General features: G+C 46.7%; 3 protein-coding genes across 3 annotated transcripts; all 3 read left to right on the top strand.

Annotated features, from left to right (window-relative positions):
* The first annotated feature begins 27140 nt into the window (after positions 1-27140).
* On the top strand, positions 27141-39148 carry LOC144167943 (uncharacterized). The gene is made up of 4 exons (XM_077697063.1): positions 27141-27542; positions 38229-38415; positions 38586-38668; positions 38885-39148. Exons 1-4 carry the CDS (start codon positions 27495-27497, stop codon positions 39146-39148), a joined length of 582 nt encoding a protein of 193 aa, XP_077553189.1. The 5' UTR covers positions 27141-27494.
* A 97-nt stretch (positions 39149-39245) lies between these two features.
* On the top strand, positions 39246-59712 carry LOC144168870 (uncharacterized). The gene is made up of 7 exons (XM_077697861.1): positions 39246-39255; positions 40892-40948; positions 42894-42956; positions 45397-45602; positions 49460-49619; positions 50841-50944; positions 58378-59712. The coding sequence occupies exons 2-7, from the start codon at positions 40912-40914 to the stop codon at positions 58393-58395; spliced, it is 588 nt and encodes a 195-aa protein (XP_077553987.1). The 5' UTR covers positions 39246-39255; positions 40892-40911; the 3' UTR covers positions 58396-59712.
* A 3588-nt stretch (positions 59713-63300) lies between these two features.
* On the top strand, positions 63301-65574 carry LOC144167942 (uncharacterized). Its single transcript, XM_077697062.1, has 4 exons — positions 63301-63420; positions 63710-63845; positions 64599-64713; positions 65463-65574. Exons 1-4 carry the CDS (start codon positions 63301-63303, stop codon positions 65572-65574), a joined length of 483 nt encoding a protein of 160 aa, XP_077553188.1.
* Positions 65575-144179: the final 78605 nt, after the last annotated feature.

Raw genomic sequence — 144179 nt, 5'->3', positions numbered from 1 at the left:
TGGACGCCTTGCTTCCGCATGAAAAAGACGATGACCTCCACCTCGACGTCCAAAGATACCTTCAGCGTGCAGAACGGGCACGCCAGCGCGGTCGAGTTCGTACAACGAACCAGTAGCTGGTGGATGCCGGCCTCTAAAACCTCCGATGCCGAGACGCCGAGTACCACCCAGGGGATCGCGTGTGGGTTTGGACTCCAATCCGACGACGCGGACTGAGTGAGAAGCTTCTCCGACGCTATTTCGGACCCTACGAGATTCTAAGACTTGTTGGCAAATTAATCCTACAAAGTGATCCCCGATGGTGATTCCGGCACATCACGATGACGACGCTACCCGAAGTCGTCCACGTGGTTCGCTTAGAACCCTTCTACGCACGATGACGAACTTTTAGTTTTTATTTGTTCGGACTGCTGGTTATGTTAACATCGGGTCGATGTACTCTTAGATGGGACTGGGGTAATGCCGCTAACCATGCATTGTGTTTATTTGTGTTTTTCTTTTACCACCCGGCTGCGCCGGTCTCTGTCATCTCTGTGCCAAGGGAACCGCGTGTACCATTACTTTTTTCTGTGCCGCAAGTGTTATCTGTTCTGATAGGGAGAGCATTCCGATGTATAATCTTCTTGGTATAATATAGTATAAAGCATTCCGATGTATAAGCCCAGTATATTCTTCTTGGCTATACAATGTTCTAGATGTGAATCGACGGTTCGAGAACCATGCGCGCCGAAAGATAAAAAGCCTGCAGAGCCGACGCCGGGGTATTCTATTCGCCGTATCTCGCATGCGTACGTCACTTTGTTGACTGCTGCTTCGCCGCCTCTGTATTCTTTGAGTTGTTAAGGGAGCACAAGTTCACTGCAATAAACGTGTTTTCCTCGAAGACAACTGCGTCGTCTATGGCTTCGCCGCAATAATTTAGGCTCTCAAATAAAGCAAAGTGCCGTTTTTTTGCTTTATTTTACCTTGGTATATAGTTCATTCAGTGACACGATAAAGTGATCCTAAATGTACTTACAAGAAGCCGCTCAACTTTCGAATAGCCACGGGAAGGCTATCTCCCTTGGTGCTGCATGAACGTGTGCCTACGCTTTGGTAGACGTTTTTCGAAAAGCTTGCGTTCTAATCATCTTTGAGGTGTGTGATATATTTGCCTATTCAGAATCTCGTTCATCGTTCAGTCGCCCATGTTTCAACTGAAGAAACGGAGTGCGCTGCTGCGCGCTCGCTTTGCTGCCGGAAGCCATCTTTGACAGTTCGGCTACCTCATAGCACGTAGACGTGTTAGTGCATACCGAAGAAAGCAAATCCAAAAATTTTATGTGCTTTCACTGTGAAAACAGATGACTTGCGAAGTTACAAGCCCTCCATAGAGAGCACAATACAAATCATGGTCATTTGTAATTTACGACTGATAAAATGAGAGAGAGAGAAACAGAGAGAGAAAGTATTTTATTGTACAGAAGAAAAAAAACGGAGAGGTCGGATTGATCGTATAGTCTCTGTCCTGCTACTCTGTGCTAGGGTAGGAAAAGGGTTGAAAAGGCACAGATAGAGGGTGCAAGTATGATTATGGACAGTGGCGATAGTATCAGTACATACAAAATGCCTTTGCCACGTACAGTACATGTTCAAAAGTTCACCACAAAAAGATTGCGCTACAACCTAGCTGCCAAACCGTGGCTTTTACTGCGAAGTGGTGTATTTCTCACCCCCTAGTTGCTCATTCCTGTGACGCCAATTTACTCTGTGTGAGTCCGGGGCTCTTCTTTGCCACCGCCGACCGCTCTTTTACAATGGTTATCACAATGGTTATTCACCTCGCCAACCTCGATGCCTGTTTGAAAAGTTGGCTGACAGCGGCCGTAGCGCCGTTGTGAGATGATTATGATAATCTGCAGTGCTGCGAATCAGTGGAATGGGAGTAAAAACGCCCGGAAGCCGCTGCGACTGCCGCCCCTGAGGATAGAGCCGCGGCCGTTGGTGCCTCATATTCCCCCTCGCCCACTAGCTGCGGGTCCCTGCCGGTTGAAAGCAACTTGCCCCGTTGGAACGCCGCCGAGACCCCATGATTCTTCTTTAGCTTAACACCACTTTAAGCGACATTGTCGCGTTGGGAGTCCTTGTTGACAGCTGGTGATAGTAACTCTGGTACAAGAATAGTTGTAAATCTTAGTCTGGCTTCATATAAAGTGTTTCTCCCTTCGCCTGTATATTGCCCGCTTCATTATGCGCCCAACCCCGGTTGCCGGTTTAGGTGTTCACAGGTTGGGGGTGGAGGGAAGGGCCATGCAGCCACATCAGGGCTTAATGCCGCTAACAATTATAAACTCGTTGCAGTGGTGAAATATTTCAACGCGGGGTCTCATGGCTCAATGTGCCTTTCAGCTGTCCTCTGGAATCGCGCGGTTTGGGTCTGGTTTGGGGTGTTTTACATAAAATAAGATTCCTACGACTGGGCAGCAAAAAAGGCACTCACATGTTTGTCCACAAGAATACAGGTCGAGGCCTTTGAGGTGTAAACCCAGTATGGAACGCACGCATGGTGTTAGCTTGAAGGAAGAACAGGAACTGAAGAAGCGTCAGATCGAAAATAGGCGTGAATAGGCTTAAAAACAACTGAAAGCCGCTGCTTCTGCCATTGCCGCTTCAAGCTTCCTCTGGTCCAGTAGCTGCAAATCCCTCGGTATGAGCAGAACCGGAACGTTTGGAACCACCACTTGATCCAATGTATCACTTGTTGAGCTTAAAAGGCTTTCAGAGCGACGATGGCTTTCCCTTCTAGGCACCCGATATTAACCAGTTTCCCGTTTACGGGTGAACGCGTTGGGAGTAAGGGTGGTGGTGGTGGCCACGTACAGCTAAAGGACTGATGCCCTTACTGCTGACGTGCCTGTTGTGTTGGCGTGAGGTTTAAATGCGGCCATGAAACAGCCCAGCGCGACCAGTCCGGTGTCCTCACAGGTAGAGTGGATTAGGTTGGCGTGTTACACAAACCGTAAGATTCCTACGACGCGGGAGGGAAAGATACAGCTTTGTTTGTGCCTTTGGATACAGTCCGGGTCTTTCCAATTTTATTCAGGTAATTGGTGAAGAAGCATGCTATTCTAATTACGGCGTTGGCCCGGGTAGGCAATCGGGCATTGAACTGTATTGCTCAAACAAGGCATAAGGTATAGCCAAAATCTGACCAGTAGAATGCAGGACAGTTCTTTTTTTTTAAGAAAGACTAGCACTTTAGGTTTTTTCTTCAAGGCTGCCTCATTTGTTCCTCGTTTGAACTAATCACCTCTGGAGTGTTTCGACGAAAGGTAAACAATGAACTAGCGCCCGTAGAACATTTTACAGGTAAAGTAGACAATACTGTGCGTGTGTGTGTGTGTGAGAGAGAGAGAGGTAAACTTTCATTGTGTGAAAAAAGGTTAAAGGAGCGGAGTCGCCGCCGGCACAAGTCTGGCAGCGACATTAACAACTCTGTCCACTTGTGGAGCTTGGACTCCCGGGTCAGGGCTACCCAGTGCTCCCCCCCACTGCTCGTCAGAGGTGATTGAAGCGAAGGGGTCAAGAAGGCAGACCCAAATAGAGTGGGGGACTGTTGCACGGATGTCACACGAGGGGAGTAAGGTGAGGGGAATAGGGAGGGATGAATGTGGTAAAGCATACCACCCTTCAAAAGGCAGTGTTAGTTTGCAGAAGTCGCCAGGCACGTTGTTGTGCAGGGGTGAGTTTTGGATGTCTTGGGGATACTTACAGCGGGCTAGGCGGTAATACGTGGTGATATCGGGAACGTTGTCAGTATATCCAGGAGGATCTAGCCCATAGTAGGGGAAAAGGCTGGGCCTGTTCGTATCGTGAGTCCTCGAACGACGTTGTGGGCTGCCTCGTTTCCCCGAAGGCCGACATGAACCAGGATCCATATAAACTCAACCAGGGGAGGTTGGAGGGATTTGTTATTTAAATTTGAGCGAAAGCGGCGGTATTCTGGAAGTCCGTTTTGGAATCAAATTAAAGCAGTGGGAGCCAGCTTTCTGGACAATGTTAAAGCGACTTATTCCTCCTCCGCCTCCGCTGGGGGGGGGGGGCAGTGGCAGGCTGCGAACTGTGAAATAAAATATACACGGGGGTGGTCAGGCTTACTGATCCCAGCCACGGTGGATGCGTCGCGATGACAGCATTCATCAGCGCCTACATACTTTATATCCGGACGTTTTTGAAGACCATTTTCCAGCGCCCATGCCTTACCTAATTTTCGGCCGACGTTATACGTTTGTGCATATTGCGGATTTGAGGCTGTAGAATAAGCTTATCGAAAGGGTGTAAGTGCTGGGCATTTTTTAAGTCTAAGCTGCTGTGGGTTTTTACCAGCTCCTCTGCCGTCTTCTACACTTCCAGTTCGAATGAAGGCGTGGAAGTATGCAAGTGAAACAGCAGGGCCGCTATGCACGCTTTCCAAATACGGCAATTAATCTTTTGACATTTGGTGAGGTTGGCGTGCAGGTAAGGGATGGAATACGTTATTTATTTATTTTATTTATTTATTTATTTATTTATATTTTTAAACAGTACTGCGGGCCACGCATTGGCCTAAGCAGGAGTGGTGGTGTTACATTGTGTTAAGCCTTCGAGCTACACACTTTCTAGCGGGTAAAAAAAAAACGTGTGAACCAGGTAGTACAAAATTATTAGGTGCATATGTGATAAATATTTTTTTAGACATGAAATATTTAATCAATACATTTGGACATGCTACTGGACGAAAGAATTTTAGGGGTGAGATTTTTCCAGTCGGTTATAGTCCTGAAAAAAAAAATGAATACTTAAATGCGTTAGTGTGCACCGAGATAGGCGTGAACTGATTGATTGATTGTAGGGTTTTAACGCGCCGACGTAACGCAGGCGATGAGGCGCGCCGTAGTGGAGGACGCCGGATTAATTTTGACCAAATGGGGATCTTTAACCTACGCCGAAATCTCGTACACACGGGCGTTTTTCCTTTTCGCCTCCATCAGAAAAGCGGCCGCCGCGGCCGGGAATTGAACCCGTAGGCGTGAACATAGCGGAATGATAGTGCCTTGTGGGGCGCGAAGATAACGGTGTGAGTAAGGCCGATGCATCAAGTCGTGAACGTCCTTGTTGTAAAGGAAAACGAAATTTTAGCATGACTATTTTTCTTCGAGATTCCAGTGTAGGGATTTTGTTAATTTTCATTAGATTGTTTGGGGAGTCAAGGCGGCGATAACTATTCTATATAAAGTGGACAGCTAATTTTTTAACTTTTTCAAGGTTATTAATGCCTTTTTTATTATTCGAGTCCCAAACTACGCATGCTTATTGTAAACTTAGTCGAAATATTGTGTTATAGGCAAGAAGCTTTATGTTCGAAGATGAGCGTTTCAGTTTATGTCTAAGCCAACTCAGTTTTCTCCGAGCTGACGCGGATATTTTGTGTGTGTGTACACCAAGTTAAATTGCTATTTATCGTAACCCTAAGGTATTTGAAACTGCCGGTTTGAGAGATAGAAACGCCGTTAATTGTGTACTAATATTGCTGTGTACTGATATTAATTGCTGCTTCTAATAGTAATACGCCTGAATACTGTTTTGTCGGCGTGTAGTTTCATGTCCTAGCGGTTGAACCATTTATTTATTGCTTCACGACTGTCACTTAGAACTTGCTGATCATTCAGGAAATTATTAGTGCTAGACAACAAGCAATCGTCCGGGAATAATCTGATTGTAACGACTTCTTTAACGCAGTTTCTTAAATCATTTTTAGAAATAAAAAGAAGTAGTGCTCCGAGGACACCACCTTGCGGTACGCCGGAGTTTACAGGAACACATTGTGAATGAGAACCATTGATATCGACAAACTGCATGCGGAAGTATAAATAAGGTTTTAACCAGTTAACGATGGTGGACGAAAAGCCAAGTAAATTAAGCCTAAATAATAACTTTGAGTAAGAAATTATATCGAAAGCTTCACTGAAATCTAAAAAGACTACGTCTGATTGGCCTGATTTGTGAATAACAGCTGATATGGAATGGACAGAAGGAATTACCAGGGTAGTGGTAGAAAATCTCTTACGCAACCCATTTTGGAATGGCGACAGGATGTTACCCGCTTCTAAAAGGTTTATCATGTAGTTAGCTATAATGTGTGCGATGAGTTTACAGCACGATGATATCCGTGATTTGGGCCTCTAATTTGTCATATGCGGATAATCACCTTTGTTAAACACAAATCATTCCAAAGCAAACCTTCCTTAAACCAATCCATCGGCACGATGCCTTGGGAAACGGATGATCGAAAATTTACTACTACGGAACGTGCGAGGGACTCGGCGTACGGATGTAGAAAAGTGTTTGGAATGTTGTCTGGACCACATGATCATTTATTTTAAATGCAGAGCATTTCTTTAACTCACGATGTCACCCGTTCTAGGTGTCCGTAGTAGTCCGCACCCCTCCCCCTACACTATATAAAAAATAATACTTACCGGCGCCTAGTTGCGATCCCACGACCCTGCGGGCGTAACGCAAGGTACATGGTGCTCTACCCACTGCGCCACCAAGCCGACACAGAATAGAGGGCTACGAACGCGCCTTATATCCTTGACTCATTCAAACTACGTCAAGAAGCTGCTGATGCAACGCACTCACTACCACCAACTCCCCAAACACTAAACGTTAACGCAATACACCCACCCCCTATGCGACGCATTTACTCGAGACCCCTCATGGGGAGATGGGTTTTTATGTTAAGAAGCATCGAAAACACCTTCGAAAGTAATGAAATCCGGATTCACCACGATACAGTTATCATTTGAGTTGTCGCAATTGGTCGGATCAGAAAACACTGAAAGAAAGTAATGATTAAATTCGGCCGCGATTTGCTTCGAATCTCGGATAACATTATCTCCGAGTTTGACACATTCAACTGCTTTCTGTTTCTTAGGCCGAATCTTCCGCCAGAATTTCGCTGGATCGCTTTTAAGAAACTGTGGCAAGGTCACCGAGAAATGGTAATGTTTGGCGGCGCGTATTTTATGTACCCGCACATCTTTACAGTTCAGAAACAACGGTCCTTTCTGCTACCACCTTTTCATTTTCTTAACTTTCCGCGTTAAATGAATGATTTCTGTAGATCCTGCTAAGGACAAGAGCCTGAATCAACCACAGCTGTAAGGCCCACTCACGAGATCAGTGGCCAGGCACCCCGGGCTGGCGCGTGTTGGGATAGATCCCCGCCCCTCGGTCTAGATGCACTGCACTGCCAACACAACGCTGTGGTCGTCGTCAATTCGCTGCGGCGCATTCAGGAGATGGCTCGTCTGGATGCCGAGAATGCGGCAGGAGTAGTCTCCCTGAGGAAGGCAGACAGCCCCGCCAAGTTCCGCGAATTCTGCGGGTAGCTGACAAAGGAGGGGTAATAGTCGTCGTCTGACTGAACTTTAGCGGCGGCTTTCTGGCGAGATGCGTTTGTCGCCCGCAAGCGAAGGAACGGCTGCCTTTCGGTATCCGCTGCTTTTTGCCCCCATCCCTTCCGAGTCATTTGTAGTCGCGGCCGCGTGCTTTGTCGCCTGCACAGAGGCGTTTACCCGAAAGTCGTGGCGAGTAATCGAATATTCTGTAAATGGCTGAGAGACAGGTGTCAAGGTCAATTTGGGCCTTTCCTTATGGGTGTACGAACCCTAGAGCGGCGTTTCCGAGAGAGAGTAATACTGAGGTGTTATAATGCCGAACTTGGCCTTTCAACAGTGTTCTTGTCTGAGCTCTCAGCTAGGCAGTTCCCGGTGAGACAAGGAGTCGCGATCGCTGAAGCTAGGTTGGGATTTGTCAGCCTCTTAAGTGAAAGATAGACTGGAGGATCGCGGAGGAAGTTTAGTTTACAGCTGTGTGCCGGGCAGCTAGAAGGGTCCTGCAGCAGGAGCAGAGTCCCGGCCGGGCGTCGTTTCACGAGCGGTTTGTGTACGCTCCGAGCATAGCAGAGTTAGATGGAGTTAAGAAGCTCGAGTAATTTGTAGCATCTAACTGCATTTTGAAGTTTTTTTATCAATATTTCTCACTTACACACTATCTAATGTAAATATATGTGTATGAAGTTTTCTTTCCCTTCAATAAATCCAAAACCGCCAAGTTCGTCAATTCGACTGTTATTTCCGGGAACCTCAACACCGTCGCCCAGCGAGCCTCCTGCCAAATCAACCGAAGCCCGGGCGATTGTGTTATCACCACACAGTTATCGGCACTGGACATCGCGGAATGGAACAACAATCTTTACTACAGCCTCTTCTCTTCTGTTAGGCCCTGTCGCCAATAAGCTATTAGTTTGATGAGACCGATTTTTTGGGGTACATGTGTACTCATTTGAGATAATAATTGGGTGCTTGCCCTGCTGTGCTGTATGAGTAGCCCCACCACCTTCAGGTTGCGTACCTCTGGAAGCGAGTGGTCGTCAATAAAAATGTTAACGTTGGGTGGAGCTTTCGCTGCACTTTCAGGTCACAGAAGAAGCACTTCGAACTTTGTGGATGAAAAGGTAAGGCCAGGCTGTATGGCTGCCGCCGCTACTATTTGAGCGCCGGTCATGACAGTTCTTTCAAATAGTGCGTCACTGCGTCCTGTTAGTGAGAGGGTGATGTCATCGGCATACAAACTGAAGGGAAGATGGGGAATTTGTTGGAGCATGTTAGGAATGTTGCTTACAGTTAAACCTGGATATAACGAAGTTGACAAACGTTTAGACTTTTTTGTTGCACCCAAATGTTTATTACATGGAGGTTTCGTGTAAGGATTGCGGGAATGAAGCCGAAAAAAAAACGCAAAAATTTGATCCCTCTTTATCCCTCTTTCGTAGGAATCGGTAAAGCGAGAAAGTGAGATTTGCCTTTACAGAGTCAGTTGACTTTTTATTCTGCATCTATATGAACTTGCCCATCGTTATTTGAATTTCACCGGCATGCACCGTCAGTCTATCAACATTAGACAATAGATTGCACGTGCCGGAACACTGCGTGAACCGGAATAAAACCACAGGTACTCGCGAACCATGCGAACAAAACCGTACGGTTTGCCAGCGGATCGTTTGGTGGGCTTACGGTCCGCTGCAGTGAAACAGTATGATTGGCAGGGTTGTCTTGTGGGTGTACTCTGCGAGCGACAACCTGCTGGTGAGTCGCTTTCGCAAATGAGCCACCACTGCGTCTCTTCTCTGTGGAGTGTACGGCAGACGTTTCAGTTGCGACGAGATCAGCTGGCGCCAACTGTCGGTGGTTATTAGCCTCGTAACGCACCCTTTCGCTTCAACCCTCTTAGACGGCTACACCACGAAAATAGAGTAGGCTATAGGAAGGGTATATGGCTCGTTCATACAGCTGTCTGCGTTTCAGCTCTTAGCGGAGTCGGTAAAGCGCCTGACACCCCTCGTAGCGGCGAGGGAGCAACCCGCCTCGACTCGTGGTGCAGCCACGGTTTTCTGGCGATGTTATTTCCGTGACGGACGTGACGTCAGTCTGATCTTGGTGGATCCAGCCATAAAACACTTTCGTGTTAAAATGCTGGACATCAGTGAAGGTGAACTCCCCATTCATGTATTTATTTCGTAGCAAAAACTGCCCGAATTGCGGCTCCTCCTCTCGCACGCGCCGAAGGAAGTCACCTACCCTCGTATCAACAAACGTAAGTGTCACTTTCGCCTTTTGACACCTCTCGCGCCTCATCGCGTTACAAGAACCAAACTTAAGCTAAGAGAGTGCCTTTTTGCGAATTTCATGCTCTTTTCCGCACTCAAGAGTATTGACAGGATGCTAGCTATGGGATACTTTAACTGTAGGCGGCATAATCTCTCGCCAGCGGAGACGGTGTATAAAATTGTGCGCTTTTCTTTAGAGAATCAACTTTTCGTTTTATACCAGCAGCACTCATCTCTGACTAACCGATACCATAGATAGAAGTGGAGACGCTGAACTACAGTATACACGTCAAAAGGATGGCCTAGTACCTGAAAACTTAAGACCGGAATGAAAACCGCGCTCACACATAGGAAAGCGCGGTAGTGCGCAGTGGGCACACAGAAAAATTGTGAAGGGTATTTACTCCTGCTAGCTGCTGTAGTGTCACGTTATGCAAGCAAAACCTGAAGTGACTGCTACGTTACCCACGGGATATTGCTCGCGCCTCGACCATCATCATCGTCATCATGATCATCATCATCATGACTAATTTGATGGTTAGGCGATTCCACACGTTTTTCTTGCTGATGACTGCTTACGGTAGTGCTAGTAGTCGCTAAGTTAGTTCCTATGTCCTGTCGATGTTTCAGTAAAATCGCAAGAAGCGCTGGCTGATAAGCTCACCGACTACGTTACAGTAATCAAGTTTACCCGCCTCGACGTTTTGTTACATTGAGTTCACAAAGACATGTGCTTCAATGATGGTGGCAATGGGGAATTCAAAAACTTTGTTAAATCCAAAAATTCGTTACCTAGAGGTTCATTACATATAGGGTTGTCTCTATAGCTATAATAAGCAGCAATGGTGATAGTACAGCTCCTGGTGATGTACCCACAGAAGGTAGGGACCGGGCGTCCGATGTGCTATTGCTGACTTTGATGTAGCCGTGCGTGCCGTCTAGAAATTGCGGATATTGTCATACGAGCGCTTCCCCAGATTGATAGACTCCAGACCGTGCAGTATGCAGTGTGCGGCACTGTGTGAAATGCGTTGGTAAGATCTAAGATCGGGATTGTGGCCGTATCAAGTGTAGCGTGGGAATGATGACTTCCCTGGATATTTGAAGGAGGATGTCTAGCGTGGATAAACCAGGCCAGAATCCGATAATGTTATTGTAAGTGCGCCGGATGAGTTGAGATGCGTCATAAAGGGGGCGAGGATGATCTGTTCAGACATCTTCCCTATGCGGGAGATGAGGGAATTCGGTCTGAGATGTTCAATGGACAATGGTTTTCCCGGCTTGGGAATGAGTGTGATTTTGGCATGTTTCCAGGACGCAGGCAAGTAGACTGTGTTTTCAGCTTTGTAGCGGGGCACAGGGCCAGTGTTACAGCGGGCAACTTCCTCAAACTACAAAAAGTTTGCGGCGGATACAATCGCCGTTGATGTCTGGAAGCGGCAATGTAACCAGTGCCATTTTACAGCTCAGTCCTGCCTTTTGCGAAGTGTCACTCCCAGTCACACAGTCCGGAAGCAGCAATCCAAGATACGAGATAGCGCGGCGCGGGCAGTGCCGACGTAGCCCCAGTGCGCCGCTTACTGCCTCTTTTTGGCATTTATATTCGCAGGTACTCAAGCAGTTCGGTCACTGCTACTGTGCTGGGTTTAAGTTTGCGCGGCCCTGTACCTAAAGAAATTTTATGTTCACAAGAACTGGTATTGGTGAACCAGCTGATGGTGCATGAACCAGCTGGTGGTGCATGAAACGGAATCAGCTTCCGTGCGACGGTCGGTGTGTGCCGCTATGGAAATAGGTGTTTGCGCTGTTTGGCGCACACTTAATTGTTAGCGTGTTTTTCTCTGGGTGTGTAGGGATCTCTCTGATTATAATTATTGTTAGTGAAACCTGTACTGCCGTTCTTCCCCTTGTTAGTTTTTTTGTGTGCACATGTTTGGTTGCGTTAAGCTGCAGTAAGGCATGTGATTTGCGAGTAGGGCACCTTGGCGGTTTTAACGGTGTCTTGAGAAGTAGAGCCGCGGTTACAGCACGGTAGGGAGTTTACCTCTTTGCACAAAGGCGAGTGTCTTTCATTATTTGCGTTCGTTGGCATGGGGTCATGGTGGGCCATGGAATGTGCAAGTAGGGCCCCCTTGTGGGGATTGTGTGCGGACTAGTGTCTGAAGTACTGAAAAATGAACTTTCAGTACATCGGATGTGGACAGCAAGTGAACCGCAACCGGGATGAACAATCTGTGGCGCATTCTGAAAGAACCAGTGTCCGCGAGTACGTGAAGAGACGCTGAACTTCCTTAAACGCTTTGTTATTGGTACACGACTAGCCTCATTTTGTGCATTTGGGTTTGTTTCGGTGTCTGTCCCTTTCCTTAGAGTGAAAGAATATTTCTGCATGCGCTTAACGTTTAAGAGTGGATGGTGTTATTCATGCAGTTGTAAAGTTTGAACATTTACACCCTTCGTGGGGTTGGTTGCCTGTTATGGTAAAGGGTGCCACGATTTTGTTCTCGCGCGCGCCGCAGTTGAGCGCTTTCATTTATTGTTTGATATTGCGGAAGCCACGGCTTGGCCAAGGCACTAAGGGTGCTGTGTGGTGTCTGTTGTTTGTGAAGTTGGCCGGCTGTTAGTGTTGGTAGCTTTGGTGTGTGCCATAGTATTGTGGTAATGTCCTAGGCGACGAAGAATGTTATTACCGTGCCGATTAACAGGGATAATGTGCGAACGACTTGCGTAGCTGCTTGAGTGTGTTTTCTTTAGTTGTTACTCTGCAGTAAGACATAATGTGGAGTGCGAGTTAATGTTGTACGTACAGCTGGTGTGCGGATGACATTCTTAGTGCGGAGTTGTTAAGTTCGGGCTCCTCATTTAATTAATGAAAGCCGTCGGTGGCTCATGTATCGGCGTCGAGTCCGCGGTAGCTGTTAGGCGGCGTTCCTTTCATGCAACTACGGGAACTCGAAGTGGGGGCCTCCGAGTGAATGTTTTGGTGCCCTTCCTTTTGTGTTGCAAAAAACGGGGGTGCTTAGACCGAGTATCTCTGTTGGTATGTGGTCGTTCGGTTTTTGAGGATTTGCGAAGCCGGCGTCGGCACTGTTCGTTGATGGTTCGTTCGCTTCGAAGATGGTCACATGGGCTTCGAGCGCCTCTTCCCGTGTGACATACGGAGGGCAGTCACGTCCCTTAGTCTGGGAGGGGATTAGCAATGACTCCCTTATTGTCCAGGCGCGCGCGTAGACGAGGTGCCAAGTCGAGGAAGGGGGAAGAGGTTAGCGAAGACGGCCCTAAGCCTTGGGCTTGGCTTTTGAGCTGATGCTGCCCCGTTTCATGAAATTGCGTGGCCCCTCCGCGCGGTCAGTGACTTTTGGTTGGATTTGGTGGTCGGTTGCAACAACATGCGTGGGAAACGTACTATGAGTGTATGAGAGAGAGTCTTGTGTCACGTGACAACCGGTGGAGACATGTGTGGGACTCGTTGGCTGGTGCGGCCACTCAATGCTTCATATTATTTATTTTGAAAGGTGTTTTTGCTCTTTCTTGAATGCCTCTTAGAGGCATGGTTTTTGGGATCAAAACCGGAGAGTTGGGGTTTGTCGGAGGTCGGTTGAGAGAGGTCTAGTTCAGTATAGATCTTGGCCGAACAGGCTGCTGCAGGTAGAGTGACAATGCAACCGTCACTCTGTCCTGATGTAGATACTTGGAGTAATGTAAATAGTGCAAATAAACCTAATATCCAGCAAGGAGGGTAGTCCTCATCCCTCACCCGCTCCAATAATCGGGCGTCGGTCATCGAAGCGAGCCGAGATCGTCCTCTCGGCTGGAGAATCAAAAGAACCTTATTATTTCGTCTTCATCAGTCACCAAGAAGATGGAGAGGCGAAATTTAACTGCCAGTTACACCACCGGAAATCCCTTTCACACTGGCTTGGTAATGTCGCGTATAGCCAGAAGGACACCGCTATACTCCCGTCACTAATATTGATGAAGCGGTCAGTGGCTCGCAATTTAAAGATGGTATTAAATTCGCCCTTAATATGTATTTCACTTTTCAAGAATAACGATGCTACCTTGAGGGAGAATAGTTAGGAACACTTTCGCGTGCTTTTGAAGCCGTGCTGCTGAAATAAAATAATTATTGTTTTCATTCAAGGAGTGCCAAACCACCCATTAACGAGTGAAATCGTTTGAGTAGGCACCAGCGAAGTTGCAATAATTAACCGTTGGTCTTTATGCGCTTCTGTAGAACTTATATTGGCATTTATTGTATTTCAAATTGATCTTTAGGCTTTATCTGGCAGCCATGTACGAAATTATTGGAGAAAATTGTACAGGCTGTAATGGTGATTTTTTTACATTGCTGTAGCTGGGTCAGCATTGATATGAGGCAGAATTGCCCCAGGGTTTGAAAAAAAAACTCTTTCATAGAAAATCAGGGTTTGCTCACAATTGCAGGTACAAACGCATACTCCCCACAAACTTTGTTTACGGCCGATAACATCTTTTGCATTTCTGTTGAGTGCCCCCGCACGGGGAAGCTTAAGCAATCTTGGTGACGGTATTGGCGATATTGCACACCCCGAGCCCTCAAACATAACCTGTAGTCAACCTTGCGATATGTTTATAGGTGGAGGGTGAGAAACCACGAACAGTGGCCGTCGGAATCGTGGTCAAGCTCCGGCGAATGAACTGCCTGTCGGTTTAACAGGCAGGGAGTTTCGCGACCTGTCTCGGTATCAGGGTAACTAGAGCGAAGGAAGTACTCCCGTCCCCTTCTTTTATACTATAGCATATGATACTTTCAAGCCGCCCACCCAAACGTGATCGGTACATTTAAAGGGGTCGCATCAAAGTTTCTATTCCTCCTGAGCCGTCGATCTCACTTCCGAAGGCCGATATTTTTCTCGCGGTTTTCGGTAATGGAATGCCTGGATAAGTCAAAGCCCATCAACTACAGTCTCGCTATTTGATTTCCCAGTTTCTCCAAAGCCTTATCGCGAAATCGTGCAGGCCTTCTCCCATCGTGCAAGATGCTCACCACGGGAGAAGTCATGATTGAAGTCGAAAACAAGGAACAATCCTCTAATTTCCTCAAACAAACGAGCGTGGGCGATGTTGACATCAGGATAACTCCACATCGCAGCCTTAACAGCTGCCAGGGCATGATATCTGATCAGCATCGAATAAATGAGATTGAAGCAGGTCTGCTCGAGGGCCTTCGTGACTAGGGTGTGACAGCAGTGAGGCGAATCCCTTTACGCCGAAATGACCAAATGTATAATCTTGCCGTTTGACCGGTCAACCTTGCCAGAGGCGGTCAACACTGTTTTCATGAGATTGCCGGTTCACCCCTAAGTACCAAACCCACGCCGCTGCTTCAAGTGTCAACAGTTTGGCCACAGCACAATCTCTTGCTGTGGTAAACTGACGTGCGCAAAATGTGCATCTCAGATCATCCAACCGACCATAGCGAACCCGAGAGCTTTACCTGTGCGAACTAGCAGGGATGGCAAGCTGTCTATTCTAGGAGTTGTGCAACGTTGAAGCAAGAAAAACAAATCATTGCTTTAAAGGTAAACAAGAAACGCAGCTTCCCCGAGGCGCGCAAGAGGTTCCGCTGTTTACCTCTGGGGACATACGCCGACGCAGCTCGCTGTGGGGAAAAGTGGCGTCTGGTTTCGGCGGGGACCCAGTACCGAGATTCGAACTTGGTCGGGTACCCCCACCCTGAGTTGCCTCGGCAGCCTAAGCCGCCTCACACCGCTCGTTTAACTACCAGCGGCTGTGGTGGCAACACGTCGGTTGGGGATGCCGCTGAATTCACTGTTTCATCTCCACCGGCCCATACAACACACGAGAGCATAGAGGAGATGGAGACGGAGGCACACACGGCGGCTCTCACCCCCGTCGCACCGCCTCTGCTACCTGGGGCACTCCTGACGCCCTCGGCGGTGGCGGGTAGAACGAAAGGCACCGAATAGGGTGCCAAGGCTAGGGTGTCCGGCCCGCCGGGTACCCCCCAAATCTGACGAAGAAGTGGATGTGGGACCTTTCCTGTCTGCTTGACAGCGGAAGGTAAGGGTACCTTCATTCTAACTTCCTGAGAAGGTTGAAAAAAAACCCTACACGCCACTTTTCACCCCACTTCCCAACGGCTATGGGGAAAGACTGTTAGCACTCAGGGTAGGCAGGGCACTCTTACCCAACCCCTCACAAAAAGCGAAACGCAACGGAAGCCAACTACTGGAGACAGGTTCCAACGAATACTTATGCAAACCTCCACTGGTATAGTCTCATTTACCAAGGAAAATGCCGACCAGAATGTCCAACCTGCAGCAGCACTCCCACACTATACTACATCACCTGACAGTGGAACAAAAAATGGCGTGAACGCAGAACACCAGAGAAAACACTTGTGCTGTGGGAAACAGCCCTGGCCAGCTTGAGCCTGGAAGACCAGCTCCAGTTGATCAACCTGGTCTGGGAGAAGGCCAGACTCAGTGGAGTCCTGGACTAGGAACCCCACCCATGAGCGACACCAAAACTCTTCTTTTTCAATAAACGTTTGTTCCTCCTCAAGCCCCAAAAGGCACTCATAAATAGTTACACAACAGCACCACTGAACACTTTATAATGGGAAGAGAAAATATTGTTCAATGGAACTGCAGAAGCCTCCTTAATAATCTTGACAATGTGTATGGGATCATGAATTCTAATCATCCAGTTGTAATGTGTGTCCAAGAAACGTTTAAATTCTAATGGCACAAATTTCTTGAATAGTTATCAAGTGTTCAGAAGGGACAGGGATGGCTTCACACACTCTTCGGACAGGGTGACCGTAATCGCCAAGAAATCCTTTGCATGCCACCCCATCACCTTGAACACTGTCTTTGAGGCTGTAGCAATTGACACAATGATATTTAGGAGGTAGATAACGGTATGCTGCATTTAAATTACTTCCGATTTTGCACTTTGGAGCTCTGACTTCGTGGTGCCAATTGACTGGCTTCTAGAACCATACATCCTCCCAGGCGACTTAAAGCAGACTCTTTGAGGTCACCTAATAGGGAAGTTTCTAACATCCTCGGGAGCATGCCTGTTAAACAAAAAACACCTACATACCATAACGTAGGACACAAAATATACTTAAATCTTGACTTGTTTATTGGTTCGGTATTTCTTTTTCTTTGTCTTCAGGGGGATCTCGGCTTCGACTCATATGGTAGTGACAACTACCCCGCCTCACTAACATATATAGGTAAAGGCCTATGCAGTCCATCTTCCCATTAAGGTCGCCTGTCAGGATGTATGGTTCGGGCAGCTGGTCAACCAGCGCCTCGAAGTCAGAGCTTAAAAGTGAAACATCAGGAGGAATGTATATGAAGCATACCGTTGTCAACCTATTAAATATTATTGTTCGAATTGCCACAGCCTCAAGGATAGTGTTCAAGGTGACACGGTGGCATGCTAAGGATTTGCGGGTGATTATGGCCACACCGCCAGAAGAGTGTGTGCAGCCAACCCTGTCCTTTCTGTATACCAGGTAACTATTCAAGAAACTTGTGTTCTTGGAATTCAGGTGTGTTTCCTGAACACACATTACACTTGGCTGATTAGCATGCAGAATCTCATAGACATCGTCAAGAATTTTTAGAAGGCCTCTGCAGTTCCATTGAACGATATTTTCTCTTCCCATTATTATGTATTAGAGCTACTGGAGTGTGACTATTTATGTAGGGTCTTTCGGGGCTTGGACTCTTGGATGGCGTTTCTTTACCTCCTCTGGAGGTTTAGATGGAGGGACCCGTTCCTTCCGCTGCGATGCAGACAGGAAGGGTCCCACATCCAAGTCATCATCTGATTTGGAAGGGGTACCCGGCGTACCGGACCCCCAGGACCTGGCACCCTTTGCGGTGCCCTTCGTTTTGGCCGCGACCGCCGAGGGCGTCAGAAGCCCCCCGGGTGGCACAGGCGGTGCAGCGGAGGTGGGAACTGCTGCGGTTTCCTCCAGCTCCATCTCCTCCGGGCCCTCGCGTGTGCTTCAGGCCGGTGGAGAGGAGGAAACAGAGGGTGCAGCAGCATCCCCAACGGACGTGGATGCCACCGCAGCCACTGCTGACTTAGCAGGCGGTGCGGTGGCGGGTTGGGCCACCAGAGGCAACCCAGGGGGGGGGGGGGGCGAGGCGGGACCAAGTCCGACTCGTGGTACTGGGTCCCCGCCGATACAAGACGCCGCTCAGCCCCCCGGCGAGCTGCGACGGCGTACCTCCCCAAGGGGAAAGAGGCGAACCTCTTTCGCGCCTAGGGGAAGGAGATGTTCTCAGTTACTTTCACTTGGATGATCTTTTTTTTCTTGGTGAAACTTCTCACAGCTACGGGAGTATGCCGCGTGCGGCCCCTGACAGTTTGTGCAGGTGAAGGTGGTGGAATCACACTTTTTAGTGGGGTGGTCGTGTGCGGGCGCATTTTGAGCAGGTCTGTTTGCCGCGGCAAGAAGTGGTAGCGTGCCCGAACCGCTGGCACTTGTAGCAGCGGCGTGGGTTAGGTATGTACGGACGTACACCACACCTAATGAAACCAGCATTGATGTGACCAGGAACTTTTGAACTGCTGAATGTTAAGATATTGTGCTGTGTGGGTATTTCTACATTGTCGCGACGGATGGTGATTCTCCTGACAGCTGTTACGCCCTGATCCTTGAGGCCTTCTAGAAGGTCGGCCTCAGTTTCACTTAGCAGATCTGGTTTAGATATCACCCCCTGCGAGCTGTTGAGGCTGCGGTGGGGTGTGACAGTGATGTCCAGATCTGCCATGCGGGTTTGGGTCTAGAGATTTGTGGCTTGTTGCTGCGCCTTGACTTCAACCAACACTTCGCCTGTTCGTAGTTTTTTTGCCTCGAAAGATTTGCCAATGATTCTTTCAAGGAACTTGGAGACGAGGAATACAGATTGGCAGGAGACGGGTTTGGATTTGTCTATTGATTCAAGGACCAAAAAACGGGGATAGTTGTCATGTTTCGGAACGTTGATAGTTGGTAGGGGTGAAAAGGAAACTTCCGTGCGGCCCCTTTTCGGGGGCCGATCACGTCTGGGGGGGGGGGGGTTGAAAATTCCATATGATACATTGGAAAGCAGGGAGACGGGGGTACTTTCTCCTTTGACCTTACCCTGGTAGTCAAAGAGGTCCCGGAGCTCCCTGCCTGGTAGACAGGCAGGGAGCCCATCGGCCGGAGCCTGACCAAGGCTCCGACGGCCACCGTTTACGGCTTCTACCCTTCACCTTAAAAACACCTCGCCACGGTTGGACACGGCTTATGTTGGGAGCTCGGGGTCCGCGGTGTCGCTGCTCACCGTCACCATGAATACTCAAGGTGCCCCGTGCGGGGGTGAAATATATTTGATTCTCGTGGCTATAGGCTTCGTTAACTAGTAACAGTTTCGTATAAACACAAAATATTTATTATTTAAGTCAACAACAAATATAGTGTTTTTTAAATCGCCAGAAAGCAGCAGGCATTTTATTATATGTTTTAAGCAATGCTTTGCGCTAAATTTATTTTGTTATTTTACTGTGACCGCAAACATGGAGCATTGTATCGTTCCCTACAGAAGAGGGGTGCCGCTCTCGGTAAGGGCGTTCATGTTCTATGCGTGCCCGCCTGCAGCTGTGGAGGTTTCTCCGCGTCACATTACATTGTAGGGTGAGTATTTTATTTACTTAAACATTTCATTATTGCAGGTGATCTTTATGTGTGCTTCGATGTTGGTGCGCGGTTTTATTCTGTTCTAGGGGCAGAACGGGCACTTGTCGGGAAACGGGCCGGTTTCCTTTGTTCTTTGGCGCTGCAGTCAACAGTCCTTGTTTTCTGTATGGCAGAACGGCGGGTGGTTTCGGCATGTGAGTACGACGCTTTGTTTTTTCGCACAGCAAGTTAGATTACGAAAACATGACTTATCTATATAAGACCACGGCGCACCGGCGCATCCATCGTGCGGTTAGGAATGACATGAGCGCTACACTGTCTGCGCGAGGAGGGTCGTTTTTGAGAGCCACGAAATGTTTAGCCCAACCCCCGGGAACATTGATCGGGTTGCAAGAATCAGGGTCGCTTGGCTTGCCTCAAGCTGTTCCGACAACAGGGCACCCCAAGAAGGTGTAGCTGACTTGCCAGAGATGCGCGTAGATTCCGAGGATGTTTCGTCAGTACAGAACTACTTGCTAGAAGCAGAAAATGTTCCTTGCAGTTGCAGCTGCAAAGCAGCTGCGGATACAGCGGGAATTTCTGACTGCTCTGAAGGCTCTATATCGGAAGGAGCATACTGGCTGAAGGGGCATACTGAAGGGGCACACTGGCTATTTCAGTTGTTCTAAGTGCACTACTGAAGGGGATTTTTTGAAAGAGCGAATGTCAGCTTGATGCACCTTTGAGAACTGACGCTAGTTTCCGCACTAAACAACAAGATCACCACGGCTCAGAAACAATCCTAGACCAATTGCCCATAAACTTTGTTCGCCAAGTGCCACTGGAATACATGCATCTTATTTGCCTTGGTGTCATGCGAAAGCTCTTACTGCTTTGGGTGAAAGGTGAGAAAAGCTACCGCATAGTTAAAGCTGCTAGGGAGTTTCTTTCGGAGGCGAGCGTTGAAATTCGGCACCATGTCTCTTCAGACACGTCCCGAAAGCCAATAATTTTATCAGACCTTGACAGATGGAAGGCGTCAGAATCGCTCCTTATTTTGCTCTATACTGGGCCAGTAGTGCTAAGGCTCAAAATACCTGATCATCTCATGGGCAATTTTCCGACACTGCACTGCGCTGTAACTTTCTGAGCAGCCCGGCGCTTTGCACTATGTACCTAGACTTTGCACATAAGCTCTTGATGCATTTTGTTGAGACTTACATTACACTGTATGGTAAACATTTAGTGTCTTACAACGTTCATGACCTGATTCTTGTGGCCAATGATGTGCGTACACATGGACCTCTGCACATGTACAGTGCATTCCCCTTTGAGAATGACATGCAGAAGCTTAAAAAGTATTTGCGGAAGCCGGAAAAACCCATCCACCAGCTTTCCAACCGGATTACAGAAGAAAGATCGCTTGCCTCATGTCTAGCTGTAAAACCAGGAAACACAGCACCATCAACATCCCGAACTTCCGTTATCAAATACACAACAGGAGATGTGCATGAAGCAGGACCCTTGCCACAGGGATGCACTAGACCCCAGTACAAATATGTAAGGTCCTTGGCAGACATCAGCATCAAGACAACTAGGAGGGACTCCACATGCATGATAAAAGATGGCAGCATTGTCAAAGTCGAAACCCAGCAAACCACTGACATCTCCTAGACGTCCCACAAAAGTCTAAATGTCTATGTGCCAGCAAAATATCTAGTGGACATCCCAGGTACGTACCTAGACGTCCCACAAAAGTCTAAATGTTTATGTGCCAACAAAATATCTAGTGGACATCCCAGGTACGTACAAGTTTTGATCAAAAATTTGGGATGTTAGGAATACGTTGCTGGTGCTTCCATTTTGGATGATATTTAGATATATTTTACCAACGTACCTCAGATGTTTCTCGTACAGCACGGACGTACCGATCAATAACCTATTTTAGACGTCTAATTAATTGTGACAACGCGTATACATTTCTATTACTAACTGCATGTCGCTGACCTGTCCTAACATTAAATAAGCGAGTTCACTTAGCCATGAGCACAACCTCTGCATGGAAGCATATAAGTGTGCAGGCAGTTTCGAATCAAACTCAAATCCGCTTCAATTTCTGGAAAAGTTTTGAGGACTACAAAAGCATGTAAGCGTAATGTAATACCTGGCTGCTGCCCCAGCATAATTAAGCACAAGATACTTGCCTTATTCCAAAAGTGTGGATGGCACAAACCTATATCTTCGCAAATATAAAAATGAGTAAAAATGAACCAAAGTTGCATGGAAAATATCAGAAGGCATTACTTAGTCCACAAATATGGTTTTTATTTCATAAACCCTATGCCACATCTCAACAAGTTAACGGAGCGCATGGTCTCGATTGATGATTGATTGATTGTAGGGTTTAACGCGCCGACGCAACGCAGGCGATGAGGTGCGCCGTAGTGGAGGGCTCCGGATTAACTTTGACCACCTGGGGATCTTTAACGTGCACCGAAATCTCGTACACACGGGCGTTTTTGCTTTTCGCCTCCATCAGAAAAGCGGCCGCCGCGGCCGGGAATCGAACCCGCGACCTCGTGCTCAGCAGCGCAACGCCTTAGCCACTGAGCCACCGCGGCGGGTAGCGCATGGTCTCAATGAAAAAACCCTCCAATGCAAACTCACGTTGTCGCCTATTAAAGCAGTGATGAAAAATTACTTAGATCAAGTAAATTACAATTATTTCATGCATTAACTGTGTGCACTATAGGCTACAACACCACTTTGTATTGCATCTACACCGCAGCTGTAGACAAAAAAAAAACAATTTTGGTTAATTGTGAGAGGGAACAAAGCGAAACTGCTTAGAATTTTATGTGCCATTAAAATGCTTATTACAAGAGTCCGAAATCAACAATATTCAACAGTGGGAGCTGTGCTGTGCTTCTACATATTGGTGCATTGGCATGTCACAGTGCCAGGAAATCACCGCAGACTCAAGTTGTTGGCTTACATTAACTGCACTTTTTTACATTCTGTGCTTAAAGGGTCAAACAAAGTTGGTAACTGCTCCTTCGACCTGCGGTAACGTCACCCACAACAGCAGGAGTGCTACCAAAAAAAATCACATGAGCACTGATATATTTGTTAAATCTCTCGTTTATTTCACTCTCAATTTCTTGGAGTGCCTAAGTGTAATATTGATGGGGCATTCAGTTGGTCACTTCTGAGAGCTCCGGAAAGTTGAAGCCCATTCCCATTATGAAAGTTTGGTGCATATCCCTCAGATTATGAGCACTTTACGCAGAGTACACATGACCAATGAGTTTGAAGTGAGAGCACCTACACCAAGATATATTGCTGCAGTGTGCTGAAATAAGCTGAGCTATTACAGTGGCCGTGCTGACTGTGCCACACCACCATAGTTACCTACTGCTCTAAGATTGGCCCGGCATATATGGTTGGGTGCAATGACCCCCCACTTGGATTGCGGGAACTTGCACGTTGACTGCTTCCGAACCTAAGAACTGGAGCAACTAACCAAATGCCCGTAAGTGGTTTTAGGTTTGTGATGAGTCTTCTGCATACTTCAGGGTGTTTTTCTTTCTTGGTACTCGCCGAGTCCCACCTTTTTTCCTGAAAATGACGAGAAAAACAAGCATAATTTTTATGGAAGCACACTCTCAGGTTCCTTTTCATGCATGTTTTTTTTCACCGTGTTCATATGACTTGGCTTCTCGAAGACTCTTAATTAAGGTTTGGCTTCTCCAAGGATCTTAATTAAGTTCTGATATCTCTTGGCAACATCACATTGAATCATTGACTAAATCTCTGTCATCAACTGTGGGTGCTTTACCACGGTGTTGTCATTTTATGCCTGAGAAAGCAAAGCTAGAGATTTATCGCACATTATTTGTGTTACACTTGAATTATTGCAGTCTGGTCTGGGTACAAGTACACTAGAAAATATGCATACAATTTATCGCCCACAGAAAAGAGCAGATCGTTGCATCGCAAACCTACCGAACTTGCACACAACACAAGGATTCTTTCTTAAATATAGAATTATAGTAATTAATAGTGCAACAAACTTGTGCGATTTTTGACTGTGTCACATTCTTGGTTATTTAATCACAAACTACAGCATTTTATCAGAACATTTCCGCAACTAACAGTAAAACACACTGACTCTCACACCCGCAGCTCTGACAAGTGGCTTATTCCTCACCACCAGGCTAACTACAATTTTTAATTACTAGCATACCGTTTGCCTTCTCCACTCAACATATTGGAAGAAGGGAAAAGAAACATCAATGCACTCTCTCCGCGTCAAGTGCACGAATACTTTTTAAACCATTGACAGAAATGTTCCGGAATGCTCAGTGTGGTTTATGTTTGTTTTGATGCGTGAGTTTGCCAAAATGTCGTTTTCTTGTTTGTCAAAAAGAGTTGCTATATAAACTTCGAATATCACTATTACAAGGTCATATACTGTTGTATGAAGAAGTCTTTTAAAGAAACAATGGTGTGCCTATTTCTGTTACATACGCTTTAGAATCTCCAGTCTGTATTTTAGGAATTTACCCCTTTGCTGTGTATTTGTGAAGCCCTGCTGCTTTGTACGGGCCCCCAGGTCCGCTCAAGTGGTTACTGAGCCGCTTTTTGTCTGGGTGGCCCCCAACACACCCGCTGGAAATTTAATTCTGATTCTGAAAGATGTAAAAAGTATATGCGACATTTCAAACTTTTGTGGAAAAAATTAGGTGCATGGGACTCAAATGAGCCTTCTTTGATATGCAATTCTTTTGAAGCAAGAACCATTTTGAGACACAAGTGGAGCCTTATTTCCCACGAAATAAATGATGAGAACGCAATTTTTTTATGCCTTTTTGGCCTTTCTGTTTCTTGTGTGCCTGTTTTATGCAATTTGACACATCATTTATGTATCTTTCTCTTTTAACACAGTTAAGTAAATAACGTTTACTCCAGTGGACAGAAGCCAAAATCTATCTTTTTGTGCTACCATTCAGTAACGTGCAGCCTTTGGCGATTTCAGGGGCAATGAAAACTTTTCAGTGTAGTCAATGCAGGCAATACCAGTCACTAAATTTGTCCAAATACTCACAGCGCAGCACCCAAACTCATCAACTTTCCCACTTGAAAAAAATATACAATAGCAAGGTTCCATGCAGGAAAAACCGTTCATCTGAAGAGAGTTACACAGGTACCACTCAACTACCACAGTCTGCTTATAATGCCCTAAGTGCTCTGACTGGCAGTGAGGAGCCTGTTTTGTGACTGCCAGGAACTGACTGAAGTTTGAGAGCAGTCTGCCGTTTTTAAAGATTCTCCCACTAGGTAATGATGACCAGCCTGCTCCCAAAGATTGCATCGCTGCCTCTATGACAGACATTATAGAAAATGTATTGTCGCGACTGCAAAGGAATGAGGAGGGACACATCCAAACGCTAAAGTACCATAAACCCAAACTGGGGTCCCCGTTTATTCTTCACTTGTGGCCTGACACTGCAGTAGAAGCGGGTGGCCAGCACTCATCAGTGGCGGCTCAGTCCGACAGCATCACCACAGTATTGTCTGTGGATTACGTCAATGTGGATGCGAGTGCAGTAGAGAGTGGTGCACTAACGATTAAGGCCATCATTCCTCAAGTCAGAAGTGCGAAGCAAGTCACTCTCAGTGATGACAAGGAAGTGCAGAATGAAGTGCCAGTGCGGCTGCCCGCTCGGAAGTAAGGACCGAACTGAATATTGCTTGTTTCTTTATAACCTTTTAACGAGGTGAACAGAATTATTCTAATGCTCCTGCTTTTTAAAGCAAAAGGACCTACAGGAGCAACAATCAGAGAATAGTGCATCAGCTGTCACTGCACAGCCAACCATTTACTGCTAGCTTGTTCCAGAACAACAGCTGTCATAAGATGGCATTTTGACATCCAGATATATGAAGTTCTACATTTTACTTCACGAGCAGGAAAGAAAACATATAGCTTGTATGGAGACCAGACAAAAGATGAACGCAAATACAACAAGGGAAAGGCACTTTCGAGTTCATTCTGCAACTGCCATGCTCACCTGAAATCAATGTACCAAATGTGTGTACTACAGCCTGTGCATTCGGTGTAACGACAGCTGTTAATGCACCCAGTTGACACTATTAACCAAAATACATGGCAGCATCACAGCTCCTCAAAAGGTAATTTTTCAGGTAGCAAAGCAAAATAGAGGCACAGCAATCTGCGAGGGCCACAATTTTATATTGGCAGAGAAGGGTTCACTGTTTATATATCACTGCACTGTTAACAGTTTCCTGACATGATTATTTTGCCCATTCATTTGAAATACAAAAATCGACAAATCACCGAACACCAGCTGCATCCACAGGAGGCATATAACTAGAGTCAACCTTGCAACACTTTTTAAAACCGCACAACAGTCAGCACTCATTTTCTTACTGGCCGTTGTCACTGTAAGTGCACCGATTCAAAATGAGGACCACACAGCACAACGCTGAGTGTGCCGCAACAGTGCACGCCGCAGTAAAAATTATGCACATTGACTGCTGTAACTGCTAACATGCAATTGGAACACCAAAGTGGCGGAGCATGATTACGAGGCTCTAGGCGCAGCCCTACTATTATAATCACGCCGTGCTAGTTGTGATAAACATGTGGCTGCATTCTACAGGAATTAAAACGATACTGGTATTACTGCAGACGGAAACCTTCCTTGTCACTCGATCTTCGTGGCCGAAAATGCTGCTTGCTAAGTCAGTTTGTTTTCAACAGGTGTAACTGAAGCTAAGCAGTTAAATGTAGTATCTGGTAAGGGCCAGAGTAGAGGACGCAAGACGAAAAAAAAAAGGGAAACCCGCAGTGGTGGCCTTTCGTTCTGTCGCCAACTCAATCAGCAACACAAACGTTTTTATTTTTGGTAGTACCTAGCGCATTCCTCCCAGACAGAACGCTAAACACTGCCACCAGAAAATGCAGAGTCCCAGAACTGCAGATGACGTCTAATCAGCTGGTCTCCCTCTTGCCTGGACGGCCCTTTACACATTTCCCGTCGATTTCGTCTTTAATTTTTGATGTATATTTCCTCACAGTTGTGCGAGTGAAGCAATACACGCCGCAAAATGTTGCCTGTAAACGACACCCAAATAAACTTACCCACCTGGAAAATGATGACCGCCCATTGCAGCGACTCGGTGTCAGATTGCTCGACTACTTCAGAGGACTTTTTCAAGCGCACACTTCTGCTACAACTTGGCCGGACCACTGGTAAAGCATCACACCGCCAACACGCACCACAAAATCCGCGTTTTGAACACCACATAGCAGCGTCTTCGGGCGTCATTTTTGTGCATTTTGACGTCAACTTCGGCAAACACGAACTCTTGGGCGGCCCCAGTAACGAGGCGCACGCACGCAAATATAATAAGGATTAGCTGCAGTAGTTAGCAGCAAATATTCACTCTTAATGAACTGTCACACTAGAGGCACTACCACAAAGAAAGAAATCCTACTGCTATCGACGACCATCCTTCCGCGTCCACCATGGAGGAAGGAAAAGTTTCTTCTTCCTCCATGGCGTCCACGGCCAGCATGGCCGGCTACGCGGCTACGGCTCTTCAAAAAGAAGCCACCAGCTGCCATTGTAACAAAACTAATAAAATAAATGTATGGTTTTGATTTTGTCAAAATTTATTATTGCGGTTTATTTCAAGCAATTATACAGTTGAAATAACTATAGTTACGTATTAAGAACTTAATTTTTAGTTCCAGCTGGTACTAGCCGTTGTTGCTATGCAACTCTGGTTGCTATGCAGCTTAGTGTTATGACACATTCAAAACAATATGGCAAATTGTGTCCAGAAAGGCAAAAATTTATCATTTAACAATTTGTCGAAACAAAAACGCGTAATATAAAGCTAACAGTTCTACACTTTGCTGTAACCAGTTGGCAACATTGGCTTGCTTTTTTTTTGTTTGTTGTTGTACCGTTATCCCAAGATTTCGAAACTATAGTCATATCAGATATCAGTCATATTATCTTTATAACCCAGTCCCGTGGGCCGTGAGGGCTGGGAAAGTTCGGAGAAGGCTTTCATTCTGTTCCCGTGCTCTGTGGGATGGACGCCGCCGCCCGTGAGCCCTGGAAAGGACTGCCGTTCAAGAAAGTACGTGCGTAGTAGTGGTAGTAGTATATGTTGTGTCGTTGTGTGGTATTAGTTCTTTGTTGATCTGTGTCTGGCTTAGGCGAGGTGATAAGAAACGAGTGTGCACATTTCTTGGTATTTTGAAGTCCACAGCAGTGCCTTTTTGTCAGTGTCAGTTGTGCCGTTATTTTTGAAATACGTTTTTGAATTTTCTCAGAGTGCATTTTTCTGTGTAATTGGTTTTCGTTCTCTGAAGGCGGCATCCCGTCATATGACAGCAATTATGCGCTCACGTTCGACTTAGCATCGTAGACGTCACAAGTTTTCAGCTCGAAAGACCACTACGCGAAAAATTTCGCGCTCTTACATAAACGCACTTCTTAATTAATTCGTTGTCAGGCGCAGAGCGATCGGAGGAGCACGCATGCTGCCCTACTGGTGTCCTTAACCACCTTGTATTTTTATCTAAATGTAGCCTTTCTACATCTGCGTGTTTTACGTCACTGCATGGCGTTTTGAAGACTAGTGTGTGCGTGGCATGGATTAGAAGTGGGCAGTTGCCTGTGCTCGTTTCTGAAATGCCCATCAGTTTTCTCATTCTGTAATTTCTACAATTTTTTTTAGCCATTTAGCTGGCATGTCAGCGGTGCCGCGCACGTTTGCGGTAGATTTCAAAACATGCCGAAGGTTACTTCAAAGCAGCATGTTCGCAAAAAGGCACTCCGCGAAGTTCACGACCTTCTTGCCACTTTAGGATCCAGTCAACAAGATTCTGGATTAATTAGCCACCCCGGAAGGTCTGACAGCTCACAGCCCACCTTGAGCCAGAGCAGCTCTACGTTTTTATCAAATGAACAGCCAGTGACTGTTGAAAGTTGTGCTCATGGAAGCCGTGATGGCGAATCGGATCCTAGTGCTAATCTCGGTGGTTGGGGGAGTCCAGATGACTCCCAAAGTTTTGCCGAGCAAGCGCTTCAAGGAATCGGCCCAATCACTGATGAGTGGACAGATGAGTGGATTTCGGTGGATTCCGATGATGAGTCAGGTGATTTAAGGTGTTCTGGGGATGTTGGTGATTCAGACAGCCAACCCACTAGCTTTGCCAGCAGTCTAGCAGAATGGGCTGTAACTCATAACATCACCCACAAGTCTCTCTCGTCACTTTTAGTACTCTTAAAAGCGCACGAGTGTTTTGTTGAACTACCAAAGGATGCTCGTAGCCTTTTAAAGACTCCACGCATGGCAGCAAAGAGAGCAGGCATTGTGTTATTGAAGCCTGGATCTTATTGCCACTACGGCCTCAAAGAAGGACTGGAGCGGGTCATTTTGAACTCGCAGCAGTGCCCCGAACCGATCGCAGTTAGCTTTAACATTGATGGTCTTCCGCTGTCCAAGAGCACTAATACAGTCCTTTGGCCGATTCAGTGCCTTGTTCATGGCTGTGTTGGCAGTTGTTTACCAAATCCGTTTGTTGTAGGGGCATTTGTTGGGGCTTCGAAGCCAGACTCAGCGAATGACTATTTGAGGCCTTTTGTCGAGGAGTTGAAAGATGTCATCAACAACGGTTTGCCCATCTCTGGTAAGGCAGTGCGCATTGAACTGCGGCACATCATATGCGATGCTCCAGCCCGTGCTTTTGCGTTTAGCGTCAAAGGGCATACAAGCTACAATGGTTGCCCCAAGTGCACAGCAGAGGCTGATCGTGGTGACAAGGTGCACTTCACCACGACAGCAGGCCATCCCCGGACTGACCAGTCTTTGCGTGCTCAGACAGACATGGAACACCACAAAGGGACGTCTGTTCTGACTGAATTGCCGATCGACCTTGTGCGCTGCGCACCTCTTGATCCGATGCACCTGGTGTACCTTGGCGTGACCAGGAAGCTTGTAAACCTCTGGCTAGCTGCAGGCGGGATCGGGGGGGCTGTACGTGACTCCATCTCAGAGCACCACTGCTCATTGCAGAAGCACGTGCCAGATGAGTTTGTGCGGAAGCCAAGGTCGCTGAAAGAGAAGGACAGGTGGAAAGCCACAGAGTTTCGGCTTCTTCTTCATTACACTGGACCAGTAGTTCTTCAGTGCATACCAGGAAGGATGTACTTGAACTTTCTAACTCTGCATGCAGCAGTGTCTATTCTAAGCAACAGGTCCTTATGTGAGATGTATGCAGACTATGCAAATCGCCTTCTAGCACACTTTGTGAAGGAATTTGCTGATCTGTATGGAGGAACAACTGTGTCCTACAATGTGCACTGTCTTCTGCATCTTGCAGCAGACGCGGAACAACATGGCACCCTGGACAGTTTTTCTGCATTTCCTTTTGAGAACAATATGCAGGCCATAAAAAAGCTAATCCGCAAACCAGGGTGCCCCCTTAGCCAGATCTACAACAGGATGGCAGAGAAAAATCTTCACGTGAAGGCCTCTGGTGAGAGCTGCAGGGAAAGCTACACTCTGTTGGGCAGCCATGAGGCAGGAGGCCTTCCATTGCAGTGTGTACCACCCGAGTACAGTGAACTTAGGTTTCAAAGTTTTGCGTTGAGCATAAAGCAAGGCAACAACTGCTGCAAAGTCAACGAAGACATTGTTATGATTAACAGCTTTGCTCACAGAAAGGAAGATGGCCTCCCATGCATTGTAGGCCGGCAGTTCAAGGAATTGGAACCGCTCTATGAACATCCTTTTGACTCAACGAGACTTGGTATTGCTGTTGTGGGAAAGCTGTCCTCCACAAAGTGTTGGTTGATAGAAGCTGTTACGAAGTTGGTTATTTTTCCGTACAAGCAAAAGTTTGTGGTGATTCCCATGTTACATACAAGCTGAAGCTGTCTGTGAATGTGCTAGCTTGTCTAAGAGGACAAAACTGCAATTTGTAGTCATGTAGCTGCATTACCGTATTTGCTCAATTATAAATCAATATTTTTGGATAAAACCAGCGCAGACGAAGACGAAGGAAGTGCAACACAAGTGCAACTTCGGAAGTGCAACTTCATCTTCGTCTGAGTTCGCGCTGGTTTTATCCAAGAATGCCTTTCCAACTAGCCCAGCTTGCAACCCTCCTGCAGTATAAATCAATAGTTTCAAGCAGAAAGTGGTATGCATAAGTCGGTCAACTTAGATTTACAGTCAAACGTGCCGAGTACACATTAAAACCAGAATAGCATGCAGTTGCCACCTCCTAGATGCTTCACTAAAAGTAGTGTGTAGCCAATAGTATCTACAGTTTTAGCCAAACAAAGTGCATGTCACGAGCTGCCATTTTGATTATGCTCATGCAGTGTTTTATTTTGGGTTAATTTTCAATAGAAGTTTGCCTGCTTGGCACCACTATGTACCAATATCATGATGGGGCTGCGTTTAAAGCAAAGTTTTGCTGGCAGGCACAAGCTCACTGAGGCTCTCAACAAGGGAACGACTCAGCATTGATGAAACATCTGCATTGGGGTTGGGGGAGGCGTGGGGGTCTTGATACAATTAGTTGTGGGGTTTAACGTGTCGAAGGTACACTTGGGCAGTGGGGCACACAATAGCAGAGGGCTCCGGACTAATTTTGACCACCTGGGGATCTTTAACGTGCACCGAAATATCATACACACGGAAGTTTTTGCTTTTCACCTCCATCAGAAAAGTGGCGGCCGAGAATCGAACCCACGTCCTCGTGCTCAGCAGCACAAGCACAGAAATCTTAATGCATGGGCGTTGGTCACTCTTCACCTCCATCCAGAAAGCGGCCACCGTGGCTGGGATCGAACGCAAGTCTTTGGGCTCTGCAGCGTAATGACTTAGCCACTGGGCCACTATGGCAAGTGGTTCTTGAGACAAGCTTAAAATGGAATCCAGCAAAGCTCTGTTGCAGCCTCCGTCAACAAGCACCACATTGGAAATGCACTTGAGGGCACCGAATATTGCATGACTTTTATGAGGGGGGCAGCTATGTGCAGTCATAATGAATCCGGCAAATGAAGATGATGTTGACTTATCCTGAGCAGATTCATAGCTAATAATGGTTGTTTCAGTTTCGGGGCTACTATCATCCTTGCCTTGTTTGGCCGGCCTACATTCAAAAAATGTTCGTCCCTGTGAGTTAAAATAGTTGGCCTAGAGTCTGTGCCAGCCGAGATTTGAGTAAATACGGTAAGTGTGCGTGCTTGTTTATGGTGTTCTACACAGAAACTTCAAAATAGGTAATTTATTTCACAAGCTGCATGCTGGCATGGTCGATGTTCCTTTGCAGGCAGTTTTTTACATATTTTAACAGTAATCAATAGTGACAAAAAAAGTTTGTGAAAGTATTATGGTGCCCATGCTGTTAGGTAATACAATGCTGTTAGGTGCCTACACAAATGTCCATCAGCCTGCTTGTTTGTTTATGTTGTGGTTTTATCACTACAACGTGCTAAACGGGCCTGTATCCAACTCTTCCATTTATGTGTCTGGTGTAAGCAAATTCAGTTCCTTAAATCGGTTGGCTAGTTTGTATTTGGTGCATTGGAGTGGTGTGTGGAAGTGCAGCAAGAGGAGTAAATGTCTGCCATGAACATCTGTGACTCTGAAGTGGGGAACTTTTGAGGACACTTTAGTACCAGTGTATGGGCCCATTATTTTATGCTTGTGGGAACTTTGTGCTCCACGTCACATTTTCAATTGACATGTGAAGAACTCCTGTGGATAAGAAGCCCATTTTGTGCCTGAGCTGACACTGCACAGTGGCTGGACAAGCATTACCCATACGTGAGCACTTAATTATCAGCCTTTTGCCTGCACTGTTGCTTAATTTTTGTAATGTGCACAGGTCACTGTGTCTTCCCGCAGTACTTTTATGCCAAGTCTGGAAGCATGTGCACTTTTGAATTTGGCATGAAAGGGCTACGCAGACAAAACACAAGTTTAGTTTATTTGAAAGATTGCATCGTTACAATCATAATATCAGCAGCACCTTTAACGCACACTTCACTAAATAAGCTATATAATTAGAAAAAGTGGAAATGGTCATTTCCTGCAACAGAACCTATGGTGTCATATGCCCAGCTGTGCGATTGGCTGAGGCCAGCAAAAGCAGACGCAAACGCAAAGTAGGCAGGGCATATAGGCTTGCCGAATGAGCTTTTTGCGCTGAAATCTGAGAATGGTGAGGTAGCCCACCACTTTGGAGCTGTCTTTCGCAACACTGGTTGATTGGCGTTAGCGACATTGTCTTACGTGACGCTGTTTGTCGAGCATACCTTATGTTTCACGAAGCAATTACTTTCTACCATAACAAAAACATTGTCAGGTGCAAACGTGGTTAAAAATGAAGCAATGGCGGACAATGGTCCGTGGCTCGACGGTAAGCAAGGCTCCAGAACCTAACGACGCACTGCAAGGTCACTAGAATACCCGCCGCTCGACCTCATAGTGACATCACGAAAACACACGATTTGGTGGGAGAATCAAAATATTAACCTAATTGATTCATTTCTCAGTGAATACGGCATCATTTTCTGCTGGACAAGCACTATAAAGCACGAAATCTTTCCAATAAAACAAACTTGCATTTTGTCGGCATGGCCCCTTTAAAGAGTGCTAGTTGTTCTGGCAGCCACTCTGTTAAACGGGTGGCTCACCTGTTTTCTCTCATGTGCGTGACATGACCAGTCCATGCCCATTTACTTCATTTAATTAGAGTTTGAATTTTTTCCTCTTGTGTCTGTTTGCCAATCCACGCAGCTCTTTCTTGATTCCTAAGCATTACCCCTAGCATTATTTTTTCCATAGCCCGTGGGGCTCATTTATGTTTCCTTTCGAGTCACTTAGACTCCAATTTTCTGCTCCATACGTGGTTTTTGGAAGAACGTGTTGATAATATTTTAGCTTTTTGAGTGACAGCTAGAGGAATCTTACGATACAGGATATCAGAACTTCTACCAAAAGCAGCCCCCTTCATGTTTATTCTGGCGGTAATTGTTTTTCACGATTGGGGTCAGCACTTATGACTTGCCCAAAAAAGACGTAAACATTTACTGTTTTGAAGATTTCATGCCTGAATTAAGGGGAGACGAAAGTCTTGAAATTAACTTTTTTAATAATAGGTCTGTGATAATGAAACTCACTGTGTATATGTGTTTTGTTTTCCTCATTTAAAATATGTAATTAGTTTTCATGTAGCATAATTATTTTTTCAGTTAAAAAAACACTGCAGCCTAATTAAGTAATTTCTTACGGGTCGTTCAGGGGCTTTTTATTCAATTTTTTTTATATAAAAGGTATGGATGTGTAGCTTAAGACCTGCCATGCATGCTGATGCTATTTGTATTCCTGTAAAGTTAGTTGACTGGATAGAATTAGTCTAAGTATGCCAAGTACAGTTTTCAGAAAACTTAATGAGCTCACGTACATTTATTTGAGGCACATTGAGCCAATTAAAATAGCATCAGCATGCAGTTCATTTCATCCCGAATTCAACGGTATACCCTTCGAAAAAAAACAACATGAAAACCTTTTTAAGGCGAGGCACATATGCAGAAAAAAAAAGGAAGCTGAGAAAATCGTACTTGAAGTTTTACTGCAAGTAAGTTTTATTTATTGAGCATGTGAAAAATAGAAATGCTTTAGAATGTAGCTTTCTTTTCGCTCAACACGAGCATACCAAGTTTGCTGAAATTATATGAAATCCTCTGTACACAGATGGCACTTGGCAGAAAAACTGAGCAAAAGCAAAGCCCGAACGTTGCTTCAATTTTTACGCTGTTGGCAGCGCGCCGTCTCTTTAGCGACTAAGGCTGAGGTGCCTATCGTGCACCACAGCTGTAAACGCTTATTTTGTTATGTCACCGATCCAATCATTGCAATGAATTTGGCTCCAGGGCGATTTGCATCGCGCGAAACGAGTTGCAACGAAGGGGCTAGTAACGGCATGCATGCCGTTACCAGTGGCGTGCATGCGCTTGGCGAGGTGGGATAACCGCGTTTTCGATTTAATCTACTCGCACATCACGTCACCCTCGCACGTTGTGCACAGTACGAGCATTTATCATTCTCAAATCGCTCATATCTGTATAGTAACTTGCCGGCGAAGAAGCGCGCGCCGGATGCGGGCCGTCCCGCCGCGGCATCGTTGATCACAGAATGAACACACTTCCTTTGCGCCGGCGGCTAGCGGCATCCTCCAATTTAACATTCATTTTCTTTCCATGTGCTGCTGATCTAAAGATAGACGCACCTTAGCGCACCCTCAGCCCGCAGATACCTACCTCCATCTCGGCGCCGTTCTCGCGATAAGCCGTCGTCAGGCACGCAGAAAAGCGCATTCCAGGCGCTTTTAATACTGCTCGTTCTTCCTTTCGGTTATCGATAGACATATTTATTTGTTTTTACGTCGTGCCGCGGTGCGGGGCTTTTGCCGGTCCTTGCATAGACGAGTTCATGAGCCGTTGCACCTGTTGCACTGTGATGAGTGTGCCGAGCAGATTGCGCCCTGCGGCCACGTGCAGTCAGTAGCCGATTGGGTGGCGCGACCGTCTCTTTTCTACCCCGGTTGTACTCGCAACCAACGAACGAAACGAAGCGGTCCTGGCGGGGAATTGAAAACGAAAAGACTCGCTCCGAATGAGGCCACGATGGACGGCGAATCGGAGAAAAATGCTATTTTCGCGTCGAATCCTGGCCGATTTTAGCGGTCGTCGGCGCTATAAATTGATATTATGGCTTAAATACGTACTCCAGGGTATTGGCTGACCGGAAGAAAAATAGCTCTACATTCCGAAAATGGCGATTTTGAAAAATCCATTTTTGGGCCAAATTTTGCTTTGATACATATAACCTTTGACTTTTTTATCCAGCAACCATGGCTTGACAATATACACACTCCAAAATGATAAAAATGAATGGCATAGCAAACTTCAATTACTTTGGCATGAAGTGTATTCTGCAAATCAAGGAGCCTTAATTAGTGACACTTCACCCGAGGCATCTGCATTAATGGTGGCACTTCTGGTTATCTGTATCGCTAAAACCTGGCTTGAATCCAGCCACAGGCAAGCATCAGAACCTTTTTTTAGACAAGTCATGGTGATCATGCATGCTCACCTTGCAAAACTGTAGGTGAAGCCAGTCTAATCTGTCGTGGCTGTTAGCGGGCACAGAGCCTTGAAACTACGCAATAAGATTTTTCAGGCTTTCTTAGGGTGCCTCCATTTCCTGCTGATTGCTGTGCTGCCATGCGGGCAAATATTTCCTGGGTGCTGCTGAAACAGCTACTTATAGAAATGGTGGCAACAGCTTTCAATTTGGGCACCCCATCTGCTAATTGAGAATGTGTATGTGTGTTCAGTCTGTCCGCACCATATTCGGTGCCAAGTGAGCAAAACCTTCATTGTTTTTTGGGTTTGTCATTGAGGGATAACATTCAGATGCATTCCTGTCTCCCCCATTATGTTCTCTTGGTGTGCACACTGTGTGTTTGGATGCTGATACAATTCTTTATTTGTGAATATTAAAAAGGTAATTGGTTACAGGTAGTCGACACCCTCCGTTGGTTGGAAAATGCAGACACCACAAACATGTAGAGTTGCAAACAAGGCACTACAGTAAAATGAAATTAGAAAAAGCTAAAATATTGGGCATAAAAAGAATGTTCCAAGAGCTCATTCAAGTGCACCACAGTAGCAAAGAAAACGATTTTTAATGGTGGAAACAAGGAGTACAGCTCTGATTTACTTGATGAGCGTCCAGCGCCTAGATCTGGGCAAGGCCTGATACATTGTTTTGTCCCCAGCAAAGCTGCTGTTATGTCGGAATTAAAAGAATTTACTTCGTTTCACTGTTCTGTTGCTCAACAAAACCTAGTAGGGACTATAACGTGCAGGTACAAAACCTTTTGCTACTTATAATTCCTATTTTTGATGCTATAAGATCAATGCATGCCATTGCAGTTATGCATGCTTGCAATGAATGAAGAGTGCAGTTGTAGATTGGGGAAAGCATCATTAACTGCACTAGTGGGCAAGACAAAAGTTGTACTACATAAGCTTCATAACCCGACAGAGTTGCAGTTTCTTTCTTTTTCGTTTGCCCAAAATAGTGATGCAGCAGCTAAGGCATGATGCTTCTGAGCATCAGTTGTTGGTCACTACTGCTATTTTTTGGTGAAGCAACAACAAAGAAATAATGTTTGTACAAAATTTTTGACCCGTAGTTGGTCAAAATTAATCATAATCACTCTTCAGAACACATCCAACAGGCCAGCTAGACATACTTTAGGCAAGCGTAAACAAAACTGATTAATTCACCTCACTGTCTTTGCTTGTACAATGAAGACACACAAAAAAAAAGCAACACCGCATGCTGGTCTTTATGCATTGTCACACAACTTGCCTGCTCTGCCGTTCTGTTGCATCAGGGCAACTTTCCAACTAATCTAAAATGCTGGGACCTTTTTTTGGCTAGTACGGTAGGCATCATCTATCAGTCATGTGAGTGTGGTGCTGTGTTGATAGAGGAAGGAAGAAGTATGCAGTACATGGTGCTGCATGGATGGTGTATATAAAGCTTGTGGATAAGAATGGGATACAATGAAGCTCTTGCTCACTGTATGCATTCCCTCTTTGCACTTACCGTGGACTGATTTGCAAACTAATGCCACTATATGAGCCAAAGCAAGAGCTGCTTCGGTGGTTTCCACAATCCCTCAGGATAGGCTCCCATGGCGGTGGGGTAATTGGCTGAAAATGGCAGCACACTGAGAGAGCTAGTGAAATCCGGTATATGTAGTGCAGTAAAAAATGTCTCTAATGAAACATTGGTGATACTGAAAGAAGAATTCGATAATATTCGATTCGGTTGTTAATTTTGCAGCATTCTTCTTTTAGTGTCATATGAATAATTCTGCAATTTTTTTACTGTGGTGGTATACCAGCTCACCCAATATAGTGTACAAAAAAATTGAGAGCCAATGCTTCATGACCACCCTTCTGGGATAAGGAAGTAGGAGGAGTAGAAATACATATAAATGTGGCAGAGGAGAAAGATACCTAGACAAACAAATTGTACCATAGCTTCTGAACAGCTGCCCATGAAGGAGTAGCGGATGCAAAGGTACAATGATGAAAAGGTACATGGAAGGATGTTTTGTGGTATCACAGCCTTTTAACAGCTAGGGGTAGTAAATGGATAGGCGTTCTCCTCAGCACAAAAGTAGAATAACCTGGTCGGCCTATGCTTAGGGAAGAAGTGGTTACTAAACTGCAACAAGTAGCAATTGGGCAGCCTCTGACAGCAGGTTTCACCTCTAGATACAGAAGTAGGACAGTGATACCATAGACATGCATGTATTAGTTTTAAGGTGAGATTGAGTAGAGAGCCCTTCAGCATTATGCGTCAATATCCTGCACCAACCTGCCGTGGTGGCTCAGTGGCTAAGGTGTTGCACTGCTGAGCACGAGAGCGCGGGTTCTATTACCGGCCGCGGTGTCCGCTCTTCTGATGGAGGCGAAAAGCAAAAACGCTCATGTGTACAAGATTTTGGAGCACGTTAAAGATCCCCAGGTGGTCAAAATTAATCCGGAGCCCTCCACTACGGTGCGCCTCATCGCCTGCGCTGCGTGGGCGCGTTAAACTCTACAATCAATCAACATTATGCACTGCTTCATAAGCATTGTTGATGTAACTATATTGAAGTGGGAGCATGCTGTTGTATCAAATTAAACACTAAAATTTGTTCATGTTTTACAGATGAAGTACCACATCGTCGAGTTTGTGGATGAGCAGACAGTCGAGGTGGTGCCCGACAAATGGCTTACCTCAAACAAGAAGTGCTTTTGGCCACCGGGCCCTGGCAACAAATCGGCGTTTGCCAGGAAGGGCCGCTCGCCAGCAAAGGGCTGGAAGAGGTTTAATGCTGCTATTAAGGGCACATACAGTAAGTCTTAAACTGCAATAAACATTGTTATAATGAAGTCATATTGTTTAAATGACCACTCTGTTGAAATATATCTTCAGTCTCAGTACAGTAAATATATTTATTCAGGTTGTCACCGTTGTCTCACTGAGCTTGCTTACCAATGTGTGTCGGGCTGTTCTTTGCTCCAGCTAACTACGATGATGCCCGGAGGAAGCTGGAGGTGGCCCAGTTTACGTCCGATCTAGAGAGCGAGGACACCGAGAGACGAAAGGTAATAAACAGTGAATGGCCTATTATAGCCTATTATTGCAGCCACTTGAAGGAACATTAGACATAGATGGAACAACTAGAGAGTGCTAACCAAGCTGAATTATGTAAACTGGCAGTTGATATGGTACTAGAATGAAGAATATCTTGCATGTATGGAGTAGCTTGTGTGGTTTTGTGACTCTAAATACAACCCCACCTTGTGCGTTGCCTGTTCTAGACATCAAGGCCTGCTCGGTATGAAAGTGGAGCCCCTCAAACTGTGCCACCTCCGCCACCTCCACCTCCTCCGAGCTTCCCAGCAGCAGGCACCTCTTCTGCCACAGCAGGCACCTCTTCTGCCACAGCAGGCACCTCTTCTGCCACAGCAGGCACCTCTTTTGCCACAGCCAGTAAATATGGAGCTAAGTGCACAACACTCCACACACATTACCCTCATTCATTTTCTTTCAGGCATTCAACGCTTAACACAAGAAAGCAGTGAAGGTAGTAAAAATTTGATTTTTTTCATGTGGTGTATGCAACTAAAACCCTTTCTGTCCCTCGCAGATGGGTCATCTACTGCAGTTTCCGAGCAAAGCTCAGAGATAGGTGAGCTTGCATTGATACAATATGAGCCAACCTTACTTTGTTCCAGCAGTCTCATTAGAATAGACACTTAAAACAATTAAACCAATTTTGAAGTGCTTTGAGGAGAACCTTGAAACAGTGCTAGTGATTGTTGAAGCGATAACCTTAAGTTTCCTATTCTGCAGCTACACAGCCAGTTTTTAAACTGAAGGTGATGGGACGTGCGTTGATGCATATGGAAACCGCGCAGCTGGGCGGCACTTCAGTGTAGACCCAGTGCTTGTACGCTACGTGCGAAAACAGGAGGTTTTTGGGCAGTGAACAGGGATCGCCGTGTTTCATGGGCCCAAAGAAGGGAACATTCCCAGAGTGGGAAGAGAAGTTTTTAAGTGTCGTGATCTTACCGAAAACAGTCCGGTGTGGGCTGACAACGGATGTGAAGCCACAAGCGACTTCAGTGAGGAGGACAGCTGCATGGCGAGTAGGGGCCCACTAGCATGATGGGAATAAAAAAGAAATTTTATTGCATAATCAAGGGATCGCCGTGTTTCATGGGCCCAAAGAAGGGAACATTCCCAGAGTGGGAAGAGAAGTTTTTAAGTGTCGTGATCTTACCGAAAACAGTCCGGTGTGGGCTGACAACGGATGTGAAGCCACAAGCGACTTCAGTGAGGAGGACAGCTGCATGGCGAGTAGGGGCCCACAGCATGATGGGAATAAAAAAGAAATTTTATTGCATAATCACCTATGGGTTTTTACCAAAATGGTAAGGCTCTGAACAGGGCTTCTCTTAGAAACTTTATTGTATTAAATTTCAACCTTTCAAAATCTGTTGCAATTTTTTCGCAATAGACTCACCACCCCAAATTCATGCCGAATTTATGGGAATAAAGTGGGTTCATTGCGCTAGCAAATATGGCAGCTGTAGTTCTGGTTCCTAGCATTCGTTTCATGAGGTGTGATTCGCATATACAGGGTCACAAAAGTGGCAGTGTTGCTTATTGCGATGGGCTGGTGTTGTGTCAGAACAATCTGCACAGTTTGCAGTGGGGTTCATTGCGCAGGCCGATGATGTACCTCCATCAGATGCAACAGCATGCATGGTTACGTTGTAGTTGTAACTCTCGTAATCCCACCATTTTTACTGCTGTAAAAATGGTATGCTCTAAATATGAAGTCGAAATAGCTTGTTCTGCGAGATTATAATTTTTGTTCTATTCGCGCTTAGTTTTGTCAGTCTCGGCCACCGCTCAAGGGGACCTTAATGCGCCTTAGCTCTAGTGCGACAAAGTAGTAGTTGAGCTGCATGCATTGTGTTTTCTATTACATAAATTATTTGAGCAAAGTACGTTACCTCGGGTGGGACTTATCTCAGCGAAGCAATCTTTTCAGTGAACCAATTATTGATTCCTCAGCCCCACCTTGGTTGGCTGTGGTTGGGTGCGATTTGTATGCAGCATACTCGTAGCAGCTTGAAGGAATTATCTATATTGAGGTTTTCACCTTTTTTAGCAGTCATAAACTGCACTCACTTGTCCCTTTTATTATATTCAGAGGCAGCCATAGCGCTTTTCACTTGACCTGAAAAAAAAAAAATGCTTGGTGTAATAAGGAGTGCTATCATTTGGCCTTTCATATTTTATTCCTCTGATTTCAGTGTTCGACGCCAGTGCAGAAATGACAGACACTGGTGCTGATCGTGATGAAGAAGAAGGTAATAGCAGCTAATACACAAACCTGGCAAACATAATTGTTTTGGGGGAAATGTCACAATGGAGGTATTTATAGTTACAGGACGGGGAACTACACTGGCAGCCTTGAGTAAGTGCAGTCGTTTCTTTCTTGTCTTGAGCATCCATCATCTCATCTTTCAGCACTCCCTCGTCATCTCTTATGGCCAGCCTCCAAAGCCAATTTCCGTGTTCATCTTGTTTGATTGCCATTGCATGGATGCAGCCAATCCGTCACTATATTCCCCCCCCCCTCCCCCCAACATGTGTCCCATGACAATGGGCACTACTAGATTTTCTCTTGTGTACTGTATACGTGTTATCTCGAGCTCCAGATTTTGTAATTAGTACCAAACAGTGTTGTATAGATGACATTACCCTATAGACACAGCATTTTATTTTTAGAAAATTCGCCATATAAAAGATGCCTGTTCATAACAGTTTTGTGTAGTGGGTGCAGTGAAAGTGCTCTGCTGAAGAGGCCTATGTAATTGCCATTCCTAAGTGTTCACAGTATAGGGCAGCTTGATTGCTTTTGCAGGTGAACGGCTATGGGTGTCGTGGTCTGTTTTGCATGCTGACACTTGCAGAGAAAATTCCAAAGGCATCTATGGCCCGGTGAACGGGGAAGCAAAAATGAAATTTGCTGTAATTCGATGCTTTTAAACAAACTTTTCACTAGAGCACAAGCTCCATTCTTGCACCGAAAGTGGGCAGTGAATATGCACACAGTTGCACCGCACGAGAAAACACTCTGTACAGGCAAGGCAAAAATTACAGTGAACTTTGATGAAACGATGTCCTCTTTGTTTCATTTTGTGATGGCCCATGCACTTGCTCTTCACCTATCCCCCTGTGCGCCCAACCCTTTGGAACAAACGAGCAATGGGACACTCATTCCACAACCACATGCACTGGTTTGGCCTTCACTGAGTGTATGTCAGATTGGCTCAGTGAGGCCTTTTTGGATTGGTATACCTAGCAAAATGGAGCTTTAGCCGTGAAACATGCCAAAGTAAAGTGGCTTAGGTAATTATAATTATAATAGGTTTGTTCTCACAAGCACTAGACTTTACCAACTGCTGGGGATCTGTAAAAGTATAGACCCTTGAAGTTTGTCACATACAATTAGTCTGAAATCATATGAAATGGATCTGATAAAGTGTCGTAGAAGGATCAAAGTGCCTGCGGATTTTGGCACAAAAGTAATTATCTAATATGTCTTAGGTAATGACTGTGTATGAGGCTCAACTTCACATGTGCTTTAAGCCTTTCTCAATTGGGACATGCAGTCATAGTTTTGGGTAATGTACCCGTAAGGTTGAGCTGTTGTGACTTTTTTTTTTCCTTTTTTCCCTCTGTCAGATTGCTCCCGGTGATACTAATTAATTGGTCATGTAAGTTGCACAATAGCGCACAGTGGGTAATTTGGGGTAAAAAGGCTGCCACTTTTCTTGGGAATATATTGAATATATGAACAATGCCTGAAACAGTACGTTGGAGGGCCAGCTTGAATATGTATTAGTCCAAGAAAAATCGAGTTGCAGCAGAAATGGGAATTCATTTTGTTCGCTTTCCAAAAATATATATGAATGCTGCTACATTACGTGCACCATCTTGCCAGAGTTGCTGCAATGCGTAACGCTGCTAATGTGTGCTGCATTATGCAGCAAAGTTTGGATGTATAGCTGTCCCTGGCATTATTTGTGGATAAACATTTACTCGATTAAGGGGTTGGTCAGTGCGAACAGTATTGTGAGGCCAGCACTACTGCCAGTGCAGTCATACAGATGTGCCTTGTTTACAGGCTGAAAGTAAATACAGTCTTGACATCTCAATCTCTCAATTAAAGCCCCAATTTAATAATTTACTAACCCACAAATTGAAGTGCTACTGTAGGATGTATTCTAAAAAATCGGGCTTTTGCAGGTGCAGAACGGCGCAGGTCTCTGAGCCCCAAAAAGTTGAAGAGAAAGCTGTTGTCGCCAGAGGGTACGTAAAAAAATGTAAAAGCACATTCATGTATAAGGAGCAAATGTCCTTCAAGATACAAATGTTGTGAGTATCATGTTTAAACATATCACTAAACACTCAATGTTTTTTTAGTACAAGAGTGGTGTCCCATTTCATCGGTTATTCTGTTGGACTGTTAGTTAATACCCTTAGTGGCTTCTGGCCCCCTCATTTCCTTGATAGCTACCACTTGCTTTGACTTTAAGTGAGTGGTTTGAATTTTTAATGACTACTAAGAAGTCTATATTCAATCAAGAAAACTTTTTGCGGGCAAATATTCTTTTCGTTGTGATGTGTTAGTACGTCTTTAGGCACATTCTATGTGAAAACATCCCGTTAATGTGGGTAGTACTGTGTGACACCTTTGCTCACATTGCTGAATGGCCATGGGCTTCTTTTTTACTTCTAGTTCACAAAAAGTTATTTTTGAAGCTTAGTATTAGTCACAAGGGAGCAGTATCACTGGATATGCAGTGATACTGCTTCCTTGTGACTTTATGATGCAGTCAAAATGTTTTGAAATGGACTTGGCAGAAATGACTAGCAGTGACATTGTGAGGCATGGTTAATTGCCGCTGTTACAGTCAAGCCACAAAAATGCTCTTTCCAAAGCTGAAGGAATCCTGATGTCTGATTTTGCTGCTATTTTGAAGTTTCTGCTTAGTCGGTACCCTGGTGGTATTCATTTCTCTTGTAATGGTTGGGCTGCCTGTGAGCTCTGCCAAATAGTTTAGTATTGACTACAGTCTACGGCCCGTTACAACGGACTCCCTTAATCCGGGAAAAGAGTCCGCTGTAGCCAAAGTATGCAGTATTTGACGGGGCAAGTGGGGGGGGGGGGTCTATATTATATGAGCGCAAAAGTGGCTACTTTAACCGATATTGCATATGCATAGTACAGACACTGTTCTTTCTACACGCCTGCAGCACCTCTGCACAGTGTTCGTGCGAGGGCAAAGAATCATCTAAACACCATTCCCAAAGCTTAGCACCGGCACTTGGCCTAGCGCATGCGGTCAAGTGTGTAAAAACACATGGTAAGCTGAGCCAATAACGCAAGAATTTAACTAGGAGCAATTATGAACCAGATATAAAAATCAGTCTGATGAAATATAAGTCTGAAATAGTATGATGAAAAACAGCTGGGAAATGAAAAGTTAGACCGGTTGGACTGGGCACAACCACTGGCAGATATGGGAACCAACGCCCTACTTGAGGCATTTCTTAACTTTTTCACCGAACGGAACAGGAACGATGCATGCATGTGAATAATATAGACTGAACCTCACTAAACTCGAGTTCTTTATTACATAAAAAGACTGTGAAGAGGGCAGACTCGACTACGGGCGCACCAATTTGTGTATTCGATAGCGCTGTTGTTCGATCTCACTGGAGTCGCGTTTATCGGCAGTGGCCTTGTTCTGGTCAAGTGGACCGTCTGCTTAGACAAGCCTGTACTTCTGGCGATGTACTTCTGGCGATGTCAGCTACCCTAGCCACTCAGGCCGTCAGTCGCACAAAAAAAAAAATGGTCACTGGCACAGGCTGAGCTTGGCGGCGGCAATGACCCATTCTGCATTGACAGTGTTGTCAGATGTAATTTTCTCACCAAAATACACAAAGGGAAAGGATATCGGGAACCAGCACTGTGAAAGTGCACTATTAACATTCCATCAAAAGAATTTTCGTCCGAAATTTAATCCATTGTAGCCAATAATCTGGTCCGTTATGGGTGGAGTAGATTCAATTAAGAATGCATGGGGACCTAATAAGCAACAGAAATGGTCTGTTGTAACTGAATTCCGTGTTTGCCGGATCTGCAGTAAGAGCGTAGATTGTATTTTCTTTGCACAGCCTTGCTCAGCAGCAACTTGCCATCGCAGTATTGGTGCGCGTCCTTTTCCTTATGTTGTGATCAGAAATAGGGCTTTGATAGCAATGTTGTGCGTGATTCGAGGGGACAAAGTGATGGTGGATTGCGAATTTTATGGCAGGTAAAAGTGAAAAGTTCAAATGAAATTGTCTGGAAAATATGAACAATGGATGGTTGAACCATGCCGTTTATCCAGTAACCTTTGTTTGCCGGTTAAATTCCGTTTCAGGTTTAGCTTGATAAAAAAATACTGGTTCAAATGCTGGTTGGCTTGTGGAAAAAATACCAGGTTGTGGTTCTTGTTTCGGTTTCCATTTTGGCTGGGCACTCTGATGCACATTACATTTCTCATGTGTGAGTGTGCGAATATTATAAATGTAATGGAAAGAGAACAAAATGGCATGTCAGGTCTGCTGTGTAGTAGGGACCAAACTAGTTTGAGCTTAACTTTTTTAGAAGCTTTGATATTTTTCTTTAATTTTTCTGTTAACTGCATATGCATGTTGCAAAATGGTTCTCGGCCGCACATTGTACTTTTTTTCCCAGAATTCCAGTACCAAGTGCTGACCAGGCTGACCTTGCTACGCATGGTGCAACAGCAGCACGGGGAGCTGCTTATGTCGCTCACAGAGAGGATGTCTAGAAGACACCAGCCTTCAAAGGAACCAGCAATGCCCAGATCCCCTTTCAGGGACTACGAGTCCCTGAAGAGGTTTGACACCACTCTGACTGGGCCAAAAAAGGAAGCTTTGGTAAGAAATAGCAATTCTGCAGTTTTTATAGCTCATTTAATATAGTAAAGTTGGTAAATGAGCACTTCGGTTTGGTGCATTGGTTTATTCAATATAAATTTCACATGTACCACAAACAAGCAAAATGAGCTTATATTCCAATGGTGAGCACTCCTTCATAGCAGCTTTAATGTTTAGAATGACTTTTTCTTGCCTTCATTAGCTGCCAGCTTGAATCAGTGTCATGCTATTTGCAAGAACAGGGCTTGCACCTTTTAAAAGATTGCTCAACCGTGTAAGCTTGTGGGGGTGGGGAGAGAAAAACGCGCAAAAAGCTTCCATTCACACTAAAAAAAAAAACAGCAGTTGCATGGTACTATATTGGCTGCAACCTTCATCTTCATAATCATGTAATTGCCCCTGTGGTCCCCTGGTATTTCTTAGGGGGCCATTAAAACAGTTTCCTACTAGTTATGTGCCAGAGATCATTGCCACCAAAGTCCTAGCCTGTGCAGTACAGTGTCTGGATCCTTTGTGCAGACTACAGTACTGGGGGACAACTTTCTGTGCCAATGGAAAGGAGGCTACAGGGGAGAGCAAACTTCTTTGTGTTACTGCGCCAATGTATTGACTGATAAATTGGTTTTGAGTTCAGTTCTGGCATAACAGATATGCATTTGCTACAGATCATTTCCTTGTATGAGATCCGTAGTTGAATGCACTGAACCACGCTCACTGATGCAGGCATATTGGCATCTCCTCCCCTACACCCCATTTGTTTCTCAATACAAGCCAATGCTTTTACTGGAGAACTCGGAGCTACTTAATCATTTACTGTACGGATGGTAGCGTCCAGCTCTGTACCATCAATGAGTTAACTTGAATTATATGTAGTTTTGAAGGCATTCTCTGATATGTTAACTCTTCTGGGGCTGAAACTGGGCAGTACCACAGACATGCAACGTGCTTGAATAGTACAGGCATGGTATAACGAAAGAGCAGCACGCACCCACTATGGCACGAAGTAAAATCTCATTTGGATTGTGTTGAGTGCGTTGAAGGTGAAACTGTCATACCGCTGCACTCTTGTCATTACACAACTTCAAGTGGTCTTCCAGTTGCCAAACGAAGCCGTTTTCAAGACCTTCGTCTTGAGACATGCGACCGTAGGCTCACTTACGCCAGCTTACGCCAGGCTCATTCGGCTAACCGAATGAAATGCGGAAATGATGGAGAGTCCCAGTTGCGTCAGTGTCACTTGGGCCCACATTTTGCAGGCCACTTGCTTCGTTTGTTTTGACAGCTTATTGTTCTCAAGTAAATTCAGTGGGGTGAAGAAAGTTTCGAGCTGCTGTATGGGAAGAAAGCTGCTGTCAAAAAGAACACTGTTTTTTGTCTCCTGACCAGAACCTATGCGATGCCAGTGGCAAACACGGCAAACAAGAAGCCCAAAAATCTACATCACTCTACATCATCTACTCTATCACTTTATTGGCAATATCTATTGAAGGCTAAAAAATAAGCACTGTTTTTAAATTGCTTAGATTATGCCCACCAACATATTTTTGTTGGACTGCGTCCAGCTGCGCAGCAAAACAGTGTCGTTCGGCTCTGTAGTTGTTACTGCATTGCACAGAAATTTGTCCACGAGTTGAGGGTTATAAAGCCCTGCTCCCCTCAGGCAGGAGCAGTTGAGATAGTTCTGTGCAGCTTGCTTCGTTTCTGCCTGTGAAAAGGTGAATATTTTGCTTTGCTGCATTTAATGAGAATGTAGCTTTTAGTTTGAAATTGGTGTGCAGGGCAGAACAAAGGAAAGGAGAGAAACCGTAAACCATGTAAAAAGCCATTAATACAATATTAAGAACCTACATCAAGACCAGGACATGTAATGCTGTCAAATAAAGGTAGCATGATGGAACGATGCAGTGAGAGTGAAGGGTGATGGAAAAGGTATTGTGTCAAGGTTAAATATGCATTAGGTTTAATGAGCAAGTTACGTGAATATTGTAACTTCAGTAATAAAGGTATTCATGTTAAAACAGTGCGCTTTTTCAGGCTCTACAGTTCATACTTTTATTTTACATTTTGTGAGCAGAATTGTCGTTACCGGGGGTATCATTTTTTCAGTACTTATCTCTAGTCTCTCGCCTACGAGCCAGGTACACAGAGGGCAAGTTGATTGATTGTGGGGTTTCAGTGCACTGAAGCCACATGTGGGCTATGAGGTACGCTGTAGCAGGGGGAGGCTTGGGATTAATTTTACCTGCCGCGGTGGCTAAGTGGCTAAGGCGTTGCGCTGCTGAGCACGAGGGCGCGGGTTCGATTCTCGGCCGCGGGGGCCGCTTTTCTGATGGAGGCGAAAAGCAAAAACGCCCGTGTGTACGAGATTTCGGCGCACGTTAAAGATCCCCAGGTGGTCAAAATTAATCCGGAGCCCTCCACTACAGTGCGCCTCATCACCTGCGTTGCATCGGCGCGTTAAACCCTACAATAAATCAATCAATTAATTTTGACCACCTAAGGATATTTTATGTGTGCGGACATTTTGACACACAGCTGTTTTTTGCTTTTCGTCTTCATCTGAAAAGCGGCCACTCTGGCTGGGATAGGGCATAGGGCGTAATACAGCAGCAAACGTTTTCTGTACGTATTTAATTCCTCTGGTAGTGTCTAGATGTCCTCCTGAAAATTCCCTGCATAGTTCTCAGGTCACAGCTCTATAACCTGTACAGCTAAGTTTTTTTACAATAGTGCATAGACCACTTACAACGTATATTGTGGGATTCACAAAAATACACAAACTATGTGCAAATCGAACCACTCGTGAAACCTACCTTTGAAGCATTTTATTTACCCTTACCTGAACCGAATGCCACTCAAAAACAAACATTGTGCTTATTTCAAAAGTTTGTCTTCACAGCAGGCTACGCAGGAAAGTAGGAGAGAATTGGTAGCTGTGTGGAAAAAGTCGCATGGTTTTTTCATGCACATTGGAGGCCACTGGCAACTGCATCATAGCAACAGCACTGCAGGCTGACCCGTCAAGGCACTACGTCTCTGAGCCGCCCAGCCAGTACCCAGTGGTCAGCCGAAGGAGACAAAGCAGACAGCAGTGGCAAAAGAGATTGTGGAAAGAGTAGCATATGCGTGCAAAACATTAGCAAAAAGGGGCGACCTGCAAGAATAGCATAGCGGCTTCACCTAAACACGACGTCACAGCCTGTCCTAAGCTTTCCTTTCCTCCATGCAGCAGGCACTGCTGCATGAAGTTTCAAAATGCTGAACGGGGCTTAGCTTTTTATATATATTCATTTATAGAAGTGTATCTGCAGTGTATTGATGTTTGGAAGTCCATGCACCATAGCACCAAAAGCCTGGCTAGTACCGTGCAGAACACAATCTTTTACTTTCTTCTTTTTCTTTCTTCCCCCCCCCCTCCCTCCCCCGAGGTGTAGGGTAAGGTTGGAGTTGCCATGCGGCATAAAGTGAAATGTGTGAATTAAAGCATTGCCTCTTTTTTTTTTCTGTGGTGTAGCTTGAGGAGAGGAGCGTGTGTACTGTGTCAGATGACTGGTTCCTCTTTTTTTTTTCTTCTCACCAATCAAATGCCTTGCCAGCTGCTCCAATCACAATGGGTGCCTACAGAAAATGTATTATATTCCAGGCGAGCACCTCTTAATTAAACAACGTACAGATGCATTTATTGCTACAGCAGGTGATTTAGCAGTCACTAAAACCCCCGTGTTATATCTCGTTACACATTGAAAGTCACTGGTGTGCAGTGGAGTAAGCTCGAATGAACATTACCCTTGATTTCTGTATCACACCAGTGTTAAAGGCTGTATTAACAACACAGATTTTCCTGTACCCATGCCTAGATTGAAGAACTCTCTAGCCAGGGCGGCTCAACAGCGGCAGTTTGTGCAAGGCGCCTGCTGAAGTTGCTGTTGGCGGACAGCTTAGCCATGGAGTTTTCATGGTTTGGCAAGAAGGGGAAACACTCCTTTTCCCAGCTGCGACTGGCACCTTGCATTGTGTGTAAGTTGATGTCTTCATGTTATTACAGACATCAAATTCTTTCACCAGACAATGTATAGTGCCCCAATTTCTATTGTCAGTCACATACTGTGCCAATGTCAGCTGTGTTGACAACCGGCAGCTTATTACTTTTTTTTTGCTAGAAGAGGTATTAAATTTGTCTGAGCCTTTGTAGCACAGAATTGTTACCCCCTTTCCGACTGTTATGGCCTGCAACCATTTTGGCAGTTTTGGGCACCACGTTAGAGATCCCCAGGTGCTCAAAATTAGTCTGGAGCTCTACACTACGGCGGGCCTCATTGCCTGTGTTGCATCGGCACATTAAAGCCTGCAGTCAAATCAATCAATCAATCAATCTGATCTTGAGAATGGATTCAAGCAACTACTTTAATATCGTGAATTTCTGTAGTCATTTTTTTAGACGGCTCAATTTTTTAGGTGGGTGTTATTGCCTTGGTAGACTTCTAGAATTTGGAGGTTCATCTAGTTTAAACACTTTAGGCTTTAGAAGCACGCAATTTATTGCAACCTAGATGCAGTCATTGTGTGTACAGCAACTGACGTATTTTGCACTGAGCGCGCTACTGAATGCAAAAGAACTTTTTTAGAGGGACCATGAAGACAAAATACACGTTTTGTCCAACAGGAAAACTGGCATCAAGTTGGATACCAATTTATATCAAACTTCGAGGAAATTGCGATGTTAATGGGAACAGAAGAGCTGTGTGGAACTCCCCAGCCACTCTCCAGCGATTTCGTTGTGACGTCAGGGAATTGTGTTTGTGCAATAGGGGCCAGCCCAAGCCAGCACCAAGGCACATTACTGCGCATTGGACTGGGGCCGGTTTGAGCTAGTCAATTAAATGATAATGGGCAGTTAACACACTGATATGTTCTTAATGCATCCCCCCCCCCTCCCCCCCACCTTATGCTAACTTCGTGTAGCCCAAAATTTAAAAGTTCTTCAGTATTTCTTGCATTTTGTCTTTTCAAAAAGGTGTATTGTGGCTGAAATGGAACTGAATGGGTCACTGGACACTAGTTCTTGTAAATAGAACGAATCTTAGGGTTCATGGCCCTTTTAAAAGTGTGGCGACACTGTGGCCATGTGGTCAATTTGTGGTTTTGATCTGAGAAATTTCCAGGGCTATGTTTCAACTGTAAGTGAAGATTTTGATGTTGCTGTGGCACTAATGAGAACTAATGTATCTTTTTGCACAGCTGCTGTGAAGTCTTCGCATGGTGCAACTGACTTTGAAGTTGAAGCAGCTATACGGGAATGGCTGCGTCATGCTCCTGCCAGGCACAGGCTTGCGTCAGTAAAGGTAACAATTTTAGCTCTACTAGCCAAGGGTTCTTTTGCGGCTTGCAGGACAATAAATTCCCAACGCAGCAAAGGGAAAGGGGGTGCGGAGGGTTTCACTCACGGAGCACACTGTAGATGAGGCGGCGAATTTACCCAGCATTCCCGCGCAGAGGTGGCTGGCATGGCTTTGTATGGTTTTGTCATCTGCTTAACTGACCGTTATTTTGGGCCTGTTTTCGTGCAGCTTTGCGTCCATTGCACACTTCCTTTGCACGGCTTGAATAACTTGTTCGACAGCACCTCCTGGGTAACCTTTATCCGACTGAATTAAGTGGTCGTACGGCAAAGATGCATTAAGGATTGGTTTGCAGGGTGAAAAACGAAATGTAGAGGCCACATACAGACATCTGGCGCTATAAAAACACCACCTTTTGCGCACTGCTTGCCACGAATGGGAGAATAGGACTGTGTATTCTCTATTGCTGAATACCAATTTGGTTGTGTTCTAAGAGGTAGTACGAAAGGCAAAAGGAGCAACTGGTTCTGATAAATAGAGGATATAAAAGTTTCCTCAGCTTTCTCGCTATTCTCAAACTTAATAAAAGAACTGTTGTTTACATCGGTATAAATGGAAATCACTAAGCCCACATGCCGAATTGTTTCGGTGTGTGTGCTTGTTGTGTGCAGTGGTGTAGCCTCTAGCTAGCGCTTCAGGATAGCTAGGTTCCGCTGTCTCACCCTTCGAAAGACGCTCCTATCCGTCTTCTTTCTCCCGACTCACGGCCAGGCTACAGCGGTGGCGTCCGCCGCTGTAGCCCGCCCTTGGCCGATGCTGCTGCTGAGTTCGAGTAATGGCTGGCAGAATGTCTGGTTTCACTCTTTGTAGAGCCACGTGTGTGAGTTCAAGTGACGTGAGATGGGCAATTGTTTTGGGTGTCGTTTAAAGCTTTGCTTTACAACCACCTTCACACCGTGGACTGGAGCCATTTTTTTCTCCCAGCACATTTCCACCATCGACCAGATTTAGGGAGAATCCCGAAGGTGGAGTAAGTTTCTGCAAAGGAAAGTTTGACATCCACCTCAATGCAGCGTACGGCTACAAGGGAAAGCTATACAGATTCCTCAGAAACATCGCAGTTGAAGAAAAATTCATCCTGTTCCAGGATGTGAACTTGGAACCACCGCTTCACCGGAGCAGTTGCTCTACCAACTAAGCTAACCAGGGAGGCTAGTTGTTTGTAGCATAGAGTTTCTCAATATCACCTAGAGCAGAAAGTGTCGCTGCGATCGCACTCCGCCATGGGAATTGTGAGTAGTGTGCGAATCGGATTGGCACCAAGTGGCTAGTACAAAGGGCTATGGATAAGGCTTCTCGGCTCTGAAGTGCTTGTTAGTTCTGTTTTGCGGTGTGCTTTTCTGTTTTTGGGATGCCAATTTCTGGCATTCAATGGCTATCACAGATATGTCTAAATAACAGCGTGATTAGCACTCAACGCATGCTCGCGTTAGCGGCGAGCTTCTTAAGATGAAGGGTGACCACATGCTGTGACGGCGATAAGCGATGCCAAAAATGTAACTCAAAAGGTACAACAGCAGAGTGTACTGGGTGACAGCGACAAGCGAAAAAAAATTAATACACTGCCGCCAATGTCCTCTGTCGTCGTTGCTCGTCGCTACAGTTCACTGTATCACCGCTGCCGCTCGCTCGTGGGCTGCTTCTGGACGGCTAAAAGCGAACGAAGGTCCCAGCGGCCTGTTATATGCCGCTTAATACTGCTTGCCGACGCCGCCGCCCACACTACAGCCACTAAATAAACTACTCTAGCCCACACTATCCGTTTTCTGCACACATTCAGTTATGATTTTCGCATCGCTCGTCGCCGCCGCTGCGTTTACTTACCCCTGGAAGCATGCGCTGCCTTGGCCAGGTTCAATGAGGCAACATACATAGTTACTCGACAAGCCAGTATTTATTTGCCATTTAAAGCGTTCATTCAATTTCGTAATGCTTTGCGCGCGTGCTTGAAGACTCACTTGTGGTAATAGGCTCCGCCTATGAGTTTATTTATATCTGCTTGGACAAAACAAATACGACGTGATTACATAATTCTTGCATCTCTATGTTGCATCTGCTTCACCTGCCAAAACACATAGCATACGATAATAATACTGTATTGAGAGGAAGCAAGAACACAGTTTAAAACAATCTAAACAATTTTTTTAGCTAAATCTTTGATATTACAAAAAATCATAGCAAACCTTACCCAGTTTGAAGTATGTAATATATTTAAAAATAAATCTGGAACGGCCCGCTGTATCTGGTGGCGTCAGCCGAAGGCAGCACTTCTGCTTTTTTTTTTCTTCATAACCCCCAAATTTGTTTTGAAACATAAGCCCTCTAACACAGTGTCTTATACAAAATAAAATTTGTTAACAGCGGCACTTTTGGCAGCAATTTTTTAAACAAAAACTCAATTGGAGTAGCCCCAAAGTCTTTGCCGGCCATGCCACACCGAACTTCCGGCCGAACTACACACTATGGCGGCACTAGAGTGAACTAGAATAGGGGAGTGGCCCGAGCGGGCTGAGACAGCGTTGCTTTCGGCGTGCCGCGCGCCGTCGACCACCGCTAGGATGGCTAGGGGCGCTGGTGCGCGGTCTTGTAGCTAGTCAGCCGCGCCCGCGCTGTCGCCGCGGCCTTCAGACTGGACGAAACGTGGAAGGCAGTGGGTGCACGTGTGTTCGGTGAAATCGGGTGCGTTCTGACGTGTTTTTTCTAAACAGTGAGACAGTGTATTTCGTCAAGGACTGGCATGTGAGTTTATGATAGCTTCCTTGACATTTTGAGTGTGGTGTTGGCTAAGCAGCAGTGCGAACTTGGGTGCAGTGATCATTGTAAGGCTGTTGCGGCAGAGGTGAGCGCGTTTTACCTCGCGACCCGCATTCCCTTCTACATCAAAAGCATCAACAGAAGCAATTCAAAAAGACGGCAATCTGCAAAGTATGCTAAACTATAGGCAAATGCTCGTACAACTGCACAAAAGTGCGAAATAAACTGTGCCCCCACACTAAAATGTAATCTGTTCTATCTCCTTCACGTAATGTATAATATTTATATTGCAACCGGGTTTGAAACAAAGTGAAGCTGTGCCATTACCTGTACACAACTTTGCTTAACATGTAACATGGCATAGTTGATAGATTTGTTAGTTAACATTAGTTACTATTCTTTTTTGATAGTAATTATAACAAGAAAAAACCACAAAATAATTTGTCTTTTGCCATGATAGCCCCTCTGATCTCTGAAAAATGGTGTACTCCTTACCATATTCCGTTTTTGTGCTATGCGGTGGGTCTAAACTTCTTTTTAGGAGATGGGGGTGGGTGTCAACATGCTTATTTGCGCACATGCGCTGAATAATACATCAGAATTGACTGCGACACCTAGGCTAAAAAATTTGACACTCTTAAATGCTGCTATGCGAGCAATGATGTGTTTTTAGAACTGCGATGCTCTTCTCTGTGTAGGGACTGAACACCTGCCAGTTCGGGAAAACTAAGTAATTATCTCTCGTCAGGCGTGTTGCCTAACAGCGTGTTGCAGAGAACACGGGTGACAGTTCATTGACATTCAGGAGCGCCCGCGCCAGATATAAAGCTCGAGGTGAATCAAAATCGCGGATAGCGGATCGAACTAAGGTGGCTGCAACCAGAATAGCTCACCACATCGAGGCCGCAGTTCTCGTGAACAGCCTGGAGCAGCAGTAAGTAAAGCAAAAGTTGCGTGTGGCCGCTTAGAATCTTGCTTAGCTTCTGAATGTCTTTGAAAGCAAAAAGAGAACGCGAGAAGATTGCAGTGCATGGCCAGACGCGTAGTCTCACTGCGCTAGACCAGCGGCGAAAGGGCGCAGTCGTGCCACCTGGCAATGTCGACGCCAACCGGAGTGGCTCGGCGCTGCCGCTCGGGACACTCCCTTATTCTAGTACACTCTAGGCGGCACTCATGTAGGCGTGAGCGCCTTCGCCGAATCACGTTGACGCTAGCACCAGATTTCAGTCTAGGTGAGTTAGTGAGAAACTATGGTTTGTAGCGCGAGAACGAATTAATCAACAACTTGAAGTGACATCACTTCGAGCTGTTGATCAATTCGTTCTCTGTCTACAAATGACTAGCCTCTTCGTTAGCTCAGTTGGTAGAGCAACTGCTCCATTCAAGCAGTGGTCCCAAGTTCACATCCTGGACCAGGATGAATTTTTCTTCAACTGCGAAGTTTCTGAGGAATCTGTATAGCTTTCCCTTGTAGCCGTACGCTGCATTGAGGTGGATGTCAAACTTTCTTGCTGTGTGATCGTAGCTCTAGCTATCACGGGCACAACTAAAATTACATGTTTATTGTGTATCCCCGATTATGTGCCTTTTCGGTGCTACTAGGGCCACCTTTAGTGAGGTAAAGACCTAAATCATTCAGTTTGTTGGGGATACATGCGCTTGCCTTGGATTCGGAGGGGCCCATGTCCAATGAATGCCTGCAGCCATTTGTAACCAATTATTTTAAAATCAATTGCTTTACTTTCTTTTGTGGCATTCCTTGTGCCTGCCATCTCTTGGCCACGGTGACGCCAGATTTTCGGCATTTTTTATTGCTTCTGTCGCATAAAAAAAGAAGCAATGGCAACAGAGGTGCACTGGGAGGAATGACAGTGAGAACCGATGAAGGAAAGAAAAGGGAAAGAAAAAGCGTGATGTGGCCTGAAGAAGAGCATGAAGGGCACTGATATCATGGGGTGAGATGTCAAATGTTTATTTATTTATTTGTTTATTTATTTATTTATAAGATACCGCTGTCCGTAGACCAAGCAGGTTGGCAAGTACAAAGTGTGTTACATTCAAAACAAAGCATTGAATGAAGGATTCAAATTTACAAAACGGTAATTAAACAAACCTGAGAAAAAAAAGAGAAAAAAAAACCACAAGAACAAGAGAACATGTCTTGACAGAAAAAAACGCGGTCTGGCCATGACTAATTGGCTTAGCCCAGCAACCTACCCCCCTGACAAAAGCATTCCGGTATTTTGTTGCATCCATGGTATTTTCTGCAGCTCTCACAAGCAAGTGTGTTGTGAAATACAGTCGAACACGGATATATCGAACTCCAAGGGGATCGCGAAATAGTTCGATATATGAAAAATTCGATATAGAAAATATGGGCTTTGAGACCTCACCTGTGGCGGACGACCGCTTACCGATCGGCGCATTCATGAATGACAACTAATTCTGCACTAACGACACAACAGGATGCTTTATTCGCGTGAAAAGAAATCGCTGATCTTGGCCTGCTTCTTCGTCCTGTATATGGAATTAAAGACGCTGGTCTCGATCTTCTCGAAAATATCCAGGAGCGACAGCCCAGTTCCTTCCATGTCGCCGCAACTACGTAGAATGAAGCTTGACGCAGCCGCCAGTTCACCGGTGGGGTACGATCGTGTAGCCGCATCCTCGTCCGGACGAACTTCGCCACCCGAGCTATCAGCCTGAGTTCCTGCAACCGCAGCTACGATATCCTCGTCACCGGCGCTTGGAACAGCCTAAACATTGCTGTCAGCGTTCACGAAGTTGCCGGCAGACACTCCGGCTGGAACAGCAGCCGGGAAAAGGGACGACAGCTCGCGAAACGTGTCGTCCATGCCCTCTTCGTCATCGTCGCCGTCTTCGCAAGCTTCCAAAAATTCAGCCGTCACGAAGCCTGCCTTCCGGAAGCAGTTGGCCACGCTCTGCTTTACGCTGTTCCAGGCACCCCTCATCATGTGTATCGCCCCCAGCTGGTCAACTTTAAGCTCGGTACCAACGCGGAGGTTCATCAAAAGCCTATCGAGGAGTCGCCTCCTGTACCCAAGCTTGAACGACTTAGTCGAGCGGTCGAGCGGCTGCAGCCTGGCTGTTGTGTTTGAAGGCAGAAACTTGAGCTCGATGTTGTCGAGCTCTCAGGTGGTTTGGTTGGCCGAGCAGTTATCCATGAGTAGGCAAGCATGACGCTCCGAGGCCCCGGCTTCTGTCCCTGTCGGGTTTCGGCGAAGGCACTAAGGGACCACGGAAATCGGGGGTGCAGCGACCGCCGAAGAGCACCTTTCAGCTCGCGCGGCGTTCGATATACCCAAGGTCGGAAAAAATACTGTTCGATATAAACGTACGAATTCCTATACTTTTACACTGAATTTTCAAGGGGATAATTCATGAGTTCGATATAGACAATAATTCGATATACCCGTGTTCGATATATCCGTGTTCGACTGTACACATCTTCAGTTTTTTTTTTTTTTTTTTTTACTGAGGGATTGTGCGCAGTAGCATAGTACGTAGGTAAAGGAAGTACCTTTGATTAGAAGTATTTAGAAACACCTAGGGATGTTCCAGCATATCTGAATAAAGAGGTACTTAGAGCTATTATGGGATCTATTGAGATCCAGTACAATTACAAAAAAAAAAAAACAGGCAAGTGATTTTAAGACCTCATTATTAGGCCGTATTGGAAATTTCTGTACTCATATACTTAAATTAGGTGGGGGCAGGAAACTTTGCCTCCACTGCGAGGTGACGCCTCGTGTTCACTTAAAAATAGCACTACACTAACTTTGCAAAACTTTACTAGCTTTGTAAAGCTAGCTAGTAAAGCTGTAGCTCAAGCTTTACAAAGGGCCCAGTGAAGCGCATATATAAACTATGTTTAGCTTTGTATCTCTACCCCCCGAGGTTTCTTTCATGCCCATTTGTGTCAACAGAAAACTGCCACGAACAAATAAAAGAAGTTATTGGCACCACCAGGAAACGAACCTGGGATGAATAGAAAAATGTAGAGAGAGCCCGTTGTGCTCGGCACCCACCGAGCACATCTGTGGCTTCCCCTGCCTTCTTGCTTAATGTCATGTGAGAGCATCATGCGACATCTCATGCCGCTGTACGCTGCCCATGGCACATGTACAGCTGTGTGCGGGCGTTGTGCATACGCCAAGTGTGAGTAAAAATTGGAGGAAGCTCACGTGAGCTGTGATTAAGTGCATGTCACTTGTCTCTGGTTTCACTTGTAGAGCCACGTGTGTGAATTCAAGTGACGTCGCATGGGTAATCATGTGGGTGTCATTTGCAGCTTTGCTTTACCTTCAGAGGTTGGATTGGCACGCACTTTTTTTCTGGAAGGTTACAATTGTCAGGAACTCCTTGTAAACATTTGATGGGGAGGGACCCTGGTGTACTAGGATTTTGGGGGCACACCTGAGTGCTTCCCCTCACGATAACAGCTTTGCGTAGTGTGATTACACTTTCTGTGGGTTGGTAAGACGTCTGCTATTGTAATTCTGCAAGGGATAATTATTGCTAACGCTGCAAAGAAATGAGTGCTCTTAAATATGTTGCATTCATTTTAGAAACGGGCCATTTGTTTTACTTTCACACTTCAGACACAAGCTGCAGTGTGACAGCCCAAGCCAAGACTGCCCGAGCAAAGACTGCCCAAGCCAAGACTGCCCAAGCCAAGACTGCCCAAGCCAAGACTTCCCAAGCCAAGACTTCCCAAGCAAAGGCAGCCCAAGCCAAGGCAGCCCAAGCCAAGGCAGCCCAAGCAAAGACAGCCCAAGACAACCCACCTTTGTATACATTTGTTTTCATGGTGCCCTAAACAATTCACTTGAGTGGAATTATTTAGACACGTAAATTTGTGCTCTTTTTGTAATCACCGTTCACTCATTTCTATATATCACCTTTTTCTACTCTTCCCCATCATAAACAAGGTGGAATTTTGTTGTATAAATTTGGAGTGTACTCGTAACCACCATTCAATCATTTGTGTTTCTCAGCTTTGTTGTGTTATAGTTCCCCAATCATTTCTCTGTTATTTAAGGTCACAGCTGTTCTTCTAACCATCATTCAATCACTCTGGGCTTCGAAGCTTTTTTTTTTTTGTTTTCTTGTTTTCAAACATTTGACTAGGTGTGAATTTTTAGCCGTGTAAATTTCTCTGGTATCTACCATTCGATCATTTCTGTGTGCGCATTTTTTTCTTGCATTGTTTTTGCAGCATTCTACTTTGTGTGAAATATTGAAGTCGTGTAACTTTTTACTGTACTCCCAACCACGATTCAATCATTTGTGTGTTTATAAGCTTTTTTAAATTGTTTTATTGGTCTCCTACCATTTTACAAGGTGTAAATTATTTAAAGCGTAAATTTCTGTTGTTCCAATAGTAACCACCATTTAATCATTTCTGTGCTTCCAAGCATTTTTAATGTTTTATTGTTCCTCAATCATATTACTAGGTGTTATGTTCATGTCGTAACTGAGTTTCCACATTTTTTCTTTGTTCCCAAAGTATATCACTTTGTGTGAAGTATTGAAGTAGTGTAACTTTGTGCTGAATTCCTAACCACTACTCAATAATTTCTTTGTTTCCAAAGTTGTTTTGTTGTCCTGCTAGTTCACTAGGTGTAAATTATTTAGTCACGTAAATTTATACTGCCCTTGTAACCACCGTACAATCATTTCTGTATATACAAGTTTTTTCTAGTGTTCATAACCATTTCCCTAGATGCGAGTTTATTTGAAGTCACTTATATTATCTGGCACTCACAATTACCACTCAATCACTTTGTTTCGTACCTGCTATTGCTTTATTGCTTCTCATTTTTTTTCACTAGCTGTGAATTATTTAGAGTTACATTAATTTGTCTTGCTCTTGTGACCATGTACCATTCAATCATTTGTGTCGTTCCACATACTTTTTTTGCTTTGTTTTCTAACCATTTCACTTAGTGCGAGATATTTTAAGTTACATAACTGTCTTGTTTTTTTAACCTGGGTTGATGTTTGCTTTCTTTCCTATTTTTTGGCAATCTGTGTGTGACTTATTTAATGTCATGCAAATGTGTGTTATTCTTGTTATAAAATCTGTACCCTTTAAGCCAAGGCAGATATATATATAGCATCAAAACTGGTTGTGTTGCAAAACCATATTGCATAATTTTGAAGTAAATATTTTACCTGAACTGTTTTGTTTTATGTGTATTTTAAAAGCTTTCTTTTGGCCGAGCTTTACAGCTAGCTTGGCAAGACCATCATTTTAATTAGTTTCTAATTGTTTCTCTGATAGTTCATTTACAGAAGGCCAGTGCAGCCGTGCTGTGTGGTCCGAACCTAGAATGCGATGACACTAGGTTCCCTTAGTGTCAAGGGCACTTGTGCTGATCAGAGCTGGTTTGCCGTTACTTGGTGCCACTTGTTTTCGATGCAACATTTCTTGTTTGGAGCTGTGATTTGTGTGCTTCTGCAAGGAGTTTATGTCAGCTTAGCTCTTCACATGAGACTTCAAGTAGTATGCAACACTTCGAAAGTGTAATCACATTATTCTAGTAACCAGGCACCAAGTAACAATAAACAGTGCTGAATGAAGGCATGTATTTGAAGCACAAGTGCCCACGACACGTAGGCAACCTCGCAAAGAGGGCTGGCCAAGCTCCTAAATAATGTATAAAGAATGTAAGTTTAATGCATACAGGTTCATCTCGACAATATCATACTAACGTAGACAAGATGGCGATTTAACAAAGCAATGTCTGTGCCAAAGACAGCAAAACAATGTAGAGTAGACGTACCAATACGTCTTGCATATGTACCACTACGATATCCATAAGACGTACCACTAAGGTAACGTCCCGTAAACAGCGTATAAAAGTACCATGAGACGTCTATAGTACGTCATCCTTCACGTGATTTGGACGGGTTTTTTGCGGTTGTAGGAACGTTGAGTATATGTAAGTCCGACCCGAACGGTACGTCTCCTGGACGTCTGTAACGTCGATTGCCGACATCTCCAGGATATCTACAGAACGTAACGCGGTTTGCTGGGAATATTGCGCATTCCACAGCTTACGACCACCGGGTTTATTTGGAAGGAGGTACCAAAAACTGGAAGACGTTTACACATATTCATGTAGCTCTTCTGTCTTGGATGTGTACCTGGCATCAAAACCCCCTGAAATTCACTTTTAGCCACTCAAGGAGGTTGCGGCAAAATGCGTGAGACTCCCAGTTGGTACTAAGTACGGTGTTTTCCCAATAGTGACCCAAAATTAAGCCAAGCACTGGAAGTTCTGTAACCTAGGGTGTTCGTTATACTTGTTCGTTTGTACTCCTTCTAAGTTTGTTGCCAGTGTTCTGTTAAGACAAGCTAATATTTTTTATATTAAAACCACAGCACCATAACTGGAAAACTGAAGTTTTTTATATAGACGAGTTTAGCAGTGAGTCCCTTTATATTGACTTTGTTTTCCTGTATAATTCACATATACATTATTACTGCCTACGTTTTTGTGAGCGAACGGCTAGTCCCAACACCCCAGTTTGTAGATACAAACATAATGCAGATGCTATACTTTTGAGCCCTCGAGCAATGGAGTTGCTTTTCAGTGTTTGTATTCAGTCCGTCTAATCTGGACACCTAGGCATGCGTGTTTCCCTGGCAATGAACGCGTCCATGCGGTAGCCCGAGGCCTCATCCTTCAGGCGCCAGCGGAAGACCAACCCAAACCCGACAAGACAGAAAGTATCCCACTCACAAACACACATATACTACAACAATATCGACTCTCGCCTAGGACACTTCCCCGGCCACATGCGCAGCTCACCGGTGAGGAAGCCGCTGCATGGCGCCAGCTACAAACTTAGGGCACCACCCTTTGAGAGCTAGTCTGACTTTATATTAAAGTTTTCTGCTACATATTTTATAAACTTTCTACCCATTACTCAAACCACTATGATGCTTTCACTGTTTTCATTAGTTTTGCCTCAACCATTCAAAATACCCTGTGGGCTTCATCAGTTTTGTTGCAGAGGTAACAAGTGTTGCCATTTCTGTCGCAAATGCTTTTTTTTGTTCAGGTGATGAGATTGCAGTTGTTATTTTCCCAGAAGAGGATTGCAGTTTGGGTGTTGTACATAAAAGTTGGCTAAATTAAGACCATGATAAGACCCTTTGGCCCAATGAGAAGAACCCAAACAAGCGACGTCGCTTGACTGTTCAGGGGGCAGCACCAACGGAGGCTTGGAGTGAAGTGAAATGTATTGTGAAAGCCTGGGCAGGTAAGGCAGTTTTTTTGGGGGGGAATTTCTCTCAACAAGCAAAGTTTTTTGCAGACTCTTATGAATGGACAGTTGAGAGAGCCTAACACTTAGAGTGCACGTCAGATGCGACCAGTGAAAGAAAATTGGGCAAAGGGAAGCGAAAAAGGCACTCAACAGTTCCCTCCGACTGCGACAGCGGGCCTAGCAGCAACGTTCAGGAAGCGACGCCGAGTATGTGGTACCAAAGCCACTAATGCCGCCACTTCTAAAGAAAAAGAGTATGGCGTCTTTTCACCCTTCAGTAAATATTTAGTGAAATAATTTCGCAGTTTTTAATAACAGCTTTGTGCATTTTTAATGCATGTGTAACTTTTTCAAGGGGTTCTGTCCATCAACGTCGTGTGTATGCCTTTCATTTCTATTTACAGTTTGTGGCAGAGAGTACCTGTTGGTTGAGTACTGCAGGCTTCTCTTCGCAGGCCTATATGAACGAGCTTCACATGCTTCAGGATACGCATGCGTGCGCCGGCAATACTCAGGTGACGATCCTTGAACTAAATGCTGAAGGTTACTCTGACAGCATATTTGTACTTCAGACCCGTCAAATTTGTCACAAGCTCATTCACTTGCCCACAAGGACAGGTCACCTGGAAGCTTGTATTGTGCAGCTATGCTAAGTTTTTTCTTTACCTACAATCTTGATCTAGTTTTTTTTGTATGTCCTCCCAATTTTCACACAATCAAGTAATCAACTCACTGTATAGTGTGGCATATTTTTAAGCTACCGTTTGGCGAGAACTAGGATGCTCACAGTTAGACATAGGTTCAGATAGAAGCAAAAACAGCAAACAATTTTGTGCCGTATTTGTTATGTAAGCATAACCTCCAGTTTGAGGTTGCACCATGCGGGTAATGGGGAGGTATGCATCCGCTGGGACGTAGGATTTATACTGACTTGTATTTCGTTCCACATGTTCCTGTCAGCTTTGTTCATAAACTCCCATTGACTGGTGCCACAAGATCTAAAAGCTTTTCTGCCAACACCTCTAGGCCACCCCGTGCTTCTGCCAGTGCCCTTAAGCCAGCGTGTTCATCAGAAGCCATCAATCTTCACCCAGATTCCAAAACGTCTGGTATGTAGTTTGTGTTCTTGTTTGTGCAGATATTGTAAAATGTGTCACTAGACCTTGCATGGAAGCTCTTGACTGATGTTGCATTGCTTCTTCAATTATGGCTTCTAATATTGGTTATTGTCTTTTTCAGAATTCATGGAAAAGATTTTGTGCACACTTATTGCGATAAATTTGACGCAGAAGGCTCATTCGGAGTTCTTTGCAATGCTCATGAAGCAGGCCACCGATGATTGTGTGGACGAGGAAAGTTTGCCGGCACTGTCATTCATGACAACTGCAGTTCTCTTTGAATATGAAGAAGAACTTGAGTCAAATGCAAAAGCAAAGCTTCGAATGAGAAGCATGTGAACTTTGTTCGTCATTAGCCCTGTTATAAAAGCACACATAAAGCAAAAGGCCAGGACCTTTTTTTCACTATTCACTAACAAACGTCTGAAATTTTTCATAAGTGCAGTTTTAGACTCTTCCTGTGGATTGGGCAATGTTAGAATACTAACGGTATTTCCGGAATTCTCCTGCCAGCGAAAGCACATGCTTGTTCAAGGAGAAGACTACGCAACAACAAACATCCCGCATCTTAAGAAGTATTCTGTCGTGGGACGTAGCGAAGGAGAACAGCTGGTATGGCAACAAAGGCAAAAAGGCGTTCTCTGACCTCAACATCTGCAAGCTCTTGTGCAGTAAGTAGTTTGTGCCTAGTCAGTTGTGTAAATTTAGGAACGTAATAATAGCAGATCCTTGGGAAAGGCCTTTGCCTTGTAGTGGGTGTAGATAGTCTGATTATAATGGCGTGGCGCTAGCGTGGAGCGATTGCCTACACATCTTGCCAGGCTAACATCACCTGATCAAACAATTACCCACCACCACAAAAGAGTTAACAGTGCTGACACCAAGTACTGCGAACATCCGACTAAGAGAAATTCATGTATATGCGATTGCTGAGCTTAAAAACGGGTGTGTCCGTGCATCTCCTTACTGCCATCGGGGGAAAAGTGGTGTGCATAATGGTCAGGGTGGGACTTGGCTCATGGCGTTTTTTATGGATGTTTTCTTTCCTGTTGCGGCTGTTATGTGGTGCAGTTGAGAAAATAAACTTTTATTTGAAGTCACCACTGCAATGTTTCGTTCAGATGGAGGCAAAAACTTCTATTCTAGGCTTCGGAGCACGTCAAAGATCCGTAGGCGGTCAAAATTATCTAAAGGCTTTCATTAAGGCACGGCTCATTGCGTGTGTAGCATCGGCACATTAAACCTCCTCATCATAACTGGGGTGTTTCCTATCAAGTCTTTGGGTGCCGTGCGGCTTGTTCCCGTCATGTTTCTCCAATTAGCCCAAGCTCCCGCGTTAGGAGCTTTCTGTGTAAAGCTAGGTACAATTGCATAGTTGGAAATTTGCTAAAAGGCTTGCCTATTGTTTTTTTGTTATTCTACAGCCAGCCTCATTGAACACGGGAAGCCCTCAACTACTCCAGCCACCCTTAAGGACATTGAAAAGGCTGCCATGTCATGGTTACGTCAGGCTGCGGAGCCTGCAGCAGCCCAGAAGAAGTCTTCAGCCCATGCAGCTGCTGCTCAGGGTTGATGTGTAGCATTAGCAGTGTTTTCCTCTTTGCAGTGTTGTTGGTAAGAATGCGTGAGCAAACAAGTGTAAGAGAGGTCAGAATTTAAGCAAATGCTCGGAATTCCTTAGAAGTTTTTCTTGAGTTTGTCCATGTTGCAAGTACATTAGTTGCTGCGGTCTCGAGTAAATTGCCTTTTTTAACCACCTATAGATAATTTGACGTGATGGCGTGCAATGTTCGAGCTGGTTAATGCACTTCGTTCCCTTATTTTCTTTGAGCTACAGCAAGGTGTTTTAATATTGTCTAGCCTGTTTAATTGGGTTTTTTTCGGCATTTGGACTTTAAGTGCACCGATTCTGGTTGGTGCCGTTCATCTGAAATTGTTTTTACATAGGCTTATTTTTACAGCAATTTCTAGTAGGCAATCTACATGAGTCAATGTGGTTTTATTCCTTTTTTCCCAGTAGCGTTGCAAATAGTCATAATTGTGTTATGTTGCCAAGGAACAAGTTGTATAGCAAGGAACCGGCAGTGGGCATTGGAAAACTCTTGGTGCTTGACACCGAGTTAATACGTGCTAGATACATAACCTTCGCGCTCAATTCTTACAAGTGTTGTTTTAGTCTGCGTGAATATTTTAACATACCACATTGTTCTGTACAGTAATACTGCACTTTTTGTATAAAGGCATTGTGCGCACAGGCGTCAAATGTTTTCCCCTCTTTGTCTTACTAGTTTTGATGTCCCTGTCGGGGAGGACGACGACGACGAGGACAGCAGTGAGAGTGACAACAGTTCGGACAGCAGTGACGAAGACAATGACTCGGGCTCGTACAGCAAGAACTGAGGTGCCCCCTCCTCTACAAAACCTCCCCTGCCTGCCCTCTCTCACGGCCCAGTGCAGTGCTCACACACCCTCTGGGGGGAAGAGAGGAGCTGAGGGACGAGACCCCAAACTCAGTGCGTGTACTCAAAAGAGAAGAAGCAGCGCGGAAAACCTGTGCCCTGCTAGGCGAGGTCTTCGACACGAGCTGCGCCGGCGACGCAAACGCAGACGAAACCACCAAAGGTCTGTCACACATCTGTTATACAAAAAACTGCCTGCGAGGGACAATGCCCACTGCATGCGAGATCGTTAGGCGGCTTCTTCAGTGTTAGGGAATGCAGGCCGCCAAAAGGCAGTATGACATCAAGCCCAGCTGAATCTTGTGTTTTGTGCCCTACTTTGAGTTGCCACATCCACCACCTCTGGTGAGCATTGCACGATGTTTGTACAGACGACCTTCAGCTAACCTTGGAGCACCCTCAGTTTCTGAAATTCTCAAGGATACTGTGGGGAGCTTCTGGGCGAACTTTGCTTCTCGTTGGTTGTAGGTGGTTGATGCAATGACTTCTTCCTTGATTGTAAATATGATGAACCGTGTCAACGCTGTAAGCATGTTGAGTGTAGAAGAGAGGTTGTGTCTTATGTTTGCACCTCAAATGACCTCGATGGCGTCTGCAGGAAAAAACCTTTGTTGTAACGCGACGGAAAGTTGCGCTTTGACTCTCAAGGATATTCGGCCCTTGACCACCTGCCCCATAAGCCCCTTGATATGCAAGTCTTCCTGTCTGGCTACGAATAATTTTTCGTAGCCATCAGTGCTATTTACCCTTCCTGTTTTACCCCTAACACCAGTTGAAGAGCTCAAAAATTGTTTGGTATCCTTTCAAAACAATGTTCTACTTTGTAAAGCCAATTGTTTTGTTGCTTTCATAGTTCGCAAGGCCTGTGGGATAGCTGTTTGCGTGTAACAAGTAGACGACCTTTTTTTCTTCAATTCGGGGCGAAAGTAAAACCAAAGTTTGGTGTGTCTGCTTACCACTATAATTGTTTCCTTTTCCAAGTGATAAAAGTCTTTCAATGCTCAAGCAAATGGCACTCGTTATTTTTACGCATAGGTGCAAGTTGCACCAATTGAACGCCTGTGTGAATTTCTTTCCCCATGCGTGTATATCCCCGGGATCCGCAATATAACTGAATTTGTTACCTTGCACACTGTGTTCTCGGCTTCACGTCTACATTACAAAGCAGATTTAGGCTGCAATAAGGAATGTCCAGTTCATGTCCTAAAAGCTCTTTTTCAGAGACGTCCTGATGTTGCCAGTTAATGTTGCATCTGAGAACTTTTTAGAACTTGATTTGGATGTGGTTGGGATGTCTCTGGGAACTCCCAGACCTCTCATGTTGGACATCCTGCGTATTACCTTAGGATATCAGTGTGTTGTCTGGGCTTTGATATCCGCATATGCCTCAAACCTGAATGTGAATGTCTGCTGGGTTCCAGGCAATGCTGGCATCGCTGGCAAAGATTTGGAAGAATAAAGGGCCGCTGGTGCTGCACTCAGAAACGCCCTAGGCAAAGCAACAGTACCCTACACTTACCTGCGTAAAACATGGCAAACACACTGGAGTGAAACGACAGACAACAAGCAACACGTAATAAAGCCACACTTGGGACGATACACAACTGCCTCACACAACAGACACACCCAAGTTACCTTAGCAAGCTCACGGATAGGCCACAGACATGTAACACACTCCCACCTGCTTACTGGATCCGCAAGACTCATGGGCAGCGGGCGTGTAGAGGCTGTATCCGTGATCCACATGATGGTGCAATGCAAGGCACTTAACACAACATGACGCAGACACTTTCCACATCTACACAGACAACACATCTCGTTTCACGCATCATACGTTTTAGGAGGCAAGCCCATGTTTTGCTTCAAACGTGTTTTTAAGTTTCTCAGTGATGTGAAGTTTTTACATCTCATTTCTGAATATGCATCATGACAACCTGGCCCATTACATCAGTCATGTTTATTACCTTGTGGTTTACGTCGTTTATGTTTACTGAAATGCTTTACTTTCACTCTCATGACACTCAAATGAACTAAACATCCTTTGGCGCTCTTTTCCCTCAGTCGGCTTTGTGCCACAAAAATTGAAACATGATCAGCATCATCATAGTTTTTGTAGGGTAACAGCTGGACTTTATACACATCATTATCCCGAGTTTTGTTACAAAAACGCTGGAAATGCTGAAATTATTCGGCTTGTTCTTAGACGTATTCGTTGCCATCCTTAGAAGCGTGAGCCGGCGTCCAGGTGAGCTGAATGGAACCGGTTGGGGAGTGAAGCTCGGCACACGCAGTGGAGCTCGGGACACCCACCCCGACTGGTAGTTTCGGTAGGCTTGTTGGGAATCGGTGACTACATTTCGGACACCTGGTTCAGTGAGAGATAAGGCGATGGCTTCTTCTTCTGTTGTCGCATGTCTTGGGTGTTGACTGAGCCTCACGCAAGGAGGTTGGTTCTGGTGGTAGCCACGATGATGGCGTACTGCTGCCCTCGATGATGGCAGGCGTCTGTGTAGACAACTGCATGATCCCCGCTGAGGGTGGTGTTGAGTGACTCTCGTGGGATGAGGGGTTCATATTTCTAGGTAAATGGAGAATATTTATACGTTCTCGCCAAGAGTCCGGGAGTAGGTTACGCGAAGTGACGTTCTGTGCTGCCCAGTCAATAGCGTGAAGGATGCGGTGACTCACTGCAGTTCTGCTCAATCAGAGCTTCTGGTTAGAAAGATTGCCCTATATCAGCTCTTCCAACGTGTGGTGGAGCGCCAGCCTAAGCAGCACTCATGGAAGCGCTCATTGCAAGACCAATGGCCTGCTTAATAGCCTTTGTAATTTTTATATCAAAGCGTTTATTTACTCCTTGCGGAGAATATAGAGGGTGACCTAAGTGATCCTCCAAAGGACAACATCTTGAATTATTCGAAGGGTATCGCCTCCCTTGCACCTCGCTTCTTGGTGGCAACTCACTTGATCATGTGTATGCTTTGATTGCTACAAGGATACGTCACCCTTGGTGTTGGTCGGGAGATGTATGACCAGGGTCTTGATGGTGGAACTTGGACTGATGGCCTTGCCATCAAGGAATATTTGAGTGTCTTCCTTGAAGTCTCGTTTGGCATGGCGGCCGATGACAAGGAATTCTGATTTTTGAGTGCAACATTGGAGGCCGAAGGCTTTACTATTGGCATACTGGAAGTGAGATGCGATGCGTTTAATGTTTGTAACTTCTATTGCATACGCAACGCACTCACACGGCTGCCACACGCGCTCTGCGCGGAGCGCACAGCGGCTCGAGAGGTGGCGTCAAGCCAGCACGTGGCATTCAGCAAAAACGCAGATGGTAAAGGCGCAGATGTGATGGGTGAGTGCGCCGCTTGTCTGCCCCGTCCCTGCGTAGGCTCGTCAACATCGGGACTTGTCAACAAAAACGTCAACATCGGGACTTGTTTACACTAGTTCAAAAGCACTCAAAAGTGATTAAACGGACCACTAAACGTACATATATCTGAATACAACAATACGGAAATGATCGCAATTTATATAATGGAGTACAATGAGTCTTCACCCATGTGTGGCAGTGCAATCTGCAAACTGTACAATATGCCCTTTTTCAATGATTAAGCGCCGATATGCGGTGAGATTACTTTCGAAATAACTTTTGGGTATTGGTACTAAGTGCACAAGTATTCTTTTGAAAGCATAGTCGGGCACATCGTACAGTGCAAGTACTTCACAAAAATAAACAGGGACTTCTAGTACAAAATTTTGCTCTCTCTTTAGTAGCCTTTCCTGTACCGGTTTTTGGTGCGATTAGTAAAACCTATCCGCAAACTTCAGTGTCCCAAAGGAAAGTCGACAAGCTTGCTACCCTTCAGTATTAGCTCAGCCCAACAGTTTTTGATGTAAGCGATATCAAATTTCACGTGGAGTAAAGACGGTGACTACATCAAGCCACACGTGGTCACACAAGAGGTAGAAATAAATTATAAAACAGCCCATAGACCTGTCCGATGAAGATTTTTTATGTTGCCCGGAAGTACAACAGACATGGACGTAGAGGTATATTATTGCGCATCATTTTAAGAACAAGTTTCATTTGGCTTGTTGATGTCTTCTGGTAGGCGGAGGTCTCTCCGAGAATACTGAATCGTACATTTTCAGATTCATTGAAGGTACACCCGTGGGTGTTCCCCACAATAATGAACCCCATTGGGTCAACCTGTAACTTTAGGCATGTAGAGGAAAACTTCATCTTAAAGAAAGACCTCCATGTAAGAAAAAGAGAATCTAAGAGAAGGTGGTCGTACATGGCCGCGCCTTCTCCCCCTTTAGAGCGGCACCTGCGGGCAGACAATCCGATGTCATTCGGTGCCGCTGGAATGTCATTTGCTGAATATGATGAATTTGTACTAGTTGATCGTGGGCGCTCAAGTAACTTACGCTGCCTCATTTTTCGTCCTATGTGCACTGACGAGCACATGTTTATTCATGTGAGCTTTGTGTAGCAACTAATTATGTTAGCGGTATTTTTGTGGATATAGTACATAATAGACACATATATCTGAATAGGTATACTTCGAACCTCAGTACAGATAGGTATGAGCCCCGCAGTAAATTCTGAACGCAGGTTCAATAAGAGAAAGCAGCAATGAATTCTCCCTCTGCAGAATATATTTTGTAAGAGCACGGAACGAAACAGGGCTGCCGTGAGTTATAACCTCTGCCATATTTTTATTTGTTATAACAGGGCACCATATCTTATTTTTCGGGATGCCACGAAGCACAGTAAAATCTGTGTGATCGATGTTTTATAGTTCCTAGTGCAGAAGCAACTACAATTTTGTGACTGAATTCTGCTGCTAAAGATTGTTTATCGGTGGAGATATTCCTGTGGTAAAACGTTGCCGAACTACAGAAAACAAGCTTTCCCAACAAGTAGAAATTCCCAGACAACTACAAACTTATCCTATTTTGGCTCCTAGTACTGCAAATATTAGCAGGAATGACGAAGTACTCATATGAGCCGTTTTTTGGGCGCGGCTGTAATTGTTATCTCACAAGGTGAGACTATGAAGGCTGCGAACTGTCGTGGTCCTCAAGATTATCGCGTTGAAGCAACAGAGACAGCTCAAGAAAGACGTTTTGTAACGTTAAATATACTGGCCAGGTTGAGTTGTTTCGCGTGGCTCCTCGAGAGCAATGCTGCGAAAGCACGAGGAGCAGGGACTTCACACGGTGCACAGAACGTTGCTCGCTGCCCTCCGTCTCTCACACACACCCCGAGCCCAGCGTTTTCTGCGACCTCCGTTCCGCACGAGGCGGCCAGGTCCACTCGGTAATCATGTGAGGGGTAGCCGGGGGTGGAACCCATTTCTGGTGCGTCGCAGCAACACCGGCATGGGCCTGTGGAACGAGCTTAGCTCTCGGGCGAGTAGTGATGCTGCACCGGAACCACTGGATAAATATGCAAGTGTCACCTAATTCATATACCATACGTGTGTCATTATAGCAGCCATCCTAGACGACCAGGAAAACTAAGGATAACCAGCTGAATTTTGCTCACGTACGTATATCCTGGCATAGCCGAGCTAAGCCACTCCTAATTTTTTTTTGTAAATAAATTGCCCGGAACTAAGGTAGACGTTGAGTTATTTACAGAGACTTTGTATAGAACAAGCTTGAGTAAATTTAGGCTATTATTTCGAAGTTATTCTCCGAGGCAGTGTGCCGAACAAACAAAGAGCGTTTCAGGGTTCAATGTAACAAAGGTATATCATACAGTGAATAAAACTCCCGTTCCTAGTTTTTGGGCACTGATTTTTTTACCCCTACACCCAATTAATATTCATGAAGACAGAAACCAAGGAAAGGCTGCGTGTATTTCGAACTGCGCCTATCCATGCTGGAAGTGATATTGAAAGGCAAGCATCATCATGTTTGACGCGTTTTAAATTCGCATTTTCCCATCAAGAGGATTGAGTGTGAAAGTTGTGTTCTACAGCCAAGTGGTCTACGAGCACGTTCTATAGCTATAATTGTAAGGATAAAAGTACGTAGAGCTAGAGGAACTCTCCACGCTGTGGATATCTTTGAGTGAACTCTAGAAAAATACTGCTGCCCTCTAAATTTCCAAAGCTTACAATTACCAAATTACTTTGCTACAAAATATACTAGAGAATGCAGGCGTAGTCAGTACCGTCCTAACTATTTGCCCTTCATACAACAGTTTTCGCATTGAGAATCTTTGATAGTGGCTCAAAAAGGCGACTGCAGGTAATACCACCACTTTTTTTGCCCCATATATATTGTAACATTGCTCTGAATTTTTGTATACACTGGGTTATCGAAAAATACGTTTCAATACTTATGACCGTAAGAGTGCATCCTACTCTATCGAAGTTGTCTACTGTCGTCCTCCCTTCAATGCTGTGGATGGGTCCCATGACGTAATAGCCTAAAGCACCTGCAATATTGACTGTGGCACACCAGCTTGGTCATACGTTGCAAAAATACCTTGGCCGTAAGTAGTACAGGCTCAATCTTATTCACTAAATATGTTTTGAAAATTCATCGAAATGATACCGGTATTTTGTGAATGCATCTGTGGTGCTGCTGGCGTTGTCAATTAATGTTGATATGGAGCAGAACACGACGATTCCCGAGTAGTCTTTGAGCTTGTGTGATGCGTCAAGTAGCTCATTCGAATCGGAATGTTGCCATGCGAACAACTCGCAGCGAAAAAAGCAATGGCGATAAAAAGACGTCAACGACTGTAAACGAGACGCGCTCGGTGGGGGAACGTTAAAAAACACCCCAAGAGCACCAGCATCGTCCTCGGGATCTACAGCGCTAAACGCTCGAGGTAAGACATTAGCTCACGCGAGGCGCAGGCGAATACGAAATTACCAGCGACAGAAGCCGGCAGGTGCACCGATCCTGTGAAACACACCGGGTGAGAAGGATGTCGGAGAGTGCAGCGTGACCGATAATAACGGCCGTCACGCGACCGGACCCATGCTGTGCCCCAAGAAGTCCTTCACGACTGCAACCACCAGGAGGTCTTTTCCGCAAGCGATTCGGGTGGCCGGATGTCGGTAGCACACAGCGATGCCCCAAGAGAGCTGCTTTTGCCATGACAGTCAACGGGAGCTCAGTTCGTGCTCTACCTCCGCTGCATGGACGCCCCACCTGGACCTTTGAACACCGAACCACCATGGTTGCGCCTCTTGGACGTGGGATAGGGCAACTCCATTTCAGCAGCGAACATATATTGTGGAAGTTTCATTAACTGCTTTTGATTCCTCCCGCATGTTCCGATTGTGTAGTTTTCCAGTTCGTTTCAACTAATAACCTTTATTCCCGAGGCTTAGCTGCGGTTATCTATTGTTCGTTTTCCATCTGTGTATAAGTGTATGTGGTGTGTATTTATTTGGGTTTCAGGTATCTTATGAAAACAGTTTTTCAGGTATTTTATGAAAACAGTTTCGTCTGAACAGTTTCTTCTGGAAGCGAAAATGTCATAAAGCCTTTAAGTCTGGAGCTCGTCCTCACAGATAGACGCCGTGATGTGGTCTACGCTTGGCCTTGGCTCGAGTGAAAGAAGGAATAGGAAAAATTTTAAATGGTTTGACTGTTAGAAAAGTTCAGGTTACACATAGAAAGGGAGGGAGGAGCACGACCAGAAAACGTCTGACGCGGTGCACTGCCGCAGGGTGATTCACTGAGAGAAAGCAAGTAGACGTAAGAGAGTGAAAAGGAAAGTAAACACTAGCGCCCCGTCAGGTGTCTCTTCGTGTTCTTTGGAAGTCTGGGGCGCATCGTGCACTAAGGAGGCTCATGGCTTCTAGGCGCGACCGTGGCAGTAAATTACGGTTCGATGGGCGCCTTCAGGCCGCAGTTTTTGTCATCCCTTTTCGTTTATCGGCACGGTGATATATGTGATAGCGCCGACAGGAGTCGTCTGCATGTTTTGTTATCTCGCAGATAAGCAACCGCCAGCGCGTACAAGAAGCGCGCGCTGTGCCAATAAACTTCTTCTTGTTGGTGAGCTGGCTGCTGTCCACTTGCTCGTCACGCCGTGTGCCTGCGCGTGGGTCTCCCCGCACGGAACACTACAACTGGTGAAGAGAATGGGATCTGCGCAGTAGGCTCCCGAGGCAGCGTCCGCTGGTGAAAACAAGCGCGGAATGCAAGCTGGGCAGGACGGTAAACGTCGAGGAAACGGCGCGGCCGTCAGGTCCAAGGTGGGAAGAACTGATTCTTTTGACGAGAAGGCCGAAAGTTTTGACGCGTACGTGTAACGCTTCGAGCTGTACGTGCAGGTGAATGAAGTGGCTGCTGGTAAAAAGTTAGCCGTATTCTTGACCGTTGTAGGGCCAACCACGTACGAAATACTGAAAAACTTGTTGGTACCCCATATGCCGTCCAGTAAAACATACGAGGAGGTAAAAGCAGTACGGACACGCAACTACAGCCCGCGGAAAGCAGTTATAGCGGAAAGATGCCGGTTAAACCGTCGTGTGCTGGGTGTACAAGAACGACTGTCAGAATTCGTGCTGCACCTGAAGAATCTAGTAAGAGCCTGTGAATGTGGCGATTTCCTCGACTAACCGTTGAGGGACAGGTTCGTCGCGGGGCTTCGAAGTGCAGACACGCAACGGGAGCTATTCGCAGGAAACGCGTAGACCCTGAGTTTTGACGGGACTTGCAAAATTGCCCTAAACCGCGAACTTGCTTCACATCAGTCGCAGCAGATTAAGTTCGATGAAGGCAGCCGTCGGGAGAACCTCGTAACTGAAGGCCCGCCACTTAACAAACTCTCCGGCCAGGCGCAACGCCACGTCGCCTCCAACGACCGGAGAGGAGTCAGGGCGGAACAGATAGAGTGTTTCCGATGGGGAAACATCCATTCGGAATGAACGTGCCGCTACTGGAGGTACAAAGGCCACAATTGTGGTAAGCAAGGACATCTATAGATGATGTGCAAGCAGGGATCGAAAGCAGGCAAAGTGTTAAATTGCGTGGTCGACTCCGGTGAAGAATCCGGGGAAGATTTCCAGATATGTAGCGTCGCCAGCAGCAAGGCAGCGTATTACGTTACAGTGGAAGTAGAGGGTCAAAACGTGACTATGCAACTAGACACCGGCGCCTCCGTGACAGTGGTGCCAAAGGCTGTTTATAAGCAGAAGTGGGCGCACCTGCCTTTGAAAGCAGTGACAGAGCCATTAAGAACGTGCACGGGCGAGCTAGTCCCAGTTCTTAGATCGGTCGACGTGGAAGGTAGACATAACAAGCAGGCTTGCGTTCTTCCCCTCATAGTCGTCGATGATGCAGGTAAGAAACTGTCGTGCCTATTAGGAAGAAACTGGCTGAGCCGACTAAAGTTGAACTGGCTGCAAATCGCTGCCATCGGGGAAGTAGACATGGTAAATGAGCTGAAACAGAAATTTGCGCCTGTTTTTTCCAAGCAGTTGGGACCGATTTCGGGGTTCAAAGCTCAAAAACTGATAAAACCGGACAGCACACTAGTGTTCTGCAAAGCCCGCAAAGTTCCTTTCACGCTGGTGGAACCAGTGAGCAAGAAGTTAGATTGATGGGAGGAATCCGGAGTCGTGAAACGAGTCACAAGAAGCGACTGGGCAACGCCCTTGGTAGTGGTGCCGAAAGACGGAGGGGCAGACACGCGGCTGTGTGGAAAGTACAAGCTCACGGTTAACCGCGTGCTGAAAACGGAGAATTACCAGCTTCCTCTACCAGAAGACTTGTTTGCAATCTTAGAGGGCATGAACGTTTTTGTGTTTTAGATCTAGCCTCTGCATAGCAGCAAGTAGAGCTATGTGAAGATTCTAGGGATCTCCTGACCATCAATACGCATAAGGGGCTCTTTCAGTACCAACGGCTGCCCTTCGGCATTGCAAGTGCACCGGCAGTGTTTCAGTCCCTCATGAAAAGAATTCTCTGCGGCATTCCTCACGTCAGTTGCTACATAGACGACGTAATTATAGGAGGCAGCACCGTCTTGGACTGTAAAGAGCGACTGGAACGAGTACTTCAGCGTCTTTAGGCCCACAAGGCTTAGGAAGAAAAATGCAAGTTTTTTCAAAGCGAAGTTCAGTACCTAGTCCACCAAATATCAGCGGCCGGAATCCATCCCTTGGGGTCAAAGATAAGAGCAATCACAGAAGCCCCCAAACCCACAAATGCAACAAATGCCTAGGCATGATGACATTTTACTCCAAGTTTCTGGCGAACTTGGCAACGGGGGCAGCACCGCTCTATGCACTTTTAAATAAACATTTGCGGTGGCACTGGCCCAAAGAATGCGCTGAGGCTTTCCGCAAAACAAAAATGCTGCTCACGTCGAGCTCAGTTTTGTGCTTCTACAACCCGAAACTGCCGCTAGTGCTCAGTTGTGATGCATCTCAGTAGGGACTGGGCGCTGTGATTTCGCATGTGCGACCCAGTGCGGATGAACCGCCCAATGCCGCGCGCATGCGCGTGGCTCTGCCCGCACGGAACACTACAATACACTCCCAATAGTCAGAGATAGCAAGCACGCGCCTGCTCAAGTTTGTGCGTAGCCCCAATTGCATTAGCTGTCCTCGTAGATAGATGTCCAATGCTATCATGATCATAGTCCGCTTATTCACAGTTGCTCTTTTCCGGCGTTTGGTTTTCGTTGTTCATGATACTAGAACCTTAGTTAGGAAGGCGTACGTCTCGATGAGGTTCGGTGTATTTCAAATCGGCTTGATTTTTTTGTCCCATGCGGTCACTTCGACGGACACAAACTTGACAGAGCTTAAGTCGTTGCGTTATTCACGTCGCTTATATTGGCGATTGTGTTCGTGTATCTCGCTGTGTGCTCGATGCATGTCGGCGCGTAGGCGTCCGTGTTATCCGGTGGCCTGATGCGGTGTGCAGGGATCGCATGGTTCAGCACGTTGAGGATGTTGCTTCGATTAATGTGTGCGTTGCCCATTGCCCGGGAGCCTTTGTCTTTTTGTTTAAAGTTTGGTGGCGTGGCGATGTCGTAGTGTTGCGTGTCTGATCGGTAAACCTCGTTGCTGCCCCACGCTCGCTTTTGCCGTGTTCACCTCGAAAGTGGACGCATTGTCGTGGGGATGACGATGTGGATCGTCTCGCCCGTTCAGTCTTACGTTTCGTGGTGTCGTGAGCGTGGATTCATCGTTAAAGCATTCGGTGGATTCGTCTGGATCGTGTTCATTTATTGTCGTCCTTGCCATGTCCGTATCTTAGTAGAAGCACACGCTTTTTGCCTGTTGTTGCTAGAATTCTGAGGTTGGTATCTCTCCGGTGCAAGCAGACTCTAAAGCGTTCGTTCGTTCCGCGTCTGCTGCTCGCGGTTGCGTACTCCTGTTCGAAATGCTGTTTGTCGGGTAAGTCTCGTTGGGAGCAGTGAGGGCCGGGGATCTTGTTCGTTCTGGGTGGGACGCGCCGCATGTACTGGCCGTTTCGTAGTTTGGTGGTGGACCTACCTGCACGACCATGATGTCATTTGTTCGGTGGATCAGGGCTGGAGTAACGGGTGTCGGAGGGCTAGTGCGTTCCCGGAGGGTTGAACCGGGTGCTCTAAGTCTTTTTGTTACTTCTGGGAAGTTTGAGTACTCCGGTTGTGACGTTCACTTGTCAAGGCCAGGTATCATCAGCGGGAACGGAGATGTCGCGAATAGCATTTTTGTCGTGTGTGTTGGCTTGGTCACGTTCCGTGCGCTATGCGTCTCGGTCACCCTGGACAGCTCCACCGGTTCGATTAGGATCTTCGTCGTCACCTCTGGCGCGATTCCTGCGCTGTGTATTTCGTTTGGGTTGAGAAACGTCCCTAAGCATGGTGCACTGTCGTTTGCTACGTAAGATGCATTTCGTGCGCTGTGTGTCTCCGTTGTCATGACCGGGTCCACGAATCCTAGTGGGATGTCGTTGACTGAGTGGAGTGGGACCGGGAAAGTAGGTGCGCAAAGCTGCCTAGGTACTGGCTTTGTTGTGCTCTGCGCTGTTAGCGCTTGGTTTGTGCACGTCTGGACCGGAATAGGGGGTGCCAGGCATGTGCTGCGTTCAGGGTCCTGTGCGCTGCGTACGTTGGGAGTCTTGTTGCTTGTCGCTTGAAGCGCCTGCGTGAAGGGATTGTAGCTGGTCGATTTGCTCGATTTCAGAGCAGCGGGCGTTTGTGATCTCCACAAAAATGCACTGAGCTTCGCTTGTGTTTCCGTAATCGTGGTGATTATGTGGTAGATGTCTGTTGAGCAGGCGGTGCACTTTTTGCAAGCCTTGTAACTTTCGTGTATGGGCCGTCATGCATGCTACCTGTGTGGTGAACTTCCGTGTGGCCAACGTGTGGCCAACTCCCACCAGTTACCTTAGAAGACTTTCCCGTTCTTCACGCAGCCTCCCGTTCTGAAACAGTATCGTTTGTAGGTTTGTCTTCCGTTCATTGTCGTAGGCAGCCTGAAGTATCGTCAGCACATTCGTTAATTTGTAGAGCTAGCGATGCTGTTCGCATGCTCTAGAAGACGCAAGAAGATGTGCTTACAGCCAGGTTAGGGGAGCCGTGCTCCTACTTCATTCATCAACTGCTATTTCTTCGTTGAACATTGAACGTAGAGTTCTGTTCATGTCAGGAGTAGGTCGATCACTATTATTGTGGAGTCCGTCGGTGCGCTGCGTTTGCGGCCCACACTCTTCTAGTAGTGGTGCGATTCATCTTCGTCGTTTGTGTCTTCGTCCGTTTTCCTTAGCGTGGCGACAAATCCTGATCCTGTCGGCTGCGCCCGCTGAGCTAGATTATGGCTCTAATGAAAGACTTAACAGAAAAAAATGTTAAATATTTAAAATATTAGAAATAATGTAGTTACGTACACATCAGTACAGTGCTTCACGAAGAAAAACGTCTTACGCAGTGCACTATCATAGGGCCACTCACTGAACGAAGGAACGTACACGTGACAGAACTGAACGGAACGTAAACACTCGCGTTGCGTTTGGCTCCTCTTCCGGTTTTAAAGAATAACAAAGGCAGCACAGGACTGTTCAGCCTAACTCAAGCCAATGTACTTTTGGGTAGTGACTTTCTATAGGGGCTTTTTCCGGCATACATTTTGCGCCTTGTGGCCGTATATGGCGGTACTGCCATAGCTATCGAATGGCTACTCCGTCGGCCAGTCGACCGGCTTACGTTCATACAGCCAGACTCCAGCCGTAGGGCTCCGGCTATGAGATAGTCACCCATGTGTGGCCGAAGTACGGCCAGCGGTGGTCAGCGGAGATGCGTTCCTCAGACTCCAGCTTTACTACATCTTCTAGGAGTTCAGCCGTGCTGTGGGCATAAGGGTTCACCTACAGTGCGTTAACTTTACTGAGGCCGGTGGATCACAACCTCAGGCAGTGCAACCATATAATTCAGTCGCACCATGCAGGAGCACAAACCCACCATTTTGGAAACACTGCAACCCCATGAAAGTAACCCCGCACGACACTACCCACCATTTAGTGTTCAGCGCATCCCAGCTCATTGGTCAGCCTCAGTTGACAGCAAAATTCCTTTGCTAACAACTTTGTCGTTCCTTCATTTGCAGTGGCTCTTTTTCTGTCGGATTCAGAAAATATTTATTGGTTTTCAGTAGCTGGAATAGTTGTATTGTCCGGGTCGTGATATCTTCTGTGCTCCTCAGCAGTAATAAACCGGGCGAGGGGAGTTCAGGAGGGCGCTTAATTCACTGGGTTTATTTCAGGATGGTGAAACTGCCACTTTTAACCAATTTCTTTTCGGACAAACACCCTGAAAACTTATATGCTCTAAGTCAACTATTTTTTCAACACTTTCCTGGCCCGTATAGTTCTCTATAAATGCGACGCGCATGCCTTTACGAAGCTTTTTGGCACTACACAAAACAAGAAGTAACGTTCGATTTAGTTTTTAACACAGGAATTATGTCCAGTTTCTGACTATATTTTTAAACATTTTATACTCCATTAACTTTCCTGATCAGCTTTCACAGGTCTGATTGTAGGAGAGACTGAACAAGTGCCTTTAGTTTCAATCAATCCGGGATTTGATTTTTGTGAGTTACAAGACCAGCACTTATAGTTCAAAAGAACTTAATTCTTCTTTAATTAATTACTTCAATAAAAAATTTGTATTCCTGTTCCGAATGACGCCGTCCTTCTGGTGGCTGCATCTATTCACCTTGGCGTTCACGAAATAAAAGGAGCAAGACTGTAGTTTGATAATTCGTTCAAAACCTATAACATAGCCGTGGCAGTATGCGCACAGCAAACCTTGCACACTCCAATGAATAAAACAATCATTTCATTGACCGAGTTTGAATGCGTAAGGCGCTCAACCCCTCGTAGGCGAACTTGCGGCTCGTCCTGATGTATCCACAGCTTCCTCCAGCTTTACAGTATCTTTTTACGTTTTTTTTATTTTAAATCCATACATTCATTTTCAATGTATTTAATTTACCCGTTATACCTCGGTGGAACGGGAAGGGTTTCAGTTCTTGAGCCCGTTTTAATAAAGTCTAGCATGACTTTGTTGCATTCACCTCCAGAATAGCGCCAGCCGTGCGTTGCACTCGTACCGTTTCAGTGGCCACGTTTTTGGACTTTGAGCAGCATCAATTTCTGCGTGTTATTCCTTTTTTTGCTCTTGCAATTGGCACTCAGGGAAAACAATTTTAGTACCCTGCTATTCCCACTTTCTTAAGGATGCCCATAAGGAGGCGTTGGCATCATTTTCACGTGGTCTCTATTTATTTATTTCGTACCTGCTTCGCTTTTGCATGCAATAGAGCAGGGGGATACATAAAAGTCAGCCTCAAATTTGAGATGAAATAACATAACATTTCTATAAAGCGCGTGAAAATGGTCATTAGAAACAATGGACACAATCAGAGGTGGAAAATATTTCGACAGTCGTGATGGTCGAGGACAAAAATATATTGCCCAAGGGGTTACATATAAATAAAAAATAATTTACTTTAGGATTTTTGTGCGACTTCGAAATATGTAAAACAGCTGTTGGACGTATTTCTCTCATCAATTCCAGTTTTACAATATTAGATATTACAAAAACATCTCAACCTAAATGTTCTTCTGGGATCTTTCACAACTTACCATTTAAGTTTACATTTATCTGCCCGGATGGTAATTTCACGATCGCAATTACCAAAAACGAATCGCACTGCCCTATTGTGTATTTTTTCTAGGGTATTAACCAGCTGTTTGGTGTACGGATCCCAGAAAACACATGCCCACTCCAACATTGAGTGCACGTGAGTAAAATACGGTTTTTTTTAAGTTAGATGAAGTTTCGCTGAAATTTTGTTCCAGAAAACAGAAAACACGCACAGCCCCAACTTTTATTTTGTGAACGTGGCTAGGTCACCTAAAAGCACTAGCTAAATAAATTACTGGTATTTATATTTCCTGGACATTATTAAAGCAGCGTTATTTGCGCGTTACGTATTCACCTGGTATGAACGTTTCCTTGTAAAGGTGACGTAAACACGTTTTAACATTCAACGACATTTCCGATTGGGCACACTCTAACGCTATTTCAGTTAAACCCAGTTTTAAAAAGGAGGCAATTGCATTCAAATCATTCTGCAGGTATACGGAATCACGTAGAGTCTCTGTGGTCCCGTAAGCTGTAAACTCAGTCATTTTGACCATTTTCAACTATTATTTAAGCGCAATAGTAATATCGTTTAATTGCAACACAAACACATCACGCCCAAAGACCGAGCCCTGGGGAATTCCTTAGACCATCAGAACATATCCGGACAACAACCGTTTAGAACCACCGACTGCTGCCTTGGAGAGAGATACCGGGCTATCGATTAGATAATCGATTCATTCAGTTTATACCTGGGCAATTTACTAACAACAAGGACTTAGGGAACAACGTGGAATGCTTTTTTGAAGTCCAAGAAAATAAACTCAACTATGCCACGCTTGTCTAATGCTAGAGCCGAATCATGCGCGAACACAACAAGCTGCGTTGAGCAAAAAAAAACCTTTACGATATCCGTGTTGATTAGGATGCTGGGTTATTACTAATTTAACCAAATGTGTTACATCCCAAACGTAGCTGAGCTCACCTTCAAACACCGAAAATAAATTAAAACCAAGGCTTTCTCAATGACGTGGCCCTGTTGTAACCATAATAAAAAGTAACACTTGGTTTTAAAAAGCCTGTCATCAAATCAGATAAAGAAACAAATGGCAGGGCACGAAGTTGCGCTTAAAATGCACGAGCGTTGCCTATGCTATGTTCAGTACTAATAAATAATGCAACAGTGTTTTCTGCGGCATTATTGTCAGAAGAATGATAGGAAACAGGTTTTTGCGCGTTCCTAGCTTTCCTTGGTGAGGAATCCTTGACATGGCACCGGTTGAGCTCCTTCATGGTGGCCGTTTGCTGCGTAGCGTCACCAGTACTGGCTGGCACCATAGAACCTTGGGTGACTTCGCAGTACCGAACGTTACTAAGGACAGGTCTTCCGTGCCGTGAACCGTGCATTTCAGGACCCTAGCCGCATCCTGGCAAATGAAGGTGCGCTGGCTGACAGTGTCTAACGGCACTCGAACAACAAGGCGTCGCCGTACACCCTCTGCTACAGCTCGGGCCGTGTGGAGCAACACTGACGTAACCCTGGAGTGTCCGCTCGAAGCCGTCATGACGGCAGGTACGGTTTCTCTAGCTTGTACCTGTTCTCTTGATCTGGGCGTGATGCTGCCAGTCGGATTGAACAAGTCACACAGGAGGGTAAATGACGGTGATATCAACTACTTCATTTCAGGTTGTGGGAAGCTCTGCACTGATGCGGCGCATGGTTGCGTCGGCTGCACCGGAAAGGGCAATGAATGTTGCGCAATCGCGTCCTCTTCTTGTTCGCCGACATGTCAACTATGCAGTCCACCACCTTGTGACCACGGCTGTCACAAAAGGGACACGCCGGTACTATTACGTACTAAGACTTCGCGGTCAAAGCTGATGCTCAGAGGACGGGTGCATCCTGTTGTCCTGGAGAGATCAAGTCAGCATTTTGGACGGATGAACGAGCTGCATTAGAGGGAGGCCGTCCTTGTCTTTCGTCTTCGCAAATTTTGATTTGAATTCTTAGGAATTTCATTGGCTCTTTTACCTGGCCAGCTCCTTGTTGCCGCGTCGCGGAGTCGTCCGTTAGCCCCTTGTCCGTCTCCGTAACTCTTCGCCGGTACATTAAAGTCAGGTTGACCGGCCGGCATTGGAGGAGCACACGGTTCAAGATTACGGCGTATTGCTCGCGTGGAACTCCCAGGGCTTCCAGGGCGCTGACACATAATTGTACCTTGTCATACATTTCGCGGAGCCTGTCGATATTTGTCGAGCAACGTATTTGTGTGAATGCCAGAAGTTGATCGATATGCTCTTTAATGAGCAACTCTGGACGGCCAAAGCGTTGAACGAGGGCGCTCACCGCAACGTCATAGCTTGCTTCCGAGAGTCGGATACCCTCGATTGCTCGCCTCGCATCGCCGATAAGGTACATCACCAGGCACTTGAATCTCTCGATATATGTCAGCTCGACGTTGTCATGAATGGTCACGCTGTAGTGATCCCGAAATCTTGCCCCTCGTGCACAATTCCCGTAAACACTGTAATCTAAAGTTTCGGAAGGGCGAGTGTCCGATGCCTTGACGCAGGCGCGATGCGTGATGACGTACCCGGTGAAGCATGGGCTGAAGCAGCTGCTGTCCCGCATTCGCTGGCTACGGGAGCGTTCGGGCCGGCAGACGGCGTACGAAACCTTGCGGTTATACTGCGCCACTCCGTGGAGCACTAGCTCCAGCGCGTCTTCATCCATGGCATAGGTGATTTTCCGGTTGAGTGCGGTGAGCTAAGGCTCTCGCTGTACGATGTACTCGACGTGGGAGCTCAGGGTTGCCTTGTCGAGAGGGAGCTGCTGTAGTAGGTCATTCAGCTGGGTGAGAGCCCGCGTGATGCCGCTCCTGACGATGCCACGACTCTTTCGAAGGCAGTCGATTGACGAAGCCATGAGGGTGATGCTCCCAAGGGCGATTTCCCGGTTTGATCGGCACCAAAGATGTCGCGGAAGCTAGCGCGAGTCAAGGGCCCATAGCCCTAGAAAGAGCGATACGTGCTTCCATATTCCATGTCATCGAACACCACTACCGATGATGATCGTGGCGCGTGCTCACGCCAGCTTCGTCCTGTTTCTCCTTTTCTACAGTATACAAGCGCAGGAATTCTTTGTAAGCTGCCTACGATTGGTGGAAGAGAACCTTAATGATGTTCATTGTTTTCAGACATTTATGCTTAAGTTCCTTGATGTTTGGAATGATTGTGAGTTTGTGGTAAAACACAACACCTAGAAACTTGTGCTCCTTGTTCACACGTAGCGACACACCATTGGGAGTTATGTCCGCGCCAGGATGGACCCTACGCTTCCTGCAGAACACAACGCAAGAGCTTTTTGCAGGATACAGTTTAAAGCCATTCTTGTCTACCCAGGCGGCAAGTTTCTTGACAACCTGGACTTGACGTTGGTAGATGGACATGTTACACGATTTATAAGATATCTGGACGTCAACTACATACATGGAATCAGAGATTGCAGGTGGCAGTGCCTTTCCAAAAGAGATCATCTTTACAATGAAGAGAGTACAACTCGACGCGCAACCTTGCGGCACGGCAGTTACTTGCACGTGAACATTTTAGAGTGCACTACCGACTCCCACGCGAAAGGCTCTCTCCGACAAGTAACAAATAGAGTATTCAACATGTTACCCGAGACACCGAACGACTTCAGGTAACTGAGTATGCCATAACGCCATGCGGTGTCATAGGCCGTCTTTATGTCAAAAATACCATAACACAGAACTGTTTGTGAACGAAGGCATCCTTTTATATTGCCGCGAACCATACATTGGGTTTGTTTATTTGTGTTTTGCTTTTACCGCCCGGCTGCGCCGGTCTGTGCTATCTCTGCACCAAGGGAAGTGCGTGTTCCATTCTTTCTTTCTGTGCCGCATGTGTTATCTGTTGTGATAGGGAGAGCATTCCCATCTAACTTGAACAGCCCAGAATAATCTTCTTGGATCTACTATGTTCTCGATGTGAATTGACGTTTCGAGAACCACGCGCGCCGAAAAATAAAAAGCTTGCAGTGCGTACGCCGGGGCATTCGATTCTCGACGCTCGCCAACTCAAGTCACTTTGTTGACCGCTCCTTCGCAACCTCTGTATTCTTTTGAGTTGTTAGGGGTGCACAAGTTCGCTCCAATAAACTTGTTTCTCCTTCAAGACAACTGCGTCGTCATTGTCTTCGTGACATCTGGTTGAGGTGCGGGGTACGCACCCTTCATGCCCACTACAACCTCGGGAAGCCGCCAAGCCAGTCCAACAAGAGCCAGCCTCCGCCTGCAAGATTTACCACCCGAGTCCGGTCTACTACCGGAGAAGACGAAGAAGAAAGACGTCGCAAGCAGCACCATGCTCAACCAAGCCAATCCTCCTGTCCTTTTGCAGCAGTCACGGGAACCGCCATCATTCCGAGTAGCCCCCGCAGAAGACCCAGAAGAATGGCTGGAGAAACTTGAGCGTGTCCGGAAATTCAACAGGTGGGACGACGCGCAAACGTGCCGCCATGTTTTCTTTTACTTGGAAGATTCGGCTCGCACTTGGTTCAAGAGCCACCAGAGCTCCTTGAGAAACTGGGCTCAGTTCAAAAGCGAGTTCACTAAGACCTTTACTACCATGGTCAGAAAAGAACGCGCAGCGCTTTTACTTTGAACTCGAATGCAGCACCCCAACGAAGGGGTAGTGATCTTTGTTGAGGCGACGAAAGGGTTGTTTCGACGTGCGGAGGGGTAAAGCAGGAGCTTTTTGCTTGCCTTGTCCGCAATCCTCCCATGACGGTGGCCGAATTTTCGTCTGAGGCGGCCGCGATGGCGAAGACGCTGGAAGTTTCAACGAGGCAGTACGATCGCCTGGTCAACGTGTTGCTTTCCGAGACGATCGGTGCCGGGGCTACAAGCTCCGACACACTGCGTGAGACCATCCGAGCAGTGGTCAGGAATGAGCTTCGGAAGCTTTTTCCGACGACGCCGCGACCTCAAGTGGCTTCCCTGACTGACGTCATCCGCGAAGAGGTCCAACACGCTTTGGGCACTTCTATGCCATCCGACGCACCCCGCGAGCCACAGGCGATGACCTACTCCGCGGCTGTTCGTCGACCCCGCTCTGCTCCAACCCGTCTACAAGAAGCTCCGCCGTACTGCCATCCACTCTCGCCGCCGTCCCCACTGTCGCCGCCGTCGACCGTACCGCCCTACACAGCCCAAATCCAGACGCCGAGGAAGACTGACGTTTGGCGAACGCCAGATCATCGTCCGCTGTGCTACCATTGCGGAGAGGCCGATCACATCTATCGTCGCTGCCCGTACAGGAGACTCGGACTGCGTGGTTTCTCCGTCGACGCCCCACGCCCCCGACCTGGCCAGCGCCCTACCGAAATTGACGAATACCTGTCCAACACCAATCGCGGACCAGCCCGCTCACACCGATCGCCGTCGCCCTACCCATACCAGTCGCCTAACCGCCGTAGCAATGCTGATTTCGCACGTGGAAGGTCCCCCAGCCCACGCGGGGGAAACTAAAAGCAGCAACTTCTGGAGGTAAAGTTGCTCTAAGGCGAAAAACTGGAAACCCTCAAACGACGCAAGGACGCGCTGAAGACAGTGATTCACGACATGCCCTCATCCCGACGACCCGACCTAACCCTGACGAGACTCCCGAACACGACGACAGCTACACGGCGCGACGCGTACCCAACCTGACCGAGACGTCCGTTGAGAAGACGACGAACACGACGATGCACAGTGCCCGACCGTCAACACGTACAAGCAGAGATACGACGCCGCGGCGAACCCGGAACTCGAGGAAGACTGCATCTGACGTCAAGGTGTCCATCGACGGCTTTGACGTAATCGCCCTCGTAGACACGGGAGCTGAATATTCGGTAATGAGCGGACCATTTGCGTCTAAACTGAAGAAAGTTATGACCAGATGGGACGGTCCGCACATACGCGCAGCAGGAGGCCACCTCGTGACGCCAAGTGGACCGTGCACATCGCGCGTCACCATAGACGGCACAACGTACGCTGCGGCGTTCTTCGTTCTGCCTAACTGCTCCCGCGACGTAATTCTTGGAATGAACTTTTTGATGGACAACGGTGCAATAATCGATCTGCAGACTAAGTCAATAGCTTTTTCCCCCTATCACTCCATGACGCCGCAACCGAACCCCGAACGACGTGCTGCTCTAAGGATTGCCGATGATTATGTCACCCTGCCACCCCGCGCAAGCTTGATGTTAGCAGTCTACTGTGAAGATGCTGCTCCTGACGTCGACACTATCGTATACACTGATAAAAGGGTGCATCTCGACCGTGCTGTGTCTGCCGCAAGAGGCATTGCGCGGTTCAAGGAACACCAATCCCACATTTTGGTTTCTAATTTCACCGAGGAGTACCAGCATTTAAACAAGGGCGCGGAAATTGCATTCCTCGAAGAAACGCAAGAAGCAAGTGACGTGATAGCGGTCGCCGACTTTGAACGCACACCCGTAGAAACCTTCAAGCTCCAGCAGCCCTTCGACGTGAATCCTGCGCTACCGCAAGAACAACGGAACAAATTATTGGCTTTGCTGCGTCGCTATAGCAAATGTTTTTCGTCGAGCGCAAAACTACATCAGACCCCTCTAGCGAAGCACCGAATAATAACCGAAGATGGAGCCCGACCTACCCGACAGTCACCGTACCTTGTCTCTTCATACGAACGGGACGCCACCCGGACTCAAGTCGACGACATGCTCAGCGACGACATGATACATTCATTGAAAAGTTCCTGGGCTGCGCCCGTCGTATTCGTAAAGAAAAAAGACGGCACATTAAGGTTTTGCATTGACTACCGGCGACTGAACAAAATGACGAAAAGGGAAGTGTACCCCCTCTCCCGAATCAACGACGCCCTCGGCCACCTCTGCCACGCGAAGTACTTATCATCGATGGACCTGAAGACCGGCTACTTGCAAATTGAAGTGGACGAGAGAGACCGAGAGAAGACTGCATTTATAACCCCAGACGGCCTATACTAGTTCGAGGTGATGCCGTTTGGGCTGTGCACAGCACCAGCGACGTTCCAAAGAGCCATGGACACTGTGCTAGCTGGCCTTAAGTGGCACACCTGCCTCGTATACCTCGACGACGTAGTGGTATTCGCCCGGACATTCGACGAACTCCTTGTAAGGTTGGAGTCTGTACTCGAGGCCATTCGTACGTCGGCGTTGACGCTTAAGTTTGAAAAGTGCCGTTTCGCATACGGGGAACTCAAGTTCTTGGGCCACGTCGTCAACGCCGCGGGAGTCCTACCTGACCCGGCAACAACTTCAGCCATTGCGAACTTCGCAAGGCCGAAAGACAAGAAGGGCGTGCGAAGATTTCTCGGGCTGTGCGCATAAAACCGGCGCTTCGTCGCAAACTTCGCACGCATTGCAGAGCCACTCACGCGCTTGGCGAAAGATAGCACTCTTTCAGCTGGGAAAACGACCAAGAAAAAGCGTTCTGCGAGCTACAAAAACGCCTGCAAAGCCCACCCGTGCTCGCTCATTTCGACGAAAATGCCGAAACGAAAATGCACACGGACGCCAGTGATATAGGCTTGGGTACCGTCCTTGTCCAAAAGCAAAGCGGCTGCGAAAGGGTAATCACCTATGCCAGCCGTGGTCTGTCGAAGGAGGAGAAAAACTTTCTGCCTCTGAGAAAGAGTGCCTGGCTATTATATGGGCGATTTCAAAAATTCGCCCATACGTGTATGGAAGGCCATTCAATGTTGTAACAGAACACCATGCGCTGTGTTGGCTCGCCAATTTGAAGGACCCCTCTGGCCGTCTTGGGTGGTGGAGCTTGCGCCTGCAGGAGTTCGACGTTACAGTCGTTTATAAATCCGGCAGGAAACACTCTGACGCCGACTGCCTGTACCGCGCCCCCGTCGACCCACCACCACAAGACTCTGATGAAGACAGCGCGTATTTCGGGATCGTGACGGAGAGCGACCTAGCCGCCCAGCAGTGTGCCGACCGCGACTTACGCGTCATAATCGAGTACCTCGAGGGATGCAACGCTGCCGTTCCTAGGACCTTCAAACGCAGCTTACCAGCATTCAGCCTGAGAAACTCTGTCCTCGTGAAGAAGAATTTCAGCCCCGAAACAAGAGCGAATTACCTTCTCGACATCCACGTGGACCGTCGTGACGAAATTTTGGAAGCGTGCCACGACGACCCGTCTTCCGGACATGTGGGCACAGCCCGCACTATTGGAAAAATCAAGGCGAGGTACTACTGGCCCGGCCTTACCTCTGACGTCACCCACTAGGTCCGGAGCTGCCGTGACTGCCAGCGATAAAAACGCCGCTTACAAGACCCGCCGGACTTCTGCAACCGATCGCCGTCCCATCGAGACCATTTCAACAGATTGGAGTGGACCTTTTAGGCCGTTCCCTACGTCCCGATCACAGAGCAAGTGGATTGGCGTAGCGACAGACGACATGACGCGCCACGCAGAGACCGCCGCTCTTCCGAGGCGGACTGCACAAGAAGTGGCGAAGTTCTTTATAAGCCAAGTTGTGCTGCGACATGGAGCCCCGGAAGTCCTAATCACAGACCGCGGAACGGCATTTACTGCGGAGCTGATGCAAGGAGTATTACGCTACAGCAACACGGATCACCGAAGAACGACGGCGTACCACCCCCCAACGAACGGACTAACAGAACGTCTGAACAAGACAATCGTAGATATGCTGTCAATGAACGTTGACGTTGAACATAAGACTTGGCACGAAGTGCTCCCGTATGTCACGTTTGCGTACAAACACGGCTATCCAGGAGACGACGTTGCTGACGCCGTTCGAGCTTGTCTACGGTAGAAGGCCGACTACGATGCTCGACGCCATGCTTCCGCACATAGAAGACGACGACCCCAACGCCGACGTCCACGGATATCTTCAACGTGCGGAGGAGGCCCGCCAGCTCGCTCGAGTTCATATAACGGACCAGCAGCTTGTGTATGCGGGTCGCTACAACCTCCGACGCCGAGACGCCGAGTACCAACCAGGGGATCGTGTGTGGGTTTGGACTCCCAGCTGACGGCGCGGACTCAGTGAGAAGCTCCTGCGACGGTATTTCGGACCCTACCAGATTCTACGACGTGTTGGCCAACTTACCTATGAAGTGATCCCCGATGGTGACTCCGGCACATCTAGACAACGCACGCGGTCTGAAGTCGTCCACGTGGTTCGCTTAAAACCTTTCTACGGACGATGACAAACTTTTATTGTCATTTGTTCGGTCTGTCGCCTATGTTAGCATCGGGTCGATGCACTCTTAGAGGGGGGTAATGCCGCGAACCATACATTGGGTTGGTTTATTTGTGTTTTGCTTTTACCGCCCGGCTGCGCCGGTCTGTGTTATCTCTCGCGAAGGGAAGCGCGTGTTCCATTCTTTCTTTCTGTGCCGAGAGTGTTATCTGTTGTGATAGGGAGAGCATGCCGATCTAACGTGAACAGCCCAGAATAATCTTCTTGGATCTACTATGTTCTCGATGCGAATCGACGTTTCGAGAACCACGCGCGCCGAAAGCTAAAAAGCCTGCAGTGCGGACGCCGGGGCATTCGAATCTCGACGCTCGCCGACGCAAGTCACTTTGTTGACCGCTGCTTCGCCGCCTCTGTATTCTTTTGAGTTGTCAGGGGAGCACAAGTTCGCTCCAATAAACTTATTTCTCCTTCAAGACAACTGCGTCTTCATTGTCTTCGTGACAATATGATTCCAACGCAAGCAGTTAATCATTCGTGGACCTCCCGGCCCTGAAGGCAGACTGGCAGCTCTCCAGAAGACCAATGCACTCTAAGAAGTGCATGAGTCTCCTGTGTATGAACTTCTCGAGAAGCTTGAACAGGCAGCTGGTCAGGACAATGGGTCGATAGCTAGAGGAAGAGTGAGGGTTCTTTCCTTTCTTCAGGAAAGCTACGGTAGTGTGCTCCCTTCAAGACCTAGAAAGCTACCCCGAAAGCCGTATTTTGTTGTATAGGTGTAGGAGTGTCTCAACAGTGTCTGGGAGTAGCTGTTGTATTATGGCATATGTAAACTTATCTGCGCCTGGAGCAGAAGGTTTGCACGTGCTCATGGCAGCCCTCCACTCATAGTGTGAATTCATTGTTGTAAGATGTGTTTGATCTGTCTTTGTCATGTAAGGGTTTTTTCTCTGCAGATGTTTTGTGGTGCATGAAAGTGTTATTTTAATCTACTGAGCTGGACACGTGTTAGGAGTGTTGTGCGAGCGTGTGAGCCTGATGTTCGAGTGTGTCCGTTGTTGTGCTGACCAGAGGCAGGCTGTCCCTTGTTCCACGAGTTTGCGTAAAAGTGCCCATAGTTTTCCTGTGTCGGTATATGAGTTTATGATGTTATGAATGAGCGACAACACTTTCATTTTGCCTCACGGCACGCATGTTTTCCCATCGCGTTTGCCTTTTTGAACAATAAAAGGTTTTCCGACGCTGGGTACCAGCCCCACGCCTTGTTCTGGGCCTCTCGCGCCCGCCTATAGTCGTCATACCAGCACGGGCTTCTGTGGTTGGGTGGGGCACCAAAGGCGTCGGGAATGGACTTTCCGGTGGCGTCGAGAATGTGCTGCGTGAGGAGTTGGGTAGCTTCTTTAACGTGCAGGTGTCCTATGGATGCGTCGTGTAGTTTGATGTCTCTGTAAATTTAGTCCAGTTAACTTTTGCTTCATTGAACCTATTTTGGGAAGATGGACTGCATGGGCCTTGACTATATAGGTTACTGAGGGGGGGAAGTGGTCACTAACATATGTGTCCATGGCCAAGCCCCACTGAAGACAAGGAAAGAGAACCTCGGAGCCAATAGCTAAGTCAAGATATGAGTATGTGTTGTGTCCTATGTTATAGTATGTAGGCTGTTTCTCTTTGAAAAGACATGCTCCAGAGGATGTTAACAACTTCTGTATCAGGCGACCTCGGGCATGCGTGCGAGAAGAGCCCCAACGACAATTGTACAGATTAGGGTCACCTGTTACGATGTATTATGGTTCGGGCAGCTGGTCAACCAGCGCCTCAAAGTCAAAGTGCAAGATCGGCAGGAATGTAAACACAGTATACTGTTATCACCTATAAGTAATATTGTGCGAATAGTTAAAGCCTCGAGAACAGTGTTCAGAGTGATAGGGTGGCATGCTAAGGACTTCCGTCCGATTGTTGCACAGCACCAGAAGAGTGTGTGCAACTATCCCTATCATTTCTAAATACTGTATGGCTATTTTAGAAATTTGTGTGCTTCGAATTCAGGCGTGTTTCCTGAACACACATTAAACTTGGCTTAGTCGCTTGCAGGATATCGTACACGTCATCAAGATTAATAAGAAGGCCTCTGCAGTTTTGTTGAACAAGATTTTCTCTTCCCATCATTAAGTGTTCACAGCTGCTGGAATGTGACTATTTATGTAGGGTCACTGCATCCTAATCAGCCAAGTGTAATGTGTGTTCAGGAAACACACCTTAATTCCAAGAACACAAATTTCTTGAATAGTTACCTGGTATACAGAAAGGACAGGGTTGGCTGCACACACTCTTCTGGCGGTGTGGCCATAATCGCCCGCAAATCCTTAGCATGCCACCCTGTCACCTTGAACACTATCCTGGAGGCTGTGGCCATTCGAACGATAATATTTAATAGGTTGATAACGGTATGCTCCATATACATTCCTCCTGATGTTTCACTTTTAAGCTATGACTTCGAGGCGCTGGTTGACCAGCTGCCCGAACCATACATCCTGACAGGCGACCTTAATGCTCACAACACTCTTTGGGGCTCTTCTCGCACGGATGCCCGAGGTCGCCTCATAGAGAAATTCCTTACATCTTCAGGAGCATGCCTTTTCAACAGTAAACAGCCTACATACCATAACATAGGACACAACACATACTCATGTCTTGACTTGGCGATTGGCTCCGCAGTTCTCTTTCCTCTTCTCGAGTGGGGTGTGGGAACTGACCCATATGGCAGTGACCACTTCCCCACCTCACTTACATATATAGATAAAGGCCCAAGCAGTTCATCTTCCCATAATATATTCAATGAAGCACCAGCTAACTGGAATACATTTACAGAGACATCCAAACTACACCACACATCCATAGGACACCTACACGTTGAAGAAGCTACCCAACTCCTCACGGCGCACATCCTCGACGCCGCCGAAAAGTCCATTCCCCACGTCTCTGGTGCCCCGCGCAACCAGCGGAGGCCGTGGTGGAATGAGGACTGTAGGCGGGCGCGAGAGGCCCAGAACAAGGCGTGGGGTATCCTTCGTCGGTACCCCACGTCGGGAAACCTCCTCTTGTTCAAACGGGCCAAGGCATTAGGAAAACGTGTGCCCCGTGAGGCAAAACAAGAGAGTTGGCGTACATTCATAACATCAATAAACTCCTACACAGACACACGGAAAGTATGGACACGTATACGCAAACTCAAAGGACAACAGACACACAGCTGCCCCTGGTCAGTACAACAGGGGACACTATGGAAGACCAGGCTGACACACTCGCACAACACTTCCAACACGTGTCCAGTTCAGCACACTACACGAACACTTTCCTGAAACATAAAGCCTCTTGTGAAAAGAAGTCCCTACACGACAACAACAAATCACAGACTTCTTACGACTCCCTGTTTTCCCTACATGAGCTGAGGGCTGCTCTAAGCACGTGTAAACCCTCAGCTCCAGGCCCAGACAACATCACATACACAATGATACAACACCTGCACGCAGACACACTTCTAACACTCTTACACCTCTATAACAAGATTTGGCTTTCGGGGCACATTCCAAACTCTTGGAAGGAGGCTATAGTTGTAGCTTTCCTGAAGGAGGGAAAGGACCCGTCGTCCTCCTCAAGCAACCGTCCTATAGCCCTGACGAGCTGCCTGTGCAAGCTCTTCGAGAAGATGGTAAATCGCAGGCTCGTGTACTTCCTCGAGTACAACGGTCTTCTCGAGAGCTGCCAGGCAGGCTTTAGGGTGGGGCGATCGACGAACGATCAACTGGTAGCTCTTGACTCGTATATCAAGGATGCCTTCGCGCATAAGCAGTATTGTTTAACTGTCTTTTTCGACCTTGAAAAGGCATACGACACCGCTTGGCGTTATGGGATCCTTAGGGACCTCAAGTCATTCGGTGTATCGGGTAACATGTTAAACACTCTTGTTAGTTACTTGTCAGACAGAACGTTTCGAGTAAGAGTTGGTTGTGCACTCTCAAACGTTTACGTGCAAGAAAATGGCGTACCACAGCGTGGCGTGTTGAGCTGCCCTCTCTTCATAGTAAAAATGAACTCTCTTGGTAAGGCACTGCCACCTACAATCTCTAATTCCATGTATGGATATGACGTGCAGATATCCTATAAATCATGCAATCTGTCAATCTGCGAACGTCAAGTCCAGCTTGGTGTAAAGAAACTTGCCGGCTGGGCACACAAGAATGGTTTTAAATAAATCCTGTAAGAAGGTCCTGCGTTGTGTTCTCAAGGAAGCACGGGGTTCATATGGACCCAGACATTACTCTTAATGGCGTGTCGCTTCCTGTGAACAAGGAGCACAAGTTCTTAGGTGTTGTGTTTGATCAGAAGCTCACATTCATTCCACACATCAAGGAACTTAAACATAAATGTCTGAAAACAATGAATATACTTAAGGTTCTCTCCCATCAATCTTATGGTTCCGACAAAGAACTCCTGCTACGGCTCTATACTGCTTTGGTTGGGTCTCGTTTAGACTATGGCAGTGTGGTATATGGGTCGGCGACTAAAACAGCATTGCGAATGCTTGACCCAGTGCTACACTTGGGGCTTCGTCTCGCCTCGGGTACTTTTCGCACTAGCCCTGTCGAGAGTTTGTATGTCGAATGTGATAAGTGGAGCCTTGAGAACCAACGAACCTACATGGACTTGCTATATGCTTTTAAAATTTTATCACTGAATAATCATCCTTTTTATACTGTCTTTAACGATACATCAACATCTCTGCTCTTTGCAAATCGCCCATCCATTCCTCTGCCCTTTTCACTTAGAGTGAGAGAGCGAGCCTCGGATCTCAGTGCTTCGTTGTTAGATGTGTACAGGTTATCCTTTTCTAACAGTTTGCCGCCTTGGCAAGTTCGCCCTGTGTCGTGCGACCTTTCTTTTATGAGACTTGACAAAAATCGTGTACCACGAGCTGCAATACTGCAGCACTTTCTGTCTTTGCAGTTTAAATACACATGTGCAGAATTTTATAGTGACGCTTCTAAAACCTCCAGTATGGTGTCGTGCACTGCTAATGGTCCTAATTTCAATGCAGCCAGAACCATGAACATGCACACATCAATTTTGTCAGCAGAAGCGTATAGAATTTTACTGATTGTACGACACATCCTTGAAAATCACATTCCCAATTCCATCATATATACAGATTCTTTGAGTGTTGTTCGCGCACTGTCATCGCACAAGCCCCCCAGAAACCACATAGTTAATCTTGCATTCTGCACTATCATGTCCGTGTATGCACAAAAGCATGAGCTGGTCCTCTGCTGGGTCCCCGGACACGCAGGGATCTCTGGGAACGAGTTGGCAGACGAGAGGGCCGGTGCTGCTGCACTCAGGAACACTGTGGACATTACAACAGTACCCTACACAGACCTCAAGCCACACATAAGACAACACCTGCGCAGAACATGGCAAACACACTGGAATGAACAGACAGACAACAAACTACATGTAATAAAGCCACACTTGGCACGGTACACATCTGACTCACACAACAGACACACGGAAGTCGCCTTGGGTAGGCTGTGGATAGGGCACACCCATGCGACGCACTCGTATCTCCTGACGGGATCTTCTAGACCCCAGTGCAGCAGGTGCGGAGAGGCCCTATCCGTAGTGCACATACTAATCACATGCAAGGCACTTCACACAACACGTCACAAACACTTCAGAGAACTCTACAGACAACATATCCCACTACATTCATCGCTGTTTCTAGGTGACGATGCCATGTTTTCCGTGAAACGTGTGTTTGAGTACTTGTCAGACGTGAAGTTTTTAAACCTCATTTCCTATCACGCATAATCATATCTGGCCCTATACACCAGCCATCACCATAGCCGTTAATTGATTTTATTGTTATTTTGGCTTCAGAGCTACTATTTTATTTTAGATACTTTTGTTTGGCGCTCTTTGCCCCAGCTGCCCTTGCGCCAAAAAACTCTAACCATCATCATATTTATGTAAGGTCTTTCGAGGCTTCGACTCTTGGAAGGGGTTTTTTGGCCTTCTCTACTGACATGGACGTCGCAGCCCGTTCCTTTCGCTGTGATGAAAGCCGGAAGGGTTTGATGTGAATGTCATTATCTGAAGGCTAAGGGGTGCACAATGGACTAGGCCCGCTTGACTTTGTACCCTTTAGGGTGTTCCTTTCTTGCGCAGCCTGTGCCGAGGGCGTTGGGAGCAGACAGATGGCACAGGCAGAGAGTAGGGGGAGGGGAGCACTCCGGCTGCCTCCATCTCCATCTCCTCCGTGCCCTTGCGTGTGCTTTGGGCCGGTGTAGAGGAAGCAGTGGATGCAGCGGTATCCCTAACAGATGTGGTTGCCACCACAGCCGCTGCTGGCTAAACGAGCGGCGTGGTGGCGGGACGGGCCGCCGGAGGCAACCCGACGGACGGGGGGCTAATGCGGGGTCAGGTCCGATTCGCGGTACTGGGTCTCCGCCGAAACCAGACGCCGCTCCTCCCCCGGTGATCTGCATCAGCGTACCTCTCTAGAGGGAAGAGGCGAACCTTTTTCTCGTCGCTGGGAAGGTAATGTTCTCAGTGGCGTCGATGTTTCCGATCTTTTTTCCAAGTGGAAAAGTTTCAAAATTGCCGGAGGACGCCGCATGCGGCCTGCATAGTTCACACAAGTGAGGATGCGAGATGGGCAGTTGTCGCTCGGATGATCGAGTGCCGCGCAATTTGCGAAGGTCGTTCGGCCGCGGCAGTAGCTTGTACCGTGCCGGAAGCACTGAAACTTAATACAGCGCCCTCGGTTCCGGATGCAGGGACGGATAGAGCACCTGATAAAGAGTGCATTTATATGTTGTTCAAGTACTGGGCGGTCAAAAGTCAAGATGGTGTGCTTGGTGGGAATCGCCTTGTCGTCTCTGCGGATGGTGATGCGTCTCAGGGCAGTGACGCCCTGATCCTTCAAGCCGGAAAGGAGATCCGCATCCGTTTCGCTCAGAAGACCTGTCTCGGATATCCCACCCTCGAGCTGTTGAGTCTCCTATGGGGTGTGAATTCGATGTCTAGATCAGCCAGTCTAGGCTGAGGTAGAAGCTTTGTGGACTGCTGCTTGTTTTTCACCTTGATGAGGAGTTCACCAGTCCTTTGTTTTTTGGCCTTTTACGATTTTCCTCTAATGGCTGCAAGATATTTTGCGATAAACAAGGCTGGCTGCGATGCAAGAGGGTGGGCTGGGCTGAGGGATTCCTTGAAAAGAAATTGTGAGTAATGATTCGATTCAGGAAAAGTTAAGGATGGCAATGGTGGAAAAGATACTTCGTTGCGGCCCCTTTTCTCGGAACGATCACGTTTCGGGGGGGTTTGACAATACCATAGAGCATAGTATACAACCAGGGAGACGGGGGTACTTGTTTCGTCAGCGTTAATCTGATAGCTGAAGAGATTCCTGAGCTCTCTGTCTTGTAGCTGGATACAGGGAGCCCATCCGCCGGAGCTTGACCTGTGCTCCAACGGCCACTGTTAGTGGTTTCTTACCCTTAACCTTCAAGCACATCACCATGGTACGTTACAGCTTATGTTGGGGGGCTCTGGGTCCAAAGTAGTGCCAATAACGTCACCAAGATTGCTGAAGGTGCCCGATGCAGGGATTCCTTGATACATGCTGGGACTCTCGCGTTAGCGAGATTGCTCAGCGATACAAGTCCTGCAAATGTCAAACATTCTCCAAGAGTGTTTCCGGCGGATGGTGTGTTCGAAGTTTATGTTCACGGAGTATGCGGTACTCCTAGTCTTTCCGCAGTAATTCGTCGCCTAAACGATTGCAGAATGTGTCCCTCGTGTAGAATGGAGGCTGGTGGCGCCACCAACACGTCGCAGAGCTTTGAAATGCCAGCGGCTGAACTCGACTGAGCATATGGCTTCGAGACGCTTCGACAGCTGATTTTTCACGGCCAGGTGGCCCACGAAGTACGCAGTGCTCTGCTCGTCACCGTATCCGCGATAGAGTGCAGTCGTGGCATCAGGTGCGGGCGCCAAATTTTGCAACAGAAAGAGGCGGCAACTGGTACCGTCGCAAAGGTAGACGACATTCTTAAGCGCGTCGTCTGAATTTCCTATCGCTGCTCAGAAAAATTAACATGAGTGAGAAGACGCCCCTAATGAAGCAATTCTTGCGACCCACGCTAATGCATATCACACTAGCCAGTTACAAAATCACGTTGGGCGTCAATGTAGTAGTTTTGCCTTGCTGGTAGCTTCAGCAGCGTACGCCTAAGCAGTGGTGCAACAACACAGTGGCTTATTCGCCTCTCACAATAATTTATGCAAGAAATTTGAAGACCGGTGACAGGAACAATCTTCAAACACCGGGATGTCCTTCGAACAGTATCCGTGGCGGCGAATTCAACGCTGGCTGGCGTCCCCTGAGGTCGCAGGTCATCACATCAGGAGCCGCGTCACGGTCAGACAGCTCAGCTCATGCATCGGTAGACCAGTGCCACAGGTAAATCCGTAACACCCAAGGGTGTTTGCAGGGGCCCAAGCGCGGTACGGTCCTGTTTTCACCAAGATCATTCCGGGGGTGGTGCCATGTACAGTCCTCAGCATCATAATGGGCGCACACGCTAATTAAAAACAGTTGTTCTACCACGCACACTTCCAAGCAGGCGTAATCGCTCAACACCACTGTGGAGTATGGGATCTCAAGAAACGCTGGTCGCGTCACTTCAACACTCTCACGTAGAGAGCAGCACGTGTTAAACATAGACTGAGAGCCGGGTTCCTACAAGGTGCTGCCAAAAACTTTCCCGAGGGCATTGTGTGTCAGAAAGAGTGTTTACTACGGCAGTCAACAGGATTGAGTCTATGAAAAATTTTACTTGATGCTTCCGCCTGCAGCACTATCAGAGATTTTGTAACACCTAAATCCTATAAATATCTGTTTGGCGACAGCTATATCTACTTGGAGAAACCGAGCTTTCTTTTTTCGGCCCGATAAATGAACCCGAAAGGCCAGCGTATTGAGTTTACATAAAATATCGTTGATCTAGTTTCAGGGTGTTTGATAGAATCATAATTTCTTAGATTGGTGACCGGATTCGAGTGCTCGATACTACACTACGTGCCACAAACCGGAGTTATTGAAGCCACGAAACAGCGCCCTGGCTGAAGCTCCTCATGAACTAAAAATGGTGATCGGGACAGAGATGTTCCTGCGCGGGCGCTATTCTAGAAGTCCAGATTTTACTGTCCAAACGCGGAGTAAAAAAATACGGCAATGGCTTAATCCAGATGTGCCGGAAGGATGCATGCTCTTCTGAGTGTTTTTTTTTAATTTTTTGCTTGGGAAAGACGGTTGCTAAGCAACTTACAGGGAATTGCAGTGGGTTTGAAATTCCATCTGTTATGCTGAAGAAACAGTCGCCTGCAACCATATGTTTCCTCGTTGGCACGTGATAGGAATACAAAGAAAACGAGGCAAACAGCAGTACTATGGCTACCATAATCAAGAAGTTTCAGATGGAGTTTGAAGAGTAAAAAATCCGCATTTATTTAAAACTTTTTTGAAAATAAACCTTTTCAGATGCGGGTACGCTTGTCCTGGGGTTTTGAGCGGCAGGAATCGTCGTATATTTTCTGGGGTTCATTGCGCTCAACCCGGCAGTGTTCAACGTAGGCTGCCATACAGTCTTCGTTCAATGGGTAAGCCACAGTACCTTTCAATCTAAGATCGCAGTAGTTTTTATGTTTTCCTGCAAGAAAAAATACAAAACTTTGGTTATTTGTATGTTCAAACTCTGTGATCATGGTGTCGTTGTGTGTGCCTTACACACCTAGAAAACGAATTGGCGTAAATTAGTGTTAACATGATACATCCACAATCCAGGTGATATGCACACGTATTCTTAAACAAATCTCCAAGAACATGTAAATGGCCATTGAACAACCACAACATGTTCACTCGAAATCCTTGAGAACAATAGGTCAGCTTCCACAATTAGAGCACTGCTGCAATTACACCTCCTAGACGGTCACCGAGACAATTCTCCGCAGACACAAGACTGCGGTGCCAGTGAAGCGGGGGTACAACGGGATGTGTTACCGGTTGACGGTTTGGAATTTTGCTCGAAGAACAAAGCTGGTGATGACAGCGGCATCACGCATGCAGGCCGGAGAGAAGATACTTATAACACTTGAGCTCTCGCAATCACAGTCACCCTTACTCTCACAAGATGAAGGCTTTCTATTCTTGTGCAACAGTTGGCTTTCAATATGTCACAATCAAGCGACGCTCAAATGGCAGCACTTTAATAGATTTTTGTTTTCTTTTCATAAAAAAGGTGCAGGAAGAGGAACGTCTCGTGACGTGCGAGACGTTGGAAAACGAGTGTTGCGGTATGTGTCCGTTCGTGTTTCATGCAGCCTAGAATTTTAGAGTGACGGCACCGTTTTTGACATTTCAGGATGTTTGCATTCATCACATAAGAAGCTCGCGACTTGCGATCGAGTGCGGCACAGTCTGCAAAGCAGCTAGAAATCATTAGTTTTATTGATGCTACTTAACTTGCAAAATGACTTCACCGCATTCAGAAAGACGGTTTCTAGAGTTTTTCTTCTCTATGTGCAAAACTGTCTTTCGGGAAACGTAAATTTATTGCGAATAGTCAGTAGCGAACGGCTGTTGCTGTGCGTGCGTTCTTCGAGATGAACCCGCCGTAAACGCTTTATGTCACGTGCTAAACCAATTTCTGCTCATTTTCTTTCACAGCAAGAAATGGCTCAAGATTTAATTTTAGGTAACCATATTTTCTATCCTAAGCACTTTTACCTTTCGGTTACATGTGCTATCGCTAGGCGTTCAAGATAAACAATTTGCCATTTTCACGAAGGACAGCGCGAAGGGTATATAAGAACCGTGACGAACCTAGAACGACACATAATTGATACAAAACAGAATAAATCTCAATTTAGGTGCTCTCGTACAATGTCTCACTCAGCATCAGTTTAGAGTTAGTAGAGCATCATATACAGGCACTGAAATAAATATTGCTGAAGACATCTGCTTTATAGCAAAACAAACAAGGAACAGTCGTAATTTCAAGTGCGCACGCCTTTCAGATGGAATTGCTACATTGACCTCGTCCTTAACAACGCCGCAGACGCAACAAATCAGAGTTACCTATTTACGATACTAAAATGTTTAGTGCGCACGCGCAGCCCTTCGAAGCCTGAGGATGGCGACATGTTGACCGTCCATCCACCTACTTGTGACCAGAAACACGGCAGCAAACAGCAGTGCATCTGCACCAGAACACAGGAATATCACTTATTTTCGCAAATGAGATGCGAACACTGAGGAAACAACGAATCTTGTAGTCCTCACTACCATTTCTCAACTTACACAGTCGAGCTTCTTTTCCTCCTAGCAGCACGTCACTCACTATGCACCACTTTAGAGCAAGCACTGCTTGCTTTCTTGAGGTGAAGTGTGCTCCTTTTTTTCGGGCTGGTAATTCGAGGCAAAGAGCTATAGAAAAAAGAGCTCTGAACAGAAGGAGCTACCGCAGGCAAATTGGGTCTAATTGAGCAAACGTCGACTGCATCTACGATGGTGGACGGGTATCGGAGGGGACCGGCGGGGGGGTACGAGAGAAGGAGGTGTTACAGACACGGTTGGCCGAAAACTACTCTCTTGTGATGACATTTGCAAGGGAGGAAGCAAATACGCAGCCTTTTGTGTATCATTTCAGTTGAAAATTGAAATTATGGTGGTTTAAAGGCCCAATCACAAGCACGCGTAAAACCGACGTACTCGCGCAACGGCGTACGCCGGTGGCAACACACTGCTGCTTTTACGCCGACAGACGACGTCGAAGAGGGCGAGTAACCATATATCGCCGCAGTGCGCGCGTAAGCCGAAGCGCAGCGCAGTGTGGCTCTACTACACCCGACTCGGGTTTGTGGCGACCAGTTCAACTACATTTTAACTCATATAAAAGATAGAATGCCTATTGTCACAAAAGTACGTATATTTAATACAGAAGCAACAAAAACTGTTCGCCGGACATTAAAAACGTTATGGATTAGTAGGCATACTTGGCAGTCCCAAAACCCTTCGCTACATTTGGCGTAAACAGCCTTGCTCCCATAGTCACTCGTTGCTTCACGTGTTTTGTCCGGGAGTTTGCTGTCCGTATTAACCAAATCACTTCATTTTACCACATAATTAATAGTAAAGTTAGCTTATTTATCAATTTGCGGTCTTGTTATGCGACCGTACCGCCATATAAAAGACCCCCAGAGGTCTACGTCAACACCATGCGCCCGAACGTTTGCGTCGATGTGTGGCGGGCTCTGATTTGGGCGTAAACAGCGCCATCTGTCAAGGCGTGAGTTGTATATAACCACTTAAAGCAACGTCGCATGGACTTTTGGTGCTGGCTGTTTAGACACCTTCGCTTCCGAATATTTTTTACAATGCAAAGATACAGTAAAAGTTTGGTAATGTAATTGACTGACATATAGTGGGCATTTCATTAGGTACAGTCCAGCGCAAAAATATCCAAGGACTAGTAAAGACATATCAAGAACGCCTAAAATCTTGAAATATCATTTAATAACATAATTCACTGGCCTAGTTGGTATTCCACTATTTACAGCGCAGAGTAAAAATAGGCTTAAACTTGAAAAGGCACACGACATGAGCGCTGTTCGTCTGCCAAACCTCTGCTTGATGGAATGGCTTTTTAGAAATTGTGGTCCGATCTATCAAGATGTGCCTAAAAAAATGTCATGGCGGCGCTTAGGGGAGTCGCATGAATTGCCGTCTTATAAAAAAAGCAGATTCTCTGTTAAACTCACGGCCTCTGCCCTACATATTCAAAGACATAAAACAACCCTGTACACCGCCTTCGGCAAGCTTCCTTGAGGGGAGGAGGTTGACGGAATTCACTCCGTAGGAAGCCACGGATTGACCTTACACATACGCTGACCAGCTTCAGATTCTTTAGAAAAGAGACAAGATGATTTAATAGCATTTTCGGCCGGCTGGTTTAAGAAATATTTCAAAACTTTCCCGTCAACCAGGTCAAGAAGGCTGAGGTATTGAAGAAAGGAAACGCGGTAGCGCCAGTAAATCCAGGCGAAAGACAGATGTAGATTCTTGAAAGGATCCAAAAACGCTGTCACGGGCAGGAAGGCTAGGTCTTCTCTGTTCCCACTATTTGCCTTGCAGTAAGAGTAAATCGGCACATTCCACAGCTGTCCTCAATAGACAGGTGTTAACTAGCGTCATCTTTTTGCGTGGGAAGAGGGTTGAACTTGTTCCTCTTCGCGCGTAGCAGACGACGCTCATCGTTAGACACAGGGAGTTTAGGCAAAATGACTTTTTCTTGACACCATTTTGAAGCCCATTTCCATTTCCCTCAGGGACCTGAGCTATCAGAAGGCAAACGCTATGCGATATAGTCGACAGTGCTTATAGTTTTTAATTTATAGGTTAGTGCTTATATCGGCTTTTAGGCGTCTCAGCTGCCTTCTTTGGGTTATATCTAGGTTTATTTGCATTTTGGCGTCATGTCCTGTAATACTGGTTCCACTTGAAGGGTGCGAAAACGGGCGTTTTTTACAGGTCATATACAGGCAATACCCGCGCACTGTGACAAACACGGTGAGATGCGGAAACCGGTGCTGGAGCCACCAGCCAGTTCGCCTGACGTTAAGTTTAGCAATAGGCCGCCAGAAGTCCGAAAGCAGCCACACCGTAGACAACGTCGCTGATCACAGAAACTCAACCGGCCGGCAAGGTAGAGCGCGGGTGTTGTAATGAGGTATTGAGAAACAGACGTTACTTAGAGTGCATAGTGGCGTTTTCGGTACTATCGCCGCGGCACCAGTCAATTCCCATGGCGGGTTATTTTCAATTGTATTTGTGACCTAGCGGAATGAGTAAGTTGCAAACAATCTTGAAGGGTAGTGATGCTTCTATTTGGTACCCAGTGCAGGGTAACTGAATGGTATTTTTCCTGGCAGCATTGCTACTCGCCCACTTCTTCGAAACAGGATGACTGTTTTAACACCGTTGCTGCGTAGCTTGAGCTACACCGGTGGCGTCCGCACAAAACTACCCAAGAGAAATACACACCCGGTGAGTCCTAGCGAAGAGTAAAAGGGCATGAAGAGCACAGAGCAGAAGGTATCCGCTAGCCTCCCAGCAGAGCTCAACTACTGCCGGGCCCAGCTTCTAGCAGCGTTGACAGCTAGCCTCACATCCGTGCTGATCTCCGCTTGAGAAACGAGCGTTGGATTGCTGTTTCTCCAACCAGGTCAATTGCTGTTTTCACCTGGGATCCACTTTCAGCTTGGGGGCCGACCGGAGCGCCTCGTAAAATACGGCTACATTTTTGCATCGCCCCTGACTACTTAGCCTAGCCTAGCGAAATCATCTCAAAAGCTAATACAGGGTAGCAGAGTCAAACGAAAGCTACCCAAAATTTGCAAAACCGAAAGACGCTGGATCGACCTCCATCTCAGCTTTTTCTCTAGTCATGACCACTAGGAATGGTGCGCCAATAGTTGTTTCGGAAATATTGCACTTCACGGTACTGTTCATGAAATCATAGGTGGTGTCAACACCTTCACGGGTCGGTCTGTTTTCTTAAACAAATTGCTGCAGGTGAGAACGCATTTTACGATGGGCGTGCTTATCTTCAAATAGCAGTTGGGGATTTTGTCGTCTCAAGGAGTGATTTGTTAGTCCGTGGGGAACTCCGCTAAGGGCAGAAAAATGCTACAAACAAGCCTCTGGTATATAAAGTTTGCAGACAACAGCAGCGCTGCCCAGAATATCCTGTACGGAGCTACAGATATATTTAACTAGGTTTATTCGGGCGCCTGTTTCACAGACTAAGTTAAAAGCATTCAGCCACTCATAACGTGGGCGCCGCTTCAACTAGGAACGCTGAGTTCATTAAAGAGGTCCAGTTCAGGTCATTCGCAGATTCGGAAGGACCGATTGCTGCCAGCGCCATTCCTAAGCTCAAATCTGTCTTGGTTGAAAATTCCCAGGAAGCCTAAGACAAAGGAACCGCAAAAGGTCTGAGCGGCTAGCATCCTGAAATTCAAGATGCAGTTATACCATCGACCTTTCTGTATAGTAATAGCTCGCTCCACCAATTTCAGTGGACGTTGAGCAGCGGTTTTTTTCCACACAAATATTTGATGAAGAGATGAAAATTTTCAAGCCGCAAAACACTTGGTTGATGCAAGTTCTCCACGGCGTTTTTAGCGTTTCTCTCAATGGCTACTTACCCAGATACCTCTTAGTTATTTAAACGCCAATAGTAGTCTGGCCTATTTTGAGGACGGAAAAAAATTTCTATCACGTGATACAAAAACTTTTCTACGGTTTTGAAAGAAAGTCGTGTAGTTTTGGCTAAAATACGCTTCTGATGTAAATAGCAATTGAGACATGATATGCCTAAACCACAAATTCTGATGCCTAAATATGCCTCAAGCACACTTTTACAGTGCTTATTATGGCACCTAAGCTAAAATCTCCTTTTCGCAGTAAAGATTCTATCTCTACCGACTTCCATCAGCTCCAGTTATACTTACTGACGGACCAAACCTGACTGGCGCCATTGCCATTAAAGCTCCCCTTTTAACCTGACGTGTGATCTACGCTCTGTCCCGACAGTTCGGAAGCTATACCACCTCGTATGATAGCACAAGTACTCTTACACCATTTACTTTGTTAATGAAAGAATTTTTATATAACATTAAAATTCGGTTTGTTGATTGTTTCTGGATCATCCCCCTCTCATGCTTGACTCACTTCATAAAAGCATTGTCCCCTGTTTTACATCTTTCTTAGAAGATTGCAATTGAAGGTTCTTTGTATAATAGTACCTAAGTTGGGGGTTAAGATACATATATTCCTTCGAACCTCCTCTCAAGACCGTGGTTAGCGCTCGAAAAGCCACCTAATGTATGAGTGAACGAGCGTTGCAAGAGTGTTTTTCTGCAAGTGTTACACCATGGTGTAGGTAACGTTTGCGCTGTCTGTACACAGACCACCTCTCAGCTCATAAAGCAAAAACAGAGTTCTGTGTGATGTTTTTGACTTGTTATCACATGAACGTTTCTTTCAGTGCTTATCTATTTTCCAGGAATGCGATCTTATAGTGTCTGGAATTTTACACCATTTTAAAGGGTTGTGCAGGTGCATTAGCCTGTCTTTCAACTGTGTTCGATGTTGTGCCAATCAGGTTCGTGCTACGTGCTGTTTTTTGTTTTAATATTCGTGTCTGTGTGTTGCTAAAATAATTGATATCACAGAGATTCGCGAAATTTTTTGGCCTCACGGCGCACAGTATTACAAAATATCGGCTGGTACCTGGTAGGTAAGTTTGACAACACGTTGTAGAGTCCGGTAGGGTCCACGACGTGGGATGGGAGTCCAAACCCACACACAATCCTGTGGCTGCTACTCGGCGTCTCGGCGTCAGAGGTTGTGGCGTCCACCATCCTCCACCTTCAGGCCCCTTGAGCCAACTCGAGGCAGCCGGTGGACCCCCTCCGCGCATTGAAGGTATCCTTGGACGTCGGTGTTGAGATCGTCGCCTTCTACGTGCGGAAGCATGGGGTCAAGCATCGTATTCTGCCGTCTTCTGTAAACAAGCTCGGACGGCGTTATCTGCGTTTTTTTCCTGGATAGCTGTGCTTTTCGCAAACGTCGCCTACGGAAGCACTTCGTCCCAAGTCTAATGTTTAACGTCAACGTACATAGACATCATTACCGCGATCGTCTTTTTCACACGTTACGTTAGCCCGTTTGTTTGGGGGTGGTACGCCGTCGTTCTTCGGTGATCCGTGTTCCTGTTGAGTATAATTCCTTGCATAAGATCCGCAGTGAAGGCCGTTTGGCGGTGCGTGATTAGTACATCAGGGGCTTCATGTCGCAGCTTAACTTGGTTTATGAAGAACTTCGCGGCTTCTTTTACCGTGACCCTCGGAAGAGCGGCGGTGTCTCCGTAGCAAGTGATGTAGTCTGTTGTTACGACAAAATGCTTTTTCTCGGATCGGGACGTAGGTAACGGTTCCAGGATATCATTCCAATTTGTGGAAAGGGCCTCCATGGGGCGGCGAACGGCTGTTGAAGTCAGGCGGGTCTCGTTGGCTGCGTTTTTCGTCGCTCTCACTCACGGCAGCTCCGGACATAGTGGGACACTTTGGATGTAAGGCGGGGCCAGTAGTACTTCGCCTTGATTTACCCGAGAGTGTGAGCTGTCCTGAGCATTCCGGAACACGGGCCATCATGGCACGCTTCCAAAATTTTGACACTAATGTCTGCAGGGAGGAAAAGAAGATAAGAAGGTAATGCTTTCCCGTTCCAGGGTAGGAATGTGTCTTCACAAGGACGGAGTTTTTGAAGCTGAGTGCTGGTAAGTTGCGTCTAAAGGCCTTAGGCGCGGCGACGTTGCATCTTTAGAGGTAGTCGATCATTACGCATACGTCATGGGTGGGCACGCTGCTCGGTGGCGCGGCCGCTTTCTGTCACAACAAAAACATACGCGCTGTCTTCATCGGAGTCTTGTGGTGGTGGGTCGACGGGGCGAGAGATACGCAGTCGTCGTCCGAGAGTTGTCTGCTGGATTTGTAGGCTATTGTGATGTCGAAATCTTTATGGCTCATAGTTCACCACCTGAGACGGCCAGAGGGGTCCTCTGAATTGGTGGGCCGGCACAGTGCATGGTTGTTCGTACCAACCTTTAATGGTCCACCATACACGCATGACCAAAATTTTAAAATGTCAGATATAATAGCCAGGCATTCTTTCTCAGAGGTTTAGTAGTTATTGTCTTCCTTCGAAAAAGCACAGCTGTCATAGGGAGTTATTTTTCGCAACCGCTTTGCTTTTGGCCGAAGATGGCACCTAAGGTTATATTAGTGGCATTAATTTGCATTTCCGCTTCGGCATTTTTGTCGAAAGCAGCGAGCACCGGCGAGCTTGGAAGAAATTGTTGCAGCACATAATCCTTCCTCTTGGGCATTTCCCCAGCTGAATACGGTGCTATCTTCGGTCAAGCGTGAGGGGCTCTCTAACGCGTGCGAAGTTTCCGACAAAGCACCGATAATACGCGCGAAGTTTTAAAAATCGGTGCACGCCCTTCTTGTCTTTCGGTCTCAGGAAGTGCGCTATGGGTGCTGGTTTCGCCGGGTCATGCAGGACTCCGGCGGTGTTGAAGACGTGTCCCCAAATAATGAGTTCCTTCAACCCAAAGCGGCACTTTTCAGGCTTCAGCATTCACCCTGACGTACGAATGGCCTCGAGAACAGACTACAACCTCGCAAGGTGTTTGCCTAATGTTTGGGCCGATGCCACAACGTCGTCTAGGCACACAAGGCAGGTGTGTCACCTGAGGCCAGCTAGCATGGTGTCCGTGACTATCACACGTTGCTGGCGCTGTGTACAGCCAACATTGCATCACCTCGAACTCGTATAGGACGTCCGGTGTTATGAATTTAGTCTTCTTTGGTCTCTTTCGTCCCCTTCAATTTGCCAGTAGCCGTTCTCCAAATCCATCTAGGAAAAGTAATTCGCACGACAGAGGTGTTGGACGACGTCGTCGATTCGCGCGAGGGGCTCCACGTCAGTTTTGGTGATTTTGTTCAGGCACCTGCCGTTAAGGGAGAACCTAAATATGCTGTATGTTCTCTTCGCAGATACAACCTGCGCAGCCAAGGTGCTTTTCGATTGCTGTATGATGTTGTCGCTGAGCATTTCTTTTTCTTGTGTCCGGATGCCTTCCCATTCCTGTAAAGAGCCTGTGTGTAGGTCGGGACCTGCACACGGTGACTGTGTGTAGGTCGGGATTAATCTTCGGTTGGAATTCGGTGCTTCGCTAGAGGTGTCTGACGTAATTTTCAGTTCGTCAAAAAACACTCGTTTTAGCCACGCACCAAAGCCAGTCATTTCTTTCGTTTTTTTGAGATAGTGCCTCATTTACGCCGAAGGGATGCGGAAGTTCGAAGGCACATAAGGGTGCGTGTGGGCGTGTGTCGGCGTGTGGGATCACGTCACTTGATTCTTGCGTTTCTTCGAGAAACGCAATTGCAGTGCACTTGTGCACTACCCTAGGGCACTGCCCTTCGGCCTTGCAGTGCCCTACAATCATCCGCAAAAAGTCTGACGTTGATGAGAACTCGAGAGGGCAAATAATGGATGAAAATCAGGAATAAGGTTGGTTCAATACCACAACCCTTCACAGCACCGGATATGATGGGAAGGGTTGCGTATACTTGGCAATTCAAATTAACTAATTCTTGTGCGGCGGGTTAGGGTAGTTTTTGATCGAATTCGTAATGAAGCCATTGCCTAATGTACATTCTAAATCTAGAACCAGTTTTTTTCTGCGAAGCTTTTAATGGAATGCATTAGAAAAATGATACTGGAAAAGGTTGCCCTTTTTTTCGTTGTACACACTTAAGGATAATTCAATTGTTAGTTATGTTACTTGTGTGACTGTAAGAAGGCCCCTACAAATACTATGTTTCGAATGCTGGATGATCTGTTTGTTCTCCAGGTATATATTATTATGCTTTAAGATAATGAGTTCAAGAAGTTTGCTGGCAGTGCGAGTAAGAGATATATGGCTGAAGTCATTATACGTCATCTTTCGGGCCTGATTTGTGTATCGGATAACCTTGGCTTTTTTCCACCGATCCGGAATGGTACACGTGGCTAGAGTTTATTATGTTTTGCCATCGACTGCGCATATTGGTTGAGAAACAATTGTCAAATATTCTCTGGTACACTGGTATTTTTACGTGAAGTTGGAGGAGCAGGTGAAAGATACCTTGTCTTGGTATCAGGGACGGTTCAAATGCTTTTTGTTCAAGGTGTCGATTGGTGGTTTATATCCGTCATCGGTAATAAAAACTGATTGGAAGTGCTCATTGAGCAAAGAAAAGGTGATACGGCCGCCTTGAGAATAACTAGTGTCTTCACTGGTTGTGAAATTTTTAACAGAAATGTTCGAGAATTTTTTGCGACGAAATATTGAGGAAACTAAGAAGAATATTCGTTAAATAGTTCTTTTGGCCGTTTTTATTTTTAATTTTATGTGGGTAATGGCCATTGTGAGACCAGTCTTAGCATCGGCATTACTTATTTTTATAGATTTCCTAATTCTAATAACTCTGCGTCTCGTGTGAAAGATATTACTATTCATCCAGTGATTATATTTCTTTGTTGATTTTGTTTTATTTATTATTTGTGATTTCATACAGTGTGTTACGATATGTTTAAATTTTAGCCACAGTTCATTGAAATTTACATGCGCGTTGTATAGTTTTTCAAATAGTGCTAGTTCTTTTGAAAGACGATCATTTATGCTGGTAAAGTCCCAGTTATGAAAGTGTGAAACTATTGAGGGAGTGAGAGTGACTTTTTTCCGCACAAGTTGATTCGTTGCATAGGATTAGCTTGTGGTTCGATATCACATCAACAATGTCTACAGTGTGCTAATCACTGGGAAAATGGTGACTTAAGAATACCAGGTCAAGTACATTGGTGGTGTCTGCGTGTTCCAGTGTTGGCTTGATCACTATCTCCACGAGGTAAAAAGATAGCATTGAAACAAAAAGTGTTTGTGAGCCTAAGAACTCGTACTGCATGGTCTACTAGCTTATGTTGGCAGAATAAAGTCCCCCCCCCCCAAAAAAAAATATCCTATTTCAGTTCACATTGCGCTGCCTGTATGCGTGCAGGGATAGAATCAACTACGATTGCAAATGATTCGAACAATAAATACAAAACACCGCTTCAGCACCTTCAACAACAGGCATCTGTGTGAAATGCATACATTTAATAATAAGAATGTGTCTACTCCACCACAGCGTGTTCCTCAGTACTTTCTCACAATGCCGTAGTTTGGAGGCGCTATTTCGATGTCTCCAATCTTGTTTGACTGCCACATTTCTGTCACAATCAAGAAGTCAGGGTCAACAGCGAGAACTGATTCTGGTGAGTTGACTTTATTCAGCACGCTGTGTAACTTCACATTCACAAAAACTATTTATGCTGATATTTTTGGCGGCGAGTGTGCAGGGCTGTTGTTTCTGATTATTCTTTTGTTTTTTTTGCTAGGACGGAACAAAAAACTCTAGTTTGATCGCAACGTTATCGTCCGCAGTATCATCGAAGCGGTACAGCACTCGATTGATACGAATCTTGTGGTACATCAACCATGCTCTTATACCAGATTTCTTGTTATGCTTGGCGCTATCTCAGCTTTTTCTTTATACTTCGAACACGGGCTGAGGAGTCCTCAACAATTGCTAAATTAGTTTGTTTGAGCCTGGGGTGCTTTTTTAAGACTTTGGGTTTGTCCTGCGTGTTGGAGGTTTGAAAATAACTGGCCCGATTTTATTCGCATCTGGCATTCCGGGCGTGTGAAATCCTTAGATTGTTACAGATTCTAGTTCCAGCGTTTCCGTAATAATCGCATTGTGCAAAGTTTGTTCGAATCATCATCGTGTTTTCGGGTGGGCCGTACAGAATCAGTTAACTCTTCTAGAACGATTTTCTACGTCGTCAGGTCGGAGACTACTTTTTGCAGGTGCGATACTCAATCCGCGCAACTTGCTCTTTTGCTATAAAAGGAGTCCAGTAATTCTAGCTTCTTATCTATGGAGGTTAGCCTTTGCCTGTTATTTCTTTTAGGTCGCCTGCAATTTCGCGCGGTTGTTTCGCGAGATCCGCTAAAGTCTGGACTGGAATTTGTCTCGACATCGCCAGCAAGCTGCAACAGGTTACAGGGTGAGAATACAAGTCATAAAAAATAAACACAGCATCCTTGCGCACGGCAGCACAGGTAGGGTCAGACTGCTCGAACGATAGTATTTCTTATAAGGTTTTCTTACCTGCGCAAGAAAGATGAACAGATTATTACTCAATTCTGCGGTGCCAGCGTGCCCACTGACCAGCAGTGGTCCTCGGGCGGCGTATATGCTTGGCGCGAAGTGCGCCCCCTGGGCTCCACCGCACACTGCGTCGACGCTGATGGTCGCTGCTGTATTGTTTCCGTGCTGATATCCGCTGTACTGGCAAATCTGCTTCGCGGACGACGCACCGAAACTGGATTCGGCGACGAGCTGCGTTGTGTTACCTCGTTGTGGTACACTTCCATCTTGCGCAGACGGTATCATCTGTAGTGAGGTCACTAACTGCGAAAGAAATGCGAACGAATTAGTCCTGATTTTTGCGGTGTCAACATACCCCTTGACCAGCAGTGATCCTCGGGCGGCGTATATGCTGGGCGCAATGTGTGCACCTTCGGCTCCACTGGATAGTGCGTCGACGGTGATGGGCGCCACTGTATGGCTACCATGCTGATAGCCGCTAGGTAGGCACATGAGCTGCACGCACGACACACCGAAACTAAATTCGGAGACGAGCTGCGTTGTGTTGCCTCTTTCGGGTGCACTTCTTCCATCTTGCACAGAAAGTATCATCAGTGGTGAGGTCAGTAACTGCGAAACAAATACTAACGAATTAGTCCTGATTTCTGCGATCACCATGCCCATTGACCAGCAGTGATCCCCCGGCGGAGTATATGTTGGGCGCGATGTGTGCACCTTCGTCTCTACTGAATAGTGCGTCGACGGTAATGGGCGCCACTGTATGGCTGCCAAGCTGATAGCCGCTAGGCAGGCACATGAGCTCCACGCACGACACACCGAAACTGAATTCGGAGACGAGCTGCGATGTGTTGCCTCGTTGTGGTGCACTTCTTTCATCCTGCGCAGAAGATATAATCAGTGGTGAGGTCAGTAACTGCAAAAAAAATACGAACGAATTAGTCGTGATTTCTGCGGTGTCACCATGCCCATTGACCTGCAGTGATCCTCGGGCGGCGTATATGCTGGGCGCGATGTGTGCACCTTCGGCTCCACCGGATAGTGCGTCGACGGTGATGGGCGCCACTGTATAGCTGCCATGCTGATAGCCGCTAGGTAGGCACATGTGCTGCACGCACGACACACCGAAACTGAAATCAGAGACGCGCTGCGTTTTGTTTCCTCGATGTGGTTTGCTACTTTCATGTTGAACAGCCGGTATCAACAGCAGTGTGGTCAGTAATTTCGCAAGAAAGACGAACGAATTAGTCTTCATTTTTACGCTGCCACCGTGTCCATGCCCGATATCATTTGGATTACAAGATGTTAAGTTTACTTTTTCTAGTTTAATTTACTTTCAAAAATTGTTATACTAAGAATTTTGTTTCCAACAATGCAACGTAAGAAAAAATCAGTCACCTAATTGCATCGGTGGAGGCATTTTTTATATGACTTTCACTCCCGGCGGACATGTTATTTATATACACTTCCGTTCATGAATTGTGTTTCTTGCGGACGGATAACGTCTGTGCGTGCTGGGCTAAGCTTATACGCACTTCTAACGAAGTCCCTAAACGGTAGCAGTGGGTAGGAAGCAAAATTTGTAATGTTTTTGGCATTATATTAGCACAATAAAAAACACTCCAATACTTAAGAGCCTCCACCGACGGCGATTAGGTATTTAGACTTATGTCGTCATTCATTTGTAGCAGGACCTAAATTGGCGAGCCTAAATAAAATGCACGGTCTTCAAAAAATATTCAGGGGTAATTTTCCAGGTAGCGTTTATTCTGGGGTAATTATCGCGTTGGGTTGATGCCTTTTTTCAGCCCTATTATGAATAATAATATTTCCGGCTGGATAGTTGGTCATCGTTTTAACATATTTATTTTGACCCAACCTCTCTGAGTCAAAATGTCCCAATCATTGCGTGCAACCGCCAAAGTATCCGCAGGAGAAAATTTGCGCCACACTTTTGATATGTTGCATTAAAAAGTATCACTAACTCACCTTTGGCGTTCATGACAAGAACAATATAGCAGTCACCATGATGAACCTGGTAAGGAACCTGGTATACCGCTGTTTCTTTGTCTATGGTCTCGGTACTATCTGAAAAAAAAATTGTCTTTGTGTAAAAACAAATAAAATTGGACTGTGTAGCTCTTGTTTGCAAAGCGACTGTAAAACAATCTTTCAGAATTGTTGACTTTCACTCACGTTTTAATATTCCAAGTATTTATATTATGGGAGTTATAACTGACACACCTTTTCAATTTTTTATAGCTTCATGAGGAGCAAAATAACACCATGCTTTCACCATCATCCCACAGCTTTACGTGTCATTAGAACCAGGCTATAAAGTACACAACTGCTAAAAAAAGTGTTACTGGACGTTGCTGCCTCAACTCATTTCTTCGTCAGGAATGCGGTTAAATGTGCCTCCTTCGACATTCCCCGAGACAACAGAATATATGGCAAGTGAGTGTCCGTGAGCAGGGTTACCACATAGACCAGATAATGTTCCGTATCTCCGGCAGTAGCAGTGCCTGCTACTGCGCTGCTACCATGGTTGCGTATTTACCTAATTTGACTACTTGTTTCGGCGCCCAAATCTTGCATTGTTGATCTGCCGCTAGGCCGAAAGCCTTCCTGTTAAATGCCGAGAATGCCGTTATATTCGAGGAAGGATAGTAACTTTCTGTTTATCATTTTTTCGAAAAGCCCAAAGAAGCAGCAGATCCGGACAGTCCGACGGTGACTCAAAAAAGTGCCAATCTTTGTTTGTACCATGTACTGGTTAGGCTTCATTGAAACCGTCGAGTCTTGAGTTACTGAATTTAATAGGTCGCCAATGAAGGAAACCTAAATCACAATAATATTTTTATCAGGTGAAATGAGGAAATCTGCCTCGTCCTCACACCCATTTGTAACCGAGAATAAATACTGTCACGATGCCAAAGACGACGCAGTTGTCTACAAAGAAAATAAGTTTATTCAAGCGAACTTGTGCTCCCCTAACAACTCAAAGACTACACAGGCGGCGATACAGCAGTCGAGAAAGTGACGCGCGTAGTCGAGCGTCGAGAGTCGAATACCGCGGCGTCTGCTGTGCAGGCTTTTATCTTTCGGTGCCAGTGTTTCTCGAACCGTCGATATACATCAAGAACAAAGAAGATTATTCTAGGCTGTTCACGTTAGTTCGGAATGCTCTCCCTATCAGAACAGATAACACATGCCGCATAAAAAGAAAGAATGGAACAAACGCTTCTATTGGCACAGAGATAACACAGAGCGGCGCGGCCTGGCGGTAAAAGCAAAACATAAATAAACAAACCCAATGCATGGTTCGCGGCATTACCCCCCCCCCTCTAAGAGTGGATCGACCCGATGCTAACATAAGCAGCAGTCCGAACAAATAAAAACTAGAAGTCCGTCACCGTGAGTAGAAAGGTTCTAAGTGAACCACGTGGACGACATCGAGTAGCGTGTGTCATCGTGATGTGCCGGAATCACCATCGGGGGTCATTTCGTAGGTACGTTTGCCAACAAGTCATAGAAACTTATTACAAGTGGTGGAATCATAGAAGCTTCTCACTCAGTCCGCGTAATCGGATTGGAGTCGAAACCCACACACGATCCCCTGGATGGTACTCGGCGCCTCGGCGTCGGAGGTTTTAGCGGCCGGCATCCACCAGCTGCTGGTTCGTTGTACGAACTCGAGCGAGCTGGTGGGCCCCCTCCGCACGCTGAAGCTATCTTTGGACGTCGAGGTTGAGGTCGTCGTCTTTTTCATGCGGAAGCAAGGCTTCCAGCATCGTAGTCGGTCGTCTTCCGTAGATTATCTCGAAGGGTGTCACCTGTGTAGTTTCTTGGATAGCCGTGTTGTACGCAACCGTGACTAATAGGAGGGCTTCGACCCAGGTTTTATGTTCAACATCAACGTACATGGACAGAATATCCGCAATCGTCTTGTTTAAACGTTCCGTTGGTTCGTTCGTTTGGGGTGGTAGGCCGTCGTTCTTCGGTGATCCGTGTTGCTGTAGCGTAAGATTCCATACATCAGCTCGGCAGTAAAGGTCGTTCCGCGGTCCGTGATTAGGACTTCATAGGCTTCATGCCGCAGCAGATCTTGACTTATGAAGAACCTTGCGACTTCTTGGGCAGTCCCCCTATGAAGAGCAGCGGTCTCTGCGTAGCGCGTCATGTAGTCTGTCGCTACGACAATCCACTTGTTCTCATATCATGACGTAGGAAACGCGCCCAAAAGGTCCATTCCAATATGCTGGCAAGGCCTCTAAAAGATGGCCATCAGCTGCAGAAGTCCGGCGGGTCTCGAAGGCGACATTTGTCGTCGCTGGACGTCCCCACAGTTCCGGAAGTAGTGAGTGACGTCAGATGTAAGGCGGGTCCAGTAGTACATCGCCTTGATTTTTCGGATAGTGCAAGCTGTGCCGAGATGTCCGGAAGACGGGTCGTCATGGCACGCTTCCAAAATGTCGTTGTGAAGGTCCGCAGGTATGACAAGAAGGTAATTCGTTCTTGTTCCACGGCTGGAATTCTTCTCCACGAGGACGGAGTTTCTAAGGGTGCATGCTGGTAAGCTGCGTTTGAAAGTCCTAGGAACGGCGACGTTGCACCCCTCAACGTAATCGATTATAACGCGTAAGTCGGGGTCGGCACCCTGCTGGGCGGCTAGGTCACTCCCCGTCACGATTCCGAAGAACACACATTTGTCATCAGAGTCTTGTTGTGGTGTGTCGACGGGGGCGTGGGACAGGCAGTCGGCGTCGGAGTGTTTCCTGCCGGATTGATAGACGACTGTAACGTCGAACTCCTGCAGGCGCCAAATCCACAGCCCAAGACGGCCACAGGGGTGCTTCGAATTGTCTAATCAACACAGCGAATGGTTGTCTGTCAGAACCTTCATACATGTGTAGACAAAATTTTCGAACTGCCCATATAATAGCCAGGCACTCTTTTTTAGAGGTAGAGTAGTTTTTCTCCACCTTCGACAGACCACGGATTGCATAGGCGATTACCTTTTCGCAACCGCTTTGCTTTTGCACGAGGACAGCACGCAAGGCTATATCAATGGCGTCAGTGTGCATTCACGTTTCGGCGTTTTCCTCGAAATGAGTGAGGACGGGCGGGCTTTGCAGGCGTTTTTGCAGCTCGCAGAATGCTTTTTCTTTGTCGTTTCCCAGGTGAAAGGGGTGCTATCTTTAGTCAAGCGCGTGAGTGGCTCTGCAATGCGTGCGAAGTTGGCGACGAAGCACCGGTATACATGCGGAAAGTCCGAGAAATCTTCGCACGCCCTTCTTGTCTATCGACCTTTGGAAGTTCGCAATGGCTGAAGTTTTTCCGGGTCAGGTAAGACTCCCGCGGCGTTGACGACGTGTCCCAAAAACTTGAGTTCCTCGTAAGCGAACCGGCACTTTTCGGGCTTCAGCATTACCCCAGACGAGCGAATAGCCTCGAGTACAGAGTCCAACCTTGCAAGTTGTTCGTTGAAAATCCGGGCGAATACTACAACGTTGTCAACGTATACTGGGCAGATTTGCAACTTCAGGCCAGCTAGCACAGTGTCCATGACTCCTTGAAACGTTGCGGGCACCGTGCACAGCTCAAACGGCATCACCTTGAACTCGTATAAGCCGTGCGATGTTAAAAATGCAGTCTTTTCTCGGTCTCTCTCGTCCACTTCCATATGCCAGTAGCCGTTCTTCAGATCCATCTATTAAAAGTACTTCACATGGCAGAGGTGGTAGAGGGCGTCGTCGATTCGTAGCAGGGGGTACACGTCCTTTTTGGTGATTTTGTTCAATCTGCGTTAGTCAACGCAGAACCTTAATGTGCTGTCTTGTTTCTTACGAGTACGACCAGCGCAGCCCACGGACTTTTTGATGGCTGTATAATGTTATCTCTGAGCATGTCGTCGACTTGAGTCCGGATGGCTTTCCGCTCATGTGAAGAAACGCGGTACGGTGACTGACTGTCGGGTAGGTCGGGCTCCATGCTCTGTTATTATCCGGTGCTTCCCCAGAGATGTGTTTTGTAAATTTCAGTTTGATGGAAGACACTCTCTTTGCGATGCAGCAAATCTAGTAATCTGTGCCGATTTTCTTGCGACAGTGCCGGATCGACGTGGAAAGTATGCGACAGCCAGGAAGCATCTGCGTGTGCGTGTTCAAACTTGGCGTCCGCGATCACTTGACTTGCTTCCTGAGTTTCTTCGAGGAACGCAATTGCAGCGCCCTTGTTTAAATGCTGGTACTCCTCGGTGAAATTGGTGACCTAAACGTGGGTTTTACATTGCCTAAAGTGCGCAATGCCTCTTGGGACGGAGACACCGCGGTTGAGAAACAACCTTTTATCACTCTCTACTATAGTGTCGATGTCAGGAGCAGCATTCTCACTGTAGACGGCGATCATCAAGCTGGCGCGGGGTGGCAGGGTGACGTGATCATCGGCAATTCTTAGAGCAGCATGGTGATCGGTGTCCGGTGGCGGCGTCGTGGAGTGATCAAATGAAAAAGTTATCGACTTGGTCTGCACATCAATTATTGCGCAGTTGTCTGTGAAATGTCCATTCCGAGAATTACGTCGCGAGAGCAGTTAGGGAAATAAACGAACGCAGCAGGGTACGTGGTCCGTCTAAGGTTTCGCGTGATGGCACATTCCACTTGACGTTAGGAGATGGCCTTCTGCTCTGCGTATATGCGGACCCTCCCATCTTGTCGTATCTTTCTTTAGTTTTTACGCGAATGAAACGCCCATTACTGAGTAGTCGGCTCTCATGTCGATGAGGGCGACTACGTCGAAGCCGTCCATGGACACCTTGACGTCGGACGCTGCCTTTCTCGAGTTCCGCGTGTGTCGGGGCGTTGCATGTCGGCATGTCCGTGTTCACGGTCGGGCACTGTGCCTCCTCGTTGTCGTCGTCTTCCCAGCGGCAGTCATAGCCATGCCGGGTACGCGTCGCTCCGTGTCGCTGTCGTCGGGTTTGGGAGACTCGTCAGGGCTAGGTCGGGTCGTTGGGAAGAGGGCATGTCATGAATAAGGGTCTTCGGTGCAACCTTGCGTCGTTGTGGGGTTTCGGGATTTTCACCGTACAGCAACTTCACCTCCAGAAGTTGCTGCTTTTAGTTTCCCGCGCGTGAGCTGGGGATCCTCCCACGTGCGAAATCAGCATTGCTACAACGGTTGGGCGACTGGTATGGGTAGGGCGATGGCGATCGGTTGAAACGGGCTGGTCCACAGCTGGTGTTTAACAGGTATTCCTCGATCTCCGATGGGCGCTGGACGGGTCGTGGGCGGGGTGTGTCGACGGAGAACCATCGCAAACCAAGCATCTTCTAGGGGCAGTGACCGTAGATGTGGTCGGCCTCTTCGCAGTGGTAGCACAGAGGATGATTATCGGGAGCTCATCATAGGTCCGTCTTCGTCGGAGTCTGGTTTTGGACCACAGGGGGTCGGAGGGCGACAGTGGGTGGTGGTAACGGCAGGGCCTCCTGACGACGAGTTGGAGCAGTGCGCGGTCGACGAGCACCTTCGGCGTAGGCCATAGCTTGTGGCTCACGGGGTGCTTCCGACAGCATAGAAGTCCCTAGTGCGCATTGAACTTCCCGGATCACGTCGGTCATGGAGGCGATCTGGGGTTGCGGCGTGTTGGGAAAAGCCTCCTCAGTTCTTCGCGAACGGCGGCGCGGATCGCTTCCCGCATGTGTTCCGTCGCGAATGCAGTGGCTTTGACGAGGTTCGCCAAAAACGCGTTCAGTGGTCGATCGTATTGCCTTGAACGCATGTCCAGGGTCCTCTCGATCATCGAGGCTTCCGTCACGAACTCAACGACTGTTTTGGGCGGGTTACGAATGAGCCCTGCGAAAAGCTCTTCCTTAACTCCCTGCATCAGAAAGCGCACCTTTTTCTCTTGTGTCTATTTGGGATCAGCTCGTCAGAACAGCATCTTCATCTCCTTAACGAACACCACAACACCTTCGTCAGGGTTTTAGATTCGCGTCTGCAACAACAGCTCAGGTCGTTCGTTCCTTACGACAGTTGTGAATGTTTTAAAAAATTCCGCTTTGAACATGGTCTATGATGTTAGCGAGCTCTCGTGATTTTTTAAACTAGACTTGAGCCGAGTCTCCGAGGTAAAAAAACACTTGCCTCAGAGTTTCTTCATCATCCAACTGGTTGAAACTTCGGACGTGCTTCAGCTTCTCCAGGAACTCTGCCGGGTCTTCACCAGGGGATCCTCGGAATGATGGGAGCTCCCGAGGTTTCTCCAGAACAACGGGAGGATTGGCTTGGTTTGCCATGGTGCTGGTTGCGACGTCTTCCTTCTTCGCTTTCTCCGGTAATAGACCGAGCTGTGGTGGTAAACCATGCAGATGGAGGCTGGCTCTTGTTGGACTGGCTTCGCGGCTTCCAGAGGTTGTAGGGTGCATGAAGGGTTCGAACCCCGCACCTCACCAGATGTAACAAAGCCAAATACGACGCAGTTGGCTTTAAAGAAATACGTTTATTGGAGCGAACATGTGCTCCCATAACAACTTAAAGAATACAGAGGCGGCGAAACAGCAGTCAAGAAAGTGACGTACGTAGTCGAGCGTCGAGGGTCGAATACCGCGGCGTCTGCTCTGCAGGATGTTATCTTTCGGCGCCAGTGTTTCTCGAACCGTCGATTTACATCCAGAACAAAGAAGAATATTCTAGGTTGTTCACGTTAGTTTTAAATGCTCTCCTTATCAGAAGAGATAACACATGCGGCATACAAAGAAAGTATGAAACACGCGCTTTCCTTGCCTCACAGATAAAACAGACGGGCGCAGCCTGGCGGTAAAAGCAAAAGATAAATAATCAAACCCATATGCTTGGTTTGCGGCAATAAGATGAAGTAGTCTCTCTCTCGAGCTAATAGCTATTTACCACCATTAATATTAAGCAAGAAGAAAGCATTCACTTCAACAAATTCTAAAGCATGGCCTTACTAACACTGAAGGATTTTATTCTTGAACGGCTCCATTAAACCAGCAGTTTCATAATACATGTTCTGGCTCATTTACGTTTTTTACAACCTTTCGTTTTCCGCTCACATACCACACCCAACAATACAGCTAACCGTTTTGTTGGCTACTTGAGTCACAGCCTAAGGCTCACCCGTATCCCTGTTAATTTAATAGCCTGTATTACACTTTTACGGACCACATGTCGAGTTTATGCATGTCCACTTTAAGGCCTTCATCATCTTAACTTTCCAAAATAGAAACAAATGCTTTCAAAATCCTGCTTCTAGGTTTATTTTTTAGGAATAAGCGTACCACACCTGAGTGGCGAACCTATATTCAACTCTAACCTACCAAATCTTGAACTAAGACGACCAATTGCCAACGTATTTCTCTACAGTATATTCTATTACAACTCACTGGGGAACGCTGTGAATACGATGCTCTCGCCACTCATCTTGTGTCTATCGCAGAAATGCAGAATACCCGCTGTCTGCGCTTATTTCTCTGCATCTTCATGTTTTACAGCAAAGCTTTACCAATTTCGTCCCGCGGTTTCGCTGAGAATGCGCGAGTTAACCTTTTGACCGGGGACACACCACCGGCGATATACCACTCGAAGCGCATTGCGTGATTAGCAGGGCCAGCTCTCCCCGATGTGCACAAGGACAGGTTTTATGTCGTTCTCTCACGCACGATCAGACGCCGCCGCCGCCGCCACCGCCGCTGCGTCCAATCCGCTGATCGGCCTCCGAACAACCCCGCTGCCTCCTATTTATGCGGCGCTGGTCGTCTCCGGTTACGTGACCCTTATCGCGCCCGGTGATACGAATGCGTTCGCGTTCGCTCCGCCGAACACCGCGTTCGCCCGGCGTCCTTCTGTGAGCGTGGCACGGTACCGAATGACTTTGAGACGTGGTCAGCAATTCAGCTAAATCAAAGGTTAACCAAGCGAAACCAAGACGCGACGAGAGTAACCCAAGCTGTTGCTTTGCACATACAAGGTAATCCGTGCTGAACTGCAACCATATATTTTAAGCAAGGTTTCTGCCTCCATCAGCAAACAGTTCTTTCGTCGCGTGCGGCACAAAAAACTCCCTATGCGGCGGAGGCGGCGTCGGGTTTCACTCATGGAGCACACTGTAGATGGCGCGGCAAATTTACCCAGCGTTCTCCTCGTAGAAGTGTCTTCTCGCCGGCGGCGGCATCGGCGGTACTGCTTTGTCGTCTTCTTTGGCGACGGTTGTTTTGGGCCTGATTTGGTGCAGCTTCGCGTACATAGCGCGCTACCTTGGAAAGGCTTGATTAACTTGTTCGACACCACCTCCAGGGTACCCGGTACCCCATGGAATTAAGTGACAGTATGGCAAAGATACGTTAAGAATTGGTTTGCAAGGCGGGAAAACAGAATGTACAGACAAAAACAGACATTTGACCGCTAGAGAAACGTTACAGTTTGTACAAGCACTGCCTGCAAAGAATGAAATTTCTTTTTCTTAATGGATGATTACATATAAGGTTGTGTTTAAGAGGTACTATTAGAAAAGGCGAAAGGAGGAACTGGCTCTGATAAATAGCGATTATAAAAGATAAAAGTTCGCTCAGCTTTCTCGCAACTCTCACACTTACTAAACTAGCTAGTTTAGGTCGGTATAAATGGGAATCACTAAGTCGACATGCCGCATTTTTTCGGTGTCTGCGTTTGTGCCACGCCATGATGTAGCCCTAAGCGCACACATTAGGATGTCTAGGTTCCGCTGCCTCCCCCTGCGAAAGGCGCTCCTGTCCGCTATCATTCTGCAGACACACGGCCGCGCTACAGCGGCGGCGTCTGCCGATCTATCCCAACTGTGGCCGATGCTGCTGTGGCGTTCGCGACGCCACCCCCGTGAATTCCAGGTTACGGCTAGCCTAATCTCTGGTTTCACTCTTCGTAGAGCCACGTGTGTGAATTCAAGTGAAGCCGCGTGGGCAATGTTTGTGGGTGTCGTTTAGAGGTTTGCTTTCCAAGCACCTTCCCACCGTAGATAGGAGTCAATTTTTTTCTCACAGACACACAGTAGAAAAAAATTCCCTCGCACTTCCCCGAGGGGGAGAGTGTGTAAGTGCGAATGCACGGTTGTTGATTGCGCGATTACGGTGAATATCGTGATCTTGGAGTGGAAAGGAGGCGCCCAACACCCGCAGTCACTGAGCGGAGAGAGGAGGAGGAGAGTAGCACCCGCCGTTACGGCGAGGGCTACACGAGCGCCCTCACGCGTCGGAATGCGGAGCGCCCGCTACGCGAGCGAGAGCTCTCCCGCCCGAAGTGGAGAGGAGGCGCCCAACACCCGCAGTCACTGAGCGGAGAGAAGTGGAGGAGAGTAGCGCGCGCCCATCTCCCCCCGTTGCTAGGGAAGACGAGGAGGAGGAGAGGAGCGCGCGCACCCGCAGCTGTTGCTATGCGGACGACGGTGGCGGACGATTCAGGCTCGCTTAAGACGTGCATTCGCACTTAAAAGGCCTCCCGAGTGAGTCTAAGCACCACTGCAATGAACAAAGTTCAAATCACCTATTGAGTGCATCATGCTTACCGATTATTCACGACCTCATGTAGCACCGTCATCTAACAGAATTTCAGAAAATTATATATAATACGTTACCATATCGTCTGTCTGAATTTTTTGCCAAACTGTTTTTCTCTTTGTTAAAATTCGTCTGCGGCGTAGCTAATCTAACCCTGGAAATGCAAAGTGAAACCTTCTTTTAGCCTAGTTATGTATTTATTTCACTTTTCACTTGGTTAGCTTTTTGTTTAGCGGTAATCCTAATACCTGAATATACATTGTCGGGATCGTGCACAACCGCGACCCACGATCCCGAGCCGGTGCGCTCGGGGAGAGTCGTAATGCGCTGAAAGCGCTCCGGCGCTCCGCTGGTTCGTCGCCCCCGAGAGATGGCACCACCGCTGCGTGCGCGGCAGAGACGTTCTAACTGCGCGAACGTATGCGCGCGGAAGAGAGGCGAGTCTGACCTGAGGTCCACTGTGGGTAGCGTCGGCGGGACAGCGCGGCGTTGGCGATGACCATGTATCTCATGTGGGAACGGTTGTTTGTGGTGCGCCGTTAGTGCTTGACTCCCGTTCACGATCAGACCAGGAGGGCCTGGTTCGTGAAATTCGTTGAGCTTTTCACTGAGATGCGTTGGGAGTTCCCAAATACACGGCTGTGCTTCGGCACTACGGTCTACTGTGTTATCCCATCGGCGAACCTCGCTGGGCTGCCGTAGTTGCGGCAGGCAACGTTGTTTTCATGCCGGCAGCTATCGTGGTGGCCTACGCCGGAATTCTAGCTAGGTCGCCCACAGCAACCCCACATATTTCACAACATTTATCGTTAAGCAGGTATGACGGCTTTGCCTATGTCCGTGGCTAGACATGAAGTGATTAGGATTTTATGGACCCACGTCGTAATACTGATGACCCGGTCTCGCTGTCATCCATGGTCGTCATACCCCATACTCACACGGACTACACGAGCCTGTTGCTCCACTTAGCCTGACTCGAAGCTAGTTACGTTGTCAGGCGGCGACCTATCTGCGAAACACGCGTATGCCAACGCGGCGGTGCGAAGGGCGCGAGACGTGCACGCGGTGGTGGAGGAGCTTAGCGTGCCGAGTCACGTGACAAATTTTGACGGCTAGGGTGCAGCTGCCGTCCAACAAAGGTGAAATCACTGGAGCCAGCGAGACTTGCCTCGAATAGGTACGTAAAACTTGCACTTTAAAACGTCGATCACCGAGAATGCAGTCTTCTACCTTAGCACTTGAGGCGCTAATGCAGTATATACCTTTGTGTCGTCTGTATAGGAACCACAACTGAAGAATAATTTCCGCTGACGTTGATGCATATTAGTCTCTCTAAATCCGCTATTCCGCGGTCGTCACGCCCCTAAGTAGAATATCAGAATTGGAGGCAAAAATATCCTTGCAAGCAGTTCGCCCGGCTAATTTTTGCGAATTGATTTTTCTGGCGTCAACTGACGTAGAAAATACTTTCGTTTGGAATGTTCAAATAGAATTGTACCTTAACTACCTTCTCTACTCTTATGCATTGACAGGATTCGGCGATATCAAGGGGTATGTACGGCGTAACATCAATGCAATTCTTTGTAAGGAGTAGCTGCAACATCACTACCCGTTGGTCGGATGTGGCTGAGCACAACTTGTTTTTATAAACAACTTTGCGAGGGTTAATGTAGCCAGGCTATGCGCCGAAGTAGCTGGGGCATCTACGAATGGGGCGGCGAATCAAGATGAGAATTGTCATCATGTCCGCCGCCGAGATGATACTGGGAACCAGACTTTCGCTGGTCAACGAGTCATTCCTCCATTCGAGCCTCCAGTGTAGCAGATTCTTGAAATTGATTTGCCCATGCATTAGCATTGCAAAATCCTTCCCTTAGTAGAGTGGAGAGAGCAAAGGAGGGGAAGAGGAACTCTGAATACTGCCCTTATAGGCTGGGGTGTTTGCGTAAAGCACAGAAGCCTTGGCAGACCCAAGCTCGCGATAGTCGACCAGGCTGCGCTTCTCATCTTCCTTGTCTTTTTCTTATGCAGTGCCACACACGATGGCTATTCTCTTTATATTGATCCCCTGCGAGCTACGAATTCGCCTCAGCTTTTTGAGAGCATGGCCTAGTTGCATAACCACTCCAATCAAAAGCTTCAAACTCCGTTTTTGTTCTTAAGTAACCTCTAAGTACATGTCAGTAGAGTGAATGTAAATAAATCAGTATCTCTTCGCTGCTTCAAACGAAAAATTTGTATTTAACAGACGAGTATTAAGAGCAGACCTCCCAAAAGAAACAACTGGTGACGTTCATTCCCGTAAGACATCTAGTTTGCTCAGGTTATATCCTCATATAGTTTCAGAGTGGGACAGTCGTTCTCTTCAAGTTGTTGCCGAAATGTGCGACTCTGTTTAATATTTGAGCCATTTTATATATTTGTAATGTTTACTATAAAGACGTGAGGTGGAAACACTGTGACAATCACCCACGAGACATGCTTTGAAACGAGCTTTAGAACTGTGAACGTCTTCCAGTGCTCTACGACACTTCGCATTTATTATTCTTGCAGTTGTAAAATAATATGATGCCAACCGTGCGTGTTTATTCTGCCTTCATTGCAACGCGTAGCAATGTGGCGTAATACATACGTATGCTTGCAAGATAAAGGCCGGTTGGTGTGTCGCATTCAGTTTTGGTAAAAGTGGATGTCTTGCCTACAAACCAGGCAATGAAAACAAATGACATGACCACTGAATAGCCTGCTGCATTGATTAACAGCTGCACAAATGGAGATAAATTCAAACATCAACAGGCTATCAGAGAAGAAATCCAGTGTTCATACTTCTGGTTACCATGCGTTGAAAGATAGCTTAAATCCAGACGTTAAGCTACGTAAGAGTTCTGGACGCAGGGAGGCTATATGATTCGAAAATTAAGGAGCCCCATTGCCTATCTATCGAAGGCACGGTTCTAATTTCTGTGAGGTAATATGAATCGGCGGTGCGCTGGTATTCAACCAAGTTGATGTTAGCAGGTCAAGAACTCCTGGTGATATTACAGCGAAGCTTTGATGTTCTCACTGATGGGTCTGGAACGCAAACACACCCTGTAGAAAAGCCAAATCTGCCTCACCGTGTTGATGAATAATTGTGGGAGAAGTAAAAGAGCAAAATTGAAGACAGCTCACAGTAACGTGGAAGACTTGAAGACAGTGAAGCTGACTGCAACCTTCACGACCACCACGAAGGTTTAGGTCCACGATTGCAGCCCATTGGCTTCTTCGCTGCCGCAACAAACTTTACTTCATCATTTTTGGTGTAAGTGTAAGTTTCCTTCAATTTTTTGTTACTACATAGTAATTATTGGGCATCACCTGGGAGGGGCGTGTGTTATGACGTGCCTTTCCTTTTCCGAGCAAGTGTTGCCGGAATTACAGCGAACGCTGGAGTCTTTCTCGTTCTGAGCAGGTGTTCTCGCGATTACGGCGAAAGGTGGAGTATTTGTTAGGTCTTTCTAATTGGGTATGCTTCACTTAAAATCATCCGCAGGGATGCTGGCGGTCGCTGCGAGGCACGTTCATACTAGCGGTCGGGGTTCTTTTGGCTTTTTAACACCCGTGCGGTTGCCACAATCTCGGGCCATCTCCCTAAGTTGGCATGCTTCGTGTCACAAACCTGCACAGGCGACGCTGAGCGGTCGTCACGATGTACGCACACGCCCTTAACGCCAAAGCCGCAGGGTTTCCTCAACCGACGCCGTCAGCCCAGAACTCGACACGGTGTAGCACTTGTCGTGCTCTTGCCGCCAACATGACACCGCGACGGACGAACTCCAAGCCGCACTCCACCGACTCGGTGCTTCAAGCCAAAAGCTGGAAGACTTCCTGTTCCCCACGGGACAGGGCGGCATCCGACGGGAGGTCTTCCAGCACCTACTCAACTTCCTGGTTGTTACAGGACTAGCCCCGCGTTTCTGGCCGTAGAGTCTTGGAGGAAACGAACGCGACATAGACGGTCCTCCAATCTTCTACCGCTCCTCTCTTCCGGTATCTCCCTTCCTATACTTTGAAACCACACCCCCATTGGTTGGACTGGGTTGAATGAGAGGGAACTCTTTGTTTAGTTTAACAATATCTTCAGTTCTTTTCTCTTCCCTCCTTTTTCATAAACAAACACCACCATCGCCACCCAACCCACGCTAGGCATTTGATTCGTTTAGTTAACTGCCACGTGGTCGCCGCGTGGCCCGTGCTCATGGGCGCGCAATCCCCAATTATTTGGTATTATTAACTGCCGACACACACACAAAAAAGGCTAATTGCTGGATACCTTCGCTGTTAAAAAATGCTCTCCGTTGACGAGAACATACCTTGGTTCCTGCAGTTACAAAGCCGCCGTTTTAGATTTCTTGTTTTCGACATCGTCGGAATTAAGTGCCAACTCCAACAACTAAGAGACCAGTTACTATAAAGCTTCGCGTTTAACTATCATAGCCGTAAGAGAGTTTTGCAATATTTGTATTTTCTTGGTGGACTTGTTTCAAGGGATCTGGTTTGAGGCACACTTACTGGGATAGCAGCTTTGTGCAAAACTGTGAAGTTTTTTTTACTTTGTGCTCCCAAAAGCAGACCTGTATGAATGTCAACACGGCCTTGCTAAGCGAGCATTACAGGCTATTTGTTATAATCTGCACATATATTATTTCTTTATTGAACGGCCTCTAACGCCGCACCTATGTGATGTTTCTTGAATATCAAAGTTGTACCGCCTCTTTATATTCCGCTCCTATTGGGATACATAAATTACCATTTTACGCAGCTTCACTTTCCCGTTTGAATTTTCTAGTATTTAATTCATGACTGCTCTAATATTTCTCGACTTTTGGCTAGTTCTTTCCTTTCCATTTCTTTTGTGTTGGTTTTCTCCTTCCTCCTGTCTACGTTTCACCCCGCACGGGGCACTTTGAGTAATCTTGGTGACGGTACTGGCGATACCGCGGACCCCGAGCCCCCAAACATAAGCTGGATCCAACCGTGGCGATGTCTTTATAGGTGGAGGGTTAGAAACCACGAACCGTTGCCGTCGGAGCACAGGTCAAGCTCCGGCGGATGGGCTGCCTGTCTGTTCACCAGGCAGGGAGCTCCTGGACTTCTTTGACTACCAGGCTAAGGTCAAAGAAAAAAGTACCCCCGTCTCCCTGCTTTTATACTATGCTATATGGCATTTTCAAACCCCCCCCCCCCCCAAACCTGATCGGTCCCTGAAAAGGGGTCGCACTGAAGTTTCATTCCCACCCTTTCCAACAACTGTCTTTTCAACAACCGTGAATAACTATGCTCGTTTCCTTGTGACAGAGCCAGCTGACTCAGCAAGACCTGTCGCTTCCCTATCTGTATTCCTGGTTTCAAAATTTCTGCAAAACACAATAGGTGGAAAGTATCAAGCTAAAAAGCTTAAGACGGGATAAATCCTTGTAGAACTCTATGCTGAACAACAAGCCCATACTCTTCTTGAACAAACCCGCATCCATGATCTGGAAATCAGGGTCACACCCCACCGGAGCTTCAACAGCTCCCAGGGTGTGATTTCTGAGGCAGATCTTCTTACGGAAACAGATGCCGACTTGCTTGAAGGTTTAAAGGATCAGGGCGTGAAAGTTGTGCGCCGCATCACGATGCGCAGGGATGATAACATAATCCCCACGAAACATATTATCCTGACCTTTACCCGTTCCTCACTTCCTGCACATATCAACGCAGGCTTCATTCGATGCTCCATTCGTCCTTACATTCCGAACCCGCGCCGCTGCTTCAAGTGCCAGCGGTTCGGGCACAGTACAACCTCTTGCCGCGGCAAAACAACGTGTGCGAAATGCGCCGCACAGGACCACCCCACCGACAACTGACATCCTCACTTGTGCAAACTGCAGGGGCCCACATGCGGCCTACTCCACGAAATGCGAAAAGTTCCAAATAGAAAAGAAAATAATCAATCTCAAGGTAACAGAAAACATCACCTTCCCAGAGGCGCGGAAGAGGTTCGCCTCTTTCCCTCTGGGGAGGTAGGCCGACGCAGCTGGCCGGGGGGCCGAGCGGCGTCTGGTTTCTACAGAGACCCAGTTCAGCGAGTCTGACCTGGTCCCTGCGCCGCCCCCCCCCCCCCTGAGTTGCGTCTGGCAGCTCAACCCGCCACCACGCTGCTTGATGAGGCAGCAGCGGTTGTGGTGGCAACGTCTTGCGTCGGGAACGGTGCCGCTGCAGTCTCTTTCTCTCCATCCTCCAGTGTTTAGGAGGGTACCGAGGTGATGGACACTACGGGCCCCGTACCGGCTCCCATTTAACCCATTTATTTCCTGTCCTCTAGTGTACACACTAAAACAAAAAAATTAAAAAAAAAGTCGAGGACAAAACCCGCACCAACAAAGCTATCGCAGGTTTAAACCAATTCAAAATAAATAAAATAGGCACTAGGCCAAAAATACTTTTCGAAAAAAAAACCGATTCGATGTTGACAAAAAGAAAAACAAATCACACTCCCCATCCAAAGGCGGTACTGTCTACACACACACACTAAAATAATCCTATACATCAGAGCTAATTTTTTAAATCTAACAGTATGACAGTGAAAATGCGAAAAAAGTTGAAAAGCGTTATAAACTTTTTTCGCAACATACAATGATACAATACAATACAATAATATACAATAATACAGCACTTACACACAGGCACTCTTGTAACACTCCTTCACCTTTACAAACAAGATATTTCTTTCGGGGCACATTCCAAAGTCTTGGAGGGAGGCCATAGTTGTAGCATTCTTGAAAGAAGGAAAGGATCCTTCCTCTCCTGCTAGCTATCGACCCATTGCCCTGACCAGCTGCCTGTGCAAGCTTCTCGAGAAGATGATAAATCGCAGGCTTGTGTACTTCCTTGAGTACAACGGTCTTCTAGAGGGCTGCCAGAGAGGCTTCAGGGCGGGGCGATCAACGAACGATAAACTCGTAGCTCTTGAAACATATATAAAGGATGCCTTTGTGCATAAGCAATTTTGTCTTACGGTGTTTTTCGACATAGAGAAAGCCTATGACACCGCTTGGCGGTACGGTATCCTCAGTGACCTAAAGTCAATCGGTGTTGCGGGCAACATGTTGAACATGCTTTGTAGTTATATGTCGGAGAGAACCTTTCGCGTCAGAGTTGGTTGTGCACTGTCAAATGTTCACGTGCAAGAAAATGGCGTGCCGCAAGGTGGAGTGTTGAGCTGCACCCTCTTCATAGTAAAAATGAACTCTCTTGAAAAGGCACTGCCACCTACAATATCTTGTTCTATGTATGTAGATGACGTGCAGATAGCCTTTAAATCGTGTAACCTGCCCATCTGCGAACGTCAAGTCCAGCTCGGCGGCAACAAACTTGCCAAGTCAGCCCAGCCGGCAAGAAACTTGCCGGCTGGGCTGACAAGAATGGCTTTAATCTTAATCCCGCGAAGAGCTCTTGTGTTTTGTTCTCCAGGAGTCGTGGCGTCCACTCAGACCCAGACATCACGCTTGCGAATGTGCCAATTCCTGTGAACAAGGAGCACAAGTTTTTAGGTATTTTATTCGACGAAAAATTTACATTCATCCCACATATCAGACAGCTCAAATGCAAATGCTTAAAAACAATAAATATTCTTAAGGTCCTCTCACATCAATCTTATGGGGCCGACAAACAACTCCTGCTGCGCCTGTGCACAGCGTTTGTGGGGTCTCGGCTCGACTACGGCAGTGTCGTGTATGGGTCAGCTACAAAAACGGCACTGAAAATGCTTGACCCAGTGCTGCATCTTGGCCTTCGCCTCTGATGTGGTGCATTCCGCACTAGCCCTGTTGAAAGTCTTCATGTCGAGTGCGACAAATGGTGCCTAGGGCATCAGCGGGAGTATGTTGACCTGTTGTATGCATCCAAAATCGTGTCTCTGACTAACCATCCTTTTAATCCCATCATGAACGATACATCAAATTTACAACTATTCTTAAACAGGCCATCTCTTCCCTTACCGTTCTCTCTCAGAGTTAGGGAGGAGGCTTCCGCACTCAATGTCCCCCTTTCAGACACGCGCAAGACACCCATTCATAATTTCATCGCACCATGGCATCTTCGTTCTGTAACATGCGACCTGTCATTCACTCTTGTAGAAAAAATAGGGTACCCAGGAATGCAATTCTGCAGCACTTCCTGTTCCTGCAGAACAAGTACAGGTGCGCAGAATTCTATAGCGACGCCAAAACTAGTTCTGCTGTCTCTTGTGCAGCACACGGACCAAATTTTAGAGTTATCAAAACAATGAATTTTCACAGCACTATTTACATGGCAGAAGCGTATGGCATTTTACTCGTTTCAAATCACATCCTCGAACATAAGATTCCAACGTCCATCGTCTACACAGATTCTCTAAGCGTTGTGCAGGCATTGTCATCAGGAAGGTCATCAAAAAACTATGTAATCAATGTTGTTTTAAAGGTCATAATGACTGCATATGCTTCAGATTTAGAAATAACCATATGCTGGGTACCAGGTCACTGTGGGTTCCCTGGCAATGAGACCGCTGATCGAATGGCTGGTTCTGCTGCTCTCATGACCACAGTTGACATAACAACAGTACCTTACACCGACCTAAAGACACACATCAGACGACAGCTTCGTAACACATGGCAACTACACTGGAGTCAACAAACAGGCAACAAACTATACGTAATAAAACCACAACTGACTCACACAACAGATACACTGAAGTCGCCCTGGCTAGGCTGCGGATAGGCCACACACATGCGACGCACTCCCACCTGCTCACTGGAACTTCGGGACATACGTGTAGCAGGTGTGGAAAGGGCCTATGCGTAGTCCACATACTAATCACATGCAGAGCACTTGACACAACACGACACAAACATTTCCCTGAATTATACAGACGCCACATTCCTTTGCACCCATCATATTTTTTAGCCGACGAACCAATGTTTTCTAGTCAGCGTGTTTTTAAGTTTTTAGCTGAGGTGAACTTTCTGCAGCTCTTGTCATATCACGTGTAATCATCCTGGCCCTATACACCAGCCATCGCCATTTTCGTTTGTTTAGCATGACTTTTACTTTTAGTCACATCTCTAGTATTTATGGTCTCATCACAATTCAGTAAGTTCTTTTTGGCGCTCTTTGCCCATAATCGGCCTTGCGCCAATAAAACCCAACTATCATCATCATCTGTCTACGTTTCACCGGTTTTGGTTTTAAAATTGGTTTCGCAGCACTTATTTTCCCCAGGCAAAGTTCACGCCTCGTAGTTTAGAACAAAAATAAACGGAAATAATCAAAGCTACTGGGCGTTGTCCCGACAACTGCGCTGAAAACCTGTGAGCCTTTTCTGTAAGTGACAGGTTGGTCTAGTGTTTAAGGCATTCCAGGAGCTGCCAGTGGGTTCCTGGTGAAACACTTCCCTGGTACAGATAATTAAGTGGAAGACGCTGTAGACTCTAAAGTGAAATTTATGTCTCCTCTTTCGAGTAGCGATTCTATCATGACAAAGCTAGTACTGATCCGCAGCAACTAACAGCGGTAGTTTACGCGATATTTTCTTCGCGGCTTCGGCTCCCTTTAGTGCCCAGTTATGTAAACTTTCTGGCTACTTCGAACAAACAAAGCGCTGTACAACGTAAATCTGACCAGAATGACCCAACATTGTGTGCGTTTTAAACGAGTTGGAATTCCACAAGAATGCGTGAATTCGGATGTCGCCAACAAACAGGCAGCCTCTTTCCCACACCCTCTACTCCTGAACCGCATGTTCCCAATTAGATACGCAAAAGAATGTCCCCTATGCTCAAAACCAGGCACCCTGAAACACACCATCGGAGAATGCACAAAACTCAAGTCCCCCCCAATTCTTGTTGACTCCGTCAGCATAGAGGGTGAGCGATGGGAGATCTTGCTGACCAGCCCCGCCCTGGAAGACCAACTTCGGCTGATCAACAGGAGCCAGGAGGCTCGGGAAGCATATGGGAACCTGTAAATAAGGAACCACTCCGACTGAGCGGAAATAGCTCCATCGCAACCCTTTTTCTAACAATGAAGTTTAATCTCTCTCTCTCTCTCTCTCTCGCCAACAAATAATAGCTAATGTTCATTGAACGCAGCTACTTACCTCTCTTCCTGACGACCATAATAGTCCGCGTTGGTTTCTTTGGTGTTACATCTTGGGCATATTTTTGAGTTCGCTGAATAAATTCCCCAGTCATTGTTTCCGAATCCCTTCAAGAAACAAATACAAATTTTTTTATGAAGAGGTTATGGTAATTACTTAGTGCAGTGTCTTAATAAAACTATATAATACCATATATTGGTGAGGAGTTAGTTACTCAGAGAAAACGTAATTGCTCTGTACCCTGAAATATATTTAAAACAAAAATATTTGTGAATTACGTATGAGCTTAACTGAATCGAATCACTGCAGATGTCCCTTACACAAAGTACATTTAAAATATTCTGGAACCTCAATTGAATCCACAGAATTTCTTTGAATGCTAAAGGGATCTCATGTGCACGATTCGTAATTTTTGTGAAACTGATTATGGGACGCCCAAAAATTTTCTGATAAATGAACACTACGTTTAACATTGACATAACCGCTATGGGCACCACCTGTGTCGACGGTGTTCCAAAAATGTACCTCTGACATTCGTATATTTCTTGTGCTGGATTCAAGAAAAAAAAAGAAATTTTCGCTAGCTTCATTAAGTGTCGTCTAGAAAATTGGGCTTGACAAACAAGATTTATAACAGGTAACAGACCTCTCTTCTGTATCAACTGCGTGGAGACATGCCGGTAAAACATCTTGGAAAGTATTTCCGTTTGTTATGTCAAAACATCATTGTTATGCCAAATTTTTGTAAATGCTAATAATATCGAAAAACACGCTTTGCTGGAAGCAACAGCTGAGACGACATGCTGTCAAGGAAAAGTAGATCGCATTTATTGTAAAGGGGCCAGGTTACAAAAATTGAACCGGTACCTCTTGATTGCGTTGGGAATGTCGTCAAACGACCACAAGCCTCTGCCGTCCCTGTCACGTAAAAGCGTCTCTATTCTCCTTCAGAGTACTTGCGCTCTTCCTCCACCTGCCAGCCCCTCCCACGATGAGCGCGGTGCACGTTTGCTTAAGTCAGTGCAATGTTAATGCGCTCCACTGAAACTTTGATTGATTTAAGGGGGAAATGCCTCGTCGCAACGCAGGCGGTGAGGTGCGCCGTATTGGAGCGCTCCGGATTAATTTTGCCCACCGGGGGTTCTTTAACGTGCGCCGAAATCTCGTACACACGGGCGTTTTTGCTTGTCGCCTCCAACAGAAAAGCGGCTGCCGCGGCCGGGAAACGAACTTCGCGACCTCGTGCTCAAGTTATACCGCCACGAACCAGGCATTGGGTTTGTTTATTTATGTTTTATTTTTACTGCCCGGCCGCGCCCGGTTGTGTTATCTGTGTCCCAAGTAAAGCTCGTGTTCCACTTATTTTTATGCCGCACGGGTTAACTTATTCTTATACGGAGAGCATTTCGCGCTAACGTCACCAGCCTCGAATAATATTCCTTCATCTACAATGTTCTAGATGTAAATCGCCGGTTAGAGATACACTCGCGCCGAAAGATAAAAGCTTGAAAAGCAGACGCCGCCGTATCCGGATCACCGACGCTCGCCAGCACCTCCGCCTATGTATTATTTAAGTTGCTAGGGGAGCACAAGTTCACTCCAATAAACGTGTTTTCCGTCAAGACAACTGCGCCGTCTTTGGCTTCGTGACATCTGGTTGAGGTGCGGGATACGCACCCTTAATGCTACCTACGGCGTCTGAAAGCCGCCAATCCAGTTCAACTAGAGCCAGCCACCGACTGCAAGGTTTAATGCCCGAGTTCGGTCTTCTGCCAGAAGGGCCCCAAAAGGATAAACGCTGCAATCAACACTAGGGACCAATAAGCCACTCCTCCAATTGTCCTGCAGCAGCACCGAGACCCGCCATCGTTCTGGGGAGCCCCCGCTGAAGACCACGAAGAATGGTTGTAGAAGCTGCAGCGCGTCCCCATCTTCAACAGGTGGGAGGATAAAGAAACGTTCTGGCATGCCTTCTTTTACTTAGACGATGCACATCAAACTTGGTTCGAGAACCATAAGAGATCTTTGACCGACTGGACACAATTCAAAACCGAGTTCTTTAAGACCTCCACTACCGGCGTCAGAAAAGAGCGAGCTGCGCTTTTGCTAGAAACTCGAACGCAGCACCCCAACGAAGGGTTCATGATCTTTGCTGGATAAATGAAGCGACTCTTTTTCCGTGCGGACGAGAAAATGACAGGAAAAAAAGAAACTGAGATTTCTTAAGCGTGGAGTAAAGAAAGAATTATTTGCTTGCCTGGTCCGCAACCCTGCTAAAATGGTGGGAGAATTCGCGTCTGAAGCTGCCGCGATGGAGAAGACGCTAGAAATTTGAACGAGGCAGTACCACCACCCGTTTAACGCGCTGTTCTCGGAGGCCATCGGTGCTGCACCTGTAAGATCCGATACACTGTGCCAGACCATCCGAGCAGTGGTTAGGGAGGAGCTTCGGAAGCTTTTCTCAACGACGCCGTAACCCCAAGTGACTTCCCTGACTGACGTTATCAGCGAAGAGGTTCAACAGGCACTGGGAACTTCTAAGCCGTCGGAAGCACCTAGCGAACCACAAGCCATGACCTACGCCGCGGCTCATCGTCGATCCCGCCCTGATACAATCCGTCGCCAAGAAGCCCGCTCTACCGCTGTCCACTGTCGCCCGCACGACCCCCTGCAGCCCAAAACAAGAATCCATCGAAAACGGACGTCTGGCGAACCACCAATAGTCGTCCGATTGGCTACCACTGCGGAGAAGAAGACCATATCTACCATTGCTGCCCCTACAAAAGGCTCGGTTTGCGAGGGTTCTCTGTCGACGCACCATGCCCGCGACCCGGCCAGCGCCCATTGGAGATCGAAGAATACCTGTCCAACACCAGCCGTGGACCAGTTCGTTTCAACCGAACGTCATCGCCCTACCCATACAAGCCGTCCAACTGCCATAGCAATGCTGATTTCGCACGTGGAAGGTCCCCCAGCCCAGTCGGGCGAAACTAAAAGCAGCAACTTCTGGAGGTAAAGTTGCACGACCGCGGGAAAATGAAAACCCTCCAACGACGCAATGACTCGCGTAAGACGATGATTCCCGGCATACGCCCATCCCAACATCCCGATCTAACCCTGACATGACTTCTAAACACGACGACAACCACAGGGCGCGACGCGTACCCGACATGACCGAAGCTGCCGCTGAGAAGATGACGACCATGACGCATAGTGCCCGACCGTCAAAACGCACAAGCCTAGATACGACGCCACGACGACCCGGAACTTGAAGAAACCAGCGTCCGACGTTCATCTGTTCATCGACGGATTTGAAGTAGTCGCCCTCATAGGCACGGGAGCCGACTACTACGTCATGACTGGACCATTTGCGTCTTAGCTGAAGAAAGTTATGACCGGATGGGACGGTTCGCACATTCGCACAGAAGGAGGCCACCTCGTGACGCCAAGTGGAACGTGCACATCGGCGTCACCTTAGACGAGACAACGTACCCTGCGGCGTTCGTCATTTTGCCTATCTGCTCCCGAGACGTAATGCTTGGAATAGATTTTTTGACGGACAACTGTGCAATAATTGATCTACAGGCCACGTCCATAACCTTTTTCTCCGATCACTCCATGACGCCGGAACCGAACCCCTAACACCGTGCTGCTTTAGGGATCACCGATAATCATGTCACCCTGCCACCCCACGCAAGTTTGATGATCACCGTCTACTGTGAAGATACTGTTCCTGACATCGACGCTATCGTAGAGAGTGACCAAACGTTGCTTTTCGACCGCGGCGTCTACCACTCCTCGACCGCTACAGCAACGCGGATTACCGAAGAGCGACGGCGTACCACCCCCAAACGAACGGACTCACGGAACGTTTGAACAAGACGATTGGGGATATGTTGTTTATGTACGTCGACGCTTAACATGAGACCTGGGTCGAAGTGCTTCCATATGTCACGTTTGCGTACAACACGGCCAAGAAACATCGCAGATGACACCGTTCGAGCTTGTCTTCGGAAGACGACCGACAACGATGCTAGACGCCATGCTTGTGCACGTAGAAGACGACGACTTCAACGCCTACGTCAAAGGATACCTTCAGCGTTCGAAGGAGGTCCGCCAGCTCGATCGATTTCTTACAACCGACGAGCAGCTGGTGGATGCCGGTGGCTACAACCTCCGACGCCGAGCCGCCGAGTACCACCCAGGGGATCGTGGGTGGGTTTGAACTACCATCCGATGACGCGTACTCAGTGAGAAGCTTCTGCGACGGTATAGCGGACCCTTCCGGATTGTACGACGTGTTGGCCAACTTACCTACGAAGTGATCCCTGATGGTGATTCCGACACATCACGACGACGCACGCGACCCGAAGTCGTCCACGTGGCTCGCCTAAAACCTTACTGGGCAAGATAACGGACTTTTTTGTCGTTGTTTCTCCGGACTGCCATTTTATTTTAGCATCGGGTCGATGCATGCTTAGAGGGGGAATTATGCCGCGAACAGGCGTTTGCTTTTTGTTTATGTTTTGTTTTTATTGCCCGGCCGCGCCTTTGTGGGTTATCTGCGTCCCAAGAGAAGCGCGCGTTCCATTCTTTATTTTAATGCCGCACGGGTTATCTTAATATGATACAAAGAGCGTTTCTCGCTAACGTCACCAGCCTCGAATAATCTTCCTTGATCTAAAATGTTCTATATGTAAATCGACTGTTCGGGAAACACTCGCGCCGAAAGATAAAACCCTGCGGAGCATATGCGCGGTATTCGAATCACGGACGCTGGACCGCACAGGTCACTTTGTTGACTGCTGCTTCACCGCCGGTGTATTTTTTTAGTTATTAAGGTAGTAAAAGTTCATTCTAATACACGCCGTGGTCCTTCGCGACAACAGCGTCGTCTTTGCTTCGTGCCAATGCTTTTGAACTTTATGTTACTGTTAGGTTGGGAATGCCGAAGGGATGTCTAGGTTTCAATGGAAGCCGTTCTTACATCTCTAGGTAAGAATTGTTTACGGCGCGTATTTTTATTCGCTAGGACTAGTAACAAGCACATATTCATTGAAACACGTGGTTATTTATTGTGATTGTGTGCTAAACTACAAAAAAGCAATACACTGGGTATCAGACGCAGAGAATATCAGTAGGATAGGGACCGGAGTTAATTATATATGGCCGGAAACTTGTCTTATGTAGGATTTGACGCAAAGCTTTATATTTCTGATTTATCGCGTCTTAAAATTTATAACGCCAGGAGGAAGGCGAACTTTTTTCGAACGATGATGATGAAGTATCGCGGGTGAAGTGAAAAAACAGCGCTCCATACCTGGCACCTAACTTGGGTCCTGCGCTTTACGAAGCCAACATCTTTTCTATTGCTTCCTTTCAACATGCTGGTAAAACAGTCGATCTTTAGATAATAATCATAAAATCCGCCACGAGAATGCTTCGCGTAAAACTATCATCGCCGACAGACGGGGGGTGCATAATTTAGTACCACTCCTCACCCCGCCCACGCCTTTTTTTTATTTCGAACGAAAACGGGGTTACGCTTGTCGTTTGTCGTGACGGGCACCCTTGTTTGATATGATGAGTTCGTTGCAACAGAGAAAGAAAAAAAATGTAGAGAAAGGACATTCGGGAAAGATGGCGCAGGAAGCGCGACTTGATTGACTTGAGGTTTTACCCGCCGCGGTGGATCAGTGGCTAAAGCGTTGCGCCTGTGAGCATAAGGTCGTGGGTTTGATTCCCGGCCGCAGCGGCCATTTTTTTAAAGGAGACGAAAAGCAGAAACGCCTGTATGTAGGAGATTTCGGCGCACGTTAAAGATTCCAGGTGGTTAAAATTAACCCTGAGGCTTACACTACGCCGCCCTTCATAGCCTGCGTTGCGTCGGCGCGTTGAACCGCACAATCAGTCAGCCAGTCAATGATTGCAGGGTTTAACGCATAGACGCAACGCATGCAATGAGGCGCGACATATTGGAGGGCTCCGGATTAATTTTGACCACCTTGGGATCTTTAACTTGCGTCGAAATCTCCTACACACGGGTGTTTCTGCTTTTCGTCTCCATTAGAAAGGCGGCCACCGCGGCTGGAAGTCGAACCCGCGACCTTGTGCTCAGCAGCGCACCGCCTTACCCACTGAGCCATCTCGGCGGGTATGTGTGCCCAGGCCCCACGGAGAGCCCATTGTTCGAACGAAACGTTAAAAAACTCGAGTGGTGAAATAATTTGCTACAACGTAGTTTGTCCCTAATTCAGCTATACGTTCACTCATTTGTAATTAGTTTGATAGTTGTGACTGTGCCTTTTACGGCATTTCATGCACGATATAACGCCAACCACGGCCGCGCCTTGCAAGCCACGTACAGAACGACGCGGACAGATGCAGCCATTTACATTTTTCTATGCGTGCCAGCGGCGGGCACTTTCGTTCTAACTGCTATTATTCGCCAAAAATGAAACCCCTGATGCTTTCTTTTCAGCATAGTTTTTGCACTGCAACGAATGTTGATGCATTTTTAAACCAAAGTTTCACCACTTTCACCCTGCGGTTTCGCCTTGGATGCGCAAGTTCACCTTTTGACCGGAGACACACCCCCTGAGGCACACCCTTTGAAGAGCATCGCTTGATTTGCCTGGTCTGTTTTGGGCGCTGCACACAAGACCTCATTTCTAGTCGTTCTGCTCCGCCATGAGAGACGGCGGCCGCAGCGGTTGCGGCCAATTACTTGATCGGCAGCCTTCCACCCACGCACCGCCCCAAGCATGTGCCGCTGCGTCGTCTCGGGCTACGGGACTCGTCTTCTGCCGCGTTCACTGTAAAAGAGGAACGCCGTGATTGCTTTCAACGAAAGTGAGACCGGGCATCTTTCTGTGAGCGTTGCATGGAACCGAACGTTTTTGAGGCGGAGTCTGCACTACAGCTACATCAAAGGTTAACCAAGCGAAATCAAAACTCAACCAGACTAGGCCAAGCTATTGCTTTTGATATCCAAGGTTAGTTGAGCTAAGCCGCAGCCATTTTTTGAAAGTGCCGACGTTGGGAGCTGCGTTGGGTGTGCCGACGTTGGGTGTTTGCTTGGGAGAACCAAGCAAACACCCCCCCCCCTCTCCACGTGCTGCACGTTTTATAAAGTAGTTGAGGCCCTCCTGACTGAATTTTCACGCGTGCACTGTATACGTACGGGCGTCTTACATCCATAGCCATATATACAGTTTTTTCGGCATCTATATCTCTCTCATTCTCTATCCACGGGCTTCCTTCCCCGTCCCACAAACAGATTATCAGAAAAGATCACTACCCTTAAGCCGTCGTTTCTGTTTTGTTTCATTTCAATAAAATCTTTGCTATGGCTGCATAGTCATTAGGCTGCGCGCATGTGCTCTTCTTCCAGAGCATTCAAGAGATGAAATGCTTTATCAAGACGAAATGCTTGATCAAGAGACGACGCGGTTCATTTCTGAGCCGCCTTTCTACGCTCTGTCTCCACTGAACAGAATGGTGGCTGAAGGATATCGGGCAAGCTCCAATCAGCTTTCTCCGCTATTGTCTCCTAATATTGTAGATGACAGATACGCTGGCCAAGATCCGGCTTGTTGAAGAATGTGCATTTAAGGCTAAACGTGGAAATAGGTTGACCATTTCCTGTTTATTCCCTTGATACATACAAAGAAAATTACACAAGAGCAGCACGTATTAGTCGTGCAGCTGGCCTGAACGAGTGATATGCTGCACACACGATCAATACCAAGCAGCTTAGCACTTGATGCTTTGGCCAGCGGTAACAACGGCTATTCGCAGCATTACATCCGTCAAGGGATCATTGGATTGTTGGAGATTATGTGTAAGGAGGGCCCGCTTTTTGGGAACGTAATAAGGAAGAGTAATTGGCAGTTGAATGGTATTAGCAGACTTATTTTGTGTTTTATGTAAACTAGACTACAAGCCATTGTCCCAGGCATTGTCCTAGGCATTGTCCCACTCTTTACGAGCCACCGGCAGCGATCACAAGGTCAGCGTTTCTAATTGTACCGCACTGCTAGGATAGTTGACCGCTGAAGCAACGATTGTAGATACCGCTTTGTGACTGGTCTGCCGGCTTCGGCATACTCTTTCCTACTCTGCTCTACAACCACTATCCCAGATGAAGTGTAACCCTGGTGACTGAGGAACACATTGCAACAACTGGGTCATATTACCGATTCTGGCATTGCCCGTAGACTGTGTCGCGGCCTCAGCGACGCACGACTGGGGATGTCGTTAACAGGGAACGTTTTATCTACTTCTTGGTATGGACAATGGTACTTGGATATAGGCTTGCTGGAGAGACTAGGAGGAGTAGTCGAAACCCAACAGTCGACAGCCAATGCTTGATTATCACTACCACGAGGTGTTTTGATGGGGCTGGACTTTAGAAGTGAAATTGCGGGAAAGCTGACAAGATACTTTGGCGTTGCTACCAAATTGAGAACCAGTCATACACTCCGATATATCGGGTAAGTAAGGAAACCCGGTTTCTAGGAGCAGGGTGGTTCACGACTGTAAAGGAGGGAAAGATTCTGCAGAAATTCAGGGGATTATCTACTATTGCGCACCATTCTTACGCCGCCTGTCTATAGTGTGAGTGCTTTGCTTCCAAATATTGCTCTGACTAGCGAGAGACGTTTTATTATGTTTTTCGTTATAGATTTTCTTTCGTTTCTTTACACCAAAGACGTGTATTCTAGGCGTTGTTTAAATGAGCAAGAATAACACACCAAACCTCCGTCGCATTTACCTGCATTGACAAGCAAAGCTAGGCAACTTTCTCCTAAAAAGGGGTGGCAAGAAAATAATTGAGATAACGCCTTGAAGACATGTGCGCAGATAGTAGTTCCTTTTGAAACTGAGCCAGATCCTTAGGATTCACGGATCAAAATGAGAAAAATTTATTTGCCGAGTGGTAGTTTGCGTTTGGCTTGACAGTTTTGACTATTTTGTGTGTGTTTGTGGTTTTTTTTGCTTTTTGGAGCTGGCTTATAACAAATTCAGATGGCCGAGAGGAGATCGGCGAAATATCTGACCCCAGATGTCAATGACGAAGTGAATTGAAAAAAAAGTGAAGGAAATGAAACTGAGAGATGTCAAACAATGACTTCATTTTGTCTCAACCGCCCCTACGAAATAACAAATAGCCGCCGCTTACTAGCACTGGAAAATCCCCCTCGCTCTTACAGTACGAACTACTTCATTAAGGCGAGGAAGAAGTCATAAGCAGCTACAGGTAGTAATGTACCTAGACAGTAATCTCTTTCGGTTTGAAAGGAGCCATGAAGAGGAAATACAACTTCGTGTAATTTAAAAGAACTGGGATTCAATATCTCACTCAGCTCCATTACATCCACAAAAGATGTTTTTTAACAAAAAAAGAAAGAATTATTGAAAAACTTTCCAATTGTGCGCCACCGTGACGTGTTATGTGCGCGGATGACGTCATACGGGCCAACAATACAACATAATTTTCAGTGCGTTAACCGCACGTTAGCATACAAGTGATGCGGTCAAATGGAACTAAAGGCCCCATTACAGACTTCCAGCCATGTGTCGTCGCGACAGGTCCGTTAGGCGCCGCTAATCGCATAAACAAGGTTCCGTGACATAATGGAAAAGTTGCGGGAAATTGGCTAGGGGGTCGCGACTGCTTCACACGTTTTCTTTCATGTCTCCGTCATTTGTTCAAAGATTGCGATGATATTGGTATCATTGTTATCGGGACTAAGCAGTCTTTCTAATAAACCCAACTTGTATTTTGTCTTCATGGCTCCTTTAAGGACAGGTGTGACCGGCCCCTGATTGGGTATGCGCCATTAATATAAAGAATAAGAACAACAACCTTGTGAAGCATTTTAGGAAATCCCTTGAGAAATGAAGAGCTCGACTACTTCACGATTGCCTTCAGGCGTGCCCGAGAAAATGATCATTGGGAGTAATTCGGAAAGAGCTGCTAATGGTGTCAAGAGGACTCACCTGCTCTCTTGGAATAGTTCTAGGGTTCTTGAAGTCCTGTGGCATATTTTACTGTATTTTCAATCAAAACGGAATCGCACTAGGCTTGATAGTCAATTTGAAAGGTATTCATAGGAATGCCACATCAACTGCGGTGTTTCACCCGCCGCGGTGGCTCAGTGGCTAAGGCGTTGCGCTGCTGAGCATGACGTCGCGGGTTCGATTCCCGGTCGCGGCGGTTGCTTTTCTGATGGAGGCGGAAAGCAAAAACGCCCGTGTGTACGAGATTTCGGCGCACGTTAAAGATCCCCAGGTGGTCAAAATTATTCCGGAGCCCTCCACTACGGCGCGCCTCATCGCCTGCGTTGCGTCGGCGCGTTAAACCCCCACAATCAATCAATCAACTTCAGTGTTTCGTTTTGTAGTGTTTCAGTTTAGGTTTAGATTAAGTTTATGTTGTCTTTATTTGCCGCCAGGTGGTGTTTGTATATATATGCATATCTCCGAATAAAGGT

This window comes from Haemaphysalis longicornis, unplaced genomic scaffold, assembly GCF_048455015.1.
Source record: "Haemaphysalis longicornis isolate Haplotype H1 unplaced genomic scaffold, Haemaphysalis longicornis Haplotype H1 scaffold_2, whole genome shotgun sequence".
Classification (NCBI taxonomy): Eukaryota; Metazoa; Arthropoda; class Arachnida; order Ixodida; family Ixodidae; genus Haemaphysalis; species Haemaphysalis longicornis.
This window is presented reverse-complemented; position numbering and strand designations above follow the sequence as displayed.

Bases quoted from the DNA above. Each gene is read 5' to 3' on its own strand.
- LOC144167943 (XM_077697063.1), top strand. From the start codon at position 27,495: ATGGACGCCGCCGCCCGTGAGCCCTGGAAAGGACTGCCGTTCAAGAAA. The intron at 27,543-38,228 runs GTACGTGCGTAG...CATGTTTTACAG, and splicing joins AAGGACTGCCGTTCAAGAAA to ATGAAGTACCACATCGTCGA. The intron at 38,669-38,884 runs GTAATAAACAGT...TGCCTGTTCTAG, and splicing joins AGGACACCGAGAGACGAAAG to ACATCAAGGCCTGCTCGGTA.
- LOC144168870 (XM_077697861.1), top strand. From the start codon at position 40,912: ATGACAGACACTGGTGCTGATCGTGATGAAGAAGAAG. The intron at 40,949-42,893 runs GTAATAGCAGCT...GGGCTTTTGCAG, and splicing joins TGATCGTGATGAAGAAGAAG to GTGCAGAACGGCGCAGGTCT. The intron at 45,603-49,459 runs GTAAGAAATAGC...ACCCATGCCTAG, and splicing joins GGCCAAAAAAGGAAGCTTTG to ATTGAAGAACTCTCTAGCCA.
- LOC144167942 (XM_077697062.1), top strand. From the start codon at position 63,301: ATGGAAAAGATTTTGTGCACACTTATTGCGATAAATTTGACGCAGAAG. The intron at 63,421-63,709 runs GCACTGTCATTC...TGCTTGTTCAAG, and splicing joins TGGACGAGGAAAGTTTGCCG to GAGAAGACTACGCAACAACA. The intron at 63,846-64,598 runs GTAAGTAGTTTG...GTTATTCTACAG, and splicing joins CATCTGCAAGCTCTTGTGCA to CCAGCCTCATTGAACACGGG.